Source organism: Nothobranchius furzeri, chromosome 13 (assembly GCF_043380555.1).
Source record: "Nothobranchius furzeri strain GRZ-AD chromosome 13, NfurGRZ-RIMD1, whole genome shotgun sequence".
In the NCBI taxonomy this organism is placed as follows: Eukaryota; Metazoa; Chordata; class Actinopteri; order Cyprinodontiformes; family Nothobranchiidae; genus Nothobranchius; species Nothobranchius furzeri.
Window position 1 is genome coordinate 22697789 of NC_091753.1, and position 143705 is coordinate 22841493.

The following is a 143705-nucleotide window of genomic DNA, read 5'->3' on the forward strand; positions in this document are numbered from 1 at the left end:
GACCATTTAAACTATTAGCCCCAAGCCATGCTTTGACTGAGGATTACGAAATTTGGTACACTAATGTGGTGTCTCAGGACCTACAAAAAAGTCTCTTGGAGTCAAGTTCAAAGTCGCACAGGAAGTCGGCCATTTTGGATCAAGTACGCGATTTAGTGGTTTTCGCACACGTTGTTTGGAGAGTGATGCTCCGTCGCCCTTTTCACCAATCTCCTTCAAACTTCTGCTATATACCCTTAAGACATAGGGGAAAAAATTTAACCGTCGGATTTTTCAAAAGTTGAAAGGTGTGGGCGTGGCTAAGCCTCAAACTTTGACCTGTCGCCACGCTACTCTTTTTTTCACAGCTCCCTACTGGACTCCTTTTACCCAATCACCAGGATTCTGTGGCAAACAGCAGTAGACAAGTTGAGGTTACTTGGTCTCCAGTACTGGCAGGTTTTGAAAAAAGGCGGGGCTTTGGGACCATGGCGAAAATCGCCATCACGCCATGGAAATACGTTTGTCTCATTTCTTCAGTTATCGTGATATTGCTACGAAACTTCTGGTGAGTGATCCTAGTCTGAGCTCCAAGAGAAATAGACAGCTGAAGTTTGTGGGCGTGGCCTATATTCTTAAATAGCGCCCCCTAGAGCCATTAAAACTTTCAGCCCCAAGCCATGCTTTGACTGAGGATTACGAAATTTGGTACACTAATGTGGGGTCTCAGGACCTACAAAAAAGTCTCTTGGAGCCAAGCGTAAAGTCGCACAGGAAGTCGGCCATTTTGGTGCAAGTACGTGATTTAGTGGTTTTCGCACACATTGTTTGGAGAGTGATGCTCCGTCGCCCTTTTCACCAATCACCTTCAAACTTCTGCAATACACTCTTAAGACATAGGGGAAAAAATTCAACCGTCGGATTTTTCAAAAGTTGAAAGGTGTGGGCGTGGCTAAGCCTCAAACGTTGACCTTTCGCCATTACTTTACTTGACTTAATAACTCCCATGTGCATGATCAGATCTTTTTCGAACTTTGTCTGTGTGATCATTGACCATATCTGTAAACAATGACAATGTGGACAGCTGACATCACCTAAGCCCCGCCCCCTGACTACAGGAATTTATTTTTTATGCTGAAATGCCCATATTTGTCCCCTCTAATTTAGTCAACATGACCCTAAGGTCATGCACTGTCTTCATGATGCTGTAATGACCATTCAGATCTGATAGCTTTCCAGAAAGGGAGGGGCTTTGATGCCATGGCGAATTCTGGCGTAACGCCGTAATCTTAATATTCAATTTAATGGTGAGCTCAGAGGGGATGCTGAGTCAGGGTGAGGTGCAGACTAGGAGGCCATTCGCGGTTTCTGGTGTCGGGGTGGTTGACGTTTCTGTTCTGTCAGACGTGCACTGGTGCCCCGGGCTGCCGTCCAGACCGGAGCGGCGCGGAGCTGCGAGGGCCGAACGACGCTGCTTGCAGCTTTAATTATTTTTTGTTATTCCGTGCCCCCTTTGAACAGCTTTTTGGGGACCTTAACATACCCCAAAACTCACAATATTTTGCACACTTGTCAGGCCTGGTGAAAAATTTGATATTTTAAAGGTCCCAAAAAAATCGCAAAGAAAATGGCTGAACAGCGCCCCCTACAAAGTGAAAAAAACCCCTCTCCATAAAGCTTAGTTTATCGTACAGTTATGAAATTTGGTACACTTGTAGTACTCAACAGTCCGCACAGAAAAGTCTCTTGCAACCATGGTCAATATCAAACAGGAAGTCGGCCATTTTGGGTTGAAATGGCGATTTTTTGCCGTTTTTGCCGTTTTTAGGGTCCGTTTCTGATTGGATTGCTCGATCATTTTTCGCACGATCGTCTCAAAAATTGTGTAAAATTGCTAAGAAGGGATGGGCGAACAAAATGAGATAAGGATTCTGAGTTTTCGTATATGTTGAAGGGGCGGAGCCAGGCCTCGAAGTTTGACTACTCGCCAAAAATATTTAAATTGCTATAACTTCATAACTGAATGGAATAGAGTTACCAAACTTTCTGTGGTCATTCGTCATCCACCCACAAAGTAAATTGAAAGGTCGGATGATGACATCACACAAGCCCCGCCCCCTCAGGACCAAAAAGATCAAGTTTTACTGTGAAAGGTCCCAAATTGCCCCATTTCACTTAATCACCACAAATTTGTAGCTGGTAACTCAAGACAAGTGGGGGTTGCTTGGCGTCACTTTATGGGAGTTTTCGGCAGAGGGCGGGGCTGTGGTGGCGCGGCGAATTCAGGCGTACCGCCTTGGCCTTACGTTTGCCTCCCATTTCGTCATTTCCAAAGATATCGTCACGAAACTTCTTGTGAGTGATCCTAGTCCGGCCCCCCAAAAGATCTGATGTGAACATCTGGTGGGCGTGGCCTATTTTCTGAAATAGCGCCCCCTAGGACCATTAAAACTATTAGCCCCAAGCCATGCTTTGACTGAGGATTACGAAATTTGGTACACTAATGTGGTGTCTCAGGACCTACAAAAAAGTCTCTTGGAGTCAAGTTCAAAGTCGCACAGGAAGTCGGCCATTTTGGATCAAGTACGCGATTTAGTGGTTTTCGCACACGTTGTTTGGAGAGTGATGCTCCGTCGCCCTTTTCACCAATCTCCTTCAAACTTCTGCTATATACCCTTAAGACATAGGGGAAAAAATTCAACCGTCGGATTTTTCAAAAGTTGAAAGGTGTGGGCGTGGCTAAGCCTCAAACTTTGACCTGTCGCCACGCTACTCTTTTTTTCACAGCTCCCTACTGGACTCCTTTTACCCAATCACCAGGATTCTGTGGCAAACAGCAGTAGACAAGTTGAGGTTACTTGGTCTCCAGTACTGGCAGGTTTTGAAAAAAGGCGGGGCTTTGGGACCATGGCGAAAATCGCCATCACGCCATGGAAATACGTTTGTCTCTCATTTCTTCAGTTATCGTGATATTGCTACGAAACTTCTGGTGAGTGATCCTAGTCTGAGCTCCAAGAGAAATAGACAGCTGAATTTTGTGGGCGTGGCCTATGTTTTGAAATAGCGCCCCCTAGGACCATTTAAACTATTAGCCCCAAGCCATGCTTTGACTGAGGATTACGAAATTTGGTACACTAATGTGGTGTCTCAGGACCTACAAAAAAGTCTCTTGGAGTCAAGTTCAAAGTCGCACAGGAAGTCGGCCATTTTGGATCAAGTACGCGATTTAGTGGTTTTCGCACACGTTGTTTGGAGAGTGATGCTCCGTCGCCCTTTTCACCAATCTCCTTCAAACTTCTGCTATATACCCTTAAGACATAGGGGAAAAAATTTAACCGTCGGATTTTTCAAAAGTTGAAAGGTGTGGGCGTGGCTAAGCCTCAAACTTTGACCTGTCGCCACGCTACTCTTTTTTTCACAGCTCCCTACTGGACTCCTTTTACCCAATCACCAGGATTCTGTGGCAAACAGCAGTAGACAAGTTGAGGTTACTTGGTCTCCAGTACTGGCAGGTTTTGAAAAAAGGCGGGGCTTTGGGACCATGGCGAAAATCGCCATCACGCCATGGAAATACGTTTGTCTCATTTCTTCAGTTATCGTGATATTGCTACGAAACTTCTGGTGAGTGATCCTAGTCTGAGCTCCAAGAGAAATAGACAGCTGAAGTTTGTGGGCGTGGCCTATATTCTTAAATAGCGCCCCCTAGAGCCATTAAAACTTTCAGCCCCAAGCCATGCTTTGACTGAGGATTACGAAATTTGGTACACTAATGTGGGGTCTCAGGACCTACAAAAAAGTCTCTTGGAGCCAAGCGTAAAGTCGCACAGGAAGTCGGCCATTTTGGTGCAAGTACGTGATTTAGTGGTTTTCGCACACATTGTTTGGAGAGTGATGCTCCGTCGCCCTTTTCACCAATCACCTTCAAACTTCTGCAATACACTCTTAAGACATAGGGGAAAAAATTCAACCGTCGGATTTTTCAAAAGTTGAAAGGTGTGGGCGTGGCTAAGCCTCAAACGTTGACCTTTCGCCATTACTTTACTTGACTTAATAACTCCCATGTGCATGATCAGATCTTTTTCGAACTTTGTCTGTGTGATCATTGACCATATCTGTAAACAATGACAATGTGGACAGCTGACATCACCTAAGCCCCGCCCCCTGACTACAGGAATTTATTTTTTATGCTGAAATGCCCATATTTGTCCCCTCTAATTTAGTCAACATGACCCTAAGGTCATGCACTGTCTTCATGATGCTGTAATGACCATTCAGATCTGATAGCTTTCCAGAAAGGGAGGGGCTTTGATGCCATGGCGAATTCTGGCGTAACGCCGTAATCTTAATATTCAATTTAATGGTGAGCTCAGAGGGGATGCTGAGTCAGGGTGAGGTGCAGACTAGGAGGCCATTCGCGGTTTCTGGTGTCGGGGTGGTTGACGTTTCTGTTCTGTCAGACGTGCACTGGTGCCCCGGGCTGCCGTCCAGACCGGAGCGGCGCGGAGCTGCGAGGGCCGAACGACGCTGCTTGCAGCTTTAATTCTTTCTTTTTTTGTTATTCCGTGCCCCCTTTGAATGGCTTTTTGGGGACCTTAACATACCCCAAAACTCACAATATTTTGCAAACTTGTCAGGCCTGGTGAAAAATTTGATATTTTAAAGGTCCCAAAAAAATCGCAAAGAAAATGGCTGAACAGCGCCCCCTACAATGTGAAAAAAAACCCCTCTCCATAAAGCTTAGTTTATCGTACAGTTATGAAATTTGGTACACTTGTAGTACTCAACAGTCCACACAGAAAAGTCTCTTGCAAGCATGGTCAATATCAAACAGGAAGTCGGCCATTTTGGGTTGAAATGGCGATTTTTAGCCGTTTTTGCAGTTTTTAGGGTCCGTTTCTGATTGGATTGCTCGATCATTTTTCGCACGATCGTCTCAAAAATTGTGTAAAAATTCTCAGAAGGGATGGGCAAACAAAATGAGATGAGGATTCTGAGTTTTCGTATATGTTGAAGGGGCGGGGCCAGGCCTTGAAGTTTGACTACTCGCCAATTTTTTTTTAATTGCTATAACTTCATAACTGAATAGAATAAAGTTACCAAACTTTCTGTGGTCATTCATCATCCACCCACAAAGTAATATGAATGGTTGGATGATGACATCACACAAGCCCCGCCCGCTCAGGACCAAAAAGGTCAAGTTTTACTGTGAAAGGTCCCAAATATCCCCATTTCACTTAATCACCACACATTTGTAGCTGGTAACTCAAGACAAGTTGGGGTTGCTTGGCGTCACTTTATGGGAGTTTTCGGCAGAGGGCGGGGCTGTGGCGGCGCGGCGAAGTCAGACGTACCGCCGTGGCCTTACGTTTGCCTCCCATTTCGTCATTTCTAAAGATATCGTCACAAAACTTTTTGTGAGTAATCCTAGTCTGGCCCCTCAAACAATCTGATGTCAACATCCGGTGGGCGTGGCCTATTTTCTGAAATAGCGCCCCCTAGGACCATTAAAACTGTCAGCCCCAAGCCATGCTTTGACTGAGGATTACGAAATTTGGTACACTAATGTGGTGTCTCAGGACCTACAAAAAAGTCTCTTGGAGCCTAGTGCAAAGTTGCACAGGAAGTCGGCCATTTTGGTCCAAGTACGCGATTTAGTGGTTTTCGCACACGTTGTTTGGAGAGTGATGCTCCGTCGCCCTTTTCACCATTCTCCTTCAAACTTCTGCTATGTACTCGTAAGACATAGGGAAAAAAATTCAACCGTCGGATTTTTCAAAAGTTGAAAGGTGTGGGCGTGGCTAAGCCTCAAACTTTGACCTGCCGCCACGCCACTCTTTTTTTCACAGCTCCCTACTGGACTCCTTTTACCCAATCACCAGGATTCTGTGGGAAACAGCAGTAGACAACTTGAGGTTACTTGGTCTCCAGTACTGGCAGGTTTTGAAAAAAGGCGGGGCTTTGGGAGCATGGCGAAAATCGCCATCACGCCATGGAAATACGTTTGCCTCTCATTTCTTCAGTTATCGTGATATCGCTCCGACACTTCTGGTGAGTGATCCTAGTCTGACCCCCAAGAGAAATAGACAGCTGAAGTTTGTGGGCGTGGCCTATTCTCTTAAATAGCGCCCCCTAGGACCATTTAAACTAATAGCCCCAAGCCAAGCTTTGACTGAGGATTGCGAAATTTGGTACACTAATGTGGTGTCTCAGGACCTACAAAAAAGTCTCTTGGAGCCAAGTGCAAAGTCGCACAGGAAGTCGGCCATTTTGGTCCAAGTACGCGATTTAGTGGTTTTCGCACACGTTGTTTGGAGAGTGATGCTCCGTCGCCCTTTTCACCAATCTCCTTCAAACTTCTGCTATATACTCTTAATACATAGGGGAAAAAATTCAACCGTCGGATTTTTCAAAAGTTGAAAGGTGTGGGCGTGGCTAAGCCTCAAAATTTGACCTGTCGCCACGCCACTCTTTTTTTCACAGCTCCCTACTGGACTCCTTTTACCCAATCACCAGGATTCTGTGGGAAACAGCAGTAGACAACTTGAGGTTACTTAGTCTCCAGTACTGGCAGGTTTTGAAAAAAGGCGGGGCTTTGGGAGCATGGCGAAAATCGCCATTCACGCCATGGAAATACGTTTGCCTCTCATTTCTTCAGTTATCGTGATATCGCTACGAAACTTCTGGTGAGTGATCCTAGTCTGACCCCCAAGAGAAATAGACAGCTGAAGTTTGTGGGCGTGGCCTATTCTCTTAAATAGCGCCCCCTAGGACCATTTAAACTAATAGCCCCAAGCCATGCTTTGACTGAGGATTACGAAATTTGGTACACTAATGTGGTGTCTCAGGACCTACAAAAAAGTCTCTTGGAGCCAAGGACAAAGTCGCACAGGAAGTCGGCCATTTTGGTCCAAGTACGCAATTTAGTGGTTTTCGCACACGTTGTTTGGAGAGTGATGCTCCGTCGCCCTTTTCACCAATCACTTTCAAACTTCTGCTGTATACTCTTACGACGTAGGGGAAAAAATTCAACCGTCGGATTTTTCAAAAGTTGAAAGGTGTGGGCGTGGCTAAGCCTCAAACTTTGACCTTTCGCCATTACTTTACTTGACTTAATAACTCCCATGTGCATGATCAGATCTTTTTCAAACTTTGTCTGTGTGATCATTGACCATATCTGTAAAAAATGACAATGTGGACAGCTGACATCACCTAAGCCCCGCCCCCTGACTACAGGAAGTCTATTTTTATGCTGAAATACCCATATTTGTCCCCTCTAATTTAGTGAACATGACACTAAGGTCATACACTGTCTTCATGATGTTGTAATGACCATTCAGATCTGATAGCTTTCCAGAAAGGGAGGGGCTTTTATGCCATGGCGAATTCTGGCGTAACGCCGTAACCTTACAATTCAATTTAATGGTGAGCTCAGAGGGGATGCTGAGTCAGGGTGAGGTGCGGACTAGGAGGCCATTTGCGGATTCTGGCGTCGGGGTGGTTGACGATTCTGTACTGCCAGACGTGCCCTGGTGCCCCGGGCTGCTGGCCAGGCCGGAGCGGCGCAGAGCTGCGAGGGCCGAACGACGCTGCTTGCAGCTTTAATTAGGCCCGAGCAGCGAAAGCGCTGCGAAGGCCTCTTGTTTTTGCTCTGATTATTATTTTTTGTTATTCCGTGCCCCCTTTGAACAGCTTTTTGGGGACCTTAACATACCCCAAAACTCACAATATTTTGCACACTTGTCAGGCCTGGTGAAAAATTTGATATTTTAAAGGTCCCAAAAAAATCGCAAAGAAAATGGCTGAACAGCGCCCCCTACAAAGTGAAAAAAAACCCTCTCCATAAAGCTTAGTTTATCGTACAGTTATGAAATTTGGTACACTTGTAGTACTCAACAGTCCGCACAGAAAAGTCTCTTGCAACCATGGTCAATATCAAACAGGAAGTCGGCCATTTTGGGTTGAAATGGCAATTTTTTGCCGTTTTTGCCGTTTTTAGGGTCCGTCTCTGATTGGATTGCTCGATCATTTTTCGCACGATCGTCTCAAAAATTGTGTAAAATTGCTCAGAAGGGATGGGCGAACAAAATGAGATAAGGATTCTGAGTTTTCGTATATGTTGAAGGGGCGGAGCCAGGCCTCAAAGTTTGACTACTCGCCAAAAAAATTTAAATTGCTATAACTTCATAATTGAATGGAATAGAGTTACCAAACTTTGTGTGGTCATTTGTCATCGACCCACAAAGTAAATTGAATGGTCGGTTGATGACATCACACAAGCCCCGCCCCCTCAGGACCAAAAAGGTCAAGTTTTACTGTGAAAGGTCCCAAATTGCCCCATTTCACTTAATCACCACAAATTTGGAGCTGGTAACTCAAGGCAAGTGGGGGTTGCTTGGCGTCACTTTATGGGAGTTTTCGGCAGAGGGCGGGGCTGTGGCGGCGCGGCGAAGTAAGGCGTACCGCCGTGGCCTTACGTTTGCCTCCCATTTCTTTATTTCTAAAGATGTCGTCACGAAACTTCTTGTGAGTGATCCTAGTCTGGCCCCCCAAAAAATCTGACGTGAACATCCGGTGGGCGTGGCCAATTTTCTGAAATAGCGCCCCCTAGGACCATTAAAACTGTCAGCCCCAAGCCATGCTTTGACTGAGGATTACGAAATTTGGTACACTAATGTGGTGTCTCAGGACCTACAAAAAAGTCTCTTGGAGCCAAGTGCAAAGTCGCACAGGAAGTCGGCCATTTTGGTCCAAGTGCGCGATTTAGTTGTTTTCGCACACGTTGTTTGGAGAGTGATGCTCCGTCGCCCTTTTCACCAATCTCCTTCAAACTTCTGCTATATACTCTTAAGACATAGGGGAAAAAATTCAACCGTCGGATTTTTCAAAAGTTGAAAGGTGTGGGCGTGGCTAAGCCTCAAACTTTGAACTGTCGCCACGCCACTCTTTTTTTCACAGCTCCCTACTGGACTCCTTTTACCCAAACACCAGGATTCTGTGGCAAACAGCAGTAGACAACTTGAGGTTACTTGGTCTCCAGTACTGGCAGGTTTTGAAAAAAGGCGGGGCTTTGGGAGCATGGCGAAAATCACCATCACGCCATGGAAATACGTTTGCCTCTCATTCCTTAAGTTATCGAGATATCACCTCGAAATTTGTTGTGAGTGATCCTAGTCTGACCCCCAATAGAAATGGACAGCTAAAATTTGTGGGCGTGGTCAATTTTCTGAAATAGCGCCCTCTAGGACCATTAAAACTGCCAGCCCCTAGCCATGCTTTGACTGAGGATTACGAAATTTGGTAAACTAATGTGGAGTCTCAGGACCTACAAAAAAGTCTCTTGGAGCCAAGTCCAAAGTCGCACAGGAAGTCGGCCATTTTGGTACAAGTACGCGATTTAGATGTTTTGGTATACGTTGTTTGGAGAGTGATGCTCCGTTGCTTTTTTCACCAATCGCTTTCACACTTCTGCTATATACTCTTAAGACGTAGGGGAAAAAATTCAACCGTCGCATTTTTCAAAAGTTGAAAGGTGTGGGCGTGGCTAAGCCTCAAACTTTGACCTGTCGCCACGCCACTCTTTTTTTCACAGCTCCCTACTGGACTCCTTTTACCCAATCAGCAGGAATCTCTGGCAAATAGCAGTAGACAACGTGAGGTCACTTGGTCTCCAGTACTGGCAGGTTTCAAAAAAAGGCGGGGCTTTGGGAGCATGGCGAAAATCGCCATCACGCCATGGAAATACGTTTTCCTCTCATTTCTTCAGTTATCGTGATATCACTACGAAACTTCTGGTGAGTGATCCTAGTCTGACCCCAAGAGAAATAGACAGCTGAAGTTTGTGGGCGTGGCCTATTTCCTTAAATAGCGCCCCCTAGGACCTTTTAAACTAATAGCCCCAAGCCATGCTTTGACTGAGGATTACGAAATTTGGTACACTAATGTGTTGTCTCAGGAAAATAAGTCTCTTGGAGCCAAGTGCAAAATCGTACAGGAAGTCGGCCATTTTGGTCCAAGTACTCAATTTAGTGGTTTTCGCAGACATTGTTTGGAGTATTATGCCCCATCGTCCTTTTCACCAATTGCCTTCAAACTCCTGCTATATCCTCTTAAGACATAGGGGAAAAAATTCAACCGTCGGATTTTTCAAAAGTTGAAAGGTGTGGGCGTGGCTAACCCTCAAACTTTGACCTTTCGCCATTACATTTCTTGGCTTAATAACTCCCATGTGCATGATCTAATCTATATCAAACTTTGTCTGTGTGATCACTGACCACATCTGAAGACAATGCCAATGTGGACAGCTGACATCCCCTAAGTCCCGCCCTCTACTACAGGAAGTCTATTGTTTTATGGTGAAATGCCCATATTTGTCATGATCTGAAAGCTTTCCAGCGGCCCTAGATAAGTTTAACCTACAATAACTTCAAACAACGTGGTCAGAAAAGCATTACAGTTGGTCTGTGTCATCAGATCCACGAGAGTCGTAAAGGTAGAGTATGCCCTAGTTGTGAGACGTGTAATATAATGGTGTCCTCAGAGGGGATGCTGAGTCAGGGTGAGGTGCGGACGAGGTGATCGTTTGCGGTTTCTGGTGTCGGGGTGGTCGACGTTTCTGTTCCGTGGACGTGCCCTAGTGCCCCGGGCTGCCGGCCAGGCCGGAGCGGCGCGGAGCTGCGAGGGCCGAACGACGCTGCTTGCAGCTTTAATTAGGCCCGAGCAGTGAAGCTGCGAAGGCCTATTGTATCTGCTCCGTTTATTATTATTATTTATTATTATTATTATTATTTTTTTTCTTCCGCGTCTTTGGGTGGCCTTTAGGGGGTCTTAGCATATCCAAAAACTCACCAAATTCTGGCCCAATATAGAAAGTGCGTGAAATTTACGTATTTCACTGGCGATATGAAAGTTCATAAAAAAGTGGCTGAACAGCGCCCTCTAGAAAGTGAAAAAAAACCCTCTCCATAAAGCTTAGTTTATCGTACAGTTATGAAATTTGGTTTACTTGTAGTACTCAACAGTCCGCACAGAAAAGTCTCTTGCAACCATGATCAATATCAAACAGGAAGTCGGCCATTTTGGGTTGAAATGGAGATTTTTAGCCGTTTTGGCCATTTCTAGGGTCTACATTTGGTTGAACAGTTTGGTCATTTTTCGCACGATTGTCTCAAAAATAGTGTACTATCGAACAGAAGCGATGGACGGTTCAAATGAGAAAATAAAATTGACTTTTCGTAAATACTGAAGGGGCGGGGCCAGACCTCAAAGTTCGAGCACTCGCCAAAAAAATTCAAATTGCTATAATTTCATAAATGAAAGAATTAGAGTTAAAGTAACTTTCTATGGATAATTGTCATCGCCCCCCGAAGACAAATGAATGGTCGATTGATGATGTCACACAAGCCCCGCCCCCTCAGGACTTAAAAGGTCAAGTTTTACTGGGAAATTTTCCAAAATTCGCCCTTTCGAATAATCAGCCCAAATTTGTAGCAGTTAACTGAAGAGAAGGTGCCGTTGCTTGGCGTCACTTTATGGGTGTTTTCTGCAGAAGGCGGGGCAGTGGCGGCGCGGCGAAGTCAGGAGTACCGCTTAGGCCTTACGTTTGCCTCCCATTTCGTCATTTCTAGAGATATCGCCACGACACTTCTTGGGAGACATCCTAGTCCGGCCCCCAAAAGAATCTGATGTGAACATCTGGTGGGCGTGGCCTATTTTCTGAAATAGCGCCCCCTAGGACCATTAAAACTGTCAGCCCCAAGCCATGCTTTGACTGAGGAGTATGAGATTTGGTACACTAATGTGGTGTCTCAGGACCTACAAAAATGTCTCTTGGAGCCAAGTGCAAAGTCGCACAGGAAGTCGGCCATTTTGGTCCAAGTACTCGATTTAGTGGTTTTTGCACACGTTGTTTGGAGAGCGATGCTCCATCACCCTTTTCACCAATCACCTTCAAACATCTGCAATACACTCTTAAGACATAGAAGAAAAAATTCAACCGTCGGATTTTAAATAAGTATAAAGGTGTGGGCGTGGCTAAGCCTCAAACTTTGACTTGTCGCCACGCCACTCTTTTTTTCACAGCTCCCTATTGGACTCCTTTTACTCAATCACCAGCAATCACTGGCACATAGCAGCAGACAAGTTGAGGTCACTTGGTGTATAGTACTGGCAGGTTTCGAATAAAGGCGGGGCTTTGGGAGCATGGCGAAATTCGCCATCACGCCATGGAAATACGTTTGTCTCTCATTTCTTCAATCATTGTGACATCGCCACACAATTTCTGATGAGTGATCCTACTCTGACCCCTAATAGAAAAGGACAGCTGAAGTTTGTGGGCGTGGCCTATTTTCTGAAATAGCGCCCCCTATGACCATTAAAACTGTCAGCCCCAAGCCATGCTTTGACTGAGGAACACGAAATTTGGCACACTAATGTGGTGTCTCAGGACCTACAAAAAAGTCTCTTGGAGCTAAGTGCAAAGTCGCACAGGAAGTCGGCCATTTTGGTCCAAGTACTCGATTTAGTGGTTTTCGCACACATTGTTTGGAGAGTGTTGCACCATCGCCCTTTTCACCAATCGCCTTCAAACTTCTGCTACATACTCTTAAGACAAAGGGGGAAAAATTCAACCATCGGATTTCAAATAAGTATAAAGGTGTGGGCGTGGCTAAGCCTCAAACTTTGACCTTTCGCCATTACATTCCTTGACTTAACAACTCCCATGTGCATGATCAGATCTATATCAAACTGTGTCTGTGTGATCATTGACCACAACTCAAGACAATGACAATGTGGACAGCTGACATCACCTAAGCCCCGCCCCCTGACTACAGGAAGTCGATTTTTTCATGGTGAAATGCCCATATTTGTCCCCTCTAATTTAGTGAACATGACACTAAGGTCATGCACTGTCTTCATGATGTTGTAATGACCATTCAGATCTGCTAGCTTTTCAGAAAGGGAGGGGATTTGATGCCATGGCGAATTCTGGCGTGACGCTGTGACCTTACGTTTGACTGTAACTTCCACAAACAGCCTCCGATTTGCCCGAGACTGAACATCACATCACCAGTGTGGTAAAGATAGAGTATCTCCTAGTGGTGAGACGTGTAATGGTGGGCTCAGAGGGGATGCTGAGTCAGGGTGAGGTGTGGACGAGGAGGCCGTTCACGGTTTCTGGTGTCGGGTTGGTTGACTTTCTGTTCTGCCAGACGTGCCCTGGTGCCCCCGGCTGCCGGACAGGATGGAGAAGCGCGGAGCTGGGTTTGGAGAGGGTCGGGGATGGAGGGTAGGGGGTGCGGAAGGAGGGCGAGCAGCTTCGCTGCGAGGGCCGAACGACGCTGCTTGCAGCTTTAATTAGGCCCGAGCAGTGAAGCTGCGAAGGCCTATTGTATCTGCTCCGTTTCTTCTTATTAGGCCCGAGCAGCGAAAGCGCTGCGAAGGCCTCTTGTTTTTGCTCTGATTATTATTATTTTTTGTTATTCCGTGCCCCCTTTGAACAGCTTTTTGGGGACCTTAACATACCCCAAAACTCACAATATTTTGCACACTTGTCAGGCCTGGTGAAAAATTTGATATTTTAAAGGTCCCAAAAAAATCGCAAAGAAAATGGCTGAACAGCGCCCCCTACAAAGTGAAAAAAACCCCTCTCCATAAAGCTTAGTTTATCGTACAGTTATGAAATTTGGTACACTTGTAGTACTCAACAGTCCGCACAGAAAAGTCTCTTGCAACCATGGTCAATATCAAACAGGAAGTCGGCCATTTTGGGTTGAAATGGCGATTTTTTGCCGTTTTTGCCGTTTTTAGGGTCCGTTTCTGATTGGATTGCTCGATCATTTTTCGCACGATCGTCTCAAAAATTGTGTAAAATTGCTCAGAAGGGATGGGCGAACAAAATGAGATAAGGATTCTGAGTTTTCGTATATGTTGAAGGGGCGGAGCCAGGCCTCGAAGTTTGACTACTCGCCAAAAATATTTAAATTGCTATAACTTCATAACTGAATGGAATAGAGTTACCAAACTTTCTGTGGTCATTCGTCATCCACCCACAAAGTAAATTGAAAGGTCGGATGATGACATCACACAAGCCCCGCCCCCTCAGGACCAAAAAGATCAAGTTTTACTGTGAAAGGTCCCAAATTGCCCCATTTCACTTAATCACCACAAATTTGTAGCTGGTAACTCAAGACAAGTGGGGGTTGCTTGGCGTCACTTTATGGGAGTTTTCGGCAGAGGGCGGGGCTGTGGTGGCGCGGCGAATTCAGGCGTACCGCCTTGGCCTTACGTTTGCCTCCCATTTCGTCATTTCCAAAGATATCGTCACGAAACTTCTTGTGAGTGATCCTAGTCCGGCCCCCCAAAAGATCTGATGTGAACATCTGGTGGGCGTGGCCTATTTTCTGAAATAGCGCCCCCTAGGACCATTAAAACTATTAGCCCCAAGCCATGCTTTGACTGAGGATTACGAAATTTGGTACACTAATGTGGTGTCTCAGGACCTACAAAAAAGTCTCTTGGAGTCAAGTTCAAAGTCGCACAGGAAGTCGGCCATTTTGGATCAAGTACGCGATTTAGTGGTTTTCGCACACGTTGTTTGGAGAGTGATGCTCCGTCGCCCTTTTCACCAATCTCCTTCAAACTTCTGCTATATACCCTTAAGACATAGGGGAAAAAATTCAACCGTCGGATTTTTCAAAAGTTGAAAGGTGTGGGCGTGGCTAAGCCTCAAACTTTGACCTGTCGCCACGCTACTCTTTTTTTCACAGCTCCCTACTGGACTCCTTTTACCCAATCACCAGGATTCTGTGGCAAACAGCAGTAGACAAGTTGAGGTTACTTGGTCTCCAGTACTGGCAGGTTTTGAAAAAAGGCGGGGCTTTGGGACCATGGCGAAAATCGCCATCACGCCATGGAAATACGTTTGTCTCTCATTTCTTCAGTTATCGTGATATTGCTACGAAACTTCTGGTGAGTGATCCTAGTCTGAGCTCCAAGAGAAATAGACAGCTGAATTTTGTGGGCGTGGCCTATGTTTTGAAATAGCGCCCCCTAGGACCATTTAAACTATTAGCCCCAAGCCATGCTTTGACTGAGGATTACGAAATTTGGTACACTAATGTGGTGTCTCAGGACCTACAAAAAAGTCTCTTGGAGTCAAGTTCAAAGTCGCACAGGAAGTCGGCCATTTTGGATCAAGTACGCGATTTAGTGGTTTTCGCACACGTTGTTTGGAGAGTGATGCTCCGTCGCCCTTTTCACCAATCTCCTTCAAACTTCTGCTATATACCCTTAAGACATAGGGGAAAAAATTTAACCGTCGGATTTTTCAAAAGTTGAAAGGTGTGGGCGTGGCTAAGCCTCAAACTTTGACCTGTCGCCACGCTACTCTTTTTTTCACAGCTCCCTACTGGACTCCTTTTACCCAATCACCAGGATTCTGTGGCAAACAGCAGTAGACAAGTTGAGGTTACTTGGTCTCCAGTACTGGCAGGTTTTGAAAAAAGGCGGGGCTTTGGGACCATGGCGAAAATCGCCATCACGCCATGGAAATACGTTTGTCTCATTTCTTCAGTTATCGTGATATTGCTACGAAACTTCTGGTGAGTGATCCTAGTCTGAGCTCCAAGAGAAATAGACAGCTGAAGTTTGTGGGCGTGGCCTATATTCTTAAATAGCGCCCCCTAGAGCCATTAAAACTTTCAGCCCCAAGCCATGCTTTGACTGAGGATTACGAAATTTGGTACACTAATGTGGGGTCTCAGGACCTACAAAAAAGTCTCTTGGAGCCAAGCGTAAAGTCGCACAGGAAGTCGGCCATTTTGGTGCAAGTACGTGATTTAGTGGTTTTCGCACACATTGTTTGGAGAGTGATGCTCCGTCGCCCTTTTCACCAATCACCTTCAAACTTCTGCAATACACTCTTAAGACATAGGGGAAAAAATTCAACCGTCGGATTTTTCAAAAGTTGAAAGGTGTGGGCGTGGCTAAGCCTCAAACGTTGACCTTTCGCCATTACTTTACTTGACTTAATAACTCCCATGTGCATGATCAGATCTTTTTCGAACTTTGTCTGTGTGATCATTGACCATATCTGTAAACAATGACAATGTGGACAGCTGACATCACCTAAGCCCCGCCCCCTGACTACAGGAATTTATTTTTTATGCTGAAATGCCCATATTTGTCCCCTCTAATTTAGTCAACATGACCCTAAGGTCATGCACTGTCTTCATGATGCTGTAATGACCATTCAGATCTGATAGCTTTCCAGAAAGGGAGGGGCTTTGATGCCATGGCGAATTCTGGCGTAACGCCGTAATCTTAATATTCAATTTAATGGTGAGCTCAGAGGGGATGCTGAGTCAGGGTGAGGTGCAGACTAGGAGGCCATTCGCGGTTTCTGGTGTCGGGGTGGTTGACGTTTCTGTTCTGTCAGACGTGCACTGGTGCGACGGCAGACCGGAGCGGCGCGGAGCTGCGAGGGCCGAACGACGCTGCTTGCAGCTTTAATTATTATTCTTTTTTCTTCCGCGTCTTTGAATGGCCTTTAGGGGGTCTTAGCATATCCAAAAAGTCACCAAATTCTGGCCCAATATAGAAAGTGCGTGAAATTTACGTATTTCACTGGCGATGTGAAAGTTCGTCAAAAAGTGACTGAACAGCGCCCCCTAGAAAGTGAAAAATACCCCTCTCCATAAAGCTTAGTTTATCGTACAGTTATGAAATTTGGTATACTTGTAGTACTCAACAGTCCGCACAGAAAAGTCTCTTGCAACCATGGTCAATATCAAACAGGAAGTCGGCCATTTTGGAGTAAAGTGGCCATTTTGACCCCGTTTTGGCCATTTCTAGGGTCTATATTTGGTTGAACAGTTTGGTCATTTTTCGCACCATCGTCTCAAAAATTGTGCGAGATCGAACAGAAGCGATGGACGATTCAAATGAGACAATAAAATTGACTTTTCGTAAATACTGAAGGGGCGGGGCCAGGCCTCAAAGTTCGAGCACTCGCCAAAAAAATTCAAATTGCTATAATTTCATAAATGAAAGAATTACAGTTAAAGAAATGTTCTGTGGACAATTGTCATCGCCCTCCGAAGACAAATGAATGGTCGATTGATGATGTCACATAAGCCCCGCCCCCTCAGGACTTAAAAGGTCAAGTTTTACTGGGAAATTTTCCAAAATTCGCCCTTTCAAATAATCACCCCAAATTTGTAGCAGGTAACTGAAGACAAGTTGGGGTTGCTTGTCGTCACTTTATGGGAGTTTTCTGCAGAAGGCGGGGCTGTGGCGGCGCGGCGAAGTCAGGCGTACCGCTTAGGCCTTACGTTTGCCTCCCATTTCGTCATTTCTAGAGATATCGCCACAAAACCTCTTGGGAGTGATCCTAGTTCAGCCCCCCACAAAATGTGATGTGAACATCCGGTGGGCGTGGCCTATTTTTTGAAATAGCGCCCCCTAGGACCATTAAAACTGTCAGCCCCAAGTCATGCTTTGACTGAGGATTATGAAATTTGGCACACTAATGTGGTGTCTCAGGACCTACAAAAAAGTCTCTTGGAGCCAAGCACCAAGTCGCACAGGAAGTCGGCCATTTTGGTCCAAGTACTCGATTTAGTGGTTTTCGCACACGTTGTTTGGAGAGTGTTGCACCATCGCCCTTTTCACCAATCACCTTCAAACTTCTGCTATAGACTCTTAAGACAAAGGGGAAAAAATTCAACCTACGGATTTTAAATAAGTATAAAGGTGTGGGCGTGGCTAAGCCTCAAACTTTGACTTGTCGCCACGCCACTCTTTTTTTCACAGCTCCCTATTGGACTCCTTTTAACCAATCACCAGCAATCACTGGCAAATAGCAGCAGACAAGTTGAGGTCACTTGGTCTATAGTACTGGCAGGTTTCGAATAAAGGCGGGGCTTTGGGAGCATGGCGAAATTCGCCATCACGCCATGGAAATACGTTTGTCTCTCATTTCTTCAATCATTGTGACATCGCCACACAATTTCTGATGAGTGATCCTACTCTGACCCCTAATAGAATTGGACAGCTGAAGTTTGTGGGCGTGGCCTATTTCCTGAAATAGCGCCCCCTAGGACCATTAAAACTGTCAGCCCCAAGCCGTGCTTTGACTGAGGATCACGAAATTTGGCACACTAATGTAGTGTCTCAGGACCTACAAAAAAGTCTCTTGGAGCCAAGCGCAATGTCGCACAGGAGGTCGGCCATTTTGGTCCAAGTATTCGATTTAGTGGTTTTCGCACACGTTATTAGGAGAATGATGTCTCGTCGCCCTTTCCACCGATCACCTTCAAACTCTTGCTATATACTCTTAACACATAGAGGAAAAGATTCAACCGTCGGATTTTAAATAAGTATAAAGGTGTGGGCGTGGCTAAGCCTCAAACTTTGACCAGTCGCCATTACGTTACTTGACTCAATAACTCCCTTGTGCATGATCAGATCAATTTCAAACTTTGTCCGTGTGATCACTGACCACATCTGAAGACAGTGACAATGTGGACAGCTGGCATCACCTAAGCCCCGCCCCCTGACTACAGGAAGTCTTCTGTTTTATGCTGAAATGCCCATATTTGTCCCCTCTAATTTAGTCAACATGACACTAAGGTCATGCACTGTCTTCATGATGTTGTAATGACTATTCAGATCTGATAGCTTTTCAGAAAGGGAGGAGCTTTGATGCCATGGCGATTTCTGGCGTGACGCTGTGACCTTACGTTTGACTGTAACTTCCACAAACAGCCTCCGATTTGCCAGAGACTGAACATCACATCACCAGTGTGGTAAAGATAGAGTATCTCCTAGTGGTGAGACGTGTAATGCTGGGCTCAGAGGGGATGCTGAATCAGGGTGAGGTGTGGACGAGGAGGCCGTTCACGGTTTCTGGTGTCGGGGTGGTTGACTTTCTGTTCTGCCAGACGTGCCCTGGTGCCCCCGGCTGCCGGCCAGGATGGACAAGCGCGGAGCTGGGTTTGGAGAGCGTCGGGGATGGAGCGGAGGGGGTGCGGAAGGAGGGCGAGCAGCTTCGCTGCGAGGGCCGAACGACGCTGCTTGCAGCTTTAATTTTTCTTTCTTTCTTTCTTTTTTTTTCTTCCGCGTCTTTGGATGGCCTTTAGGGGGTCTTAGCATATCCAAAAAGTCACCAAATTCTGGCCCAATATAGAAAGTGCGTGAAATTTACATATTTCACTGGCAACCTGAAAGTTGGTAAAAAAATGTTTCAACAGCGCCCCCTGGAAAATTAAAAATACCCCTCCGCTTTGACCTTTTTTCATAGTAGAGTGATGAAATTTGGTACACTTGTAGAACTCAACAATACGCACAGAAAAGCCTCTTGCACCCATGGTCAATATCAAACAGGAAGTCGGCCATTTTGGACTAAAGTGGCCATTTTGACCCCGTTTTGGCCATTTCTAGGGTCTATATTTGGTTTAACAGTTTGGTCATTTTTCGCACGATCGTCTCAAAAATAGTGTGCGATCGAACAGAAGCGATGGACGATTAAAATGAGACAATAAAATTGACTTTTCGTAAATACTGAAGGGGCGGGACCAGGCCTCAAAGTTCGAGCACTCGCCAAAAAAATTCAAATTGCTATAGATTCATAAATGAAAGAATTACAGTTAAAGAAATGTTCTAAGGACAATCGTCGTCGCCCTCCGAAGACAAATGAATGGTCGATTGATGATGTCACATAAGCCCCGCCCCCTCAGGACTTAAAAGGTCAGGATTTACTGGGAAATTTTCCAAAATTCGCCCTTTCCAATAATCACCCCAAATTTGTAGCGGGTAACTGAAGACAAGTTGGGGTTGCTTGGCGTCACTTTATGGGAGTTTTCTCCAGAAGGCGGGGCTGTGGCGGCGCGGCGAAGTCAGGCGTACCGCTTAGGCCTTACGTTTGCCTCCCATTTCGTCATTTCTAGAGATATCGCCACAAAACCTCTTGGGAGTGATCCTAGTTCAGCCCCCCACAAAATGTGATGTGAACATCCGGTGGGCGTGGCCTATTTTCTGAAATAGCGCCCCCTAGGACCATTAAAACTGTCAGCCCCAAGTCATGCTTTGACTGAGGATTATGAAATTTGGCACACTAATGTGGTGTCTCAGGACCTACAAAAAAGTCTCTTGGAGCCAAGTGCAAAGTCGCACAGGAAGTCGGCCATTTTGGTCCAAGTACTCGATTTAGTGGTTTTCGCACACGTTGTTTGGAGAGTGATGCTCCATCGCCCTTTTCACCAATCGCCTTCAAACTTCTGCTATAGACTCTTAAGACATAAAGGAAAAAATTCAACCGTCGGATTTTAAATAAGTATAAAGGTGTGGGCGTGGCTAAGCCTCAAACTTTGACCTGTCACCACGCCACTCTTTTTTTCACAGCTACCTATTGGACTCCTTTTACCCAATCGCCAGCAATCTCTGGCGAATAGCAGCTGACAAGTTGAGTTCACTTAGTCTCCAGTACTGGAAGGTTTTGAAAAAAGGCGGGGCTTTGGGAGCATGGCAAAATTCACCATCACGCCATGGCAATACGTTTGCCTCTCATTTCTTCAATTATCGTGCCATCACCACAAAATGTCTGGTGAGTGATCCTAGTCTGACCCCCAATAGATTTGGACAGCTGTAGTTTGTGGGCGTGGCCTATTTTCTGAAATGGCGCCCTCTAGGACCATTAAAACTGTCAGCCCCTAGCCATGCTTTGACTGAGGAGTACGAAATCTGGTACACTAATGTGGTGTCTCCGGTCCTACAAAAAAGTCTCTTGGAGCCAAGTGCAAAGTCGCACAGGAAGTCGGCCATTTTGGTCCAAGTAGTCGATTTAGTGGTTTTCGCACACGTTGTTTGGAGAGTGTTACACCATTGCCCTTTTCACCAATCACCTTCAAACTTCTGCTATAGACTCTTAAGACAAAGGGGAAAAAATTCAACCTACGGATTTTAAATAAGTATAAAGGTGTGGGCGTGGCTAAGCCTCAAACTTTGACCTGTCGCCACGCCACTCTTTTTTTCACAGCTCCCTATTGGACTCCTTTTAACCAATCACCAGCAATCACTGGCAAATAGCAGCAGACAAGTTGAGGTCACTTGGTCTATAGTACTGGCAGGTTTCGAATAAAGTCGGGGCTTTGGGAGCATGGCGAAATTCGCCATCACGCCATGGAAATACGTTTGTCTCTCATTTCTTCAATCATTGTGACATCGCCACACAATTTCTGATGAGTGATCCTACTCTGACCCCTAATAGAATTGGACAGCTGAAGTTTGTGGGCGTGGCCTATTTTCTGAAATAGCGCCCCCTAGGACCATTAAAACTGTCAGCCCCAAGCCGTGCTTTGACTGAGGATCACGAAATTTGGCACACTAATGTAGTGTCTCAGGACCTACAAAAAAGTCTCTTGGAGCCAAGCGCAATGTCGCACAGGAGGTCGGCCATTTTGGTCCAAGTACTCGATTTAGTGGTTTTCGCACACGTTATTAGGAGAATGATGTCTCGTCGCCCTTTCCACCGATCACCTTCAAACTCTTGCTATATACTCTTAAGACATAGAGGAAAAGATTCAACCGTCGGATTTTAAATAAGTATAAAGGTGTGGGCGTGGCTAAGCCTCAAACTTTGACCAGTCGCCATTACGTTACTTGACTCAATAACTCCCTTGTGCATGATCAGATCAATTTCAAACTTTGTCCGTGTGATCACTGACCACATCTGAAGACAGTGACAATGTGGACAGCTGGCATCACCTAAGCCCCGCCCCCTGACTACAGGAAGTCTTCTGTTTTATGGTGAAATGCCCATATTTGTCCCCTCTAATTTAGTCAACATGACACTAAGGTCATGCACTGTCTTCATGATGTTGTAATGACTATTCAGATCTGATAGCTTTTCAGAAAGGGAGGAGCTTTGATGCCATGGCGATTTCTGGCGTGACGCTGTGACCTTACGTTTGACTGTAACTTCCACAAACAGCCTCCGATTTGCCAGAGACTGAACATCACATCACCAGTGTGGTAAAGATAGAGTATCTCCTAGTGGTGAGACGTGTAATGCTGGGCTCAGAGGGGATGCTGAATCAGGGTGAGGTGTGGACGAGGAGGCCGTTCACGGTTTCTGGTGTCGGGGTGGTTGACTTTCTGTTCTGCCAGACGTGCCCTGGTGCCCCCGGCTGCCGGCCAGGATGGACAAGCGCGGAGCTGGGTTTGGAGAGCTTCGGGGATGGAGCGGAGGGGGTGCGGAAGGAGGGCGAGCAGCTTCGCTGCGAGGGCCGAACGACGCTGCTTGCAGCTTTAATTATTATTCTTTTTTCTTCCGCGTCTTTGGGTGGCCTTTAGGGGGTCTTAGCATATCCAAAAAGTCACCAAATTCTGGCTCAATATAGAAAGTGCGTGAAATTTACGTATTTCACTGGCGATGTGAAAGTTCATAAAAAAGTGGCTCGACAGTGCCCCCTAGAAAGTGAAAAATACCCCTCTCCATAAAGCTTAGTTTATCGTACAGTTATGAAATTTGGTATACTGATAATACTCAACAGTCCGCACAGAAAAGCCTCTTGCAACCATGGTCAATATAAAACAGGAAGTCGGCCATTTTGGGTTGAAATGAGGATTTTTAGCCGTTTTGGCCAATTCTAGGGTCTATATTTGGTTGAACAGTTTGGTCATTTTTCGCACCATCATCTCAAAAATAGTGCGAGATCGAACAGAAGCGATGGACGATTCAAATGAGACAATAAAATTGACTTTTCGTAAATACTGAAGGGGCGGGAACAGGCCTCAAAGTTCGAGCACTCGCCAAAAAAATTCAAATTGCTATAATTTCACAAATGAAAGAATTACAGTTAAAACAATTTCTAAGGACAATTGCCATCGCCCCCCGAAGACAAATGAATGGTCGATAGATGATGTCACACAAGCCCCGCCCCCTCAGGACTTAAAAGGTCAAGTTTTACTGGGAAATTTTCCAAAATTCGCCCTTTGAAATAATCACCCCAAATTTGTAGCAGGTAACTGAAGACAAGTTGGGGTTGCTTGGCGTCACTTTATGGGAGTTTTCTGCAGAAGGCGGGGCTGTGGCGGCGCGGCGAAGTCAGGCGTACCGCTTAGGCCTTACGTTTGCCTCCCATTTCGTCATTTCTAAAGATATCGCCACAAAACTTCTTGGGAGTGATCCTAGTCCTGCCCCCAAAAAAATGTGATGTGACAATCCTGTGGGCGTGGCCTATTTTCTGAAATAGCGCCCTCTAGGACCATTAAAACTGTCAGCCCCAAGCCAGGCTTTGACTGAGGATTACGAAATTTGGTACACTAATGTGGTGTCTCAGGACCTACAAAAAAGTCTCTTGGAGCCAAGCACCAAGTCGCACAGGAAGTCGGCCATTTTGGTCCAAGTACTCAATTTAGTGGTTTTCGCACACGTTGTTTGGAGAGTGTTGCACCATCGCCCTTTTCACCAATCACCTTCAAACATCTGCTATACACTCTTAAGACATAGATGAAAAAATTCAACCGTCGGATTTTAAATAAGTATAAAGGTGTGGGCGTGGCTAAGCCTCAAACTTTGACCTGTCGCCACGCCACTCTTTTTTTCACAGCTCCCTATTGGACTCCTTTTAACCAATCACCAGCAATCACTGGCAAATAGCAGCAGACAAGTTGAGGTCACTTGGTTTATAGTACTGGCAGGTTTCGAATAAAGGCGGGGCTTTGGGAGCATGGCGAAATTCACCATCACGCCATGGAAATACGTTTGTCTCTCATTTCTTCAATCATTGTTACATCACCACACAATTTCTGATGAGTGATCTTACTCTGACCCCTAATAGAATTGGACAGCTGAAGTTTGTGGGCGTGGCCTATTTTCTGAAATAGCGCCCCCTAGGACCATTAAAACTATCAGCCCCAAGCCATGCTTTGACTGAGGATCACGAAATTTGGCACACTAATGTAGTGTCTCAGGACCTACAAAAAAGTCTCTTGGAGCCAAGTCCAATGTCGCACAGGAGGTCGGCCATTTTGGTCCAAGTACTCGATTTAGTGGTTTTCCCACACGTTATTAGGAGAATGATGTCTCGTCGTCCTTTCCACCGATCACCTTCAAACTCCTGCTATATACTCTTAAGACATAGAGGAAAAAATTCAACCGTCGGATTTTAAATAAGTATAAAGGTGTGGGCGTGGCTAAGCCTCAAACTTTGACCAGTCGCCATTACGTTACTTGACTTAATAACTCCCATGTGCATGATCAGATCAATTTCAAACTTTGTCTGTGTGATCACTGACCACATCTGAAGACAGTGACAATGTGGACAGCTGACATCACCTAAGCCCCGCCCCCTGACTACAGGAAGTCTACTGTTTTATGGTGAAATGCCCATATTTGTCCCCTCTAATTTAGTCAACATGACACTAAGGTCATGCACTGTCTTCATGATGTTGTAATGACCATTCAGATCTGATAGCTTTTCAGAAAGGGAGGGGCTTTGATGCCATGGCGATTTCTGGCGTGAAGCTGTGACCTTACGTTTGACTGTAACTTCCACAAACAGCCTCCGATTTGCCCGAGACTGAACATCACATCACCAGTGTGGTAAAGATAGAGTATCTCCTAGTGGTGAGACGTGTAATGGTGGGCTCAGAGGGGATGCTGAGTCAGGGTGAGGTGTGGACGAGGAGGCCATTCACGGTTTCTGGTGTCGGGGTGGTTGACTGTCTGTTCTGCCAGACGTGCCCTGGTGCTCCCGGCTGCCGGCCAGGATGGAGAAGCGCAGAGCTGGGTTTGGAGAGCGTCGGGGATGGAGCGGAGGGGGTGCGGAAGGAGGGCGAGCAGCTTCGCTGCGAGGGCCGAACGACGCTGCTTGCAGCTTTAATTAGGCCCGAGCAGTGAAGCTGCGAAGGCCTATTGTATCTGCTCCGTTTATTATTACGCTTTCTTTCTTTCTTTTTTCTTCCGCGTCTTTGACTGGCCTTTAGGGGGTCTTAGCATATCCAAAAAGTCACCAAATTCTGGCCCAATATTGAAAGTGCGTGAAATTTACGTATTTCACTGGCAATGTGAAAGTTCATAAAAGAATGGCTGAACAGCGCCCCCTAGAAAGTGAAAAATACCCCTCTCCATAAAGCTTAGTTTATCGTACAGTTATGAAATTTGGTACACTTGTAGAACTCAACAATACGCACAGAAAAGCCTCTTGCATCCATGGTCAATATCAAACAGGAAGTCGGCCATTTTGGACTAAAGTGGCCATTTTGACCCTGTTTCGGCCATTTCTTGGGTCTATATTTGGTTGAACAGTTTGGTCATTTTTCGCACGATCGTCTCAAAAATAGTGTGCGATCGAACAGAAGCGACGGACGATTAAAATGAGACAATAAAATTGACTTTTCGTAAATACTGAAGGGGCGGGACCAGGCCTCAAAGTTCGAGCACTCGCCAAAAAAATTCAAATTGCTATAATTTCATAAATGAAAGAATTACAGTTAAAGTAACTTTCTATGGACAATCATCATCGCCCCCCGAAGACAAATGAATGGTCAATTGATGATGTCACATAAGCCCCGCCCCTTCAGGACTTAAAAGGTCAAGTTTTACTGGGAAATTTTCCAAAATTTGCCCTTTCAAATAATCATCCCAAATTTGTATCAGGTAACTGAAGACAAGTTGGGGTTGCTTGGCGTCACTTTATGGGAGTTTTCTGCAGAAGGCGGGGCTGTGGCGGCGCGGCGAACTCAGGCGTACCACTTAGGCCTTACGTTTGCCTCCCATTTCGTCATTTCTAGAGATATCGCCACGAAACTTCTTGTGAGTGATGCTAGTCCGGCCCCCCAAAAAATCTGATGTGACATTCCGGTGGGCGTGGTCTATTTGTTGAAATAGCGCCCCCTAGGACCATTAAAACTGACAGCCCCAAGCCATGCTTTGACTGAGGATTACGAAATGTGGTACACTAATGTGGTGTCTCAGGACCTACAAAAAAGTCTCTTGGAGCCAAGTGCAAAGTCGCACAGGAAGTCGGCCATTTTGGTCCAAGTGCGTGATTTAGTGGTTTTCGCACACGTTGTTTGGAGAGTGATGCTCCGTCGCCCTTTTCACCAATCGCCTTCACACTTCTGCTATATACTCTTAAGACATAGATGAAAAAATTCAACCGTCGGATTTTAAATAAGTATAAAGGTGTGGGCGTGGCTAAGCCTCAAACTCTGACTTGTCGCCACGCCACTCTTTTTTTCACAGTTCCCTATTGGACTCCTTTTATCCAATCACCACCAAACAGTGGCAAATAGCAGCAGACAAGTTGAGGTCACTAGGTCTATAGTACTGGCAGGTTTCGAATAAAGGCGGGGCTTTGGGAGCATGGCGAAATTCGCCATCACGCCATGGAAATACGTTTGTCTCTCATTTCTTCAATCATTGTGACATTGCCACACAATTTCTGATGAGTGATCCTACTCTGACCCCTAATATAATTGGACAGCTGAAGTTTGTGGGCGTGGCCTATTTTCCAAAACAGTGCCCCCTAGGACCATTAAAACAGTCAGCCCCAAGCCATGCTTTGACTGAGGATCACAAAATTTGGCACACTAATGTAGTGTCTCAGGACCTACAAAAAAGTCTCTTGGAGCCAAGCGCAATGTCGCACAGGAGGTCGGCCATTTTGGTGCAATTACTCAATTAAGTGGTTTTCGCACACGTTATAAGGAGAATGATATCTCCTCGCCCTTTCCACCGATCACCTTCAAACTCCTGCTATATACTCTTAAGACATAGAGGAAAAAATTCAACCGTCGGATTTTAAATAAGTATAAAGGTATGGGCGTGGCTAAGCCTCAAACTTTGACCAGTCGCCATTACTTTATTTGACTTAATAACTCCCATGTGCATGATCAGATCAATTTCATACTTTGTCTGTGTGATCACTGACCACATCTGAAGACAGTGACAATGTGGACAGCTGACATCACCTAAGCCCCGCCCCCTGACTAAAGGAAGTCTATTGTTTTATGGTGAACTGCCCATATTTGTCCCCTCTAATTTAGTCAAGATGACACTAAGGTCATGCACTGTCTTCATGATGTTGTAATGACCATTCAGATCTGATAGCTTTTCAGAAAGTGAGGGGCTTTGATGCCATGGCGATTTCTGGCGTGACGCTGTGACCTTACGTTTGACTGTAACTTCCACAAACAGCCTCCGATTTGCCCGAGACTGAACATCACATCACCAGTGTGGTAAAGATAGAGTATCTCCTAGGGGTGAGACATGTAATGGTGGGCTCAGAAGGGATGCTGAGTCAGGGTGAGGTGTGGACGAGGAGGCCTTTCACGGTTTCCGGTGTTGGGGTGGCTGACTTTCTGTTCCGACAGGCATGCCCTGATGCCCTCGGCTGCCGGCCAGGATGGAGAAGCGCGGAGCCGGGTTTGGAGAGCGTCGGGGATGGAGCGGAGGGGGTGCTGAAGGAGGGCGAGCAGCTTCGCTGCGAGGGCCGAACGACGCTGCTTGCAGCTTTAATTAGGCCCGAGCAGCGAAAGCGCTGCGAAGGCCTCTTGTTTTTGCTCTGATTATTATTATTTTTTGTTATTCCGTGCCCCCTTTGAACAGCTTTTTGGGGACCTTAACATACCCCAAAACTCACAATATTTTGCACACTTGTCAGGCCTGGTGAAAAATTTGATATTTTAAAGGTCCCAAAAAAATCGCAAAGAAAATGGCTGAACAGCGCCCCCTACAAAGTGAAAAAAACCCCTCTCCATAAAGCTTAGTTTATCGTACAGTTATGAAATTTGGTACACTTGTAGTACTCAACAGTCCGCACAGAAAAGTCTCTTGCAACCATGGTCAATATCAAACAGGAAGTCGGCCATTTTGGGTTGAAATGGCGATTTTTTGGCGTTTTGGCCGTTTTTAGGGTCCGTTTCTGATTGGATTGCTTGATCATTTTTCGCACGATCGTCTCAAAAATGGTGTACAATTGCTCAGAAGGGATGGGCGAACAAAATGAGACAATAAAATTGACTTTTTGTAAATACTGAAGGGGCGGGGCCAGGCCTCGAAGTTTGACTACTCGCCATAAAAATTTAAACTGCTATAACTTCATAACTGAATTGAATAGAGTTACCAAACTTTCTGTGGTCATTCGTCATCCACCCACAAAGTAGATTGAATGGTCGGATGATGACATCACACAAGCCCCGCCCCCTCAGGACCAAAAAGATCAAGTTTTACTGTGAAAGGTCCCAAATTGCCCCATTTCACTTAATCACCACAAAATTGTAGCTGGTAACTCAAGACAAGTGGGGGTTGCTTGGCGTCACTTTATGGGAGTTTTCGGCAGAGGGCGGGGCTGTGGCGGCACGGCGAAGTCAGACGTACCGCCGTGGCCTTACGTTTGCCTCCCATTTCGTCATTTCTAAAGATATCGTCACGAAACTTTTTGTGAGTAATCCTAGTCTGGCCCCTCAAACAATCTGATGTCAACATCCGGTGGGCGTGGCCTATTTTCTGAAATAGCGCCCCCTAGGACCATTAAAACTGTCAGCCCCAAGCCATGCTTTGACTGAGGATTACGAAATTTGGTACACTAATGTGGTGTCTCAGGACCTACAAAAAAGTCTCTTGGAGCCTAGTGCAAAGTCGCACAGGAAGTCGGCCATTTTGGTCCAAGTACGAGATTTAGTGGTTTTCGCACACGTTGTTTGGAGAGTGATGCTCCGTCGCCCTTTTCACCATTCTCCTTCAAACTTCTGCTATGTACTCGTAAGTCATAGGGAAAAAAATTCAACCGTCGGATTTTTCAAAAGTTGAAAGGTGTGGGCGTGGCTAAGCCTCAAACTTTGACCTGCCGCCACGCCACTCTTTTTTTCACAGCTCCCTACTGGACTCCTTTTACCCAATCACCAGGATTCTGTGGGAAACAGCAGTAGACAACTTGAGGTTACTTGGTCTCCAGTACTGGCAGGTTTTGAAAAAAGGCGGGGCTTTGGGAGCATGGCGAAAATCGCCATCACGCCATGGAAATACGTTTGCCTCTCATTTCTTCAGTTATCGTGATATCGCTCCGACACTTCTGGTGAGTGATCCTAGTCTGACCTCCAAGAGAAATAGACAGCTGAAGTTTGTGGGCGTGGCCTATTCTCTTAAATAGCGCCCCCTAGGACCATTTAAACTAATAGCCCCAAGCCAAGCTTTGACTGAGGATTGCGAAATTTGGTACACTAATGTGGTGTCTCAGGACCTACAAAAAAGTCTCTTTTAGCCAAGTGCAAAGTCGCACAGGAAGTCGGCCATTTTGGTCCAAGTACGCGATTTAGTGGTTTTCGCACACGTTGTTTGGAGAGTGATGCTCCGTAGCCCTTTTCACCAATCTCCTTCAAACTTCTGCTATATACTCTTAAGACATAGGGGAAAAAATTCAACCGTCGGATTTTTCAAAAGTTGAAAGGTGTGGGCGTGGCTAAGCCTCAAACTTTGACCTGTCGCCACGCCACTCTTTTTTTCACAGCTCCCTACTGGACTCCTTTTACCCAATCACCAGGATTCTGTGGGAAACAGCAGTAGACAACTTGAGGTTACTTAGTCTCCAGTACTGGCAGGTTTTGAAAAAAGGCGGGGCTTTGGGAGCATGGCGAAAATCGCCATCACGCCATGGAAATACGTTTGCCTCTCATTTCTTCAGTTATCGTGATATCGCTACGAAACTTCTGGTGAGTGATCCTAGTCTGACCCCCAAGAGAAATAGACAGCTGAAGTTTGTGGGCGTGGCCTATTCTCTTAAATAGCGCCCCCTAGGACCATTTAAAGAGCAAGTCACCCCCAAATCAACTTTTTTTTTGCTGATAAACTACATAAATGTGTGTCTAATCGTGCTGCAGACACGTGTAGTCAATAATTTGGCACTTCAGTGCCTCTTAGTTAAAATTTAAATATTCTGCCTAAAACTGTCAGTGTTGTGCCGTCGTCAGGTAAAAACTCTGCACTGCATTTGAATTTAAATCTGCCACTGCTATTGGCTAAGAGGTATGCTATGATGTAAACTGGTCCTTATGATGTCACAATGTCGTTGTGAGCCTGTGTGTGTATTGGTTTGCAGCTCCGCCCTCTCGGTCTGCAAGGCAACAGCATTTGTTGCATTTTTCAAACATGAAGAGGGAGTTGAGTAAGAATCTGGCAGGGGTTGACTTGCTCTTTAAACTAATAGCCCCAAGCCATGCTTTGACTGAGGATTACGAAATTTGGTACACTAATGTGGTGTCTCAGGACCTACAAAAAAGTCTCTTGGAGCCAAGGACAAAGTCGCACAGGAAGTCGGCCATTTTGGTCCAAGTACGCGATTTAGTGGTTTTCGCACACGTTGTTTGGAGAGTGATGCTCCGTCGCCCTTTTCACCAATCACTTTCAAACTTCTGCTGTATACTCTTACGACGTAGGGGGAAAAATTCAACCGTCGGATTTTTCAAAAGTTGAAAGGTGTGGGCGTGGCTAAGCCTCAAACTTTGACCTTTCGCCATTACTTTACTTGACTTAATAACTCCCATGTGCATGATCAGATCTTTTTCAAACTTTGTCTGTGTGATCATTGACCATATCTGTAAAAAATGACAATGTGGACAGCTGACATCACCTAAGCCCCGCCCCCTGACTACAGGAAGTCTATTTTTTATGCTGAAATACCCATATTTGTCCCCTCTAATTTAGTGAACATGACACTAAGGTCATACACTGTCTTCATGATGTTGTAATGACCATTCAGATCTGATAGCTTTCCAGAAAGGGAGGGGCTTTTATGCCATGGCGAATTCTGGCGTAACGCCGTAACCTTACAATTCAATTTAATGGTGAGCTCAGAGGGGATGCTGAGTCAGGGTGAGGTGCGGACTAGGAGGCCATTTGCGGATTCTGGCGTCGGGGTGGTTGACGATTCTGTTCTGCCAGACGTGCCCTGGTGCCCCGGGCTGCTGGCCAGGCCGGAGCGGCGCAGAGCTGCGAGGGCCGAACGACGCTGCTTGCAGCTTTAATTATTTTTTGTTATTCCGTGCCCCCTTTGAACAGCTTTTTGGGGACCTTAACATACCCCAAAACTCACAATATTTTGCAAACTTGTCAGGCCTGGTGAAAAATTTGATATTTTAAAGGTCACAAAAAAATCGCAAAGAAAATGGCTGAACAGCGCCCCCTACAAAGTGAAAAAAAACCCTCTCCATAAAGCTTAGTTTATCGTACAGTTATGAAATTTGGTACATTTATAGTACTAAACAGTCCGCACAGAAAAGTCTCTTGCATGCATGGTCAATATCAAACAGGAAGTCGGCCATTTTGGGTTGAAATGGCGATTTTTTGCCGTTTTGGCCCTTTTTAGGGTCCGTTTCTGATTGGATTGCTCGATCATTTTTTGCACGATCGTCTCAAAAATTGTGTAAAATTGCTCAGAAGGGATGGGCGAACAAAATGAGACAAAGATTCTGACTTTTCGTACATGTTGAAGGGGCGGGGCCAGGCCTCGAAGTTTGACTACTCGCCAAAAAATTTTAAATTGCTATAACTTCATAACTGAAAGGAATAGAATTACCAAACTTTCTGTGGTCATTCGTCATCCAGCCACAAAGTAAATTGAATGGTCGGATGATGACATCACACAAGCCCCGCCCCCTCAGGACCAAAAAGGTCAAGTTTTACTGTGAAAGGTCCCAAATTGCCCCATTTCACTTAATCACCACAAACTTGTAGCTGTTAACTCAAGACAAGTGGAGGTTGCTTGGCGTCACTTTATGGGAGTTTTCGGCAGAAGGTGGGGCTGTGGCGGCGCGGCGAAGTCAGGCGTACCGCCATGGCCTTACGTTTGCCTTCCATTTCGTCATTTCTAAAGATATCGTCACGAAACTTGTTGTGAGTGATCCTAGTCCGGCCCCTCAAAAGATCTGATGTGAACATCCGGTGGGCGTGGCCTATTTTCTGAAATAGCGCCCCCTAGGACCATTAAAACTGTCAGCCCCAAGCCATGCTTTGACTGAGGAGTACGAAATTTGGTACACTAATGTGGTGTCTCAGGACCTACAAAAAAGTCTCTTGGAGCCAAGTGCAAAGTTGCACAGGAAGTCGGCCATTTTGGTCCAAGTACGCAATTTAGTGGTTTTCGCACACGTTGTTTGGAGAGTGATGCTCCGTCGCCATTTTCACCAATCTCCTTCAAACTTCTGCCATCTGCTCTTAAGACATAGAGGAAAAAATTCAACCGTCGGATTTTTCAAAAGTTGAAAGGTGTGGGCGTGGCTAAGCCTCAAACTTTGACCTGTCGCCGCGCCACTCTTTTTTTCACAGCTCCCTACTGGACTCCTTTTACCCAATCAGCAGGAGTCTCTGGCAAATAGCAGTAGACAACTTGAGGTCACTTGGTCTCCAGTACTGGAAGGTTTCAAAAAAAGGCAGGGCTTTGGGAGCATGGCGAAAATCGCCATCACGCCATGGAAATACGTTTGCCTCTCATTTCTTCATTTATCGTGATATCATTACGAAACTTCTGGTGAGTGATCCTAGTCTGACCCCAAAGAGACATAGACAGCTGAAATATGTGGGCGTGGCCTAATTTCTGAAATAGCGCCCCCTAGGACCATTTAAACTAATAGCCCCAAGCCATGCTTTGACTGAGGATTACGAAATTTGGTACACTAATGTGGTGTCCCAGGGCCTACAAAAAAGTCTCTTGGAGCCAAGCACAAAATTGCACAGGAAGTCGGCCATTTTGGTCCAAGTACGCGATTTAGTGGTTTTCGCACACGTTGTTTGGAGAGTGATGCTCCGTCGCCCTTTTCACCAATCGCCTTCAAACTTCTGCTATATACTCTTAAGGCATAGGGGAAAAAATTCAACCGTCGGATTTTTCAAAAGTTGAAAGGTGTGGGCGTGGCTAAGCCTCAAACTTTGACCTGTCGCCGCGCCACTCTTTTTTTCACAGCTCCCTACTGGACTCCTTTTACCCAATCAGCAGGAGTCTCTGGCAAATAGCAGTAGACAACTTGAGGTCACTTGGTATCCAGTACTGGAAGGTTTCAAAAAAAGGCGGGGCTTTGGGAGCATGGCGAAAATCGCCATCACGCCATGGAAATACGTTTGCCTCTCATTTCTTCATTTATCGTGATATCGTTACGAAACTTCTGGTGAGTGATCCTAGTCTGACCCCAAAGAGACATAGACAGCTGAAATATGTGGGCGTGGCCTAATTTCTGAAATAGCGCCCCCTAGGACCATTTAAACTAATAGCCCCAAGCCATGCTTTCACTGAGGATTACGAAATTTGGTACACTAATGTGGTGTCCCAGGACCTACAAAAAAGTCTCTTGGAGCCAAGCACAAAATTGCACAGGAAGTCGGCCATTTTGGTCCAAGTACGCGATTTAGTGGTTTTCGCACACGTTGTTTGGAGAGTGATGCTCCGTCGCCCTTTTCACCAATCGCCTTCAAACTTCTGCTATATACTCTTAAGGCATAGGGGAAAAAATTCAACCGTCGGATTTTTCAAAAGTTGAAAGGTGTGGGCGTGGCTAAGCCTCAAACTTTGACCTTTCGCCATTACTTGACTTAATAACTCCCATGTGCATGATCAGATCTTTTTCGAACTTTGTCTGTGTGATCATTGACCATATCTGTAAACAATGACAATGTGGACAGCTGACATCATCTAAGCCCCGCCCCCTGACTAAAGGAAGTTATTATTTTATGCTGAAATGCCCATATTTGTCCCCTCTAATTTAGTCAACATGACACCTAGGTCATGCACTGTCTTCATGATGCTGTAATGGCCATTCAAATCTGATAGCTTTCCAGAAAGGGAGGGGCTTTGATGCCATGGCGAATTCTTGCGTATGCCGTAACCTTACAATTCAATTTAATGGTGAGCTCAGAGGGGATGCTTAGTCAGGGTGAGGTGCGGACTAGGAGGCCATTTGCTGTTTCCGGTGACGGGATGATTGACGTTTCTGTTCTGCCAGACATGCCCTGGTGCCCCGGGCTGCCGGCCAGGCCGGAGCGGCGCGGAGCTGCGAGGGCCGAACGACGCTGCTTGCAGCTTTAATTAGGCCCGAGCAGCGAAAGCGCTGCGAAGGCCTCTTGTTTTTGCTCTGATTATTATTAGGCCCGAGCAGCGAAAGCGCTGCGAAGGCCTCTTGTTTTTGCTCTGATTATTATTATTTTTTGTTATTCCGTGCCCCCTTTGAACAGCTTTTTGGGGACCTTAACATACCCCAAAACTCACAATATTTTGCACACTTGTCAGGCCTGGTGAAAAATTTGATATTTTAAAGGTCCCAAAAAAATCGCAAAGAAAATGGCTGAACAGCGCCCCCTACAAAGTGAAAAAAACCCCTCTCCATAAAGCTTAGTTTATCGTACAGTTATGAAATTTGGTACACTTGTAGTACTCAACAGTCCGCACAGAAAAGTCTCTTGCAACCATGGTCAATATCAAACAGGAAGTCGGCCATTTTGGGTTGAAATGGCGATTTTTTGCCGTTTTTGCCGTTTTTAGGGTCCGTTTCTGATTGGATTGCTCGATCATTTTTCGCACGATCGTCTCAAAAATTGTGTAAAATTGCTCAGAAGGGATGGGCGAACAAAATGAGATAAGGATTCTGAGTTTTCGTATATGTTGAAGGGGCGGAGCCAGGCCTCGAAGTTTGACTACTCGCCAAAAATATTTAAATTGCTATAACTTCATAACTGAATGGAATAGAGTTACCAAACTTTCTGTGGTCATTCGTCATCCACCCACAAAGTAAATTGAAAGGTCGGATGATGACATCACACAAGCCCCGCCCCCTCAGGACCAAAAAGATCAAGTTTTACTGTGAAAGGTCCCAAATTGCCCCATTTCACTTAATCACCACAAATTTGTAGCTGGTAACTCAAGACAAGTGGGGGTTGCTTGGCGTCACTTTATGGGAGTTTTCGGCAGAGGGCGGGGCTGTGGTGGCGCGGCGAATTCAGGCGTACCGCCTTGGCCTTACGTTTGCCTCCCATTTCGTCATTTCCAAAGATATCGTCACGAAACTTCTTGTGAGTGATCCTAGTCCGGCCCCCCAAAAGATCTGATGTGAACATCTGGTGGGCGTGGCCTATTTTCTGAAATAGCGCCCCCTAGGACCATTAAAACTATTAGCCCCAAGCCATGCTTTGACTGAGGATTACGAAATTTGGTACACTAATGTGGTGTCTCAGGACCTACAAAAAAGTCTCTTGGAGTCAAGTTCAAAGTCGCACAGGAAGTCGGCCATTTTGGATCAAGTACGCGATTTAGTGGTTTTCGCACACGTTGTTTGGAGAGTGATGCTCCGTCGCCCTTTTCACCAATCTCCTTCAAACTTCTGCTATATACCCTTAAGACATAGGGGAAAAAATTCAACCGTCGGATTTTTCAAAAGTTGAAAGGTGTGGGCGTGGCTAAGCCTCAAACTTTGACCTGTCGCCACGCTACTCTTTTTTTCACAGCTCCCTACTGGACTCCTTTTACCCAATCACCAGGATTCTGTGGCAAACAGCAGTAGACAAGTTGAGGTTACTTGGTCTCCAGTACTGGCAGGTTTTGAAAAAAGGCGGGGCTTTGGGACCATGGCGAAAATCGCCATCACGCCATGGAAATACGTTTGTCTCTCATTTCTTCAGTTATCGTGATATTGCTACGAAACTTCTGGTGAGTGATCCTAGTCTGAGCTCCAAGAGAAATAGACAGCTGAATTTTGTGGGCGTGGCCTATGTTTTGAAATAGCGCCCCCTAGGACCATTTAAACTATTAGCCCCAAGCCATGCTTTGACTGAGGATTACGAAATTTGGTACACTAATGTGGTGTCTCAGGACCTACAAAAAAGTCTCTTGGAGTCAAGTTCAAAGTCGCACAGGAAGTCGGCCATTTTGGATCAAGTACGCGATTTAGTGGTTTTCGCACACGTTGTTTGGAGAGTGATGCTCCGTCGCCCTTTTCACCAATCTCCTTCAAACTTCTGCTATATACCCTTAAGACATAGGGGAAAAAATTTAACCGTCGGATTTTTCAAAAGTTGAAAGGTGTGGGCGTGGCTAAGCCTCAAACTTTGACCTGTCGCCACGCTACTCTTTTTTTCACAGCTCCCTACTGGACTCCTTTTACCCAATCACCAGGATTCTGTGGCAAACAGCAGTAGACAAGTTGAGGTTACTTGGTCTCCAGTACTGGCAGGTTTTGAAAAAAGGCGGGGCTTTGGGACCATGGCGAAAATCGCCATCACGCCATGGAAATACGTTTGTCTCATTTCTTCAGTTATCGTGATATTGCTACAAAACTTCTGGTGAGTGATCCTAGTCTGAGCTCCAAGAGAAATAGACAGCTGAAGTTTGTGGGCGTGGCCTATATTCTTAAATAGCGCCCCCTAGAGCCATTAAAACTTTCAGCCCCAAGCCATGCTTTGACTGAGGATTACGAAATTTGGTACACTAATGTGGGGTCTCAGGACCTACAAAAAAGTCTCTTGGAGCCAAGCGTAAAGTCGCACAGGAAGTCGGCCATTTTGGTGCAAGTACGTGATTTAGTGGTTTTCGCACACATTGTTTGGAGAGTGATGCTCCGTCGCCCTTTTCACCAATCACCTTCAAACTTCTGCAATACACTCTTAAGACATAGGGGAAAAAATTCAACCGTCGGATTTTTCAAAAGTTGAAAGGTGTGGGCGTGGCTAAGCCTCAAACGTTGACCTTTCGCCATTACTTTACTTGACTTAATAACTCCCATGTGCATGATCAGATCTTTTTCGAACTTTGTCTGTGTGATCATTGACCATATCTGTAAACAATGACAATGTGGACAGCTGACATCACCTAAGCCCCGCCCCCTGACTACAGGAATTTATTTTTTATGCTGAAATGCCCATATTTGTCCCCTCTAATTTAGTCAACATGACCCTAAGGTCATGCACTGTCTTCATGATGCTGTAATGACCATTCAGATCTGATAGCTTTCCAGAAAGGGAGGGGCTTTGATGCCATGGCGAATTCTGGCGTAACGCCGTAATCTTAATATTCAATTTAATGGTGAGCTCAGAGGGGATGCTGAGTCAGGGTGAGGTGCAGACTAGGAGGCCATTCGCGGTTTCTGGTGTCGGGGTGGTTGACGTTTCTGTTCTGTCAGACGTGCACTGGTGCGACGGCAGACCGGAGCGGCGCGGAGCTGCGAGGGCCGAACGACGCTGCTTGCAGCTTTAATTATTTTTTGTTATTCCGTGCCCCCTTTGAACAGCTTTTTGGGGACCTTAACATACCCCAAAACTCACAATATTTTGCACACTTGTCAGGCCTGGTGAAAAATTTGATATTTTAAAGGTCCCAAAAAAATCGCAAAGAAAATGGCTGAACAGCGCCCCCTACAAAGTGAAAAAAAACCCTCTCCATAAAGCTTAGTTTATCGTACAGTTATGAAATTTGGTACACTTGTAGTACTCAACAGTCCGCACAGAAAAGTCTCTTGCAACCATGGTCAATATCAAACAGGAAGTCGGCCATTTTGGGTTGAAATGGCGATTTTTTGCCGTTTTTGCCGTTTTTAGGGTCCGTCTCTGATTGGATTGCTCGATCATTTTTCGCACGATCGTCTCAAAAATTGTGTAAAATTTCTCAGAAGGGATGGGCGAACAAAATGAGATAAGGATTCTGAGTTTTCGTATATGTTGAAGGGGCGGAGCCAGGCCTCAAAGTTTGACTACTCGCCAAAAAAATTTAAATTGCTATAACTTCATAATTGAATGGAATAGCGTTACCAAACTTTCTGTGGTCATTTGTCATCGACCCACAAAGTAAATTGAATGGTCGGTTGATGACATCACACAAGCCCCGCCCCCTCAGGACCAAAAAGGTCAAGTTTTACTGTGAAAGGTCCCAAATTGCCCCATTTCACTTAATCACCACAAATTTGGAGCTGGTAACTCAAGGCAAGTGGGGGTTGCTTGGCGTCACTTTATGGGAGTTTTCGGCAGAGGGCGGGGCTGTGGCCGCGCGGCGAAGTAAGGCGTACCGCCGTGGCCTTACGTTTGCCTCCCATTTCTTTATTTCTAAAGATGTCGTCACGAAACTTCTTGTGAGTGATCCTAGTCTGGCCCCCCAAAAAATCTGACGTGAAAATCCGGTGGGCGTGGCCAATTTTCTGAAATAGCGCCCCCTAGGACCATTAAAACTGTCAGCCCCAAGCCATGCTTTGACTGAGGATTACGAAATTTGGTACACTAATGTGGTGTCTCAGGACCTACAAAAAAGTCTCTTGGAGCCAAGTGCAAAGTCGCACAGGAAGTCGGCCATTTTGGTCCAAGTGCGCGATTTAGTTGTTTTCGCACACGTTGTTTGGAGAGTGATGCTCCGTCGCCCTTTTCACCAATCTCCTTCAAACTTCTTCTATATACTCTTAAGACATAGGGGAAAAAATTCAACCGTCGGATTTTTCAAAAGTTGAAAGGTGTGGGCGTGGCTAAGCCTCAAACTTTGAACTGTCGCCACGCCACTCTTTTTTTCACAGCTCCCTACTGGACTCCTTTTACCCAAACACCAGGATTCTGTGGCAAACAGCAGTAGACAACTTGAGGTTACTTGGTCTCCAGTACTGGCAGGTTTTGAAAAAAGGCGGGGCTTTGGGAGCATGGCGAAAATCACCATCACGCCATGGAAATACGTTTGCCTCTCATTCCTTAAGTTATCGAGATATCACCTCGAAATTTGTTGTGAGTGATCCTAGTCTGACCCCCAATAGAAATGGACAGCTAAAATTTGTGGGCGTGGCCAATTTTCTGAAATAGCGCCCTCTAGGACCATTAAAACTGCCAGCCCCTAGCCATGCTTTGACTGAGGATTACGAAATTTGGTAAACTAATGTGGAGTCTCAGGACCTACAAAAAAGTCTCTTGGAGCCAAGTCCAAAGTCGCACAGGAAGTCGGCCATTTTGGTACAAGTACGCGATTTAGTTGTTTTGGTACACGTTGTTTGGAGAGTGATGCTCCGTTGCTTTTTTCACCAATCGCTTTCACACTTCTGCTATATACTCTTAAGACGTAGGGGAAAAAATTCAACCGTCGGATTTTTCAAAAGTTGAAAGGTGTGGGCGTGGCTAAGCCTCAAACTTTGACCTGTCGCCACGCCACTCTTTTTTCACAGCTCCCTACTGGACTCCTTTTACCCAATCAGCAGGAATCTCTGGCAAATAGCAGTAGACAACGTGAGGTCACTTGGTCTCCAGTACTGGCAGGTTTCAAAAAAAGGCGGGGCTTTGGGAGCATGGCGAAAATCGCCATCACGCCATGGAAATACGTTTGCCTCTCATTTCTTCAGTTATCGTGATATCACTACGAAACTTCTGGTGAGTGATCCTAGTCTGACCCCAAGAGAAATAGACAGCTGAAGTTTGTGGGCGTGGCCTATTTCCTTAAATAGCGCCCCCTAGGACCTTTTAAACTAATAGCCCCAAGCCATGCTTTGACTGAGGATTACGAAATTTGGTACACTAATGTGTTGTCTCAGGAAAAAAAGTCTCTTGGAGCCAAGTGCAAAATCGTACAGGAAGTCGGCCATTTTGGTCCAAGTACTCAATTTAGTGGTTTTCGCAGACATTGTTTGGAGTATTATGCCCCATCGTCCTTTTCACCAATTGCCTTCAAACTCCTGCTATATCCTCTTAAGACATAGGGGAAAAAATTCAACCGTCGGATTTTTCAAAAGTTGAAAGGTGTGGGCGTGGCTAACCCTCAAACTTTGACCTTTCGCCATTACATTTCTTGGCTTAATAACTCCCATGTGCATGATCTAATCTATATCAAACTTTGTCTGTGTGATCACTGACCACATCTGAAGACAATGCCAATGTGGACAGCTGACATCCCCTAAGTCCCGCCCTCTACTACAGGAAGTCTATTGTTTTATGGTGAAATGCCCATATTTGTCATGATCTGAAAGCTTTCCAGCGGCCCTAGATAAGTTTAACCTACAATAACTTCAAACAACGTGGTCAGAAAAGCATTACAGTTGGTCTGTGTCATCAGATCCACGAGAGTCGTAAAGGTAGAGTATGCCCTAGTTGTGAGACGTGTAATATAATGGTGTCCTCAGAGGGGATGCTGAGTCAGGGTGAGGTGCGGACGAGGTGATCGTTTGCGGTTTCTGGTGTCGGGGTGGTCGACGTTTCTGTTCCGTGGACGTGCCCTATTGCCCCGGGCTGCCGGCCAGGCCGGAGCGGCGCGGAGCTGCGAGGGCCGAACGACGCTGCTTGCAGCTTTAATTATTTTTTGTTATTCCGTGCCCCCTTTGAACAGCTTTTTGGGGACCTTAACATACCCCAAAACTCACAATATTTTGCAAACTTGTCAGGCCTGGTGAAAAATTTGATATTTTAAAGGTCACAAAAAAATCGCAAAGAAAATGGCTGAACAGCGCCCCCTACAAAGTGAAAAAAAACCCTCTCCATAAAGCTTAGTCGTACAGTTATGAAATTTGGTACATTTATAGTACTAAACAGTCCGCACAGAAAAGTCTCTTGCATGCATGGTCAATATCAAACAGGAAGTCGGCCATTTTGGGTTGAAATGGCGATTTTTTGCCGTTTTGGCCCTTTTTAGGGTCCGTTTCTGATTGGATTGCTCGATCATTTTTTGCACGATCGTCTCAAAAATTGTGTAAAATTGCTCAGAAGGGATGGGCGAACAAAATGAGACAAAGATTCTGACTTTTCGTACATGTTGAAGGGGCGGGGCCAGGCCTCGAAGTTTGACTACTCGCCAAAAAATTTTAAATTGCTATAACTTCATAACTGAAAGGAATAGAATTACCAAACTTTCTGTGGTCATTCGTCATCCAGCCACAAAGTAAATTGAATGGTCGGATGATGACATCACACAAGCCCCGCCCCCTCAGGACCAAAAAGGTCAAGTTTTACTGTGAAAGGTCCCAAATTGCCCCATTTCACTTAATCACCACAAACTTGTAGCTGTTAACTCAAGACAAGTGGAGGTTGCTTGGCGTCACTTTATGGGAGTTTTCGGCAGAAGGTGGGGCTGTGGCGGCGCGGCGAAGTCAGGCGTACCGCCATGGCCTTACGTTTGCCTTCCATTTCGTCATTTCTAAAGATATCGTCACGAAACTTGTTGTGAGTGATCCTAGTCCGGCCCCTCAAAAGATCTGATGTGAACATCCGGTGGGCGTGGCCTATTTTCTGAAATAGCGCCCCCTAGGACCATTAAAACTGTCAGCCCCAAGCCATGCTTTGACTGAGGAGTACGAAATTTGGTACACTAATGTGGTGTCTCAGGACCTACAAAAAAGTCTCTTGGAGCCAAGTGCAAAGTTGCACAGGAAGTCGGCCATTTTGGTCCAAGTACGCAATTTAGTGGTTTTCGCACACGTTGTTTGGAGAGTGATGCTCCGTCGCCATTTTCACCAATCTCCTTCAAACTTCTGCCATCTGCTCTTAAGACATAGAGGAAAAAATTCAACCGTCGGATTTTTCAAAAGTTGAAAGGTGTGGGCGTGGCTAAGCCTCAAACTTTGACCTGTCGCCGCGCCACTCTTTTTTTCACAGCTCCCTACTGGACTCCTTTTACCCAATCAGCAGGAGTCTCTGGCAAATAGCAGTAGACAACTTGAGGTCACTTGGTCTCCAGTACTGGAAGGTTTCAAAAAAAGGCAGGGCTTTGGGAGCATGGCGAAAATCGCCATCACGCCATGGAAATACGTTTGCCTCTCATTTCTTCATTTATCGTGATATCATTACGAAACTTCTGGTGAGTGATCCTAGTCTGACCCCAAAGAGACATAGACAGCTGAAATATGTGGGCGTGGCCTAATTTCTGAAATAGCGCCCCCTAGGACCATTTAAACTAATAGCCCCAAGCCATGCTTTGACTGAGGATTACGAAATTTGGTACACTAATGTGGTGTCCCAGGGCCTACAAAAAAGTCTCTTGGAGCCAAGCACAAAATTGCACAGGAAGTCGGCCATTTTGGTCCAAGTACGCGATTTAGTGGTTTTCGCACACGTTGTTTGGAGAGTGATGCTCCGTCGCCCTTTTCACCAATCGCCTTCAAACTTCTGCTATATACTCTTAAGGCAAAGGGGAAAAAATTCAACCGTCGGATTTTTCAAAAGTTGAAAGGTGTGGGCGTGGCTAAGCCTCAAACTTTGACCTGTCGCCGCGCCACTCTTTTTTTCACAGCTCCCTACTGGACTCCTTTTACCCAATCAGCAGGAGTCTCTGGCAAATAGCAGTAGACAACTTGAGGTCACTTGGTATCCAGTACTGGAAGGTTTCAAAAAAAGGCGGGGCTTTGGGAGCATGGCGAAAATCGCCATCACGCCATGGAAATACGTTTGCCTCTCATTTCTTCATTTATCGTGATATCGTTACGAAACTTCTGGTGAGTGATCCTAGTCTGACCCCAAAGAGACATAGACAGCTGAAATATGTGGGCGTGGCCTAATTTCTGAAATAGCGCCCCCTAGGACCATTTAAACTAATAGCCCCAAGCCATGCTTTCACTGAGGATTACGAAATTTGGTACACTAATGTGGTGTCCCAGGACCTACAAAAAAGTCTCTTGGAGCCAAGCACAAAATTGCACAGGAAGTCGGCCATTTTGGTCCAAGTACGCGATTTAGTGGTTTTCGCACACGTTGTTTGGAGAGTGATGCTCCGTCGCCCTTTTCACCAATCGCCTTCAAACTTCTGCTATATACTCTTAAGGCATAGGGGAAAAAATTCAACCGTCGGATTTTTCAAAAGTTGAAAGGTGTGGGCGTGGCTAAGCCTCAAACTTTGACCTTTCGCCATTACTTGACTTAATAACTCCCATGTGCATGATCAGATCTTTTTCGAACTTTGTCTGTGTGATCATTGACCATATCTGTAAACAATGACAATGTGGACAGCTGACATCATCTAAGCCCCGCCCCCTGACTAAAGGAAGTTATTATTTTATGCTGAAATGCCCATATTTGTCCCCTCTAATTTAGTCAACATGACACCTAGGTCATGCACTGTCTTCATGATGCTGTAATGGCCATTCAAATCTGATAGCTTTCCAGAAAGGGAGGGGCTTTGATGCCATGGCGAATTCTTGCGTATGCCGTAACCTTACAATTCAATTTAATGGTGAGCTCAGAGGGGATGCTTAGTCAGGGTGAGGTGCGGACTAGGAGGCCATTTGCTGTTTCCGGTGACGGGATGATTGACGTTTCTGTTCTGCCAGACATGCCCTGGTGCCCTGGGCTGCCGGCCAGGCCGGAGCGGCGCGGAGCTGCGAGGGCCGAACGACGCTGCTTGCAGCTTTAATTATTATTATTATTATAAATAATGAGTAACTAAATAATCAGAAAAAAATAAAATACATATGTTTCTGCTGCTCACCATTTAACAGGGAATTAAATAACAAAATACACTGAAAAAATTAGAAATAACTGAAATTTATTTTTCTGAAATGTTTGTGTTTGTAAAATTTACGTTAAATGTTTTGGGTACGTATTTTTATTTTTTTTATTTAAAAAAAACAAATAAAGTGGCAATACAATACATCGCCACAGGCTAAACTCTCCTAGAGTTACCACAAGGACCAATTTGGTGCGCCACCCCAAAAATTTCTTTGGCCTCGTCTGGCCACCCCATCAAAAATTTTTGGAGGCACCCCTGGGTAAGTTTAGCCTGTGGCGATGCATTGCATTGCTCCTTTATTCTTTTTTTTTATTTTTTATTATAAACAATATGCATCCAAAACACTTACCTCAAATTTGAGAAACAAACATTTCAGAAAAGCAAATCTCAGTTAGTTGAAATGTTATTTTAATTTTTATAATAGAATTTTATTTGTTTAATTCACTTTTGTTGTTTTCACAAAAAACTATGGAGATAAAAATGAGCAGCAGAAACGTATTTAATATTTTTTTATAATTCTGATTATTTCTTCACTCATTAATTGCTTACATTTTATTGGGCTTTACTTTAATGTCTTGAATAAATAAGATACATTTATGGTTTTAGTAAACATTAATATGATTTATTAACACTGGTGTACCCTGAGGGGGCCAGTGATTTTATAGGGGTAGCCATGGCCACCCCATAGGGCGCAAAAGCTTGCTGCTGCCTCTTTAAATTACATTTATTTGCAACAGATTTCAGCAAATCCATTAATCACTTAGTGTTTGTGCTGCATTTTTCTCTTTTCATAAAATACAAACCATACAATTATTCTGTCTTCATTCAGAAAATGAATGTCTTTAAATTCTATCAGACTCCAGTTTGTCAAATATTTGCTTCCAATCCTAGAGAAACATTTGAGAACAACAACAAAACAAGCTCAAATAAAGCAAAAACAGACTGTGGTCGTTTTATTTTGAGGTTTGCATTTGGTAAGACTGCTACACTCTTGTAGTCGTCTGCTGCTGAGTCAAAAACAGATTTCCTCCGATGACATCCATCATTAAAGAGAAAAACAATCTTATGAGTTCATAAAGATATCGGAAAGGACCGATAATTATCATAAACAGAATATTTGTTCTTCGCATTCTTGCAAGAGAATGTGGGCCAGTCTGTTGTGCAGGTTTCCACTAGCCTAAATAAATGTATGATTTAGTCTGGCCATGCTCCATTGATGGCTCTCAGTTGTGGGGTGGGTTCTACCGTTGTCTTTCAAATGATCTCCGCATTCCACTGGACAATGAATGTGACATACTCTTGTTTCACTCTGTTGCATCATCCCACTCACCAGGCATATAGAGTGCCCTGATTGGCCCACAAAGCGGATAAAGCTCTGTGATTTGTTCACTAAGCAGATAGAGCACTATGATTGGCCCACCATTATGGACCAATCACAGCTCTTTATGTGTTTGAAACCATCTAGAGAGCTGTGATTGGCTAGCCAGAGTCCTGGTAGGAGCTGCTGAGGTTCCAATGGAGCATTCTTTGCAAAGCAAGAATTTGGTCTAGTTCACTAGGCTAAGTTTCCACAGCACTGGCTGGCTGAAATTTAATATATACTTCAGTAGCAAAGAATCTCAACATTTAACGATCCGCAGAAAAGTTAAGTTCTGTTTTGTTCTTTAATTCAGTCGATCTGAATCATATTTGAATAGGTGAAATGGCACAAATAGCAAGAACTGGGTTATAAAGTAGATTGGCTCCTCTCTAGGAGCAGCTCACTTTTAGATCCAGAGGTAAAAAAATAAAAAACACCAACAATCCCTCTAGTTTTACTGCTGCAGGCTCCAGGATGTCCAGCATGTCCTTTTACTGTTTACTCTGTTTATTCACATCTTCTTCTTCCCAGTCAAGACAATCTGAAAACACGTAAATCTTCCTTCAGCAAGAAAAAGTAAAATAAAACCTGCTATGGAAAAATTTATGTTTATTCATTCTTGATCATTGACTCAATCAACTGAATGTAAATGTATTGCTCTATGCCTCTTTGATCATGCTCACTCATTCAGACACACACACACACACACACACACACACACAATCTCTCTCTCTCTCACTCCCCCTCTCTATAAATAAACTCTGTGACCGGATGTTCGGTGCATTCTGCCACAGTTATGACTGTTTGGCTTGTCAGCTCATTGTCTCCTTCTCTCTTCACTACAGGAAATGGGTCATTGATAAACATATTGATAAAATCCATGACAAACCCCTTCAGGCATCATTAATTCTCCTTTTTAATAACAAATACTGTATTTCAGCTTGATGAAGAACAGGTGGAGACACCTCGGGCAACAGACGAGTATGACTAACATTTCACTTTGAGAAGCTGAAGCTTGGAAAAAGTGTCTTTAAGGTTGTGACCGACAGCAAGTCAAGATGCATTCAGTTCAAGCTAGAGGTGCAAAACGACAGGGTGCATACATTCAACATCTGACAGGTTGTACAGTGTGAAACGCAGACTTGGTACCCATGCTTCATGTCCATGATTAGAGTCTCAGGTGGGTTCCCTGGTGGCTCCAGGTACAACAGGAGGCTTCACATTGTTCAGAGCTCAAACCCAGATATGTTTAGAAAAGACCAACAGTACATGGTAGGAATGGGCCCAGAGAACCCGTCTGAATGCGTCTACAGAGAAAATATTCACACCTGTACAGAGGAGGAGCCCAGGCACCTCCTGCATCATCGCTAGCTAAGGCTACAGACCCTCACATACAGTACAGTGTTGGGATTGGACTTCAGGGCCAGGCAGCAGTACCGAATCCAGGTGAGACGGGGGGTGAACTCAACATCAAACAGTTCTAGTAGAAAGATCGGAGCTGCCGTGAGGTTTGTTCTAACGTTTGGCACTCAGGGGCCAAAAACTAGTTTTCCTTTAAAAAATATATCACAAAACAAAATGCATTGGCTGACATGAACCAAATCATATAAAGTCAAAATCTACATAGAAAGATTTGTGCTCTTTGATGGGCGGGGCACGTGATGTCAGCATCAGCACTACACACCCACACCAACTCCCACACCCACACACACACACACTTCAGTTATTTACATGTTTGCAAGTTGGTAAAATCGGCTACAGATTCTCAAAACTGCTTTTGTTTCAGTTTGTTGAGTAAAAGGTAACACGTCAACGAATGTGTCGGATCAGTTCGACTTCATCAAGGTTTACAGTGAACCCCGATTGGCTGTTCATCAGCACAGTGGAGACAGGAGGACCTGGCTGCTCACGGACGTCGTCCTTCTTAGTGAGATCACTCAGCCTCGTCCAGCAGGACCAACAGGTCAGAGCTGATGGCTGAACCTGTCACAGCTTCTGAGATGTTGGCAGAAGGCCAAAACATCTGGATGAGCATCTGTTGAGGTTGGACACCTCTGGAGTCTCTGGAGGGGAATGTAAGCACTTGTGTGGACTTGTTGATCGCGAGTGAAAAGCAGGTTTGTTCATCAGGGTGAGAAGAGACTTCACTTAAATCAGCTCCTTCGGTTTCACAATAAAGTGCTTGAGCTTAAGACAAGACAAATAAAAGAGAAGCTGAACCGTAACACACAGAATCCTTTTCTCTGTAACGGGAGCTTGTGTTGTTTGGTAAAGTCTCTGTTACGGCAAGCGGTTCTGTCCTTTTTCCTTTAACTTTAATACTCAAGGGTTTTGTGGCTGCAGTAAAGTCCATGTTCGTTTAAAACAATAAATAAGCAAAACAATGAATGAAACAACAGTCAATAACCACAGATACAGTCTTTTAGGGTGCACAGCACCGTCTCATGGTTCTGTGAATCCTTTTCCTGGTTAAAACGTGAGAATCTGAATGTTTGTTCTGATCTGATGGGGAAAAACCACCAGAGCAGAAAAAAGCACCTTTTCAAGAATGCTTTTATGTCCACTTCCGGTTTTAAACCGTCTTCCTCAATCTTTGGTTGTAATGTGCCTCAAATCCACTCCGTCTGTGACACAGTCAGTATGGCACACTGATGCCAGACCAAACTGGACTAATGAAAAGTGCTCGAGCTGCTACAGGAGGGAACGGGAATCTGAAGCCTCTGTAGGACCTGGTCCCTCTGTGGCGTTCAGGTGCATCCTTCTACTCGTACAGCGTGACTGTGCAGTAACACAACGCTGAGATCCTGCGCTCCACGCTGGCCTTGTCTGCAGGAAATCACAAAAACAGTCTCTAATCAGCAGTCATCAAAACTCTAAAGCAGTTTCTAATCAGGCATCGAGTGAAATTCGCTGGACAAGTTAAAAGCAGGTAGAAGAATAAATGGTTCTTAATCAATGTTTTATCACTGGTTGTCATGGAAACACAAAGAGCTGAAAACCCAGATGTGTTATCGTCACCATATGACACATTTGTCATCCTGGCCTGCAAAGTGAACTTTAGCATGTGGTAAAGCTAGCCTTTAGCTGTGCATTACCACTGAAGCAACACATCCCATAATGCACTGGGACGAGCACCCCCTCTGCTGCAGTGGCTCTCCTATGCTGTCATGGAGGAACACTTTATTTAAAGGTGTGGTTCACTCATTTAATCAGCACATTTGCCTCTAGTAGTAATGAATGCCTTGCTCGGATCGGATAACGGCAGCAACAGGCAATGTGTACGTTTTATCTTCATAAATAACTCAAGTTTGGAGGAGTTCTGCCGTGTGGTTGATTTGCTAATGCTAACGGCTAACTTCCGCTAGCCGAGAGGTTCTCTGGTGTTTCCTAAATGCTAAACCCACAACAGGCTGCCCTGTCGTGACTCAAGATGGGTGAGTCCATGAATGTTAAGGGACAGTGCGACGTAGGTCTGTCAGGCTTTTCTAATCCTGGATTATAATGTAGGACCTCCTACACCTATCTCCTCACCAGGAGATGGGTGTAGGAGACTGCATAAATATAATCAGAAAAAATCATTAAAAATGGGGTTTCAGTGTTCCACACCTTTAAATTGAATAAACTGAGTTCATGTTTCCATTTACCGGCGAGTCATCAGAGAAAAGAAGTTCAACTAAACAGTAAATTAGTTTTTGCTTCAGTTTTACTTTATTTGTTGCTTTTTGAGCTTTTTCTTTATATATTATAGAAGAATGTTTATGTTCAGATCTGCTTTAGTGGCCTGATTAAGTGTTTTTATTAGAAATCAGTAAAACGTGTTTGGAAGTGAAGCCTTGGGGTTAAATGTTTTTGTAATAATATTTATAGACAGTTTTCACGTGAACACCAGTGTGTGTGTGTGTGTGTGTGTGTGTGTGTGTGTGATTCCTTACATTTAACCACGTTTTCCACATCAGCAGGGTCCTGTAGGACCTTGGACAGGCCGTCCAGCAGCATGGCAGCCTTGCTGTAGCGGTAAGCGATGTCCTCGGTTTGTTTGAACATCTCATCTAGTGCCGCTGACTGAACCTGCAACACACACACACACCATCAGGACTCAGCAGAACCAGGGTTTACAGTGATGCTGAGGTCCGTTCATGTGACTCACCATCTCCACAGCGTGGTTGTAGATGAGCTTCTCGGCTGTGACGCTGTTGATCTCGTCCACGAAGCGCTGCTTGTCAGAGAAGAAGTGGTTGAGTTTGTCGGTCAGCTGCCGGCAGAGGGAGATGCAGCTTTTGTAGCGCTCGTTCAAACTCTTCACCACTGAGGGAAGAAAAGGTCAGCTTCAGAACATTTCTATGTCCCATAGGACAGAAACAGTGGGCCGGGGACGTCCTTACCCTGTTTGACAGCAGTGGAGGGGTTGAGTTTGGCTGATTTGATCTGAGCTTTGCTCAGATGGAGCGAGGAAGCCAAGAGCTGAGCTGCTTTCATGTAGAGCACCAACTGCTCCACCTGCCTGTGGGGGGCAGCACCATCACAACCAAACACCAGAGAGACAGATGAGCCAACAATAAGCACTGAATGAGTTCCTCACCCCCACTCCTTGCTGAGCTGGCTGATCTGGTGAACAACCACGCTGTCCTGGGGGGGGTAGATGGAGGCAGCTGACATGCCCAGCTCAGCCCCCCCAGCCCTGAAGGCTGCCATCTCCAGGATGCAGTCGGTGAAAGAGAGCATCATTCTGAGGTGCATCAAAGTGTCCGTGTGTTCACGCTGCAGCATGAAGATCAGATTAATGTTTCATTTGTTAAACCAGGCAAAACAAACTGCATGATTAAAACTAGCTCCAGTGTGACAGATCTCCATCTCACCTCCATCAGAGTCTCCTCGGGAAGCTCCGGGGCTTCGAAGGTGATGAATCCCTCCAGGCTTGGTGGGGAGGTCCCATAGGGGATGTAGCGCAGGCTGCTGGGAGCTCCGTCTGTCCCAGGAACACCATGTCCACTCCCTAAACTCCCTGGAGGAGATGAGCCTATGGCCATGCCGGTGGGAGACCCAGCATAGACCCGACCGCTGGTGGAGCACAAGGAGCCGGCCGAACTATTGGAGCCCACTGAGGGGACGGGGACAACTGTCACTAATTATGGTGTCAGACACCATATCAGCCAACAGCATCAGCTAAGGTGGTGTTCCTCACCTGAGGTGGTGCGTGGCCGAGCACCCAGGTGGCTGCAGGTAGGGGGGGTGCAGCTGCTGGGTGGTGAACCCACCGTGAAGACGACGGTACGGGGGCTTGCTGACCCACCTGGAGCCATGCTGGGAGCTGCAGGGAGGACATGAATGTCTTCTGTTCAGACTGACACACATCTACATGCCAGGAAGACTTTGGTCCGCTTTTTAAAACCTAAAACTCAGATGATTCTACAGTTTGACTCGTGAGGAAATCCTGCAGAACCAATCAGAGCTCTGAGCTGGACTGGACCACGCTGTCATACCTGTGTCCATGGGTCTCTCAGTGTTCAAGCTATCTGTGCTGCCCTGGTAGGCCTGTCCACCCAGAGTGATCCGGACGGGCTGGTCAGACAGACGGCCCGTACTAACAGACCTGTGAGGAAACCACAGACCACATCAGGGTCACACAGCGGATTGCTGCACTAAGAAACCCAGTGTTTAAATGTGTGACCCCTTAGCGGATAGAAGGACGGAGCTGGAAAGAGAAGACTCGTGGAAAATCCTACCTGCCAAAGGTCCTGCTGGCCTCCGGGGCTGAGGCCCGTCCAGTGAAATAGGGGCTGCAGCGGTGACTGCAGATGTCTCGAGCATCCACCTGTGTCTTGTTAGGAAGCGGACCGTCAGCCAGAGCCATCAGGTTACAGGACGCCTGGGTTTTGGGGATCTTGAACGGTGCTGAAATCGCCTGAATGGAACCAGCTCAGATTAGACCCGTTTTTAGTCCAACAGCCTGCATCCACCTGAATACAACCTCTCACCTTAGTAGGAGAACCAATGATGGTGGGCAGCGGGGACTTTTGGAGCCAGTCAGATGTGCGGGGGGAGGAGCCTAACAGCTTGGTGGGGGAGGAGCCGAGGGTGGCTGGACGGCCGAACTGGGGTGAGTGACTGCAGGGGGAGGAGGGCTGAATGGGGTCTGAGAGCTGCTTGTGGAGCTTCTGCCTGGTCTGGTAGACCTCTGTCAAGGTGGGGGCACTCTGAAGACGGGCCCCCAGGAGGTGAGAGGATGGGACAGGGGAGCCTGGAGATAAAACGACTCTATTAGATTTGATTTAAATAAATCATTTAAAACCTCCCTGAAGTCGTTTCCTTGATTTTTATTCTGATGTAACTTAAATCAGTTCCAGCTCTTGTTCCACTTTAGCGCCCGACTCGGGCCATCAGTACTTTTTTAGAGCATTCCTCTGCACCAAAACAGGGAAGAAGAGCAGGAACAAAGGCCTGTGGAGATGAGTCACGGCACTTTTACCCGTCAGGGGACAAACCACTGGGTTCGTCTGAGAAACCCTGTATAATCACCATGACAACAGGAATCTAGACACTAAACTAACTGTGAGATATGTGTGTGTGTGTGTAGTTTGTTTATTTCCTAATGTTGTCACAGTTTTAAATCCAACCTCAGCTGCTTTAACCATGAACTCTGATAAGAGAATGAACCACAGAGCAGAAGCGGACCGACCTCCTGAGGAGCTGCGGCTGCGGGGCTCCTGGTTCTGATGATGGCAGCAGCAGTGACCGAGCTGCTCAGGAATGGTTCCCACTGAAATCACAAACACCATCAGGACACGTCCTCTAAAGCAGCCCGATTGCTTGCAGACGTGACCTTACCCAGAGGGGAGGGCGAGTAGGGCCGAGAGCTGCCTGTAGAGAGGCGCCGGCCCACCGTCTGAGGGGCATCTGCGGAGCTGGGAGACCCAGAGCTGGCCTTTGGAAAGCCCATGGGACTGGTGTTGGAACGCCTCACCGTTCCAGACCTACGACATCAAATCATTTTATGTATACTCTAAGAGTTAACATTTTTTTACTTCAATTTATTTAGAGCAGAAATAATCTAAATAATCCAGAGAAAACACTAACTATATAATAAAGACAAAGCCTCTGAAGTCTGGTTTGTATAGAAAAGAAAAGCTGATACATCTAAATTCAAAGACTTTGATTTAAACTGGATTTTCTGCCTTCGATTACCCATGTCTGATCAGTGTTACTTGTTTTAGTTCCTGATGGTGGTGGACTCTTTACAGTGTAATAAACATTTTGCTGCTTTTGTTTGATTCAGTTATTTTTGTTTAATCACGACTCTTGGAGAGTACAGATGCTTTTTTCTCCTCTCCCTCCCTCCTCATCCCAAGGCTCTTTGTCCTGTCTGTGCACGGCGCTTTCTGCGTTTTTTCTGGAAACTGGAAATTATTAAAAATAGATCTGGTCAGTTGGTCTCTCAACGTGATTGACAAAATTTTTTCAACGATGAGAACGGGAGAAGGGGCTCCCGGATGCCCCTCTGGGACAGAGCCAGCTGGGTATATCATGGACTCCTGGAAACAGTGGAACCTGATCTGCCTCTCTCAACTGTCTGTAGAGGATTCTGAAGACGTCTGGATATTCGTGGTGTTGGTGTCAGGTTTCTTGCTGTTTGGCCGGAGCGGTTACCTGGCTTACCAGAAAATTAACGAGCTTTCGAGGAATATTGGCTCGATCCCGGAGCTCAGGGATGGATTACACCGCACTGTGAATGCACAAACTCATATAATTGTCGAGATGAGTCGTAAGCTGGGGACTTTGGCTGAGATTCAGTCTCTGGCACAGAAGGTTGATGCCATCAAGGACAGAGTTGGTGGATCAGCACGGATTGGGATAGATTAATTACGCCATTATTGGATTTAGAGGGGTTGAGGACCAACAGAACACTAAGACAGAGAGGAAATTATCTCTGTCTGTCCCCAAAACAATTCTTATCTGAATCTGGTGTCCTTGGAGACTGTGAGGCTGAAGTGAAAACTCCCCCCTCAGAAGAAATGTGGAATGTCGCCGTCGCTATGGAAACTCTTTCTCCCTATCCCAGCCTGGGCGGGACTGTGACCGGTGAAGGCCGTGGAACCGTATCTAGGAGTCACTGTGCTCTCTAACCTATTATCTCCCTCCCCTGTCCAAATGGAGGTGATGAGCGCTGCTCCATGTGGCTGCACGCACCGAAGTGAGGAGAGTCCCAACCCTACCTCCCCACCTAGTGGACACTTATGTTGTGTAATGTATGAAGTCTGTGTGCACCTCTGTCTGAGGTGTTTTTGTGCATAGCAAATCTGTCCTCTCTGTTGAGGGTAACTCTGAAGTGCCTTTTTGACCCTATCCTCATATAAACCCTCTTGATCTGTTACAGTAGCTCGACTCAGGTTGCAAATGACCACAGTCACCGATTCTTGTCATGTATGTATGTCTGATCTCAGAATTGTGTGTACTGAAACTCTAATTTCCCTCTGGGATTAATAAAGTATCTTTGAACTGAATTGAATAAAAAGTAAAGATGTTAAAATCAGAGCTAAACATTCATGTCTGAAGAAAAGCTCAGAAAGTTCTGGAGGAGTCAGGTTAAATGGTTAATGAGTTCAAAACTTTACGACCATGTTTAGCTGATTTAGGTCAGAGAAACAAAAACAGGTTTAACCCATCTTTTTAGCCGGTAACTATATCTGTTAAACACTCATCAGCTACCAGGATCCTTTTCTATTGTTCTACTGAAACTGCACGTCCTTCCTTACCTGGGGGAGCTGTAGAGAGTGTTGCTTGGGCTGCTGGAGAGGTTCTGCTTGATGCGCTGGTAGTTTCGGACCTGAGTTGGGACAGGGATGGGGGTGGTTTCTGCCCGTGGGGACACCATGGAAGTCTGTCCTTGGGACGTCAGTGGCTGCCTGGAGGTAAATAATGGACAAAGGAGAGCAGTGAGCTGATCTGCTCTTCTCTGCAGCGTCCTACAGAGCCACGGCCCATATTATAAAGCCCTAGACAGGGTTCTGCTGCTGAGAGGAACAGAACAGAACCACTGTGGAGTGCTCCTGCATCTCTTTGTTTGGTGAAGTCAGGTTCTCATTTCCAAATGTGGATCCTAACAGTAGAACAGCTGGGGGGCAAAAGAAGGGGCCGGGCTTCCTTGTAAACACAGCAGAACCACCAATCAGCTTCAAGCTCAGCTGAATGTGTGTTTGTGTGTGTGTGTGTGTGTGTGGGGGGGGGGGGGTGCACGTGAGACACAGTCACAGAGTTCATCAGACACAGGAGGGGAAGTACAAAGCAGCACAGCTCATTTGCATCGCGTGTTGATCCAGAGGACAGAATGTTCTATTCGTGGCGTCAGACCCAGTCGGACTGTTGGTTTCATATAGAATGTTTAGGAAGGAGAGAGCCAGAGAGGAGCAGGAGGAGGAGGAGCAGAGCAGGAGGAGGAGGCAGAACGCTGTAGCAGCTAGGAGGCAGGATTGCATAATGACTGGGAGGGTCTGGAAGAGGGAGACATGTGAGGAAAGACCCGGCCACACAAAGAACCACAGAACAGTTCTGAGTATTCTGCACCATCACGTGTCTTTGTCCACATGTTTGACACCAACCAGAACATGGCTGACGAAGTCACTCCAGCAGACATTACATTGTTTTCCTGGTTGCTAAAAGCTCTATTGATCTGTTCTGAGCTTCAGGAAAACGAGTTGAAAAGGAACAAATCTGCTGCTGGTTATGAACCTGCCAGTTTTTACCTGGTGGACCGACTTATTCTGACGGCCTCCTTTCTCTCCACTCCGGTGGTCCAGAACACAGCATAGTCCCAATAAACACGAGTGTTTTGACTGTAAATATGTTACCAGTGATAAGTGAACCGTTCCGGTTAAATTATGTAAGGAGTTACAGGGGACAAGGACAGACAGGCGGGCTGAAGGGATGTGAGACAGATAAATATTAATCAGATAAATATGAAAAGAGAACAGGCTAGTTTTTACACCAGATAAAAACCAGGAAGGGACGGGTGCAGAGTCGAGTCTGACTGCAGGCCATCAAGAAAAGGAAGAGCATGACAAAAACAACAGAATAACTTAGAATAACTCAACAGGTAATGTTTAAAATCAAAGAAACGGCAAAAAAAGAAAAGCAACGTATTTAATTCTGCAGGTTTAACTAGAGGATGGCTTCTACTCTGTCCAGTCTAGACAGTCTAGATCTGTGTTTATCTAAAACCTGAGATTTAACCACCATGCCTCATCTGATTGCTCCAGTCTGAGCAGCTGATTTAGGTATGATCCTACTGGGAGCTGGTTTTACCAGGACCACAACAACAACCAGCGAGTTCTCTTTTCACTTCAACAGAAACTAAACACAATAATAAACCATTTAAATGTATTTGATTTCATGCGGACAAAGTGATCAGAAAACAGAACATGGAGACAAAGAAGGGAAGACTGACTGAGAAGTCTGAAGATAAATGTCTGTGAATGCATGTGTAACGTCCATCAATGGTCAGTTTTCACTTAAAAACTGACCTACATGCCACCGGTCACCGGCAGACATACATTCCATTCTCTAAGGTGGATTTTACATTCTACCTTCCAACAAGCAACAAGGTTCTGCAGATCTTGTTGACATTTCAGGAAGAACACGATGTCAGCCTGTGTTCCCAAACAAAGCCTTCTTCTGATAACACTGCAGGATTGCTCACTCAATAAATCAATAAAGTGACTATTTTCAGCTGATATGAGTTAATCAATCGTGAAATGGATGAACCAATGTTATATGAATACTAATGAAATGTTTTGATTAATCTGTGCTTAAATCACTGTGGTTGAAATCAAACATTTTGATATTATGATCAGTAATTTTAGACTCAACAAGTGAATCATTATCTACACTAAGACACAAGGTTCATTAGAGATAAATTAAAGTTAAGTTAAACGTCATGACACACAGATATTTTCTTAGCCACAAATCAGAACATCCTGTATCTGAAAGAGGCTTGACGTTCTGAGGTTTGCTTGTGAACACCCCTTAACATGGCACGTCCCGGTTGGCCAAAAAATCATGATATGAGAATATTAAAACAGAGCTCACCAGATGGTGAGTTAGTTCTAGAGAAAGCTACGGACAGGCCATCCGAAGCGAACCCTCTTCAACCCAAAGCTTTCGACAAGCTAAAAGCTGCCTACAGCTGACACAGTAAAACGGTCCCTTCAGCTATTCAGAAACAGCTGTTCTAGACGCAAACGATTTCACATGTGCATCTCTCCCTTGCAGAGCTGACAGAAGTAGTGATGCACATCATCGCGATATCAGCATGTGCAATACGCATCATTAAGAACAGAAAAACCGCAGTAATTGGTCAGCTCAGACGTTTGCTACACATAATGTATTTTGCCATTAAAACAAAACACAATATTTTTGACTGATCCAATAGAGCTCTTCACCCATTTGGCCAATCGGGTGGGTTCTTATAGGGCAGGCGCCCACCCCCTTGGCGGACGGCTCTTCATTTGGAAGGCCAGCAAACACTTGAGTTAGCTTCGCTCTGCTCTTTCTGCCGATTCTGTGCTTCGCAGGATCCACTAATTACCTTTTCTCGCTCCTTTTTATTTTCCCTTTCCTCGAATCTTTTGATCACAATTTTTGCCTTTCCCATTTATTATATTCTTGAAATCTTCAATTGATTTTTTTTTTGTTCTTCTGTTAAAGGGACTTTACGGAGTTTTGAATTTTTACGCTCGCGATTGCCCCCTCAGGCCAAAAGCGCAACGGCAGCTTCAATAGTAGGCTCGTGCACGAGGTGCGCATGCTGTACGTGCACACTCCTTAACGAAAATAACAGCTGAGATAGTCCTGTGTGTGTGTGTGTGTGTGTGTGTGTGGCCAGAGGACAGGAGAACGCGCAGCTAATTAATTAAATAATTTGGTTCTGTACCTTTCTCTTCAGCACAGCTGACAAAGGTTTATGATGGGTCAGTCCTCCTGCATGCTCAGATCATTCCCTTCCCTTGCTTGAAAAATTGTTCCAAAATGAATGTTGAACCCACATCTTTTTTATCTGTGAATTCAATGCCGTTCGGCGAGTCTCAAATAAAAATTTGGGCACCTTACTGTAAAAAAAATATACCATTAATGTAAAAAAAAAGACTAATGTTCACATCCAGATTCGAACCCGGGTCTTCTGCACGGGAGTCCAACGTCTTACCAGGTGAGTTTAGCGCCAGTGACGTATTTTGTATCTGTAACATTTATATCCTTGAAGACAGCTGAAAAAACGTTCAAAGAACGGTTTGGAGCGAAAATGGCTATTTTGTTGCTAATTTGCAGGAAATATCTAGAAGAAAGTAGCTAAGGGTCCTCAGAAATGTAGCTAGGTTCATCACTAGGCGTTAGGAACAGCAACAAAGTTGCTGAGTTGGCACTACCTCTCTCTCTGCTGCTAAAGCTACTGATAGCAAATGCTACGGGCTATGCCTGAGCGTGAACGCGCATGAAGCAGCCTGCTCGACCCGAGCAACTCTCTTATTCTGTGGTTTTACAGAAAAACAGGCAATCACAGTAAAAATGCCAGGGCTCATTCTACAGGACCAGGGCATTGCAGGAGAATGTATGAAGAAGAAATTTATTATTTCTACACGTTTTGGCTGTCAAACTTCCATAATGTCCCTTTAATTATTTATTTATTGCAAGTCATCACAATATTAATCACGTTATTGCGCATCGCAGGTTTTCCTAATATCGTGCAGCCCTACAGAGAAGTATAAATCAGTCTTAATGGTGAAACGGACCGTGGGAGCACATCACTAAACACACAGTTATGTCTCGCTGACACCATTTAATGTTGATGTTTGTGCTGAAATATTTGCATCAAGGTCTCATGAATGACTAAGTTCACATCCTTTTGGATACTAACGTGTTTAAGTTTTACTGGATAGTCTGAGCTGCTCCTCTTTCAGTCGTGCGTGTGTGCATTAGAGTAAACCTCCTCCAACACCTGGTTAGTTTCTGATTTATTTGCGATGATGCAAAGACTCAGAGTGACATTCACAGGTGGGCAGACCTGAGCAGGTGAGGTAAGACCTGGACTGGAACCCAATGCAGGAGGTGGAAGCAGGCAGAGATCTAAACACCGACTGATGACTGACTAGTCAACCAACAGAATCATCTTCAGTAATAACCGGGTTGTTCTTACCTCCCACAAATCAGGAACTCGGTGGATGGTCGACGGCCGGCTCCCGCAGGCTGCTCATCTGTGGATCAAAAATATGAAAATCACATGAGTCGGAAGGAGCGAGCGAGCAACAGACTGACGTGTGTGTGTGTGTGCGAGTCTATTAATGCATAGAGCTAATAATGGATAATTGCTAGGCACTAATTCATAGCAATAGCAGATGCGCCATGAGGATGCTTTTACTTCCACAATCATACATTTTTGGAGTTTATTTCGTATAAAACAACAATCAGCATCCCTACTAAACAAAAGTTTTTACTTTAATAAAATATATGAATTTTCTTTGTCTTTGTAACCCAGAAGCTAGAACCTTAATGAGGTATTAACTAATTGGCTTACTAATATGATCCATCCTCAATTTAGATAAAATATAAAATATAAATTAAGGAAATTAACAATACTAATTAATAGATATCTAATTAACTAATAGATAATTTCATAATGAATTATTGGAAGGGTGAATAACTAAAATAACGAGTTTAATATTAAACATCGGTTAAAACAAGAATCTTGAACATCCCTAACAGAAACAGAAGAGGAAAGCTGTATACTATTGGTCCAGGTGGGAATCTGAAATTTCATTGGCTGAGAGAAATAAGTCCCGCCTCCGCGAAATAAAACCGTGCGACGCAGCTGAGCGAGAGGAGAGACAAACGGCTGTGCAGCACGCAGATACAGAAAGCAAAGACTGAGCGGTTAGAGAGAGAGAGAGAGAGAAAAAAAAAAAAACAACGGTCGAGGCCGTGAAGAACCCTGATTTGGGTGCCGCATAGATAGAGGGAGAGGCGGACTTGACTCCTTCTAATAAGAGCTAGGAACTTGGAACCAACGCGGTGAGTAAAGAAAAAAGAAGAGAAAAAGCTAACGATGCAACTTAAAAAAAAAAGGAAACTTAAATAGCTTATCAAATTAATTCCATTCTTATAGATTTGTGTGGAGACGACAGAGTGAACCAATCCTCTGTAGGAGGGAACCGTTGGAGCGCGTTGGTGAGTGAATGAGATTAAATTCAGTAAATTATTAAATTCAAAAAGCTAATTACAGCAACCGAGGTGACAGCAGTGGGCTGCTAGACGTTAGATCCCAGGAGTTAACATCTCAAACTACCAGTTAACGGTGGTAGGGCATATAGGAGTTAACGGCTCAAACCGCCAGTTAACGGCGGTAGGGCATATGGGATTCCCAGGAGTTAACGGCTCAAACCGCCAGTTAATGGTGGTACGGCCTAGATGTACAAGGTCCTCAGGGGCGTTATAGCTAACGCCATAGAATTAGCAATGCGTCCCTTAACCAAACATTTAATAATAATAAAAATAGATAAATAAAAATAAATAAAAGCTAACTGATTAGGGAGGAATTATTTTACAAAGGTGGACCAAAGGACCAGAATTTATATTTTGTTGAATTTTGTTATAGAACATTTTATTTATTTATTTATTTATTTATTTATTTATTTATTGTGTTACAGATATACAAGGTGTCACAATGCTGTATAGAAACACAACTAAATGTATCCTTGTTGTCATGAATGTATTTCTTGTTGAATAGTGTAGAGTAATAGAATCTAACTGAGCCTATTGAGCTGAACAATTGTTGTCATATGTAATTATATTTCCAGAGCTACTGAGAATTATTTTAATAGACAATCAAATTGATGTTATGTTAGTTGAACTGTGAACCCAAACATGATTGGCTATGCCAATAGAGTGAAGCATTTGTTTAAGTCTGTAAGACTTTATGCTGTGATGTGACGAGAAGGGTCGATGCCAACTCGCTAACAGTCCTGTTGTTTACAGGCTGGGTTTTTTTTTCCTTGGGTTTGATCCCGACTCCTATGATCACTCACTTGGAACGAGAACTGGATTTCTTCCTGACGAGGGAGATGGCGAGCCTTAACCACTGAACGAACCAGGACATCTCAAGTAACTGAAGAGCAGACTGCTCTCTTCTGTGAACAATCTCAACGGTGTGGTAGGAAAAAATCGCACCACCGGACTCTGACTTTCACCCCAAGCGTGGGGATTTGACTTGACGCCGGCTGACTTGTGACTCATATGATCAAATCTCATACCGACCATTTTACTATTGTCGATTGTTTTCATCTGTTTTTGTGTGTTATCTTTATGTGTTATATTTCCCATTATTATTAAAATTTAGTATATAAACCGTTTCATGCTATACCCGTGACTCCAGTCATTCTTAAACAACCTCCAATTCTCCCCGAACCTAATTATTGGCCCATTTGTTTATTTTTTCTTTTAATTATCTTATTGTATCCTGTAATCCGGTTACATAAAACTTGGCGAGCCAGCCAGGAGAATTGTAGAGTTGTTACCTTAGCTAACCATTGACTGACATCATAAGAGTGCCTGGAGGTCACAGTGGTTTGCCATTTTGGCATTATTGGTACTTTTGAGTGTTTTAAAATGGAAGTTGTGAAAACAGAAAAGGTCAAAGTTTCAAATGCTGTTTTAATCAGTGGGTTAACTGATACAGACCTTGATAACGAAGTCTTTGGGTTTATGGAAGGATTCGGACTAGTTAACAGGCGCATTAAGTTACCAAACTGTGATCAGATTATTGTGGAGTTTCAACATGAAGCCACTGTTAAGGAATTAAAGAAACAATGTTTACCCTATGACAAACCTTGTACTAGGAACCCAGATGTTTTCTTTCATATTCAAGACCTAGCCAACGCGTACAGTCTAGAAACTAGCACATCTGCCACTGATGCCTATCTGTCAGAGCTCAGGGACATAGCTGCGCGTAGCAATCAATCATTTAAAGACCTTCTAATGGAGGAACTGGCAAAAATTGGGGAATCTTTAGGAAGGGATACCCATGCATCTGAACCAGTCACTGAACCAGAGCCAATGCTCCATAGTGACCAAGTTACATATTCCCTGCCTTTAACACCAGAAGTTAACTATATGAACAACTCAAAGGACAATTGTCCACCTACAGAGACTGGAAAACAAAACCCTTGCATTCCACCAAATCTTTTAAACACACCTGAGGTTCAGCGAGTTATTGTGGAACACATTGTTAAAAGCAGTGAGGTTATCCCTCCGCCTACTTCACAATACAGACTAAAACCGTTCTCAGGGCGAGTTCCACACCCTTCTTTTGAAACTGACTATGATACTTGGCGTAGTAGTGTAGTGTTATGCATAAATGATCCTTCACTCACCAAGTCCCAAATTGTACGAAGAATCGTGGAGAGTCTGTCAGCCCCAGCAGCGAGCATCGTTAAAGCTCTTAGTCCAAAATCCGACCCGGAAACGTACCTTGAACATCTCGATTCAGCTTACGCAGCTGTCGAAGACGGCGACGAGCTCTTTGCTCGCTTCTTAAACACAAACCAGGACAGTGGTGAAAAACCTTCCGATTACTTTCAGAGGTTATACACCTTGTTAAACCTAGTTATTCAGAGGAATGGAATTTCCTCCAGTGACGCCGACCAGCAGCTGCTCAAGCAGTTTTGCAGAGGCTGTTGGGACAGCTCGCTGATTTCAAACCTGCAACTCGAACAAAAGAAAGACAACCCGCCTCATTTTACAGCACTTCTCCTCAAACTGCGCACTGAAGAAGACAAACAGGCTACTAAAGCAGCACGCATGAAACAACACTTAGGGGCACAACGAACTAGAGTGTATTCAAATGTGCAAACAACATGCTCTCAGAGTAAAAACACTTGTGAACTGGAAATAGATGATAACTGTGATGACTTACGCAAACAAATCGCTGAGCTCAGGAGCCAAATTGCACAGCTTAAGGTTAACAACACAGATAAAAAGGCAAAGAAAACTCAAAAAGAGTCAAAACCCCGTGTGGGGACTAAAATTCCAGATGAGCCCAAACAGATTCAGCAGATAACAGCAGTGGTGCCCAGACCAAAGCCTGGATACTGTTTTAAGTGCGGAGAAGATGGGCACATAGCTTCTAGCTGTAGCAACGAGCCAAATCCAGCACTAGTTGCAACTAAAAGACTTGCTCTTAGACAGAAGCAGCGCGAGTGGGAGATGTCAAAGCCAATTGCTCAGTCTCCTCCTTTAAACCGGTAGAAGCTCCTATCGTGGGACAGATAGGTGCTAAAGTAGAACCAAGTCCCTCTAAGGAAAGGACAGAGAGACTTTTTTGCAAGCCAGTTCATGCTCATTCAGTGCCAAAACTTCCCAAAAGATTAGTGGGTGGGCGATGCACAGCTACAGTCTCAGTTAACAGTGTTGAATGTAATTGTTTACTGGATTCAGGGTCCCAGGTAACCACCATTGCCAATTCTTTTTACCAAGAACACTTACCTGACCTCTCAATTAAACCCATCAGTAATCTGTTAGAAGTCGAGGGCGCAAACGGTCAAGCAGTTCCTTATTTAGGATACATAGAGATAAGTGTCACATTTCCAAAAGAGCTCGATCAGTCTGGACTTGAGTTACCTACCCTTGCGTTAGTGGTTCCGGATATAAGCTCAAACTCTGATACACCACTACTCATTGGCACAAACACACTCGATCCTTTGTATGAGCAATTGTCTGCCAATAACTTACCTGATTCCAAGGCACTCTCTTATGGGTACCAACACGTGCTAAAAGCCTTAGCAGTCAGAAAAAAACAAAGCAAAGATGGACGAGTTGGTGTGGTGAAGCTTCGAGGGAGAACCCAAGAAGTTCTCCCTGCAAATAAAAAACTGTTACTAGAAGGGTTTATGCAACCCAGCCAAAACAAGCATGAGCCTTATGCACTCATTGAACAACCCACCAATGGTTCTCTACCAGGGGGTATAATTGTAGACTGTTGCCTCATTTCCTTACCTTCACATGGTCCATACAAAGTACCTGTTGTACTAAGAAACGAAACTAACCATGACATCACATACCCACTAACTGTGTGATCGCTGAGTTAGTTAAAGCCGATCGTGTTATGCCATATCCAGAACCTGACAAAAGTGATCAGAAAGTACTTGCGGCGTGTAGTTCGCAGCAACAGACTTCACCTTCAAACCCTCCTCTCAGTTTTGACTTCGGTACTTCGCCCTTGTCCGAAGAATGGAAAGGGAGGATCACCAACAAACTTAACACTTACTCCGATGTGTTTTCGCACCACGATCTTGATTTTGGTCATACACAACAGATAAGACATCACATCAACTTAAAAGACGAGACCCCATTCAAACAGAAATCTCGGCCGATCCATCCACATGATTATGAAGCCGTGAGAAAACATTTGGAAGCCCTCTTGGAAACCGGTATAATAAGAGAGTCGGAGTCTCCATTTGCCTCACCAATAGTGGTAGTTCGGAAAAAGAATGGTGAGGTACGTCTATGTATAGACTATAGAAAGCTTAATCTGCAAACCATTCGCGACGCATATGCCCTGCCTAACTTGGAGGAGTCCTTTTCTGCTCTCGCTGGATCACAGTGGTTTTCTGTGATGGACCTCAAGTCAGGTTACTATCAAATAGAGATGTGTGAAAAGGATAAACCTAAAACTGCTTTTGTTTGCCCGTTTGGGTTTTATGAATTTAACCGTATGCCACAAGGAATAACAAATGCTCCAAGCACTTTCCAACGGGTTATGGAAAAGTGTATGAAGGACATTAATCTGAAGGAAGTGTTAGTTTTCCTAGACGACTTGATCGTCTTTTCCAACTCCTTGGAAGAACACGAAACCAGACTTTCTCACGTTCTTGAACGGCTTAGAGAATACGGACTCAAGCTATCACCAGATAAGTGTCGTTTTTTCCAGACATCTGTGCGTTATCTTGGACATATAGTATCTCGAGATGGCATAAAAACCGATCCAGATAAGGTGGAAGCACTCAAAACATGGCCGAAGCCTCAGACTTTGAAGGAACTCCAATCTTTCTTAGGATTTACCGGTTATTACCGACGCTTCGTTAAAGATTACTCAAATATTGTCAAGCCACTAACATCTCTCACGGCTGGTTATCCACCCAAACGGAAAAACTTTAAAACACCACCATGTAGATCAAAGTACTTGAACCCCAAAGAACCCTTTGGGAATCGTTGGAGCCAAGACTGTGAGAAGTCCTTTCAAACTATTATTGAAAAACTTACCACTTCGTCAGTTCTTGGCTACGCTGACGCAAAACTCCCATATCTAGTACACACAGATGCTAGTACGACCGGACTCGGTGCAGCGCTATACCAAGTGCAAAACGGTGTCACACAGGTAATCGCTTATGCAAGTCGCGGTTTAAGCTCTAGTGAAACTAGGTACCCTGCGCACAAGTTGGAGTTTCTAGCCTTAAAGTGGGCCATAACAGATAAGTTTCATGACTATTTGTATGGGAACACATTCACTGTCATTACTGATAATAATCCGTTAACTTACCTCTTAACAACGGCAAAACTCGATGCAACGAGCTATCGTTGGCTAGCTGCGTTGTCCACCTATAATTTTGACATCAGATACCGTGCAGGTACACAGAACGTTGACGCGGATGGCCTGTCTAGGAGGCTGCATGATAAACCTGAAGACAACTCAAAATTCACTGAGGAATGCCAACGACTAGATGAGTTCCGATCTCATCTTTTATCCTCTGTCAAAGAAGTCGAGCTTCAACTTCAAGCCGAAGCAGTGAAGGCAACATGCCAAAAGCACATGGTCTTGGATGAGACTGATTCTCCTTGTGGTTTAGTTCAGTCACTTGCCATGTCTGCAGCGGCCATTCCAGACCTATTCCAGTTGGAAGACAATAGTGACAGTTTCTTTGCTGTGCCCAAGTATAACCATGCTGACCTTGTCTCCTTGCAGAGGAAAGATCCAACCATTGGCCGAGTCATTCAGCTGCTTATGACTGACAATAAACCGCCAACTGATACTATTGCAGAACCCCCGGTGGTTCTTAACCTTTTGAGAGAGTGGAAACGGTTTGAGTTTCAAAATGATTTACTGTACCGGAGACGCCAATTAGGACCAGAGACATCATTGCAGTTAGTCTTGCCTGATTCATTACGTTCAACAGTCATGCAAAGCCTACATGATGATATGGGGCATCTTGGGGTTGAACGTACGACAGATCTCATTCGGTCCCGTTTTTACTGGCCAAGAATGGCTAGTGATATCGAAATCAAAGTTAAAACTTGCGAAAGATGTATCCGTCGGAAGGCCCTCCCTGACAAAGCTGCTCCAATGGTGAGTATTACCACCACCAGACCTATGGAGTTAGTTTGCATGGATTTTCTCTCCATAGAACCAGACAGTAAGAACACTAAAGATGTCTTAGTGATTACAGACCATTTTACAAAGTATGCAGTGTCCATCCCAACCAAAGATCAGAAAGCCACCACCGTCGCGAAGAACCTGTGGGAACATTTTTTAGTCCACTACGGGTTTCCTGAGCGTCTTCATAGTGATCAGGGACGGGATTTCGAATCACGTACAATCAAGGAACTTTGTTCTTTACTTGGTATCCGTAAAGTCAGAACGAGCCCTTATCACCCTCGTGGCAACCCCGTTGAACGGTACAATCGTACATTACTCAGCATGTTGGGAACTTTACAAGCCACTGAGAAACATCACTGGCGCGATTTTGTAAAACCACTTACTCACTCGTACAATTGTACAAAAAATGACGTGACGGGATACTCTCCCTACGAGCTAATGTTTGGTAGGCAGCCTCGGTTGCCTATAGATATTGCCTTTGGGTTACCGCATTTGAACAAGCCCTCTATAACTCATTCTCAGTATGTTAAAGAACTGAAGAGTCATCTGGAACAGAGTTATGACATTGTCATAAAAAACTCTCAAAAAACAGCGAGGAAGAACAAAGAACGGTTCGACAGAAACATTCGTGAGTCCACACTAGGTGTGGGAGATCGTGTTTTAGTCCGAAATCTTCGCTTAAGAGAAAAGCATAAATTAGCAGACAAATGGGAGCAAACAGTGTATATAGTTCTCAAACAGATGGAAAACTTGCCAGTATACACTGTAAAACCAGAGAACGGAGAAGGACCCAACAGAACACTCCACAGAGATCTTTTACTGCCTTGTGGTTTTCTCTCTTCATTAGAAAATGAAACAGAACGCGTTACGAAACCTAGCAGACCTCATACAAGACAGAGTTCAGCCTTAGAACCTGACCCAGATGAGCCACTTGACGAAGAGGTAGATGAGTTTTATTACTCTGATCTTCCACAAGTGCTAAACCGACCATCCTATCAAATAGCGGTCACCTTGCCAAATAGGGAACTCATAGCAGATCCAGGACCGGTAAATAATATTCAACAACAAAACACACTATCCTTACACACAGGGGATCGCAAGGAACCAACCTTAGCTGGTAATGAAAATGCTGAATTGTCCTTACTTGACAAAGGCATCAACACCGAAACATTCTTACCTGACAGAATGAGTGAAACTGCGACATTCTTACCTGAAAGAGTGAAAGAAGCAGCAACATACTTACCTGAAAAAACGAAAAAAAACGAAGTATACTTACCTGACGTAGAAACGGGGGATGAAACTAACACAAACCTACCTCAATTGGATGGTGTCCTAAAGTCGCAGCAACGTGATGTAAGTTTTGAACCCATCATACACGATCAGACACATACATCTGAAAAGACCAAAGTCTTAGAGAATAGCTCATCAGCTCTGTCGGAAACAGAGAGCTCACTTCGTCCTGTCTCAGTTGAGAATCAAACCGAAACGGATGAGCATGATACTGTGCAACCAGAGATGTATGTCAGGAGATCTGAACGAAGTAGTCAGCCTCCTCAAAGACTAACTTACTCTCAATTGGGCAATCCACTAGTGACCGTAGTTAGGTCCCTTTTCCAAGGACTTAATAAAGCTTTTATTGACTCTCTTACTCAAGAAGTTGTGTACCCCGTAGAAACAATGCACAGGGACGTGCATGATATTTAATGGGGGAGGATGTAACCCAGAAGCTAGAACCTTAATGAGGTATTAACTAATTGGCTTACTAATATGATCCATCCTCAATTTAGATAAAATATAAAATATAAATTAAGGAAATTAACAATACTAATTAATAGATATCTAATTAACTAATAGATAATTTCATAATGAATTATTGGAAGGGTGAATAACTAAAATAACGAGTTTAATATTAAACATCGGTTAAAACAAGAATCTTGAACATCCCTAACAGAAACAGAAGAGGAAAGCTGTATACTATTGGTCCAGGTGGGAATCTGAAATTTCATTGGCTGAGAGAAATAAGTCCCGCCTCCGCGAAATAAAACCGTGCGACGCAGCTGAGCGAGAGGAGAGACAAACGGCTGTGCAGCACGCAGATACAGAAAGCAAAGACTGAGCGGTTAGAGAGAGAGAGAGAGAGAAAAAAAAAAAACAACGGTCGAGGCCGTGAAGAACCCTGATTTGGGTGCCGCATAGATAGAGGGAGAGGCGGACTTGACTCCTTCTAATAAGAGCTAGGAACTTGGAACCAACGCGGTGAGTAAAGAAAAAAGAAGAGAAAAAGCTAACGATGCAACTTAAAAAAAAAAGGAAACTTAAATAGCTTATCAAATTAATTCCATTCTTATAGATTTGTGTGGAGACGACAGAGTGAACCAATCCTCTGTAGGAGGGAACCGTTGGAGCGCGTTGGTGAGTGAATGAGATTAAATTCAGTAAATTATTAAATTCAAAAAGCTAATTACAGCAACCGAGGTGACAGCAGTGGGCTGCTAGACGTTAGATCCCAGGAGTTAACATCTCAAACTACCAGTTAACGGTGGTAGGGCATATAGGAGTTAACGGCTCAAACCGCCAGTTAACGGCGGTAGGGCATATGGGATTCCCAGGAGTTAACGGCTCAAACCGCCAGTTAATGGTGGTACGGCCTAGATGTACAAGGTCCTCAGGGGCGTTATAGCTAACGCCATAGAATTAGCAATGCGTCCCTTAACCAAACATTTAATAATAAAAAAAATAGATAAATAAAAATAAATAAAAGCTAACTGATTAGGGAGGAATTATTTTACAAAGGTGGACCAAAGGACCAGAATTTATATTTTGTTGAATTTTGTTATAGAACATTTTATTTATTTATTTATTTATTTATTTATTGTGTTACAGATATACAAGGTGTCACAATGCTGTATAGAAACACAACTAAATGTATCCTTGTTGTCATGAATGTATTTCTTGTTGAATAGTGTAGAGTAATAGAATCTAACTGAGCCTATTGAGCTGAACAATTGTTGTCATATGTAATTATATTTCCAGAGCTACTGAGAATTATTTTAATAGACAATCAAATTGATGTTATGTTAGTTGAACTGTGAACCCAAACATGATTGGCTATGCCAATAGAGTGAAGCATTTGTTTAAGTCTGTAAGACTTTATGCTGTGATGTGACGAGAAGGGTCGATGCCAACTCGCTAACAGTCCTGTTGTTTACAGGCTGGGTTTTTTTTTCCTTGGGTTTGATCCCGACTCCTATGATCACTCACTTGGAACGAGAACTGGATTTCTTCCTGACGAGGGAGATGGCGAGCCTTAACCACTGAACGAACCAGGACATCTCAAGTAACTGAAGAGCAGACTGCTCTCTTCTGTGAACAATCTCAACGGTGTGGTAGGAAAAAATCGCACCACCGGACTCTGACTTTCACCCCAAGCGTGGGGATTTGACTTGACGCCGGCTGACTTGTGACTCATATGATCAAATCTCATACCGACCATTTTACTATTGTCGATTGTTTTCATCTGTTTTTGTGTGTTATCTTTATGTGTTATATTTCCCATTATTATTAAAATTTAGTATATAAACCGTTTCATGCTATACCCGTGACTCCAGTCATTCTTAAACAACCTCCAATTCTCCCCGAACCTAATTATTGGCCCATTTGTTTATTTTTTCTTTTAATTATCTTATTGTATCCTGTAATCCGGTTACATCTTCTTTGTGTCAGTGGAAAATAAAACCAGTTTCTCACAGGTGTGCAGTAACAGAAACTGATCAACCACCTCACAGGAACCCTTATAGGCACTCAGAACCCTGCAGCTGAGGCTCTGGGTTCCACGCTGAGGTGAGTTACAGGTAAATTATTCCTGCAGCATGCAGGCTGAGCCACTTACAGCTGTCAGCTGAGATGTGAGGCACCAGAACAAAATCATCTGTGTCACTGGAGGAGTTCTTGCTGCTGGTGCTTCCTGCAGACTCTTTGGACAGCTGCAGGTAGTTGGGTGGGCCGAGCGGAGGGGAAGACAGACCATCCTCAGCTAGAGTCTGCATGTCCGGGAGAGACTATTCAGACAGAGCGGAGCCACGAAGAAAAACAAACAATAAATTATTACATAACCTACAAAAGGCTATAAAGTGCTCAGATTGGGCTCTGCCATCAGGCGAGCCACTAAATACTAGTAACAAGACTGACAACCTCATTCATTCTACTTCCACTGCTGCGAACTAAGATCAGCCACCAGACAGAGAGCGATAAAACAAGTGTGCCTTGCTCTGGTCTTCTTCTCTCTCCTGTATTAAGGTCGTTTGCACTGTAAACGCCAGGGAGGCCTGATAAATGCTCCATTAACCTGGTAACGGTGCAGTAGTAATCCCTACATCAGACTCACAGGAGGAGAACTGTAGCGGATGCACGGGGAGCTGCCACAGGAACTTTCCGTCACAGCGTTGGAGGCGCTGGGGACTGGCACTGGGCATGCTGGGAAAACAAACTTACCATTAATCACAGCGTCAAGGTGGGTGATGGGGAAAGTGGAGCAACGGTTCAGGAATTTACCCTGCTTACATTTTTTCACAGTGGATGATGCCTCGAGGAACGGATGGTTGAAGAATGTGTCTGCAGAGCAGAGACGTTGACAGAGCAGCATTACAGCAGGGCTTTAAAACCACCCGCCGTACCCTCATCTGTAAACACTCACCAAAGTCCATCCTGTCCTTCTGGTTCCTCTGCAGTAGACCCAGCAAAAGCTCACCGAGATGTGGGGACGTCTCCCTCGGGATTCTGTATGATGGGAACATCAGCACCATGTTTATAATAATGTGTCAAAGTAACAGCATGAATAAACTACAGCTCATGCTGGACAAACTAGTAAAGCTACATGAGCCCAAAGCAGAAAAGCACTTAAATCAGCTGCATGTGTGTTTAGTTACGAGATCAAACTTACACAGGCAGCAGGTTTTTGTTCTTCTCATAAAACAGCCTTAAATCTTGGGGGCTATTGGCCTGAGAAATGGGACACAGAGCTGGAATAAGACACAGATATAGAGTAATAATCACATGTATTAACAACATGTGAGCCGTACCAACCTGGAACGGGGGCTTCCCAACCAGACACTGATAGATGACGGTCCCAATGCTCCACAGGTCAGCTTTGGCGTCGTAGTTCTGGGACATGATGACCTCTGGGGCCTGAGAAAGGTCAGAGCAAAGTAAGACCCGGAACACAGCAGAGGTGCTTACGGAGCAGAAGGTTCAAGTTGATCTGTTTCCTAAACAGCTTATTTACAGGTGACCCCCTACACACACACACACACACACACACACACACACACACAAAAAGGACTACTGACCATGTACATGGGTGAGCCACACAGCGTGGCAGCCATCATGTTGCTCTGGAGATATCGAGCGAAGCCAAAGTCAGCTGCAGGACAGAAGCAGGAGATTCAGCAGTGAGATAACATTCGCGCACGCGCGCGCACACACACACACACACACACGCACACACACACACGCGCGCACACACACACACACACACACACACACACACACACACACACACACGCACACACACACACACACGCTCTAATAAAACCTGTGGTTTTAAATCAGGACAATGTCTGGGAAACCATGCCCCATCACTCCCAGAAGGGAGTCACATCACCTGACACGTCATCCTCTACTCTGACTTTGAGTTAAAGCCACATCCGACCCAAACATCATCATGTGGTTTGTTATCACGCTCAGCTGCTAACAGATTGTAGCTCAGTGTCTGGTAACCTGACTGAGGTGGAGAGATTTTTGAGAGTCCAGTCCAGTGGTTCAGGAAATATGTTGCTGTCAGATGAACAAACACATGATCTCCTTCCTCAGTAGGCAAGTGAGAAAAACACACCCAGAAACATCCAAAACTCAGTGCAGCTGAAGTCTGATGCAGAAATCATTGTTCTTTGGTTCAAAAATATATTTAACTGTATCTCCTTTAAGCTTCTGTATCAAAGAACATCAGAGACGTCATCAATCAGCTTCACCAATGGACTACTGCGAGTCGCTCACCTATTTTGATGCGGATGCCACTTATGTTGGACTTCTTGCGTCCCGCGTAGGACAAGAGAATGTTCTGTGGTTTCAGGTCCCGGTGGATGACGCCTTTGCTGTGGAGGATTCTCATGGCAGCAGCAATCTGTTGGAGGAAAACCCTCAGTGTGTCCTCTCCGAGTGTCCCCTTAGCTTCAGAAAGGAGAAAGAAGACTCACTTCACTTCCTGGGGCAGTTTTATGTTGCCTGTGTTTCACTTGTGGTGTACGCCTGGTATTTCACATCTCTCTCTCTCTGTGTGTGTGTGTGTGTGTGTGTGTACGTGCGTGCGTGTGTGTGTGTGTGTGATGCTGTTTCTACAGAAACACTGTACATTCACGTCTTCATTTAACTCAGAGTAGTAGGTCTCTAGCCAGCAGCAGACTGAATGAGCCAAATGAACTAATACTCTGGCCAAAAACAAACCAGGTTCTGGTTCTAGTTCTGAACCGACCCAAACAGGAAGACTAACCTGTTTTGGGTCGGAATGGTAAACCTGCTAGCCTGGCCAGCCATGCCAAAGCTTCCTTATGGGAAGCAAAGGGCCTGGTAATGCACCCATTCAAATAACCCCACCCCTTGAGAATTCTAACCGAGCCAATCAGCGCTGAGCAGCGTACATCACACACCGCAACGCTGATTTTCTCATAAACAACGAAGACTTTGTCTGAAGTGGATTTTGCTGCAGCTCTGTCCTCTGTTCTAAATGACTTGGACACGTCAGTAAACCCACATCAAGAAGAAGCACTAAAAGCCTTTCTTCTGAAGAAAGATGCTTGCGCCAGTGCAGGGGATCTGCTGTCCTCCTGGGTTTTGTTTGGTTTTAACCCCTTTTTGGGTGCATTCGTTTGGATTCGTTGGAGTTTTAAACTGTGGTAGTTTTTAAATCTTGGTGATAAGATTTTTAAAGGTTAACTGTATTTGGTGCAATTTTACTGACTTTGGTTTTTAAACACCTTCGTGTGGTAAAGCTTTTAAAATAAGCTTTTACCAGGTGTCTTAATCAGTAAATTGTTTGGGACATTTTATCAACTTTGGGATTTTAAAACACCTTCTGCTTGGTTAAACTTTTAATATAAGTTTTAACCAGGTGTTTTATAGTTGATTTGGCTGTGTAATGTTAACCTTTTTAGAGAGATCTGTTTGCTTGTGTTTTAATACCTTTTTGTTACAAATAAACCCATTTTAAACTCCTCCGCCAGCTAAAACTCTACAGCAACATGCGATACAGTTGTCATTTCCGCCTTTTTTCTGATTGTTTATTTTTGAGCTGGCTAGTCCCACCCCTCATGGTGCTCTCTGCCTATGAGTATCCAGACTCCTCTGTGTAGAATAGACAGGCCAGGCTAAAACTTGTCGGAAACACATTCTAAGCTGATAACGGAAGTTACGGTGTAACTATGGTTCTGTGAGTTCCTGGATGACTGCCAGTCACAGGGGTCACTCGGAACTTCTCGGGTGAGAAGATCCCGGGAGACCCGAACGTAGCTATCGGCGCGTAATTTATAGACTCGCGACCAGGTGCGCTACGTGTCACGTGCGTGACTTTGTTTACATTAGTACTCGACCTGCGCAGAGCGCGAGGAGATACATCCACTCTGTTTACTGCCACTGGCAGTCAGGAGGGAACGAAACAGAACATCCATAGACCTGGAGAGGTCAGCAGTCCATCACAGGGACATAGAGAGACAAACAGGACATGCAACCAATCACACCAAGAGACAATTAAGAGCAGGTGTGTCCGGTTCTGGTCTACAGGGAGTGCAGAATAATTAGGCAAATGAGTATTTTGTCCACATCATCCTCTTCATGCATGTTGTCTTACTCCAAGCTGTATAGACTTGAAAGCCTACTACCAATTAAGCATATTAGGTGATGTGCATCTCTGTAATGAGAAGGGGTGTGGTCTAATGACATCAACACCCTATATCAGGTGTGCATAATTATTAGGCAACTTCCTTTCCTTTGAGAAAATGGGTCAAAAGAAGGACTTGACAGGCTTAGAAAGGTCAAAAATAGTGAGATATCTTGCAGAGGGATGCAGCTGTCTTAAAACTGCAAAGCTTCTGAAGCGTGATCATCGAACAATCAAGCGTTTCATTCAGAATAGTCAACAGGGTCGCAAGAAGCGTGTGGACAAACCAAGGTGCAAAATAACTGCCCATGAACTGAGAAAAGTCAAGCATGCAGCTGCCAAGATGCCACTTGCCACCAGTTTGGCCATATGTCAGAGCTGCAACATCACTGGAGTGCCCAAAAGCACAAGGTGTGCAATACTCCGAGACATGGCCAAGGTAAGAAAGGCTGAAAGACGACCACCACTGAACAAGACACACAAGCTGAAACGTCAAGTCTGGGCCAAGAAATATCTCAAGACTGATTTTTCTAAGGTTTTATGGACTGATGAAATGAGAGTGAGTCTCGATGGGCCAGATGGATGGGCCCGTGGCTGGATTGGTAAAGGGCAGAGAGCTCCAGTCCGACTCAGACGCCAGCAAGGTGGAGGTGGAGTACTGGTTTGGGCTGGTATCATCAAAGATGAGCTTGTGGGGCCTTTTCGGGTTGAGGATGGAGTCAAGCTCAACTCCCAGTCCTACTGCCAGTTTCTGGAAGACACCTTCTTCAAGCAGTGGTCCAGGAAGAAGTCTGCATCTTCAAGAAAAACATGATTTTCATGCAGGACAATGCTCCATCACACGCGTTCAAGTACTCCACAGCGTGGCTGGCAAGCAAGGGTATAAAAGAAGAAAAACTAATGACATGGCCTCCTTGTTCACCTGATCTGAACCCCATTGAGAACCTGTGGTCCATCATCAAATGTGAGATTTACAAGGAGGGAAAACAGTACACCTCTGAACAGTGTCTGGGAGGCTGTGGTTGCTGCTGCACGCAATGTTGATGGTGAACAGATCAAAGCACTGACAGAATCCATGGATGGCAGGCTTTTGAGTGTCCTTGCAAAGAAAGGTGGCTATATTGGTCGCTGATTTGTTTTTGTATCGTTTTTGAATGTCAGAAATGTATATTTGTGAATGTGGAGATGTTATATTGGTATCACTGGTAAAAATAAATAATTGAAATGGGTATACATTTGTTTTTTGTTAAGTTGCCTAATAATTATGCACAGTAATAGTCACCTGCACACACAGATATCCCCCTAAAATAGCTAAAACTATATATATATATATATATATAAACATATACATATATATATACATATACATATATATACATATACATATATATATATATAATAACGTTGGTGTTTCATCAAGCCCGTTTGCCAATACTAACCTTTTCTCTGTTTGTGTGGAGAAATGAGTAATAGTTACGGTTTGGGAGGTAAATCCAGTGGTTTAACTCTACACTGACCCAGTATGACAGAACACAGGTCTCACCATAATCATTATCAGTGAACAGAAGCACAGAGGACAGATGAACCAGTAAAAGAACAGGTGCACCAATAGAGGCACAGAGGACAGGTGCACCAGTAAAAGCACAGAGAACAGGTACACCAGTAAAAGCACAGAGGACAGGTGCACCAGTAAAAGCACAGAGAACAGGTACACCAGTAAAAGCACAGAGGACAGGTGCACCAGTAAAAGCACAGAGGACAGGTGCACAATTTTTATGTTGCTACGTTAGTTACAATTGTGTGTAGGGCTAGTTCGCTCATGAGTGAGTGAGTGAGTGAGTGAGTGAGTGAGTTACATACCTTGCAGATAGTCAGCCAAATCCCCTCCATTGCAGTACTGCACACAAGCACACAGCCAAAGTGAAATATGTCAGACTCAGAGGGGTTCAATCTCAGCCCAGATACCATGAGCAAAATATCTGGAGCCTTATCCATTGGTCTGGTCTGAGCATCCACACAAAGCTAGTGAGTTAGCCACATTAGCAACAGAGCAATCTCTTATGGTGCTATGGGAGCCACATGGTCTCACATGAATAATCCATGATAGTGCAACATTAAAAAATTAATAAGCATGTAAAATCACAATATGATGATTGAAGCAGCAACATATGAAACATGCACACACACACGTGGTTCTGCACTTACCTCCATGACCAGAAATACAGAGCTGGGAGTTTCCTGGAAGAGAAGAGAGACAGAATCAGTTAGAAGCAGCTGTCAGAGTCAACAGCAGGGAAAACAGCCAGTGGAACACATCCACACAACAACACACGCTTCTTTCAAACATCTATCAACTCAATCTGTTTCACTTGGTGCTTCATGCGACCAGTATAGAGTAGGAGTGTTTACTGGCAATATGACATATATCACAGTACAGAGGAGCCATTTGAAATTTAAATGTGATTTAATTTCATAGGATTTATTTGGAAAACTCAGGCCAGATACTCCCAACACACATCCAGTCAGTGTTATCGCGAGACACATCCAGTGTCGAGATCTCGTTGTTCCATCAGGATGGAGGGTAAAAAGGGATCTGTGGTTCAGCAGCTGATGGAGAAGACCAAAACTCCAAATTAACAAGGTTTTTTTTTTGTTGTTGATCTAAAGTAAATTTAACATTAAGAATGGAAATGGATTCATTTATCATAGTTTACCTCATACATCTCGTCTAGAATAAGTTTGAAGAAGACACAACTCCGGATCCGGTTGCGCCGTAAGATGGCTGCACCGACGAGAGCTCCCAGTCAACTCAGCAAAAATGTTACCTCAACCATTACACTTAAACACACACTTAAACACACACAACACAGGATACAGATGTTACCCTGCAGCTCCACAAGTAAAATTTAATCTGAACTGGTTACTTCATTTTAATGTTACTACTCACTTTTTTTAGATATATTTATATTTAGTCATCTATACTTACTTATCTATTTAGTAAGCTTTTACTTTTAGCATGACTCTCTAATATTTTGCTTTTACTGTATTATACCTTCTTTTTTCTATTGTATTATGCTGCTGAGAGACCGCTGCTCGTAAAACACATTTCTTTGCAATGTTGACCCTGAGCTACCTTGCATATGACAAATAAAACTAAACTAAACTACCTCAAAACAAAAAACATCAGGCGCTAAAGAACCAGCTGAGATAATAAAGGAAAAGATTCTGGACCCAGGTTTGTCTGAGGACTCCTCCCAGTCCTAATAAGAGGAACTTCATCATGAGAACAAAGGTCAACCAAACATCTGAGCCGGGCCATAATGGGTTTGTTTCTCCATATGGTTCTGAAGTAGCTCAGGCATTTCCTAATCGGCTGCTCATTGCTGAAGAACAGCTGTGGAAAACTAAACACGGAGCAGGCAGGACATGAGGCTTCTGCTGCAGGAGACGTTTCAACAGGCAGGTGGTGACAGCAGCACATAGGGCTGCCTTTGTTTGTGTTTGTAGAGGAAGCAGCAGTTAACGGTTAGGAAAGAGACTACTGGATGTGTTCATGAGCCAGTGCTGTCTGGAAGGTTCTGTTCACACATTGGCTGCATCCATGATAAAAAAAAATAATCAGTGGTCTTTGGTCACAGATGGCCGGTTGCCGGCTGAGAGCAGAGCTCCAAAACAATCATTTGCAGCACAAGATATTCCAAAACAAGCTGTGATATAAATAGAATTGCTGTCATAACAGGCTCACACTCATGTCATGGCTTCACAGGAAACTACAGCTACAGGCTGGGTGGAGATGGAGGGATTCTGATTTAGTGGGATCTGAAGCCCACGTAGGCACGCGCGCACACACACACACACACGCAAACATAATTTTGACTATGAGGAATCTGAGCACCACTGGGTCTGGTTGGCTGCTTCACACTGCGTCCCATTTCCAATCCAGGAGCAAAGCCTTATGCAACAGTATGTGCAACAGTAGCGGAATACTAAGAATTGAGATGGTATTTGTAAGTCTGTGTGTGTGTGTGTGTGTGTGTGTGCGTGCATGTTTGTGTGTGTGTGTTGCTGGTAAAGAGCAAAAAACATGTCATAGATTTAAGGCTGTTTACAAAGACAGTGTGTTTTACAGCAGATCCAAACTTAACACAAGTGTTTACTCATGTTAAAGTGATGATCCAGCATGTTAAACAGTGAGCACATGTTACTGCAGCAGTGAAGGGGGCATGGTGGTGTGTTTTGGTTCACAATAAGAGTGTTTTCCTCTGACTGTTGGCTCCACCCAGTTCAATGTCTAGAAAACTGAGCTCTGAAAGAACATACAGCGAGGCTGGCTTTCCAGGAAAAACCCCTCCAAAAGTCCTGGTTCAGAGATTCCAGGAACACACAGCTGTCCAACTTTAACATGTGGAGCAATAATAACAAATAAAACACACACACACACACACACAGTGCATTTCTGCCTCTAAAACAGTCCATGTTTGATGTCTTTTCTTGTTTTTCTAAGACTGGAGCTTTTTAAAGTAGTCCTGTTTCATTAACAGGAAGGATTTCTACAATAAAAGATACAACTAAACCAAATCTCAAGTAAACTTAAGTAAAACCTCCTTCCAGAGCTTTAAATGCTAACATAACATCTGTTTCTCTTGTGAATGAAACGGTTGGGTTATTTGGATAAAAAGGGAGAAACAGACTAAAAACCATGACCTCACAAAACCAGTTGAGCGTCACTTAGCTGTACTGGGGGGGGAAATAAAAGCTTTACCTTATATTAGGATTGGAGTTATTTTACTCTGATACAGATGGTGAACGTTCCACTTCAGTACATCTACAGAGAAACTACCAAAGATCTCATATCTTTCATATTTGACCCTTTAACAGCACCAGTCTTAATTTTGTTGACAAAATATTTTTGTGTTTTTTGTGATGAATGAACTAAAGGAAAACAGAAAAGATACGTCTATAAAGACAAAATTATGGCGAACATTGATCAACATTTTTGTCAATGAACAAATTAAAGACATCTCAACAAAAATTGCACAGTTACGAAAAACCAATCAGAGAACGAAAAAAGTGGAACAGGAAAAAGAGCCAATCAGCAAATGGAACAGGTGGGACTAAATGAGAAATGAACCAATCACAGTCCAGCGCCGCCACTCTCTCTGACCACCTCCAGCAGTCAAGGCGAGTTAAGCGTCTTGCCCAAGGACACAACAGCAGCATTCTCTGGTGGGAGCTGGGATTGAACCAACAACATTCCGACTGCTGGACAACCCGCTCTATCTCCTGAGCTACTGCTCTGAAAAGCACACACCAACCTCCCTGCATTAACTTTGTGCCTGCAGCTATAGTGAACCCCTAACCCATCTCCCTCAGGGGGAATGAAACCTATCTACGGTGACACGTCTAAGTCCCTGTTACAGAACAAGATTTGTGGGAAACAAATAAAAAGGTTAAAGCTGGTGCTGTGGGTTAACGAAGAAGATATGCAGAACTTTATGGTCAACCCCTGAATGAAACAGGCCCAGAGATGACCAATACCACATTTTAACATAATTTGTTCAAGTTCATTAAATGTTAATAATTACTTTAAATTAATGAGTGAAACATGTAGTCTTTATGCCTTCTGTTTTCAGCTGCAGTGTTACATTCTGGATCAGGGGTCCACAGCACTAGCATGACCCAGGTAGAATCCTGACCCAGGATCAGATCTGAATTCACCCTAACTAAACCTGAATCCTGCTTTCGTAGCTGTAGCCTCTGGTCTGAGGTGGACTCCAACTACTGACCAGATGCAGATATAACCTTCACTAACTAATTAACGAGGCCTTCAGATATCTCCAACATCTCTGTCACATCGTCTTGTGCTGCAACAGTCATGTAAATCATCTGTGTGTTTGCATTCAAAACTCTTCTATCCATACAAACTGGTGCCCTTCAGCAGGACTGGGAATTTTAATCTGTTACTCCACTTTTTAAAGGGGGAAATCCTTTGGACCTAAGCTGTTATAGACCTATCTCTATCCTGCCTTGCCTTTCTAAAGTCAATGAAAATGAGTTAGTCAACAAACAGCTAACTCACTATCTGGAATCCAGCAGTATTCTTACCCCATGCAGCCCGGCTTCAGAACTGGCCATGGATGTGTCTCTGTAACACGTATAGAGCTAAATGACATCATATGTGCCACTGACAATGAGGAATAGTGTGTAGCTGTGTTTGTTGACTTGGCTAAAGCCTTTGACTCTGTAGACTATAACATCTTACTTAGCAGGCTCGAACATACAGGACTTTCTCAGGCATCTGTGGCATGGTTCAGAAGTTTTATCTTAGACCGTACGCAGGAGAACAAAGGGTTACCAATCTGCGCTTCTACCTTGGTCTATGGGCGTTCCTCAAGGGTCGATACTGGGCCCAACCTTATTCAAAATCTATATTAATAACATTGTTCATGCTGTTGACAGTTCTCATATGCAGTTATATGCAGATGACATCATTTTATATGCATGCAGTTCTTCCATGAACACAGCTTTGTCCTCCTTGCAGAACAACGTTAATTGTCTTCAACGAGTCCTCTCCAACCTTCCTCTTCATTTAAACACAAGTTAAACAAAGTTCATGATCTTCAACCGTAACTTACCACAATCAACTTTCCACCCTACTATCGTTTCCCTGGATGGTACAGAACTACAGCTTGTCAGTTCTTATAAGTATCTGGGTGTCTGGCATGACAGCACACTTTCATTTGACATTCACATTAATTCATTACTTTATAAAGTCAAGTCAAGAATTGGGTTTGTCATTGTCAGACATGAGTCCCACACGTGCATACTTGCCAGAGAACTTAAACTCACGTATCCGCAGCTTTTTGCGTAGTTTAGAGGGATGAGTCGTACCAGCGTAAATAGATGCCAAATTGAGTACTGGCTACGTTAAATGCGTACAGGTTGGCAAGTCTGCATATCTACTACCAAGACCAACGTGCTGATGGTGGGATGAAGCTGAACTTTTACTGATTTAGAGAGATGACTTACTTCATTATCTTAACTCATTCACTGCCATTGACGACTAAAGTCGACATTTTAAATCCAAACCGTTCACTAGGGGTTGCATGACTTAATTTTTTTAAAAGTAGACCGTCAAGTAATGAAAATCAAGTCGACTTCGACTAGTCGTTGATGACGCCATACACCTGAAGCGGGGGGGGGGGGGGGGTGTTCGCTGGAGTTTTTGTCAATTAAAATTGTGGCCACATTTTCCAAGTTAAGCACATCTCTTTTAATAACGGTAGTTTCTGCATCTTGCTTCAGCCCCCCGTGCATTGGCAGCAAACTCACTGATGTGCCTGCAGCCTCTCAGAGTTCCTGCAGCTCCAAACATTAAAAGAATCATTTCATTTTCTGTTCCTCACTTCTGATTACCTTCAATGGTGTCTGTTTGTTACAACCACCAGATACAAAAAGTAACTTGCTTTTATTTGACTATTTTTCTGTCCTGCCTGTTTATTATCTTCCTGCGTCTCCTCTCAATCCTAAAGAAGAACTGCTACCTGGGTTCATTTATATTCACCTTATGAGTTACCTTTGAACTGCAGTTCTAAAAGATCTACTGACCGCAAAAACAGCGGAGTGCTCGCCGGCCGCATCAGTGAGGTGAAATCACCGGAGGACAAAACAGGTGATGCGCCCCGCTCCACAGCAGCGAAATGCATCAGGCACAAATAAAAGACAGAAAACATAAAAGGAAATGAGCAGACACGAATGATCGCGTGTTAAATTTGTTTTTGAGGTGGCGACACCTGATTTGATAATGTTACTGTGGCCGTGCTCAGGACGCAGATGTCTGGAGCGTGTCACGGATCAGAGCTTTGCATGCGCTCTGGCACAGCACGTCGCCTCCCAACACGCAGGGGCTTGTCACTTGCTGTCTTTTCCCAGGACTGCATCTTGTCAGTCATTATCACGTGACAGCGACTAGTCGATGAAAGGCATAAAAAGTCACTACAGAGCAGTGAAAGTCGACTAGTCAACCCCTACTGTTCACTGCCAATGACGAGTAAAGTCGTCATTTGCATTTTTTTACTGTGTGGGCGTGGGAACGAGCCCCCTCACTGTGAGAACAAACATCTCAGCTCTAAAGCCAATCTTAATCCACATACGTCACACATCACGTGATCAGGAAGCAGAAAATCCATGTGTTAGGAGATTGTTTTGGGCCGCTGCTGTGAAAAAAGTGAGGCACGAACTGGAAAAGCTTCTGCCGATCACAATTCATCAACGCGGATTAGGAAAGAACGGATAAATCTTGAAACGTGCGGATTCTTCCTGATGTAAGAGGTGAGTCTCCACTTTGTTTTGGCTGTTTTGGCGTCGACATCATCCTAGAGCGCAACGTTCTGTGACTCTTACAAAAACAGTAAAAACGGTGAGAAACGCTGGCAGCGAAGGGCTTTACCGATCAAGAAATGGCTGGCAGCGAATGAGTTAATAAATCATTAGAAAGAGGAACATCAGTTTCATCAGTTTTTAAACGATGGAAAATTTGGGTCACTAAATAACTCAGAGAACATTAACAGGAAGACCTTTCCTAGAGATCAGGACAACCAGGTCATACTTCCTCAGACCCGGGCCTACTTGGATCCCTGAGACATGCTTGATGAAAGGTTTTGGTTCTGTCATTCAAGTGGATGAAAAGTGAAGCTGGGGAGTCGGGATTTTCAAAATGATGATAAAACAGAAAAGGACACCCCTATTCAGCAGTATTACAGCAGCGGCACGGCGCATCCTGTACCAGAACCTCTGCTGTGTCACAGTCATCCAAAGGTCAAAAGCACGTTTCATGATCCTTCTACCGGCTCTGGGCGTTTGTACCCACATATAGGGTGTGTGTGTTGGTCAGTCTGTTCTCAGGTGGACCTTACATTACAGCTGCTGTGTGCTTGAGTCATAAACTGACCACACAACATCATCACACTGTCTGCAGACGGACTACCAGAGTGGAACCGCACGTCAAAGAGGGTTTAGAGACTAGAGATGTGTCTCATAAGAACAGTAATTTCCTGTCACAGGCCACAGCCTAATGTCCCTGTTGGGAGACACAAAGTCCTCTATTGATTTGGTTTTATTCACAGAAGCTGAGGAAGACATCTGGAAGCAGGAGGAGGAGCTACACCAGCTACAACCAGAGGTAATGACTCAGAAAACCATGACCGGGAAATCAAACTGTAGGAGTCTGTGCAGAGTAACGCTATAATAGAGTGTGTGTGTGTGTGTGTGTGTGTGTCAGATTTGAGCAAAAACACAAATAAATCTGTTTTCGCGTCGTCTTTCTCTGTTTCCTCACAAATGAAACATGTAAAGCAAACAGAAAAACCTGTGAACCCAAAGAATGACTCAGTTTTTAATGCGGTCACTGAAGAAGCTCCACTATGAGAGCTTGTGTATAAATAGACTCTTCAGATATCTGCCTCTGCATGGAGCTGTGACATCAGCGAGCTGATGAGAGGATGAGAACACTGGTGGAGGAGAGGAAGGGTGGATGCGCTGATCAGCAGGAGTCGTACAAACACAGGAAGTGCTACTGTAGAGAAAGTGCTTCATCATGGCTCTGAATGTCCTCCCCGGACACACACTCGCATGCAAGATAGTCAGTTCTCTACGTTTACTTTGTGCTGTTATGGGAAACGGTAAAGGAATAAAAATAAGATATTAACGGACAGAGAGGATTGCTGCATCCAGAAATTACTCTGCAGCTAATTTCTTCAGTTGTATGTTTAATTACACGAACCAAAATGAGATAAATCAGTCAGCTCTGCAGGATTAAAAGATCTGAAAAGATAAAAGTCTTCAGGATGTCCAGGGGGAATTGTCATCAAACACTCCTGGAGGAGCAGCAGCTCTACTCCGAGTCTCTACCGGATTTTCTAGCTCTTCACCCCCATCTCTAAGCTCACCAATGGAGAAAACTCATTTTGGACGCTTTTATTTGGGGCCTTGTTCTTTGGGTCATTGCTCAAATTAGTGACCAGAGGTGAGGATTAGGACAAAGATGGACCGGTAAATAGAGCTTCACTTTCTGGCTTAGCTCCTCGCCAACACAATAGTCCAGTTTACCCTCTGCATCACCACAGATGCTGGGCCGGTCCACCTGTCAGCCTCCCACTCCATCATTTGTGGTCAAGACCCTGAGATATCTAAACTCCCCCAAATGAGGAAGGACCTCTCCTCTGACCTAGAGTCTGAATTCCACCATTTTCTAGTCACGAACCACAGCCTCTGAATTGGAGGTGTTGCTCCCCATCCTAGTTCCTCCACACTTGGCTATGAACATCCCTAACAAGACCTGAAGGTCAGAGTCTGATGGAGCTCACAGGACAACATCATCCACAGATAGTAGGACCAAGACCCCCCTGCCACCAAACTCCACCCTCCACCCCACAGCTGCACCCACAAATAGCACTGCAGGGTATAGCACGTTTTACTGAGAAGGCTAGCAGTAGCTGTGATTCCACTGCAGGAACTTCAGGGGAAATTCTGGGAGGGGGAAATTCAGCGGGGGATACGATGTCCCGGTCCTCTCAGCTGTTGTGTATTCAGCTAGTGTTTCCCTTACATAGACTCAGCCGTGGCACCGACGCTCTGAAGCTAAACGATAAAACTCCAGTCAGCGATGGACCTGAATCACAAGACCACTATGAGTCTGTGTTGGGACACACAAGCCTGGTAGAGGAGTTTAACTAACAACCACCCTAAGTAGGGATGTCCCGTTCCGATATCGGAGGTAATTCGATATCGGCCCAAAAACAGTGTATCAAATTATATCGAACAGCATCAAAAAGCTCCGATAAAAGCAGCCAAGGTTAAGGCTCACATTTTTGCAACCAATGGTTAAAAAAAAGAAGTAATTATTTTCATGCTTACTGTTATTGGCTCTTGTTCTCTGATTGAGTAATATCACTTGACCAAGTTTTTCCACATTAAAAATAGGTAAAAGTACGTCTGATTTGTGCCGATATCGTATCAGATTGACATCGGTATCGGTCAGTACTGAAGTCTGCAATATCGGTATCGTATCGGAAGTGAAAAAGTTGTATCGGGACAGCCCTAATCCTAAGAGACAATAACTGATATTCTAAAGAAAACCAAAACGAGTATTTCGGATATGAAAGAAGTACCTTCAGTTCACCAAAAAATACATGAAAAACTTACCTGAACATCATAGAGAGCCACAATGTTTTCATGCTGCAGTTCCTGTGGAGAAAAACTACAAGTTAGTGGAACATTAGAGGCTTCAGCTGGAAACACCATCAGCGGTGGTTCTTCGTGGACATTGTGGCTCTAGGGGTCAAAGGTGACCGTGGTCTGGTTCAGCACTTTGCTCACCTTCAGGATTTTAATCTCCTTGCCAAGGAGGATCTGGGACTTGGACAAGTTCTTCTTATTGATGCTCTTGATGGCCACCTCCCAGTCAGTTTTCTTAACGACAGACACAAAAACAGGTTCACCTTCATTATATTTCAAGATTTTCTAACAATGTGGTCATCTCATCTGACCAGTTTAGAGAAATAGTTCATCTATCTGCAGGATTTTACCCACGATAAAGAGTTTTTGTTAATAATACTACTACCATGATCGTAATATTTTAAATAAATTTGTGATGTTTAAATGTTTCTAAACGCAAAGTGTGAGAAGACCTGGCTGGCCTCGCCGTGCGACAGCTGTCTGGAAAGAAGAAACACTTAAGCAGGTCATCCTCCTGAGCCGAAGACCTGCTGAATGAAGACGTGATGACACTTGAAAAAAGCACCAGCCAGCATGTGTTGAGAGCAATGTGAGACGAAGGAAGGGGAACTTTTATGTGCTCCCCTGAGCTGACATCCAGATGGATCTGTGGAGTAGGTATAGAAAATAACTCCTGGAGCTCATGTGAACTGAACCCAAAAACGCCTCATGCAGAAATAAACCCATGGATGCACTGGACCATTTCTGTGTCTTTCTCCGCACACAGAGAGGAAAGTGATGAGAGAATACAGACAAGCTGAGAGGGAAGGAATCTAGGTTAATAGATGTTCCTGTTCTGTTGGTCTAGTCTGCCTGAAGGAAGGCAGGGAGTCTTGCACTGGAATGACACAGCTACAGAGAACATGCTAGTCAGCAGAAATACACAAAGAAATGAGCCGCTTCCATCTTCAGCTCACCGACAGACTCAGTAGGGTGTGACAAGGCTGCCAAAGCTTCAAACACAGAAAACAGGGAGGGAATGGACCCTGATGGCACATCGAGTGATGTTGTTTTATTTTGTGGGTAATAGTTGCACAGTAAGCAAATATAACCTGCTCGGCCACCTGGCAAAAACAGGGGCCAGCTTTCATTTCCCAGAACAGTGAATGATCTAATTTCTGAATCCCAGCTGATTATGGAGCAACAGCACCGTTAGTACCAGTAAGCCTATGCTACTAACAACAGCTGTTTATAACAACAGTAAAATTACGCTACTAACAACAGCTGTTTATAACAACAGTAAAATTACACTACTAACAACAGCTGTTTATAACAACAGTAAAATTACGCTACTAACAACAGCTGTTTATAACAACAGTAAAATTACGCTACTAACAACAGCTGTTTATAACAACAGTAAAATTACGCTACTAACAACAGCTGTTTATAACAACAGTAAAATTACGCTACTAACCACAGCTGTTTATAACAACAGTAAAATTACGCTACTAACAACAGCTGTTTATAACAACAATAAAATTATGCTGCTAACAACAGCTGTTTATAACAACAATAAAATTATGCTGCTAACAACAGCTGTTTATAACAACAATAAAATTATGCTGCTAACAACAGCTGTTTATAACAACAATAAAATTATGCTGCTAACAACAGCTGTTTATAACAACAATAAAATTATGCTGCTAACAACAGCTGTTTATAACAACAGTAAAATTACGCTACTAACAGCTGTTTATAACCACAGAAAAATTACACTACTAACAACAGCTGTTTATAACAACAGTAAAATTATGCTGCTAACAACAGCTGTTTATAACAACAATAAAATTATGCTGCTAACAACAGCTGTTTATAACAACAGTAAAATTATGCTACTAACAACAGCTGTTTATAACAACAGTAAAATTACGCTACTAAAACAGCTACTAACAACAGCTGTTTATAACAACAGTAAAATTACGCTACTAACAACAGCTGTTTATAACAACAGTAAAATTATGCTACTAACAGCTACTAACAACAGCTGTTTATAACAACAGTAAAATTACGCTACTAACAACAGCTGTTTATAACAACAGTAAAATTACGCTACTAACAACAGCTGTTTATAACAACAGTAAAATTACGCTACTAACAACAGCTGTTTATAACAACAATAAAATTATGCTGCTAACAACAGCTGTTTATAACAACAATAAAATTATGCTGCTAACAACAGCTGTTTATAACAACAGTAAAATTACGCTACTAACAGCTGTTTATAACCACAGAAAAATTACGCTACTAACAACAGCTGTTTATAACAACAGTAAAATTATGCTGCTAACAACAGCTGTTTATAACAACAGTAAAATTATGCTACTAACAACAGCTGTTTATAACAACAGTAAAATTACGCTACTAAAACAGCTACTAACAACAGCTGTTTATAACAACAGTAAAATTACGCTACTAACAACAGCTGTTTATAACAACAGTAAAATTATGCTACTAACAACAGCTGTTCATAACAACAGTAAAATTACGCTACTAAAACAGCTACTAACAACAGCTGTTTATAACAACAGTAAAATTATCAGAAATATTAATCTGTAACATAATCAGCACCAACAGCCACAACATGCTCATCACAATGACCCCCCCACTGTTTTTAATGTTACACTGGTGGGATGATGGTAACATAATGCCATGTTCTGAATCTCCAGTCTCCATAGTGATGGTAAACCCAGAAGCTGGGTGACTTATGTCAGTCAATGTTCCTGATATTACATCAGAGATCAACTGATCTCTGAGCCTCAGTATGAATGAACCCTACAGCTCTTATATAAGGAGGGCTTAAAAAGGCACCTGCCCTCCTCCTGCCTCAGTACGTCAGCGAGTCATTCACTGCTGCCTGACTCAGTCAGCTCATGAATGAACTAAATAAATGAATTAATTTAAATGAATTAATACTGCGGAGCCTGATCCCGATGTTTAGTGAAGCATCTGAATGATGCACGCACACACAGACACACACACACACACACACACACACACACACACACACACACACACACACACACACACACACTTGGAGGAGGTAAAAGCCCACATGATGCTGCAGAGCTGACCCAGATTTCCTCATTAAGCTGCCCTCCTCCTCCTGCAGCAGCAGTGGAAACCAGATGATGAGCTGGTTTCATTACCTTCCTGTGCCGCCCTTTGAAGACCACAGCAAAAGCTCCATGTCCAACCAGGTCCTTCCTGCTGTACTCGAAGTCCCCGACTGTTTCCATCTCTGGGGGGAGTAGGGTCCAGTTGAGGACGACTCGGTAGCCTTGGTGATGACTCCTTCTTCAGAGGAAAAGCGGGGATAATACCCGCCCACAGCGGATGGTGCCCCCCGCTCTGTGGGATGATTTCAGGCCTTATGGCATTTAAATAAGAGACGAGGCATGGTGCGTTCAGTGCCCTCCGAGCAACTCGGGATGCTTGCAGAGTCACAGATTAGACGGATTTGAGCACAGCTAGCATCAATCCTCAAGCTAAACCGCGTCAGTGTCCCCTGTCTTTGACCCAGTTCGATCCAACAAGGAGACTAACACACTTTGTCCCCGGACATCTGAAATGTCTACATGATGGCATGCCGGGTGGACATGGCTATGCTAGGACTGGAGCGGTAACAGACATGGAGCTCTGTGTTAGCCTGACAGGGACATAACCGAGTCCCTACCGTCATAGCTGTTGTCCTCTGGACGCAGAGACGACAATAATAATAGCATCCACAATCAGCTAGCGCGTCCAACGGTCCCTCAATCTGAACACACAGGCGGTGTAAACCTATCAGACTAGCTAAACAACGAGCTAGTCCACATTAGCCAAAAAGGATCCAAAACACCATTTGATCCGGAGATGTTAGTCCAACCGGTCCATTTGTCCTCTTCACCACAGCTCTGCTTCAGACCAATGGTTTACATGTTCACCCATTGTACACAGAGACAACGTCCCTGTCCTTCTACTGGTCTAACCATGGTCTGGCGATACTGTCACCTTCTGTAATGGTTCCCAGTTTAAACAAAACACTAACTACAAACTGGACTGCGACAAACTAACTGGGACCAGGAAAAAGACCGTCGGGATGAGACTCAGACAATAACACAGCTTCAGCCATATTCCGCTTTTAAAGAGCTCCTTCCGCGGAGGACTGGAGCAGCATATCCTTCCGCTGCAAGAGCTAGTCCGCTGGAGCAGACGGGGCAATTGCAGTTTTCAAAAACAACAGGTAAAAAAATAATACAAGATAAATGTTACATGAAGTTTATAATAACGGCCCAATAAGACGGAAGTTAAAACAAGCCAGAAGCTACTTTTGTTTTTGGAAATTAAGTATGATAAAAACTTTTTTAAAAACGTAACTTTATGTAGCCTACAGTTCTCAAAGTATTTATAAAATTAAATAAATATAATAGAAAAATTTAATGCTAACATTGTTTCACTTACACTATATGTGTAAATATTTACAACATTTTTACATCTTGTGACAGATTTACAAAAGCCTGAGAGAAGGTCCACCTGACTGTGGTGTGATGAAGGGAGAAGCCAAGTGCCAAGCCCTGACTCAACTTTGAACCCACTCATGACCCCGCACTTGTATTCCCATCAGTAATTCTGCCTCTCTATCAGTGACATTATATCACCTTTACCTATTAAGACCAGTCTTATTTTTCATTTAACATGTTAAACATGATTATACATTAATGCAACAGAAGTAGAAAGTTGGCATTCGCTAAGCCTGTTCCTGTTACTAGTGTTGTCTCAGGCATGTTGTACCATTCAGGTGTCACCACAAGTTGGAGCCAAATCCTGTGTGTGTGTGTGTGTGTGTGTGTGTGTGTGTGTGTGTGTGTGTGTGTGTGTGTGTGTGTGTGTGTGTGTGTGTGTGTGTGTGTGTGTGTGTTAGTTTCAGAATCTAGTCACAAATATTCTTTACTGCAAACAGTGTAAACAAAATGATGTTTTTAATTTCAAGGCTTCTAAAACAAAATAATACAATTTCTCAAACACACACACACACACACACACACACACACACACACACCAGCTCAGTGGCCTAGCAGTAGACGGTCCGCCATGAGACTGGGAGATCAGGGTTCAATTCCCAGTCGGGTCATACTAAAGCCTTTGAAAAAAATGGGACCCAATGCCTCCCTGCTTCTCACTCAGCATTAAGTAGTTGGATTGGGGGGTTAAACCACCAACTGGTTCCCGAGCGCGGCTGTGTCTGCAGCTCACCGCTACCCCAGGGGATGGGTCAAATGCGGAGAACAAATTTCATGCACATATCAGTGTGTGTGACAACTTATGGGACTTTAACTTTAACACACACACACACACACACACATGCAGTCATCGCTTAGATGACCTAACTGATCCAACAGGATCTACATGATCTGTCTTGAAGCATTCCTGTTTTTCCACCTTGCAGTCAAACACACCCAAACAGGAAGTGGGTGGATGAGCCTAAATAGAAACTTCTGGGACTACTGATGTGTGAAGCCAGTTGGTTGTGAGGTTCAAGGCAGGAACAATGTCCATCATTCTCCTGGCTGTGGGTGTTTTTATAGGAGCTGCTTTTATTTACCATCATATTGTGGTGAAGGGGAAGAAATGCACAAGCAAAGCAGAGTTGCATGGGAAAACTGTGATTGTGACTGGTGAGTAGTGTTTCTGCTTTAACGCTTTTTATAATGACTTGCTCTTTTGTTTCTGAGTATTGATTGATCCCTACAGGCAGCAACACGGGCATCGGGAGGACCACAGCCATCAATTTGGCTAGAAGAGGAGCCCGAGTCATTCTGGCCTGTCGTTGTAAGCAGAGAGGAGAGGCCGCTCAGGAAGACATAAGACGGGTGAGTGTCCATAGGTACATACAAATCCTGCTGTTTTCCAGGCTCCAGCGTTTCAGATGGAAGTATAATGCCTCTGACCTGGCGTTGCTCACTGTCTGCTGCAGGAGAGTGGCAGTAATCAGGTGGTGTTCATGCAGCTGGACCTGGGGAGTCTTGAGTCAGTTCGCAGCTTTGCTGAAACCTTTCTGAAGTCTGAACCCAGACTGGACCTCCTGATCAACAATGCAGGTAAAACCATTCAATCGTCTTTATTCTAGTAGGTTCAGGGAAAAAACACTAAAGTTTACTTTCTTGAAGATTTTTCTGTTCTCATCTGAGGAGATTCAGACATTCAAAACAAAAGTGCAGAATAGAAAGTTTTAAAATGGTAATGGGAGCTTTATTAATATGAGCTAGTCTCAAAACCACTCCCTGAATCCTCAAGGTCTTTGTTGTTCCACCAGACAAGTTTTCATTCCATTCCTGATGGTGTGGAGATCAGATCCAGAGCTGGAACTTCACATCTCTTTTGTTCCTCTCAAACCATAAATCATCTCCATCCAAAATGTCCCGTCCTTTACGCCTCAGCTGTCGGTGAAAACCTTTTTACTGAGTACTTCAGGTTTTGTTAACCAGCTGGAGTAAACGATGACTGTAATATTTGTATCTGTAAATTAGCTGCAGTCTGGGAACAGGCTTTTAGGTGTTTAAATAATTACAATAACCAAGACCACGTGCATTATGCTGGGAATGGTGGTAACATGAATAATGGGAGAGCTGGTTTTTCTGTTGGTGCAAAAAGCCTGAGGCAGAAGGGTGATCTACTGCTGAGACAGAGCCAAGACGGAGAGAGAGTGAGTGAGTGCATGCGTGCACGTGTGTGTGTGTGTGTGTGCGCGCGCATGCGTGCGTGCGTGTGTGTGTGTGTGTGTGTGTTGCAGGACTTGATCCGTTTGGTTTTGGTGTGAATGACCAGAGAAGATGGGCTGCATTCCAACTCTGCTACCCTGAACCCATTGCTTTGGGGTTCCCTGAACTTAACCTGTTCCTGTAGTTTTAGGCAGCCATCTTTGCAGCCATATTAAGAAGGTGTAGCAGTTGCATCCTGTCTGCTTATGTGAAGACGTATCATCTCCGCAGAGGCCAGATGGCATAAAGCTCATTAAAGACAATGATTGCTGTATCTCCTTGTTTTATGGCAGGAATCTGCATGCAGGGTCGAACCAAGGATGGATTTGGGCTAATGTTTGGTGTCAACCATCTTGGTCATTTCCTGTTAACTAACTTGCTGCTGGAGCGACTGAAGGAGAGCGCACCCAGCAGGATAGTAAATGTTTCATCCATGGCACACAACTTTGGAAAAATTGATTTCGACAGCCTGAACACCCACAAATGTCTGGGACTTGGGACATCGTCTGTGCGGGTTTTCCAGATTTACTGTGATAGTAAGCTGTGCAACGTTCTCTTCAACCATGAGCTGGCCAAGAGACTGCAGGGAACCAGGGTGACCTGCTATGCCCTCCACCCAGGTAAGTACTAATCACCTGGATGTAAACAGACTGATTCACTGTGAGGTTTTCTGTTTCTGGCCAAGTACATTTCAAAGTGAACAGAGAGCAAAAGACAGGCTCTTAGAACAGCTGGTCAGAATACCATCAAAATGGTGATTGGTTCGGTCCCCAGCCCCTTACACGAGTTCTCCACAACTATGGACCGTGTGTGAACTACCCTGGAAGAGTTGAGACAACATCATTTCTTTCTAAACACACGAGAGAGGAGGACTTCCTGAAGCCACCTTCAGTAGGAGTAACTTCAGGTTAATCTTCTCCTGTTTGATCTTCTCCATTTCCTACACACATCTGGTGGAAATGAGTCTGGTTTTTTTTTTCCAACACTACTTGGGTTCTTTGAGATTTGCAGACATGAAGACAGGTCCTACCACATCATGCAAGGCTGGTTCTGGTCTGGACTCTGACTGGACCACTGCAGAACCTTGATTCAAACCTTTTCAGCTGTTTGGTTGTAGATTTGTCACAGGATCCAGCTCGGGCTGAGCCAGCACAGCCACTCCAGGGAAGACCGCAGACATTTTCTAATTGTGAATAGCCTTTCTGATAGCTTGTAAATGACCTTTGACCCTTCCCAAATTGATGGACAACATCAACTGCTTCTCTGAGTTCAGTGCTGATGTCTTTTCTCTGTTGTGTTAACACACGCCTGTATGCTCCAGAGAAGCAACTTTTATTATGGTTAATTTTAAGCTCTAATGAGGTTCAGCTAGTCAAAGCCTTTAGTAAACACAATCTTGGTGCTATTTACCATCTATGGAGGCTGGAGCAGACGTAGCTTTTTACAAGGTTCCTTTCTTTTTTGGTAAATCAATGCTGACTCAGTTGATTGTGTCTTTGGTGAAGTTTCCGCTTCTGGTTTTAAATTCAAATTCAAATTTTTTTTGTCACATACACATTCATACACAGTACGAAATGCAGTGAAATGCCTTACACAACTGCTCGTGACCTAAGAGTTGAAAATAAAAAAACTGTACACCACGGATTAAAATGAAGGGTAAATTTAACTGGGAAAGAGTAAGGTAAAATATATCTCAATTAAAGTTGAATAATAGAATAGCTTTACAACAAAATACACAATACAATACAAATTAGAATAAAAGGTAAATTTAGCTGCGAATGAATAAGATATAATATATGTAAGTTGAAGTTGAGAATAAAGTAACTGTACAACAAAATACACAGTATGTAAATGTATAAGAATGTATAAAGAAATAAAAATATCTGTACAAAACAGCGGCTGAACAAGTATTAAATGGAAATGAAAACATATATATATATATATATATATATATATATATATATATATATATATATATATATATATAATGTCCAGAGTTGTGCAAACCACATTTTAGTGACTTTGTAGTGCAACTGTGCTTAAGCAAAGTCCAGACTGTTCGGTGTGTGTGAGAACCATATGTGTGTGCACTTACTATGTGGTGGTGTGGTTTAAAGATCGTTTGAATCGTAAGACTAGAACTGCAACACACCTGCTCTGTGCTATGAATGGAAAGCTGTGTGGAAACTTTGGATTGGTTCTGTTTGTTCAGATTTGGAAAGTTCGTCGTAATAGTTTCGGGGTCAGGAACTGCAAAATATTTGCACAACAGTTGCCTCTCAAAATCGTTGCAGAGTAGTTTCCAGCAGTTGATTCTTTCTCAATTGTGTGTGTGTGTGTGTGTGTGTGTGTGTGTGTGTGTGTGTTTTGTGAATCAGAAACTGGATAAATGTGGGGAAACATTTTTGGAGATAAAAAATTTAAAACGATTTATTTTTAGGTTAATTTGCAGCAACAAAATTTACTTGGTTGTTTAAAACTTGAAGAAAAATTACACAGGCAACTGAGGCCAGTCACACATTTATGTTGGACACACATGACCTGATACATCTGGCAGGAAGGGGCCAACTTGTAGCTCGTTTACTTTTATACCAGCTAAGCATAAGTTTAATGGTTCTACTTTGTGACCTTGCAGGTGCCATCAGCTCTGAGCTGGGCAGGAACACAAGCTCACTTTTACATGTACTTCTGAAGCCCGTGACTGTACTCTTCTTCAAGAACACTGTCCAGGGATGCCAGACCACCCTGCACTGTGCCCTGCAGGAGGGCATCGAGCCGCTCAGTGGACGCTACTTCTCCAACTGCACTGTGAGAGAACTCTTCGCTAAAGCCAAGGATGATGCTGCAGCCAAAAAGCTGTGGGAGATCAGTGAAAGACTCTGTGGCCTTGTGTAAAAATGTTTTTTAAAAATCCAGATTTTTGGGTGTCAGGGCATTGCTGCGGATCCTGCCTGACTGAAATCTTCATATCAAAATGAAAAATGGCATGTAGAGGTGAGATTGGATAAATGTTTCAATGTCCATCATAACAGAACAAAATGAAGAGCTGATCTGAAGCCACGGACGGTCTTTCTAAGCCTTATTGATGTTGACTTAACCAGGAAACACCTGCTCCACGTGTAATGTGTAATAACATGTAATAAACAACCAGACGTCTGCTCTGTGGTAAAGGTTTTTAATAAGTCAGTAACTAATGAAAACCTGGTGTAGGAGATGTTCCTAACAGATTTTAATGGAAAATAACCAGCCGAGAATTTCTGAATTGGCTTCTGGTCACACAGGTTTGGTGGGATGTTGGGCGGGGAAGTGATTTATAGAAGAGAAGAGGTGTTATGGAAGACGAGTCAAAGCACTGTTAAATACCACACGTATACTACGAAGTCTGCCAAAGTTTTATAAACTTGTTTATGATCCTCCACCAAAGCCTGACGTTATTCAGCATCATAAAACACCACAGGTGCAGGAAACCCAGCATGTTCAAACTGTTGTTTCAGGTTTTAGAGTTGTCTCCCCCACCTAGAACGACATGTAACTTAACCCTAAAGGAGAGAAGATGGACAGCTTCTCTGTTCAAACACAACATAAGAAACAACCTCAGCAGGGCTCATGGAGATCAGATCAGGGAAACTCTGTCTCACAAAACAAAGGTCCGTCTGTCACTGGATGACTCGACCTTTAGTTGAATTTCGTCATTCAGACCCTCCTCATTGGTCCCGTGTTGAGACAAGCACTTAGCACACCTGCTGCCATTGATGATAAGAGAGCCAACTAACTAGACTTAAATTAGAAAAGTGAATGTTAGAAGGGAAAAGATATTTCTGGGCGTTTATTTTAAAACCAGCTTTTCCACGGCACTGAATAAGTAGGTCAAAGGCACCTGTTGACCTCTGACTTACGCAAAGATTTTTCTGGTTCTTCTGCAATACCAACTGTGGCATGCACAAAATGTTGCACAACATTGGTTCTGTGAGTACAAACTGATTCATCAGCATGTTCATCAAATGTTGAAGGCATTTGTTAGATAAAGTGGCATCTGAAACCTGTCCACGCTGGTAACTCTGCTTCAGAAGAATGACTAACCCTTCAGGTATGTCTGGTCTAGCAGCCAGATAGAAAAAAGCTGTGAAACACGGGCATGACCTCAGATTTTATGTATCTCTGTCAGTAGAAACTCCATTTCAGATGCTGAATGCTGCAGGGGCATCGTCATTCTGAAATGAGGCTTTGTGTAAAACGTAGTAATAATTCCTGACATACTCGGTGTGGAGCTAGCTTGAGCTAACGGCTAATCAGAGCTAACACCAGTCTGAGCCAGTTCTGGCTTTATGCTCAGACCAGCTCTAGATAGCAGTTAGTCTTACCCAGTACCCATATACCCTAGGTACCAAGCTTATGTTCTGTGTGTGAAACCACATCATCTCTTCTGCTTGTTCTTTAAATAAGAAGGAACTATTTGAACTGAACGACTAACTTTCACTTTGAGCTTTACATGACGGCTCATCAAACTTGTTGTGGTTATTTAAGAGGAACCTGATGTTCTGCATCAAATGTCTGCATGTCTCCTGCAGCCCATAAGAGCATCCATGTGAAGGAATTTAGACTGGTGCTGTTTAGCCAACAAAAACAGAAGCACCACTGCCACCAAGCCACATAACATCTGACACATGGAATCATGCAGCTCCTGTTTATTATTTGATGTTTGGTGGTTGGTGAACACTTGACAAAAGGCCAGTATTTGGTAAAGCACCTTCTAGAGGTCTAGAACCCCCAAAGTGCTTTACAACATAATCATTCATCCACCAATCCGTGGTGATGAGCTACAGTGTAGCCACAGCTGCCCTGGGGCGCACTGACACCACCAATCCCCCCGACCACCACCAAAAGGCAGGGTGGGTGAAGTGTCCTGCCCAAGGATACAACAGCAGCATTCTCTGGCAGGAGCTGGAATTGATCCTACGACCTTCTGATAACAGCCCGCTCTACCTCCTGAGATACTGCTGCCCCGTGAAGCTTATTGTCCAGATTCTACTGGGAATTGGCACAGACTTGGACTGAGAGCTTCATCCAAATTAAAACCAGTTACATTAAAGCTATTTTTAAACTGCTACATCATAGTTTTTTTATTTTCTACAATAATGGTGAAGAGGATATCTCAGTTAACTGTGGCTAAATTCTTGTTTTCTTGCATCTTTATCATTAATCTGGATCAAGACAGAAATATTGAATGTTAAAGAGAACAATAAACAGCTGGGTGTAAGAAGGTTCATCCATCCATTCATTTTCATCTGCTTATCTGGAGTCGGGTCGCGGGGGCAGTAGCCTAAGGCGAGAGGCCCGCACTTCCCTCTCCCCAGCCACTTGGGCCAAATCCTCCTGGGGAATCCCAAGGCGTTCCCCAGCCAGATGAGAGACACAGTCCCTCCACCATACCCTGGGTATACCTTTAGGTCTCCTACCGGTTGGACGTGCCCAGAAAAGCTCACCAGGGAGGCGTCCAGGAGGGATATTGACCGGATGCCCGAGCCACCTCAACTGGCTCCTCCCGATGTGGAGGAGCAGCAGGTCTGCTCTGAGCTCCTCCCGAATGACTGAGCTTCTAACCCTATCTCTGACGCCAGGGACACACCGGCTGCCGAAGCGCCGCAAAACGGGGACCGCCTTCATTCGGCGCCCTTGTTATCCTATTCTAAAGACCATATGGGCCGCCGAAGCACCGCAAAGCGCCGCGCGCCGTGCAGCAATTGTTTCGGCATCTGCTCTATATTTTTTGTGAGCCGCGGGTGAATCGCGTCAATTCTGGTAGGAAGTCAAACCTAGACATGAGAGGCAGGCCGGTAAATTTAACAAAATAAAGCATTTCAAAATACAATTTTGCGATAGTCAAATGTGTTCGTAAACAGACACTGCATAAAAACCACACACACACACACACACACACACCTCGTGAAGGGGGTGTGGTTTTGGGTGTCTTTCAACCGGAGCAAACAGGACAGAGAGGAAGAAAGTTGTAGGCCAGCTATTAACGACTGGTTCACACCATAGGTTCACACACACGTGGACAAACACACACAAACAGCAAGGGGGAGGGGGGTGTAGAGCAAAAGAGCAGAGAAAAGGCAGAGAGGAAATGGAGGACACCAAGTGGTTAAAAGAAAAACTGCGAGGTGCGCCTCGACCAGAGCGGAGAAACAAGCGGTCAAACGCCTTCTCCAAATCCAAAAAACACATGTAGACTGGTTGGTCAAATTTCCACGCACCCTCTAAGATCCCTCTAAGGGTATAGAGCTGGTCCAGTGTTCCATGGCCAGGATGAAAACCACATTGCTCCTCCTGAATCTGAGGTTCATCAATCCGATGGACCCTCCTCTCCAAAACCCCTGAATAGACCTTACCAGGAAGGCTCAGGAGTGTGATCGCCCTGTAGTTGGAACACACCCTGCGGTCCCCTTTTTTAAATAAGGGGACCACCACCCCGATCTGCCAGTCCAGAGGGACTGCCCCCAATTTCCACGCAATATTGCAGAGCCACGTCAGCCAACACAGCCCCAAAAGGTTCATGTTGAGGGAAAAAGCAGTACTTGGTAAAAGTTTCAACTCGTTTCTCCTCCACCCAGACTTTAAACTAGTCTGGATCAGCAGGAAACAGACTTACAGTTTTTCTTTGTCGTCGTCGTCTTCCTCCGCTTATCCGGGTCCGGGTCGCGGGGGCAGCATCCCAACTAGGGAGCTCCAGACCGCCCTCTCCCCAGCCAACTCCACCAGTTCCTCCGGCAGGACCCTAAGGCGTTCCTGGACCAGCTTGGAGATGTAACCTCTCCGACGTGTCCTGGGTCGACCTGGGGGCCTCCTGCCGGCAGAACCTGCCCGAAACACCTCCCCGGGGAGGCGTTCAGGAGGCATCCTGACCAGATAACCAAACCACCTCAACTGACTCCTTTCGATCCGGAGGAGCAGCGGTTCTACTCCGAGTCCCTCCCGAATGTCAGAGCTCCTCACCCTATCTCTAAGGCTGAGCCCGGCCGCCCTACGGAGGAAACTCTTTTCAGCCGCTTGTATTCGCGATCTCGTTCTTTCAGTCATTACCTAAAGCTCATGACCATAGGTGAGGATTGGGACATAGATCGACCGGTAAATTGAGAGTCTGGCTTTCTGGCTCAGCTCCCTCTTCACCACGACAGATCAGCTCAACAATCCGCCTATCGATCTCCCGATCCCTACTACCCTCACTCGTGAACAAGACCAAGATACTTAAACTCCTCCACTTGAGGTAGGACCTCTCTCCCGACCCGGAGTTGGCAAGCCACCCTTTCCCGGTCGAGAACCATGGTCTCAGATTTGGAGGTGCTGGTCCTCATCCCAGCCGCTTCACACTCGGCCGCGAACCTACCCAGCAAGAGCTGAAGGACAGAGCTGGATGAAGCTAGGAGGACCACATCATCCGCAAAAAGCAGAGATGAGATTCTCCTGCCATCAAACTTGACACACTCCACACCACTGCTGCGCCTAGAAATTCTGTCCATAAAGGTTATGAACAGAACCGGTGACAAAGGGCAGCCCTGGCGGAGTCCAACCCTCACCGGGAACAGGTCCGACTTACTACCGGCTATGCGGACCAAACTCACGCTCCTCTGGTAAAGGGACTGAATGGCCCTTAACAAAAGGCCACCCACCCCATACTCCTGGAGCGTCCCCCACAGGGTGCCCCTGGGGACACGGCCATAAGCCTTCTCCGAATCCACAAAGCACATGTGGATTGGTTGGGCAAACTCCCATGCCCCCTCCATCACCCTTACAAGGGTATAAAGCTGGTCCACAGTTCCATAGCCAGGACGAAAACCACATTGCTCCTCCTCAATCTGAGATTCAACTATCAATCAAACCCTCCTCTCCAGTACCTTGGAGTAGACTTTTCCAGGGAGGCTGAGGAGTGTGATCCCCCTATAGTTGGAACACACCCTCCGGTGACCCTTCTTAAAGATGGGGACCACCACCCCGGTCTGTCACTCCACAGGAACTGCCCCTGATGACCACGCAATGTTGCAGAGACGTGTCAACCACGACAGCCCTACCACATCCATAGCCTTGAGATACACAGGACGAATCTCATCCACCCACGGGCTCCACCGCTGTGTAGTTGTTTGACTACCTCAGCAACTTCTGCCCCAGAGATCGGACAGTCCATCCCCAGGTCTCCCGGCTCTGGCTCCTCCTCAGAATGCGCATAGGTGAGATTGAGGAGCTCCTCAAAGTATTCCTTCCACCGCCCGACTATAGCCCCAGTTGACGTCAGCAGCTCCCCATCCCCACTGTAAACAGTGTGAGCGAGTTGCTGCCTCCCTCTCCTGAGGCGCCGGACAGTTTGCCAGAACCTCTTTGGCACTGATCGATCGTCTTTCTCCATGGCCTCACCAAACTCCTCCCATGCCTGAGATTTTGCCTCAGCAACTGCCACTGCTGCACCCCGCTTGGCTATCCGGTACCAGTCTGCTGCCTCCGGAGACCCACAGACCAGCCACGCCCTGTAGGCCTCCTTCTTCAGCCTGATGGCTCCCCGAACCTCTGGTGTCCACCAGCGGGTACGGTGGTTGCCACCACGACTGGCACCGGCCACCTTACGACCACAGCTAGCAACAGCTGCCTCAACAATTGCAGAGTGGAACAAGGCCCACTCGGAGTCGATGTCCCCCACTGCTCTCGGGACACGGTCAAAGCTCTGCTGGAGGAGGGAGTTGAAGACCGTCTTGACAGGTTCTTCTGCCAAGCGTTCCCAGCAGACCCTCACTATGCGTTTGGGTCTGCCTGGTCTACGCGGCATCTTCCCCTGCCATCTGATCCAACTCACCATCAGGTGGTGATCAGTTGACAGCTCTGCTCCTCTCTTCACTCGGGTGTCCAAAACATACGGCCGCAGGTAAGATGATACGACTACAAAGTCTATCATCGACCTGCGACCTAGGCTGCCCTGGTACCAAGTGTACCGATGGGCATCCTTATGTTCGAACATAGTGTTCGTTATGGCCAAACTGCGGCTTGCACAGAAGTCCAATAACAAAACACCACTCAAGTTCATATCAGGCGGGCTGTTCCTCCCAATCACACCCCTCCAGGTCATGCTGTCATTGCCCACATGAGCATTGAAGTCCCCCAGCAGGACAATGGAGTCCCCTGATGGAGCACCATGTAGCACTCGTCCCAGGAACTCCAAAAAGGGTGGGTACTCTGAACTGATATTTGGCGCATAAGCACAAACAACAGTCAGGACCCGTTCCTCGACCCGAAGGCACAGGGAAGCTACCCTCTCGTCCCCCGGGGTAAACCCCAACACACGGACAGAGTGTCTTGGGGCTAACAAAAAGCCAACCCCAGCCCTCCACCTCTCACCCGGAGCAACTCCAGCAAAAGAGAGTGTCCAACCCCTCTCAAGGACTTGGGTTCCAGAGCCAATGCTATATGTCGAGGTGAGTCCAACTATATCTAGCCGGTACCACTTAACCTCTGCCACAAGTTCCTGCTCCTTCCCCGCCAGCGAGGTGACGTTCCATGTCCCAACAACCAGTTTCCTTGTCCGGGGATCGGACCGCCAAGGCTCCCGCCTCTGTCTGCCACCCGATCCACACTGCTCAGTTTTTATTTGTGCGGAAATTAAAGAGTTAAAAGTTTTCTTTTAACTTCTTTTAGAACTTTATCTGTATCTGTGGCTCATGAGTTTAACTGAGGGCCTAGATGACCACCATCCTGCATATTTAACTTGTTTCCCTGCTCCACCACGCTTGTTTAGGAAGTTCTGGAATTCTTCAGAAGCATGTTACTAACAAACTAATTAAGACCAGGAGAGTTGGAGCAGAGAAACATCTACAGTGTGGTGCTCAAGTACTCATACCCTTTGAATTGAACTACATAGATTGACACCATACAACCACAAACTTAAATGTTTTATTTTTTCTGTGATTGACCAACACATGATTATAAAGTTGAATAAAACTGGTGCACATGTTTCAAACTATTAAGGAAAAAAATAAATAATCTGAAGCCTGTGGTTGTAAAGGGTCAGTGTGTGTAAAAGGCATTGCAAGACCTGCAGGATGCTGGCCCCCGAGGACCAGGACATGAATTAAGTGTTCTTCGGTAAGTCAGACGTTCTGGTCCCACAGGTAAAGGTAGCTGCTGTCTCTGGTGAGTGTGTGCAGTCAGGAAATAAAAGCAGATGCATCAGAATTGCTGCAGAAATCTTTTAATCCTGTCACATTTCTTGGCTCATTCAAAATTACTTTCTCCAATTTCATGGCTTGCATCTACAATTTTTTATCACAGAACAATTTTCCCATGAGACTTGAAAGTAGAGGGTGTCCAGTCCCGGTCCTTGAGGGTCCCCTGCATATTTTAGAGGTGTATCTTCTTCAACACAACTAATTTTAATCTGTGATGATTAACATGCTTCCTCGGTGCTTGATGACCAACTGAAAAGACGATTTAATTATTCAATCAGGTGCTGGGACAGGGAAATAAATAAAACATGCAGGACCAGAGTTGGGCACCACCACTTTAAAGCAACATCTTTTACCTCCACGGCAGGCAGGTTAACCCTCTCAGGCTCAAAATAAGTTTTGATAAAAGGACGAACAACTAAGTCCTTCAGGGGTACTTCTGAATTTAAAAAATGCTCATGAAATACGTATGTGGAGTAACCAGGTAGGTAGGTTTTAACGTTGCAAATCTGCACCGCCTGCCTCCAGAGGGTTAAAGGGGACAAAGAATCAAAACCAATATTTTCTTGTTGTTTGTGAATAAAGACATCTTGGGTGGTAAAAAGTAGCATGCCAAAACATCAAAGCCGTGCGTGACCTACTTTTTATGTAAATTAGAAAGTTTAAAAATGCCAGAGTAAAACTTGTTTTCTGAGAAATCTTTCATAAAAATGTCACAATGTGTGGAGCCCCTCCTCCTCCAAGCTGCAGACTCCAGTGTCTGCGGCCTTCTGGTTTAAACCAGCCAATCAGCAAACAGCTCATTAGCATATTCTGGGACAGATAAAGGCAGATTGAAAATGTATTTACTTACATTTGTTGTAGATTTACTTCATCCAGAGTAGACGTAATGTCTGACGGGTGCCTGCAGAAGCAGCCCAAACCATCAGCCCCCTACCACTGTGCAGACAGCTGGGGTTCGCAGTTTGTACTGGATAAGCTGTTTGATTTAACATGGAGCTGTGCATTATGAGTAAACACATCAACTTTGGTCACGTGTCTAACAGAAGTTTTGTGGTTCATTCAGGATTGTTTTTGTTAACAGGGACCTGTATACTCCAGAATACTCCTGCTTTTATGGAAGAACTCAAAGTTATAAATGAATAATCTGATCAGCGGCTCCTGATGACTCGTCAGTCTGTTCATTCAGTTTATAGCAGTAAGGTTGAACTTGCTCCCTCCGAAATGTATATTAAAGTAAGCCAACATACCCAAACTGGTTTCATTTAAAATAATAATTACAGGTGAAACTGGTGCAAAAGTTCTTTTATGTCAGTAATTCAACTTAAAAGGTGAAACTAATATGGGACAGACTCATTCAATGCAAAGCCAGATATTTCATAGCTTGGCAAAGCCATCCTATACATGAATATGTAGGAAACGTCAAGCACATTTTGCTTTGACAAATGACGATCTAGATTCTAGGCTACATATTTGAATCATTATTTGTTATAATTCTGATGATAATGATCACAGTTTATGAAAACCCTTCATTCAGAATATCACATCATTTGAATATTGAGAAAAGGTTCAATATTCTAGACTCAATGTGTCACACTCTAATCAGCTAATGAATCTACAACAGCTACAGAGGATTCCTGAGCCTTTAGATGGTCTCTCAGTCTAAGATGAGTGACATAAGTGGACTTTTACATCATAATCTATATGTTTTAAACATATGTTTTCCAGTTTCACCTGTAGCTCGTCAACTTGTCTTATTTACCAGCAGCAGTTCTGACACACATGCATGCACGCATGCACTCAAACACACACACACACACACACACACACACACACACACACACACACACACACACACACACACACACACACACACACACACACACACACGCGCGCGCACACACACGCGCGCGCACACACACACACACACACACACACAAATACATCTTTCTCATTCAACATGTGTTCTCAGAGTTGTTGGGATGCTGTCAGTTAAAATCAAATCACACAGTTCAGATCTGGTATTGCTTCATTTGCTCTTCTTGGTTTTGGCTGAGGAGTTTCCAGGCTTGGAGCTGGAGTTGTAGGCGGGGGACAGCAGCATGGTGAGGAGCAGCAGCACAGGCACCAGCAGGTACGGTGCGTAGATTGAGACCAGTAGCCAGCGCTCCTGTGGGGTTTGGGGACCCGGATGGGGTTCGACAGGGAACTGATGGAAGAGGATGTGGGAAAGGATGGGAACAAGTGTGGTGGCTACATGTGTGGAATACACAATGGCAGGAATCCGGATCCACTTACAGTCACCTGGAAGACAAGATTGATCAGGAGACTGGTCTGAGCAATGCCAGTTACCATGGAAATGGGTGCTAAGGAGGCATAAAGACCTGGTGCTCTGAACTGATACGTAACATAAACTATTATCTCTCCACCTGACCGCTCACTGATGGGATTAGCTGTTTATGCTCCAGTCATACTGCTGTGCATAATGGGTAGCAATATCCGCATCATTCCAGAATTCCTCAGTCAGATGTCACATTAGCAACTTAAACTGAGCAACCATGTTGTTTTAAGCCGACACAGGATGAAGGTGAAGACTGATGATGGATCACAGACACAATGATCCATCTAAGCTGCAGGCTGATGCCCCAAACTCTGGAGAGGGCAGTGGTTGTTGGTGGTAACGCACCAGTCCATTAGTAGCAGTAGAAGAAGAAAACAAACATGACGACCAGCATGCTGCTGGGGAACCATCAGCTTTACTTTGTAATTGCCCTCTCATGAACTCTGACCTTTACCCTGCTAACTGAGACTCCTGGACACAAGTGGCTGCTTCTTGCCTCCTGAGTTCCTAAAGAGCACAAATCCACTGTCTCACAAAGCATTTCTGCATTTAAAATATATTAAAAATATGAAATCTCATATATTGTATTGAACTTACCTTAAAACCAGATATTGACACGAGTATTAAGTGTCTTTCCTTTTATACCTAAAGATGAATCTGACCTCACTGGAGGGAGTGAGGGTGTCAGGATTACCGTAACAGATGATGATCAGCATCTTAAACCCAAATATCTAACTTTATTAAGATTTCACACTGTTAAACTGAAACAAAATATCCAACATTATTCCCTCTAGAAAACTCACCATCACTACGAAGTAATCCATGCAAGCAGCAACAGATTCTCCATGTGGAGATCAGGTTTACCCATTTATAAACATTCACATTTCTTTCAGATAAAACTTAATCATCAGTATCTGTACTAAAACTAGACATCTCCAGTAACGTTTGAGTAAAATCCCAGGATTGATGATTAATATTGGGCGCTTTTTATGGGGTGCCATTTGTAAAGTCAAACAGTCATAATCTAACAGCAATGTTTTTGGTTATTTAGCATATCATAAGAGAAAAAATTGGGAGTTCACTTTTTCGAAGTCATATTTTCACCATGTTATTCATACATTTATAAATGTTAAAGTTTCCAAAATAAATATTTAGTTCCAAAATAAATATTTAATTAGTAAATTAAATATTTATTTTACAAACTAAATATTTAGATCAGACCTAAATATTTAGTTTGCAAAATAAATATTTAACTGTAAATTAAATATTTAGCTTGCTAACTAAATATTTATTTGGAAACTTTAACATTTATAAATGTATGAATAACATGGTGAAAATATGACTTCGAAAAAGTAAACTCCCAATTCTTTCTCTTATGATATGCTAAATAACCAAAAATATTGCTGTTAGATTATGACTGTTTGACTTTACAAATGGCACCCCATAGCTTTTAACATTCTATTTTCATGGAGAAAAAGTCCACCACACACAAAAGCCACAGATATAAAACAGAAATGCATAATAAACAGTTTGATTGCATGCTGACAAAAACAGCATTTATTATTATATGTACTAGTGTGAACACCTGCTGTCTGTCTCTGATCTGAGGTTTGCGTTTACTCACCTTTGAGGAAGGCGTAAGCTGCAACTGGGAAGAAGGGCGTCTGCAGGAGCGCCTCACAGTAAATAAACGACCGGAACCACTCAGGGGGGTCCACAACCATAGGATCCTTGAACTCCTCAGCATACCACCGGAGGAGATCCCGCAGCTGCAGGAGCACAGCGGCAGCACATCACGCACTAACCGGGATCAGGGTTAGTCCTGCGGGCAGAAGCCACTTACCAGCTCGGGGTACACGTGTCCCGGTAGGAGGGCCTGGAGATCAATAAATAATGTTATCGGGATGTGGGAGAAAAAATAAAAGAAAAACAAAACTTCCAACAGACGGAGAGCCATCTCTTAAAAACTCAGACAGAACCACAGATTACCACTGGGTCGAAGTTCGGAGCAGAGGTGCGTCGCAAAAACGCCTGTTTCCAAATCCAATCCTATTGGTTCTGGGAGGGGAAGGGGCGTTCCACACGGTCCTTAGTCCAGGGGCGGAGAGGTGGTCTCTCAGGGTGGCACGAGCCTTCAGCAGGGGGCGTGGCTTATTATTATTATATTAATACAGTCTGACTGCTGAGTTGGGGTTAATTTATCTTTTTGCACGTTAGGAAATATGTTTTTCATTAAAGGTGTGGAATAGTTGTTCAATCAATACATGTGTGTTCTCTAGAATGAATGCCTTGTAAGTGTACTGTGTGTGTGTGTGTGTGTGTGTGTGTGTGTGTGTGTGTGTGTGTGTGTGTGTGTGTGTGTGTGTGTGTGTGTGTGTGCAGGGGCGCTGTAAAGTGGTGAAAGATTAGGAAGATTCTAAGGGCCCACAGCTGTCAGGGCCACAAAAAAGTTTCAAAATTGAATTAAAAAAAAGTTTAAAAATCACAAGTACTTTACTTTGTAGTATTTTTTCTCATTTAAGACATTAAACAAACATTCTTTTAGTCTTATGAAATGTATATTTATTCAGAGGTCCCTACTTTATTTTGACTAATTAATTTGACACCCCAGAATCGACATGAGCTATTGTGGGAAGACATTTAAACTACATTTACATACAGATACATGTATTTTTTATTCCATGTTACTTGGACGGGCTAAACAAGTTCATAGTTCTGCCTGCTCCTTTTTCAGTGAAACGAATGGATTATATGATGTAACTCTGACTGAATAATTATCTAAGTGAGCATGTTTGATAATAAATTTCTTACCAGTATACCGATCTGACATTTGTCAGAACAGGACAAATCAGATTCAATGTGCTTTCTGTCACCCTAAATCAGATCCATATCTGATGTTTTTATTACTTAAGTTTGTATGAACAGTACATTTGATACCACTTTTACATCTCTGAAGTGAAACAGATGTCACATAAGCGCTTGAGGAAGTGGGACACTAATTGTAAACAATGGATAAAACAAAATGATATATTTTGTGAGGTACTGGTTAGGGATAGTTGGGAAGCACTGATCTAGGTAATGCACCACAAGCATTTTTATTTTACAAGCATCAAAATAATCGCAACCCTCTTCTTTTTCTGTCACACCTAACACATACATAAACACACACCAATTCTATGTCACAGCTGATGCCTTCATTAAATCTAATAAAATCTACAGTAACTATAGTCTGGTGACTAGTGTCTAGTTTAGCTACATTTAGCTTAGCTGGAGTAATATAGTCTAACTCTGCCTCAACTGGTGACTTTTCTACTTCATTGTCAGCCAGACAAAATGTTGCTACAGAGAAACGCCCAAGGTACTGACCCCAAAATAAAAAATCATGTCCATTTATTTCACACAATCTCAAACGTCACACTAAAATTTAACTTTTAGCTCTGATTTAATTATTTCCTTATTGATATCAGATTTCCCTTTGTTGTAGGCAATCCTCGGGTGTCAGCAGGAGGAGGTGACCACCTGCATAACGGAGCACCCTGGTTCTGAGCCAGTTGCACCTTTGTGCTGCTCTTTGGGGAGACAGTGCTCAGCAGGTTAAACAACTGTAAAATTGATTTTGTTCGTAGTTTTTGTTTAGATCTCATACATCACCAGTTTTTCTTTCTTACAGACACATGCCTCCGTGTGATCAGGTGGTGTTGGTGTGATCTGGGAGGGCACACTCATGTCGTCATCTCCTTGTGCCGTCTCCAGGATCCTGATGGGAGTTCTCTGTGCCTATAAAGCAGGGGTATTTACTTCTGGGCCTGGAGGGCCGGTATCCAGCACGTTTTAGTTTCAACTCTGTTTCAATACACCTGATTTCAGTCAGCAGATAATTAACAGGCTTCTGCAGAGCTGCTGCACAGGTAATTCAACCACTGATTCAAGTGTGTTGGAGCAGAGAAACAACTAAAAGGTGCTGGATACCAGCCATCCAGGACTAGAATTGAATACCCCTGCTATAAAGCCTTCCTCCCTCCTCTGGACTTTTAAACATTAGTATTTTATTATGGTTTACCTGATTTAGTAAATAAATCTCAATTTATAAATTTCCTGTTTTGGTGCCTGTCCATAAAATCCTGCATTAGACACCGAAAGCTGAATGGATGCCTTTCATTCACTTTGACATTCAATGTATTTTTAAAGATACACTTGAAATTAATGTCAGCTGTTTAACAGAGTGGTGCAAAATAATTGCTAATGTCAGGATTTTTGCAATAACCTGACCTTCGTGCAGAGAAACTCAGGAGACAATTGAGCTAAAAACAGTTTATTAAAATGTTTGACGGATGACTGAAGAGGTAACAGCTGGAGATCAGGAACCAGAAGCTTCTGCGAGGAAGAGCAGAGGTTAGTAAGAGGCAACAGGTCAGGGTTTTCTTAGACTGTGCAGGTAGCTTACAGAGACTGAGAAACGCCACAGAGATGGAGCCACAGGTTTTAATGTTTAAAGATCAGAAGGCCCTGAGGTAAAATTGAGTGTTAGTAATGACTAAAGAATGACTTACAAAAGGAAAAGTTTAGGTACTTACGGTCTGAAGTTGTAGCGCAGACAGGAGATGGCAGAATGGTGGAGAAACAACCAAAAGTCTGGGAGAATGACAGCATGAGTTGCAAGTGGGTGAGCAGAAGGTAGTGGGTAAGCCGACAGACAGTATGGTTGTGTGATCAGGAGCTTCAAGGAAAGAATTTAGATCTGCATAGAAAATGAGAACGTAAGTTTGAAAAACGGCAGTCATGGGCTAGATATGGGTTAAAACACTGATGAGTGACCAGCTACCAGCTTTTATTCAAGGATGGGGTTACAGGTGTGTGAGGATGTGCCTGCCCCATGAGAAGAGTTTTCAGGTAAGCCTCTCCATGGTGCTCTGCCATGGTGACTAGCAAGGCTAATTAAGAGATTAAAGGGAACACAAACCCAGGACTCCGACACAAACTCCTGACAGCAACACAACGACTCCTCCCACAGGCGGTTGTTCCACGGGAGTACAGTCACACGCAGCTGCTCGAAGTTCAGCATCAGGCAACCTGTAGGCGATATAATCATACGTGGCTTCTGAGCATGCAAGTTTATTCTAGCTGTACAGCGTACAATAATAATAAAGATTTATTTTGTGTTGTGTTGTTCACCTTACAGGTTCTGTTAAAATCTTAACCTGTGCCTGCTTACAGCAGGTCTTTCAGGTCTTTTGAACTAGACACAGAGAGGTTCAGGCACAGGTACTCAGTCAGACTCCTGATATGGTAGAGCATCCACCATCACAGACTCGAACAATAGGTCCATATGCTTGTCAACTGGAAACAATGGAAAAAGATTACCATTAGTACAGATATTTATCTATAACCATCACTGTGGGTTTATTATACAGCCTATGAACTGCATGAGGTGGGATTGGTCTGCAGTAGGGATGTGTATTTTTGACTGAATTTATTGTAGGAATATTCAATAAACAGTCCAAACTGATACTTAACATGTTTAACATGGGTTATCTGAACCATAATAGCGAGATTTAAATTTCAATGGTGGAAACAAAACCCAATGCACACTGCTGCCAACTAGCGGTCGACATTTAAAGTGCACCAAAAAAAAAAAAAGAAAATACACAAATGTTTGCATGCAAATTCTTCCAAAAATTAGATACACTGCTTTTGAAAATGGATGTAATATCTCAGGAAAAAATATCACGATATATAGCCATATCGATATTTTAGAGACACAGTTTGAGAATATCGATACAATATCACTGGGAAAATATATCGCGATATATTGTCATATTGATATTTTCTTACATCCCTTGTCTGCAGTGTACTTTGTGTACACTATGGTGTGTCTTAGCTCACCAGATGCAGTTGATGGATGTGGCCGTGTAGCACTTCCATTGTAAAGCAATGCAGTAGTTTTCAATCTAAAAAGAAAGAAAAGAATAAATAATAAAAAAAAGCTTTTAGACAAAAACATAGATTTTATGTAAAAATTAATTAAAAGCATGTATTTAACTCATTATTGATTATCTGTCCTGGTTAACATTCTTTTGATGGAGAATACAGAACACGTGACAGAAAGCACATTGAATCTGATTTGTCCTGTTCTGACAAAAAATGTCAGATCTGTATACTGGAAAGTAGAGCTGAAACAACTAATCGATTTAATCGATTATAATCGATTATTAAAATAGTTAACAACTTTTTTAGTCATCGATTAGTTGTTTAATAATCATATTTTAACGCATAAAGTCTATTTTTTACCACAATCTGACATCGGTTACAACCTGTTAAATTTGCCGCCAGTGTGTGGCAGTAACAGGCCACTGACCTACCAGTGGAGCCGTAGAAGAAGAAACGAGCCAATAAGTGCCCTCGGTTTTCACGACGTAACACGTTACTGACGCGCATCTTGCTGTGAGAGATGGCAGAACAAGAAGAAATACGGAAGAAAAATAGAAGCGACAAAACTGAAGAGAAACCCCGGACAAAAACCTCACGAGTATGGGAGCACTTCACTCTAGATGCCATGAAAAGACGGTTAACCTGCAAAATATGCAAAAACCATCTAGCATGGCATGGAAGCACGACGTCTCTAAGTGAACATTTGACACGAAAACATGTGGGGGCTGATGCAGCAGAGGAAAGTCCGGTAAATCCGGTAAGTAACAGAAAATAAACAAGCTAACGCAGATCAAATTTGGGAGCTGAGTTCATTATAGTGGATGTTAAACATGTTTTTTTGCCGCGTCAGTCTACGGTGTTCTACTTCTGATTGACCAAATGCAATCGTGAATCTCCTCCGTGTTGTGTATCATGCGCTTGCCAAATTTAGCATGTGTGTTTATAAGAATGTTCTCGTTAAGAGAAAAACGGCACAAACCCATAACTGTCCCTCATTCAAAAAAGGACAACTCCGCGGAGAAAAATATACAGACGAGCTGTGTCCAGGTGAATATAACGCGGCAGAGTTGTACGCTTTCAATTTTTAAATACAGGAGAAATTCAGAAAGTCATTTTTTTTTACTATTAAAAGGCTGTTTTACTGTCTAACGCTGTAAAACGCCTCACATCTAACGCTGTAAAACGCCTCACAACACATTTTTGTCAAAATAAATTATCACTGTATATTGTTAATTAATAAATAATAATAATAAATAATGTAATATTGATTTAGTGTTGTAGTGTGTGTGCTGCTTTATTTTATATGTGTACTTATTTCAGTCTATTTGTGTTTCTTATGCAGAAAAAAACAAGCAACGACGGACAACTACATGGGGAACAAGACACTCATCCCCCAGCAATGCATACCACTTACAAACTCTATTCTAGATTCTACATTATTTTTTATGGAATTTACCTCTTATATTTTGATGCCAAAAAATTATTCTGGACTGATATTTTGTACTGTTTAGCTCATTTTACACCGCTGATTGTGTTCATGTGCAATAAAATAGATTGCAGTCAACTGCACAATTCTCTTATGTTTTTCTTTTTCTAAACTGAAATGTATTCATCACTTGTATAGGTTAAATAGCTAAACAATAACAAACCGATTAATCGAAAAAATAATCGACAGATTAATCGATTATGAAAATAATCATTAGTTGCAGCCCTACTGGAAAGAAATTTATTATCAAACATACTCACTTAGATAATTATTCAGTCAGAGTTACATCATATAATCCATTCGTTTCACTGAAAAAGGAGCTGGTAGAACTATGAACTTGTTTAGCCTGTCCAAGTAACATGGAATAAAAAATACATGTATCTGTATGTAAATTTAGTTTAAATGTCTTCCCACAATAGCTCATGTAGATTCTGTCTGAGTTATACCATAAAAATCCTGCAGTTCCACTAAAAGAGTATTTATCTGCAAAACAGCCTGTTAGCTCAGCTTTCTGCTGCTTCCTCTGTAGCAAGTTAGCAGTACACAGGTTACCTCCAGTAGCTGCAAAGTCTCTGATGTTCCATAGGTTCCTGAAAAATTAGCAAACTTATTAACATAAACTGCAATAATTAATTCCATGAAACCAGTGATGAATATGTTAAGATGAATTTTTAATACGTCTCTCTGGAACAATAGACCATTGTCCTGAGGCTAGCACAATGACTTGCTTAGCAGCTAGCTAGTGAGCTAACGTCTGGTTAAAACCAACTTAAAAAGTGGCTTAACTTACAGATTAACTAAGAAAAGATAAAATATATTATCAATACTCACTTTAGATCCTCAGTAGACACCACAGACAGCAGAAATAATGTGTTTGGGGCTCAAAATTCATGTTGTTGACCAGGTGGGAAAAATGTCTTGGAGGCTACATCACTTCCGGGTCACTGAACTGTCACTCAAGAGAAACAACTGTCCTGTGGGAGAGGACTTCTCGGAAGTCCCACCCACCCGAAAGGGTTGTGTCAGAATTGCAACCAAAAACTCAGGGATTGCAAAGGAGAAAGCCAGAAAGTGTAAGTGCAAATCTGGTAGTGAGAGCAAAGCTCTTAGCAGCGAGAACGAAACTAAGGAAACCGATAACAAAAACACAGGGGCAAACAGAAAAAGGAAACATACTTTGTTACTACGTGTGAGTGCGTTTTTGATCTCTAGTTTGTTTCCTGTGTTCTTACTGAGGCCCTGTCCACACGTAGCTGGGGATCTGCCAAAACGTAGATATTTTTCTACGTTTTGGCCTGTCATCCACACGAAAACTGAGTTTTTTCACACGAAAATGGATCTTTTTAAAAACTCCGGCCAAAGTGAATATCTGCGTTTTCTCTGTTTTGAGTGTCTGCGTGTGGACAGACAAAATCGGAGTTTTAAGGTCCGCAACGTCACTTTCCGCGACAAAAAATGCTGACATCACGTGTGCGACCTGTGGTTACACTAGCCGACAGCATGGATGCCCTCAGAGCTGCGCTCGCTTTATCAATTGTCCAAGCGCTTTGTGCTTGTTTGTTTTTGCAAGCGGAATTACTGCTCCTTGCGGAAGACGACAGACGAAGGACGAGGTTAAGAACGGGGGAAGTACTGCCGCCTACAGGTCTGGCATGGCCTTAACAACGTAGTTATCCGGGTACGTGTGGACAGAGTTTGTTTTAAAACGCGGTGGTGTAGATGCAAATTTTTGGAGGGGCGGATATTCGTTTTTAAAAAAACCCGGCTACGTGTGGACTAGGCCTTAGATTAGTTTTCCGCTCTTTGGTGTTTTATGTTCCTTTCCCCAGTCTCTCCTGCAGCTCTCACTCCCCACACACCTGCTACCAGTTTCCCTGATTGCTTCCCTCTGTGTATAAAGCCCTGTCTTGTCTCAGTGTTTGTTGGCCCATCGTCAGCATTACTTGTGCCTCCTGTGCTCTTGTGTTGACTCAGTGCGTTTTTGATCTCTAGTTTGTTTCCTGTGTTCTTACGGAGTCATTTTGGATTTTGCCCTTTTTCGACCTGCTCAGCTCCTCCTGAAATAAAAGATTCTGATTTTTGCAATCACTCCTTGCTGTGTTGTTCTGGGTTCCTGCTCATTGAGTCCAAACCTCCTACCAACCCTGACAGTAGGATGTCCAGTGAGTTGGAACATTTTTTGTAAAATCTCCTGACTTCTCAGTGGTGCCCAATGGGCTCAAACTCCAGTTTGGCAGCCCATTGATGCCTAAACATGCTAGATTTTTTTATTCAGCATCAGCTTTCAAAGAGGACAGAAAAAGCCCTTCGTGTGGGGCCCAAGGCAGACTTGGGGCAAAACAAGTCTGAGTTGCACTATTTGATTCTGGGAAATTACTGCAGAGACCTTAGTGTGGTGTCCTCCCACAGCTGCAGTTTACTGAGGTGATGCTAGAGGACCCAACAGCCGCTGTTGCGACCGGCTTTTAGTCAGAAAACCATTTAGAATTTGATAAGCAAACAGTTTGCTCATTCAGGTGGGACAATAGGACATGATGTGTTTGTTCTCTTGTGGAGCAGGTGAGCTGCTAGTGTAGAAGAGAGAGGCATGGTTAAAGATCAGAGGTCATCAGGTTGATGAACGCAGGAACCATATGAGGTGCCTGCAAGCCTGCTCTAAAAATAGTACAACTTAACTCTCAACAAAGTCTAAAAGTATTTTTTAATCACCTTTGCATTGATATAGATTTGAAAACTACAATATTGATGAAGCATTAAAAGGTAGTTCAAAGGTCAACATAGTGCTTAAAACAAAACTTTGTGCATCAACCTGGTAACCCTTCATTCAGCTCAAAAACCATGAAGCAGAGTCACAAAGGGTGATGACCCCATCTCCAGATATTGCCAAAAACATATATGTGGTGTTGTATCTTGGCAACAACTGAACTGATGACATAACATGCACTCAGCAGCAGCTGATGGTGGGGTATATACTGCTACAGATGAAGCCCTTGTTAAATAACGATGTTGAACAGCTCACAGTTTAACATCTGGGCTGCAGAGACAATGTTCAACAGTAGCATGTCTGGGATTACGCCATCTGCTGTTGACAAGCACTGCTATCCCTCCTCCTTCGCTTTTGTCTCCCCTCTTCAAATCTGTCTTCTCCAAAGGTTCAACAGAGACTTCAGAGACCGGATATGATCCTGCAGCCATGTTTCAGCTAAACACAGAGTGTACAGGTCCTTCTGAAAAAATTAGCATATTGTGATTATTTTCTGTAATGTACTGAAACATTAGAGTTTCATATATATTAGATTCATTACACACAACTGAAGTAGTTCAAGCCTTTTGTTGTTTCTAATATTGATGATTTTGGCATACAGCTCATGAAAACCCAAAATTCCTATCTAAAAAAAAAAGCATATTTGGTCCGACCAAAAAGTGTTTTTAATACAAAAAAAGTCAACCATCAAATAATTATGTCTTGCATCTCTCAACTTTCTCTTCACAATATCCCTCAAATTCTCTATGGGGTTCAGGTCAGGAGAGTTGGCAGGCTAATTGAGCACAGTGATACCATGGTCAGTAAACCATTTACCAGTGGTGTTGGCACTGTGAGAAGGTGCCAGGTCGTGCTGACAAATGAAATCTTCATCTCCATAAAGCGTTTCAGCAGATGGAAGCATGAAGTGCTCCAAAATCTCTTGATGGCTAGCTGCATTGACCCTGCCCTTGATAAAACACAGTGGACCAACACCAGCAGCTGGCATAGCACCCCAGACCATCACTGACTGTGGGGACTTGACACTGGACTTCAGGCATTTTGGCATTTCCCTCTGCCCAGTCTTCCTCCACACTCTGGCACCTTGATTTCCTAATGACATGCAAAATTTTCTCTCATCCAAAAAAAAGTGCTTTGGACCACTGAGCAACAGTCCAGTGCTGTATCTCTGTGGCCCAGGTCAAGCGCTTCTGTCGCTGTTTCTGGTTCATAAGTGGCTTGACCTGGGGAATGCAGCACCTGTAGCCCATTTCCTGCACACACCTGTACACGATGGCTCTGGATGTTTCTACTCCAGACTCAGTCCACTGCTTCCGCAGGTCCCCCAAGGTCTGGAAACGGTCCTTCTCAGAAATCTTCCTCAGGGTCCGGTCACCTCTTCTCGTTGTGCAGCATTTTCTGCCACACTTTTTCCTTCCCACAGACTTCCCACTGAGGTGCCTTGATACAGCACTCTGGGAACAGCCTATTCATTCAGAAATTTCTTTCTGTGTCTTACCCTCTTGCTTGAGGGTGTCAATGATGGCCTTCTGGACAGCTGTCAGGTCGGCAGTCTTACCCAGTATTTCGGTTTTGAGTAATGAACCAGGCTGGGAGTTTCCGCTGCAGAATTTTATCTGTTGCTTGGTTATGATCAACAATATCACTTCATATACAACTACAAGTACAGTATTTTGTACAACTCAGATTCAAATACATACTTTTCATTGGCTTATTTACAAAACACTTTTTACATACATGTTTTCATGTCAGTGCAATGTCACTTTCTTCCAACAAACACCTTACAAAAGTTCTTTAAATTAAATCTGGTTTAGATAAACAGGAACTTAAATAAAAAGGCTACAATCACTGATGGGCAACTCAGTAGTGGGTGGGATGGGGGGTGTATGTATGCCCTGCATTTGTATTTGAATAGGATCAGTGTTTGCTCAACCTCAGCTTACAGCTGTTGGACAGAAAATATTTGTTCCTGCGACTTGTGCTGAATGAACCCAGATTTTCAACGGCTGGGTTTTGTTTTGGCTAGCATAGTCTACGCTACAAGTTGTCTGAAGAGACAACCCCAAGATAAAGAAAAAAAAAACATTTATTGCACCTGTGCCTGAAGATATTAAAAAATGGGTAGACAGGACAAATCTTTCCCTTTGAGCGCAATGGACATAAAACAGACATCGTCTACAGCTAGGTGTGAAGGCAGGAAGGTGGCGGGAAACCAGCTGAACAAGCCAACATAACTGTACATTTCCATTTGTTTGACAAAAATACTCTTTGTAAAGAAAAATTAAATAAAATTGAAATAAACCTCTTTCTGAAAACATCCAGAATCATTTCTTCGCACATACACAGCAGAAAATGAAGCACGCTTTAGCGGAGGGAAAATCCCAGGATAGGAGAGCTGCTGACAACCCTCTGTGTGTTCAGTGAATACACCAAGCCATCACACATAAGTGGAAGAGCCAGCGATTACACCGAGCCATCGCCCACGAGACGCAGAGCCAGCGATTACACCGAGCCATCGCTCGTGTGACGCAGAGCCAGCGATTACACCGAGCCTTCACCCATGTGACGCAGAGCCAGCAATTACACTGAGCCATCGCTCATGTGACGCAGAGCCAGCGATTACACCGAGCCTTCGCCCATGTGACGCAGAGCCAGCAATTACACTGAGCCATCGCTCATGTGATACAGAGCCAGCGATTACACCGAGTCTTCGCCCATGTGACGCAGAGCCAGCAATTACACTGAGCCATCGCTCATGTGACGCAGAGCCAGCGATTACACCGAGCCATCGCTCATGTGACGCAGAGCCAGCAATTACACCGAGCCATCGCTCATGTGACGCAGAGCCAGCGATTACACAGAGCCATCGCTCATGTGATGCAGAGCCAGCGATTACACAGAGCCATCACTCAGAACACAAATAAGCAAAATTTAGACATGACACAAAACTAGCATTTAGCTTCAGACATAAAAGGCGGGAAAACATAAAAGTGTAGGGAGGCTAGTACTATCAGAACACCTGCTAACAGGTAGGAGTGTGTGTGTGTGTGTGTGTGTTTCATGGGGTTGATAGATTACAACGGCACTTGCTTTTGACACTGGCTCTTCGTTAGTTAGGGCCATCCAGGAGCTTCATCACATTTTATTATGTGCTTTATTAGTTCAACCAAACCTGCTTCAGTGCCTCTTAAAACCAAGATTTTATGGTTCGCTAAAGTGATAAAATATTCAAAATAATAGCATTTAGCTTTGTTTTGCTAAGAGAACATCTCCTGTGGCATCTGAACTTTACAGATCGTGGTACAACGTGCCCTGGAGAAGACATGGACTTGTGCAACACTAACCAAAGAGGAGTGTGATGGATCCACGAGCCTGAAGCAGTCAGCGTGACTAACTAGAAGCTACTGAAGATTTCTTCTACCCACAGGATTAAACTCTGTGGAGTTTGCTCACATTTGGGCCAAACTGATGAACAGCTTGATGACACTTCCTGTTGATCCCTCCAACAGTAGAAATCCAGTTTCAAAAGGTGGTGTTCAGGATGTAATGGACTTACGTTTCTTCCACTGGGTGCTGTACAATCTGACTGGCTCCTTAAGTGAGTGACATCACTACATGAGGCTTCACGCTGTGCTGCACTGGTTTGGATTGACTGAATCATTTTAACCTCATATCTTAATTTACTAGACAACAGAATATTAAAATCTCGGATAAAACGACTAAATAAGTCGTGCTTCGTCTCCCCACACGTTCTTCTGGTTTGTTTTCAAACGCATAAAAAGCCGTTTTCTGAAGACGACCGGACCCCGCGGAGACCCGCTGAGGAGCAGATCTTGGTTCTGACCTGAGGAGAATCCTGCTCTGAGGGATTTTCTACAAAAATAAAACAAATCTTATAAAAGAAGACATCTGGAAAAAAAAAAAAAACTTAAATATTTACTGAACTATATTTTTAAGTGCTCGTCTTTTGAAACATGGCACATTTCAACACACACGTCTACATCAGACACAGCAACACGCACGTTTGGCAGCTGGGGATCGAGCACAGCTGTGACATAAACACCTGGGGGGTGGTGAAATGTATGTACCTTGAAAGCATGGCAGATTAACACTGAGACGTAGGGTTATGACAGAGTATGATGAGGTAGCATGATGCTAACGCTAATGACACACTGTCACTAATAAAACTTTTAGAGGATCGTTCTTTAAAAAAAAACTTCTCACAGTATCCAAATGTTCTGGTTCACTAAACGTTGAAGGTGTCCTGTGGCACCAAACCACACTGGTTCTACCGGGCCCAACCACCTGAGCTGTATTTACACCTCAGGTGTTGGCGTCTGTCATCATTCTGACATCACAGGTGATAAATGCAGAGTAAAAACAGCAACATCACCTCATGATGTGGCCGTGACAATCAGTCATCCACTACACCTAACAGGGATGTGATGGTGAGCTACACAGGGGGGGGGGGGGGGGGGGGGCTGCTTCCTTAGCTCAACAAAGTGCACCACCTTAGTGCCATTGGGGGGGGGGGGGGGGTGTCACCACAGCCTGGACTAACCTGTTCACTATTCCATATTTGAGATCATTAATAAAAAGTGCTGTGACAGAGAGGACTGTCCTCCGGCAGCCATCAGATGAGTCCAAGGGGCCGGCTCCGCTCAGAGCGCCGTGTAGTGCTGACCAGTGGAAGACGAGCAGCGGTCACTGGAGGACACAGTACTTCTTATAGTCCGACTCAAAGTCTTCATCCATGCTACTGGTGTCAGCCATCTTCTTGCCGTCAATCTTTGGCAGGAACTGGGAGTAGTCGACTCCCTGCTGCTCGTAGAAGAGGATGTAGGCGGAGTCCGTGTCGATCTCTTCAGAATGCACTTCCTGTTGCGACAAAACGGCAAAAACAAGAGTAGCGTGGGTACTGGAGCACAAGCGTTACATCAGATGCAACTAACATCTGTGAGCGTGACTACTACTGCCCTGAGTTGTCATCTCGGTGGTGAACACCCAAGTTTGCATTTCAAGATGAACAGAAAACCAATCAGAGACATGAAACAAAAACATGAATAAAAGTGTTTCACATGAAGACACACCTGGGCTACACATCAAGTTGAGTGCTAACGGAGCAGCAGGCTGAATGCCCCTTTCCTCTAAATACATCCCACTACGTGCTTTAAAAGTCCGATGGTGATCGAAAACCCCTTGGTAGGGCTGGGCGATATGGCAAAAATAGAGTATCACGATATTTCCAATATTTTATCACGATTTCGATTTTATCACGATTTTTTATCCATGAATACCATAACTTCAATTGTGTATTAAAGAAGAGAAACATTGAATAAATAAACATTTATTCATATAAGGGATAATCAACACAGTGCTAACACACTTATATTTTAAACTCACACCAGAGATGATAAAAGCCCTGAGAGAAACAATTACAAAAATCAGTTTTTCTCGTTTTTCAAGTAATTGAACATAAATTAAAATCGTAAACATATTTAAAGTGCAAACATGTCAATTGCAAACGTATTGTGCAAATGTTAACTTGTTCAAAATACTATGTAGCTCCCAGTTGCTCATGTAGTGGATAGTTAAGCTCAAACAAGGCTCTGATGTGCGGCTGGACCAGAGATCGCTTGTGGTAGCAAAAAACTGCACATTCTGAATATTTTCTGCAACGCTCACTTTGCATTGAGCGTACATGCGTGGAATGGCGGTGCTCGAAAAATACTTGCGGCCGGAAAACTCGTAGCGCGGATCCAATGTTTTTATCATTTTCTTAAATCCCGCTCCTACGAGTCCTACTGTTCGCACGGGACACAAATCTTATACCAAGTGGTACGTCACTGCATCTGTCACGCTGTTCCATCGTCTGCTGTCTCTGTCGTGGGGAGTGGGTTTCGTGTGTTTCTGTTAGCGTTTGCTGCCAGGAAGAAGCACTAGCCGCTGCAGCCGCAGGCTTTTTCGCTTTAGCTGCCAGCTGACTCTCATTGTATTGTTTGGGATGCCTTCTTTTCAAGTGATTAAACAAGTTTGTGGTGTTGCCATCACTTACCTTGACGCTCTCCTTGCAAATGACGTTTCGCTGCTCTTTGTCATCTGGTGAAAAACCAAACCAGTTCCATATAATGGACGAGGCGTTCCTCTTCGGAACGAAAACCTCGCTGTCGCTATCAGCCGCGGCCGAAGCCATGTTTGTTCACACACAGGTGAAAACAAGCAGGGCACTAATAAATTACTATGACTCATTCTGATTGGTTAAGGGTCAAACAAAGGCGTGTCATTCGCCAGAGGTAAGTTCCCTTTTCATTCAGAGGCAGAATTTCAACAGCAGAGCTGTGAATCGTGATAAAAAGGTCTCTCAAAAATGACAGACCGTCAGATGTGTGGATCGTAAAACGGTCTAAAATCGTCATATCGCCCAGCCCTACCCCTTGGTCAGTGGCAGGTCCACAGGCGGAGGAGGAAAGCAGAGGGTTACAGCACCAGACCCGATCAGAAGGATGGGACCAGCTTTGGACTCCAGAACAAAACACTTCCTACGAGTGTGGGTTTTCATCAAGGTCATAAATAAATCTGCACATGATGAAGTCTTTGAGCTAAAGCCGATTTTTGCTAACAGTGATTCGGTGAGATTGTTAACAGCATTTATCTGGACCTGAGTCACTAAACCAGTTGATCAGGTCATCTCAGCTGTGAACCTCCCCAGCAGGAGCTGAAGGTTTCGGTTCATACAGCTAAGAGGACGTAAAAGAGAACACCCCAGCGCTGTCCCTCACCTTACAGCTGCTGTCGTTGTAACAATACCACTTGTCGTTGGGGTTTTTGGCATACGTCACATAGTGGCCCCCTCCCATGATTCCTGAATGGCACTGTAGGATGAAGCAGAGAATCAGTGAGGCGTGTTGGGACTCCCTCATCGCTCAGCAGCTGTGAGAGGACTTACTGAGATTGCATAGAGGTTGTAGATGGCGTCCAGAGACATGTTGTCCCTGTGCTGTGGCAGCGACCCATCAGCGTCGGCGCTGCTCTCTATGCTGCAGTCTGAGCCCATTTCGTTACTGTCTCCGTTCATCAGGACGACGTCACACTGGCTGCTGGATGCTTCGGTGCCGCAGGATGACTCTGACGCCAACTGCTCTGTCGACCCGGTAAGACCCGCACCTGCTGCCTCCACGTCTGCCAGTGGCCCACTTTCCCTGGACTCCGATTGAGAATTAGCAGCTCCCTCCAGGTTCTCCTTGCTGTTGGAGAGCCGATGTTTGCTACCAAGCTGAGGCAGACGTAACCGGCCCGGTCTGCGGCCACCTGTCTTTGGGCTGCCGGAGGGGCTGCTGGTCCGGCTGAGAGAAGGTGCTGATCTCCTGCTGGAGGCAGGCGACACTGAGGAGGAACCAAAGGGTTACAGCCGGGTTCACTATGCCTCTTCTATATAAAAAGTAGGTTTCACATTCACACAACAGAACCATTTGCTTTAAGACAGCAGTGGTACCTTTGGGTAAGTTGCAGAAGCCAGCTGGAGCAGAGATGGAGGACAGGTTGTCCTCCCCGACTCTCAGCAGGTCTTCGCTCTCACTGCAGGAGTGGAGGGAGTGATGATCCCGGTCTCTGGGAGCCAGGAAGGCGCTTGGGTCAAAATTCTCCCGCGGGAACTTGACAATCTTCTGAGACTTGATCCAGCGACCGTTAACGAACTGGAAGCGCTTCAGGTGGACAATCTGGAGAACACAAGTTCTACTGTTAGGTAGAACCTAAACACAACACTGAGTAGAGGTCAGATATGAATGTTGTGGAAGAACATGTTTCCTTTGAACATAACGAGGCTGTGTGTACTGGAGAGCTCCATCGGGTGAACTCGGGTGTGATGAATAGGAACCAGTTGGTTTATATTGTGATTTATAAACACTATAAATCCAGTTTGAGCTGGACTCTAAACTGGTTCCTCTAAAATCTGAAGCTGTAGACCAGTAGCCCACTGACCAGGATGGGCGGGAGCCTCCAGAGGTCCAGCTTCTTGGTGGCCAGCCGATGGGTCTTACACTTGGAGCAGTAGTAGAGCTCGTCCTCCCCCAGCTCCTCTTCGCTGGTGAAGGCTTTCAGACAGCTGTCCAAGCTGATGGGCTCAGCCTGAGCTCGACGAGACTGCTCCACACTGCAGTGCTCCTCCACAATCTGCAGGGAGACCACAGAGGGAGTTAGTCTGGGGTTCCTTGAATACTTGGGACAGACACCAGTAGCTTCACAGGTAGTTTCATACAGATTGCAACGTAGACAAGGCCATGTATTTGTCCACGGCCTGCTTCATCAGTGCCACCCATGACTCCAGGAGGAGGAAATAACGAAATGTCTCCTGATTCATCTGTATCCTTATCAACTCCAAGGTCGCCTCACAAGACATCTCTACAGGAGACGAGACTTTCCTCTAAATCCCTTTTAATAAAAATATCTTACTCTGGCTCATAAAATGATTTATTTACTTTACAGGTTAATAACAATTACATTAAACAATGAATGTTTTATTTGAAGTGTTTTAATAATGTCTTCACTGCTTCACCATAACGAATGAATCAACGCAAATGTTTATCATTTCATTCCTTATTTCAGATCTTAAATACACCAAATGGTTCTACTTGTCGGATTCAACAATGACTTCTTGACAGTATATTTACATATTAACATTACTATATTAAAGGGACTTTACGGAGTTTTGAATTTTTATGCTCGCGATTGCCCCCTCAGGCCAAAAGCGTAACTGCAGCTTCGATAGTAGGCTCGTGCATGAGGCGCACATGCTGTACGTGCACACTCCTTAACAAAAGTAACAGCTGAGACAGTCCTGTGTGTGTGTGTGTGTGTGGCCCGGAGGACAGAGGACAGGAGAACACGCAGCTAATTAATTAATTAATTTGGTTCTGTACCTTTCTCTTCAGCACAGCTGACAAAGGTTTATGATGGGTCAGTCCTCCTGCATGCTCAGATCATTCCCTTCCCTTGCATGAAAAATTGTTCCAAAATGAAAGTTGAACCCACATCTTTTTTATCTGTGAATTCAATGCCATTCAGCGAGTCTCAAATAAATATTTGGGCATCTTACTGTAAAAAATATACCATTAATGTAAAAAATAAACTCTAAATAAACTAAGTTCACATCCAGAATCGGACCTGGGTCTCCTGCACGAGAGTCAGACATCTTACTTGGTGAGCTAAAGCACCAGTGATATCTTTTGTATCTGTAACATTTATATCCTTGATGACCGCTGAAACAACGTTGAAAGAACGGTTCAGAGCGAAAATGGCTATTTTGTTGCTAATTTGCAGGAAACATCTAGAAGAAAGTAGCTAAGGGTCCTCAGAAATGTAGCTAGATTCATCACTAGGCGTTAGGAACAGCAACAAAGTTGCTGAGTTGGCACTACCTCTCTCTCTGCTGCTAAAGCTACTGATAGCAAATGCTACTGGCTATGCCTGAGCGTGAACGCGCATGAAGCAGCCTGCTCGACCCGAGCATCTCTCTTTTTCTGTGATTTTACAGAAAAACAGGCAATCACAGTAAAAATGCCAGGGCTCATTCTACAGGACCAGGGCATTGCAGGAGAATGTATGAAGAAGACATTTATTATTTCTATGCATGTTTTGGCTGTCAAACTTCCATAATGTCCCTTTAATAAATGACTGTATTTACTTCATATTAAATGAAATAGTCCTGCTCCAAGTGTTTAAGGAAGGAGTGATGTCTAAGGATATTGTTAGATTCTAATTTGTTTAAATCTATAAACAACATTTAATAAAAGAGGTAACACTTCCTCTAAAATTCAGTTCCAGCAAGCTGTACCAGTTCGACTAAACTGGGTCAGTAGCATTTGAGCCATCCTGTCCAAGGTCAGACTCTCTTTGCAAAACTGCAAAAATCCACCAGAGAAACAACTCCGACGTGAAACGTCTCACCAGCAGACCCTGAGGCCATCTCTGGCCAGCTGATGCAGATTCAGAGAAATACAGCCTTTGACATCCACAAGTTAAACTACTCGCTTGCCGAGAAGACGTTGGGCCAGCAGGATCACTGAGAACCCTCATCACACTGATCACATCACATACAGGGAGTGCAGAATTAATCGGCAAATGAGTATTTTGTCCACATCATCCTCTTCATGCATGTTGTCTTACTCCAAGCTGTATAGGCTCGAAAGCCTACTACCAATTAAGCACATTAGGTGATGTGCATCTCTGTAATGAGAAGGGGTGTGGTCTAATGACATCAACGCCCTATATCAGGTGTGCATAATTATTAGGCAACTTCCTTTCCTTTGGCAAAATGGGTCAAAAGAAGGACTTGACAGGCTCAGAAAGGTCAAAAATAGTGAGATATCTTGCAGAGGGAGGCAGCTGTCTTAAAATTGCAAAGCTTCTGAAGCGTGATCATCGAACAATCAAGCGTTTCATTCAAAATAGTCAACAGGGTCACAAGAAGCGTGTGGACAAACCAAGGCGCAAAATAACTGCCCATGAACTGAGAAAAGTCAAGCGTGCAGCTGCCAAGATGCCACTTGCCACCAGTTTGGCCATATGTCAGAGCTGCAACATCACTGGAGTGCCCAAAAGCACAAGGTGTGCAATACTCAGAGACATGGCCAAGGTAAGAGAGGCTGAAAGACGACCACCACTGAACAAGACACACAAGCTGAAACGTCAAAACTGGGCCAAGAAATATCTCAAGACTGAATTTTCTAAGGTTTTATGGACTGATGAAATGAGAGTGAGTCTTGATGGGCCAGATGGATGGGCCCGTGGCTGGATTGGTAAATGGCAGAGAGCTCCAGTCCGACTCAGACGCCAGCAAGGTGGAGGTGGAGTACTGGTTTGGGCTGGTATCATCAAAGATGAGCTTGTGGGGCCTTTTCAGGTTGAGGATAGAGTCAAGCTCAACTCCCAGTCCTACTGCCAGTTTCTGGAGACACCTTCTTCAAGCAGTGGTCCAGGAAGAAGTCTGCATCCTTCAAGGAAAACATGATTTTCATGCAGGACAATGCTCCATCACACGCATCCAAGTACTCCACAGCGTGGCTGGCAAGCAAGGGTATAAAAGAAGAAAAACTAATGACATGGCCTCCTTGTTCACCTGATCTGAACCCCATTGAGAACCTGTGGTCCATCATCAAATGTGAGATTTACAAGGAGGGAAAACAGTACACCTCTCTGAACAGTGTCTGGGAGGCTGTGGTTGCTGCTGCACGCAATGTTGATGGTGAACAGATCAAAACACTGACAGAATCCATGGATGGCAGGCTTTTGAGTGTCCTTGCAAAGAAAGGTGGCTATACTGGTCGCTAATTTGTTTTTGAATGTCAGAAATGTATATTTGGGAATGTGGAGATGTTATATGGGTTTCACTGGTAAAAATAAATAATTGAAATGGGTATATATTTGTTTTTTGTTAAGTTGTCTAATAATTATGCACAGTAATAGTCACCTGCACACACAGATATCCCCCTAAAATAGCTAAAACTAAAAACAAACTAAAAACTACTTTCAAAAACATTCAGCTTTGATATTAATGAGTTTTTTGGGTTCATTGAGAACATGGTTGTTGTTCAATAATAAAATTATTCCTCAAAAATACAACTTGCCTAATAATTCTGCATTCCCTGTATTATATTGATTTTTATATACTACACTTGTGTCTCTGTCAAATTATTGTAAAGTGTTGGTTCCCTGGCATACCCAAACTACCTAGTTTCATCAATCAAATATTAAATGTTCAATCCTATTGATAATCCATAATTTTATGGAATATTACATTTTAATGAATACCTTTATATTTAATCAACAATCTATTAAAAGTAACCACTTACAAAACCTTACAAGGTAAACCTCTGTAAAACACCTAGGAATGCAGGTCTATTGATGTCTAGTTGTTGTTGTTGTTGTTGTTGTTGTTAGCCTCAAGGGCAACATGCCGATTATAACTTGTTAGTCGCTTTGGACAAAAGCGTCTGCTAAATACATAAACTTAAATATTACTGATGTACTTATTCCTGATTTAGGCCCTTTGACTTTAAATAATAGAAGCAATAATTCATTATAACTATTATGGTCCTGATGTTGGTATAGCCTGTAAATATTTGTCTGTGGGCCTACTTTAACTTCCTATGAGTGCTGGCTTTTATCTGGTGTGTGTTTTACCCTCTCCTGGGAGGTTTGGTAGCGGAGGTGCAGGGCGGTGGGGTCCCAGTCCACAGCTATGTAAGCATTCCCAACAGATGCTCGGTCGTCTGTACAGTCTATGGTGCAGCCTCTGCAGAACCTGGAAACAAACATCCATCCATCCATCAGTCTGGGGGCAGGGCTTAAACAGCGCTGGGAGTAACGAGTTATAAAACTAATTAGTTACTGTAATAAATTGCTTTTTGCTTTCCAGCCAATCAGCCAGTTTTAAATCCTATTGAAAGCTTTCTTCTTAAATTTAATGAGGAAATAATCACAAAAAAGAAATTTATCTCTCTTTGTTATGGGAAATTATTGTCTTTGAATTTTGTGACCACTGATAAGGCCAGGGTTCGGTGGGAGACCGACCTCAAAGTTCAGCTTAGTACAGAAGCATGGTCCAAAACTTTTAGATCTGCCAAGAAATTGTTTTCCTGTAACAGACTCCAGGAAAGCCATTACAGAATTTTACATAGACTCCAGCGAACGCCAGAGTTTCTAAATAAAATTCATCCTCAGATTTCTCCTCTTTGTGTAAAGTGCAATACGGGTGTGGGGACATATTATCATTGCATATGGCAATGTCCTTTAATTTTTAGATTTTGGGAAAATATTGCTATAGAGCTTCGCTCCATATTTCATCAAATGATCCCACTGAACCCTGTGCTGTTCGTTCTGGGTCTGTCTATAGAAGGGCTCTCTCTGTCTTCTGTACAGATGCTCTTGTTAGGTAAACTTTTACATTTAGCGAGGCGATGTGTACTGTTTCAATGGATTCGGATACAGCCTCCCACTGTTACACAATGGTACAGAGAAATGTTTAAGGTGCTGCCAATGGAGCGCCTCAGTGCCGTCATAAAGGGCAATTGTAATGCATTTTGTAGGACATGGCAGCCGTTGCTTGATCACTTACCTCGTGACCTTGCTGTGTTATTACATAAAGGGGGGTCACATTTTGCTTTTAAACATCATGATTAATGTCTGCATCCCCCCCCCCCCCCCCCGTTACTTTCGCTTGACTTCAAATGTGACACACTGTACGTATTTTGACACAGACATATATATATTTGTAACTCATGTACCTGTATATGTTTTTCCTTTTCTTATTTGTATCTGGCTGTGCTGATTTGTAGTTATTTGTGTTGTTCTAAATACTTAATAAATCATTGTTTAAAAAAAAATTGCTTTTTGCTGTAACGTGGTAATGTAAAGCATTACTGGAAAAAAATATGGTAATATCTTACTCTGTACAAATGTTAGAAACGTGTGTTACAACGCATTTTAACCTGGAATCAAGTGGTGGGGTTTCTGTAGGGTTCCAATTCAAAGGAAGCTAAAAAAAATAAAATAAAATAAAAAAAAACATCCAGTCTCCACCTATATTGCCTTATTTCTATGGACTCTCAGCGCACCGGGACTAATGAGATCAGAGAGCGTTGATGGGCCATGGGCTCCCGGCTGCCTCCTGCGCACGCCGCGACCACGGTTACATACTCAGTCACACCACCAAAAGAATAAATAAATAAATAAATAAACAATCGTTCATGTCCACTCATATTCTCTGGTACGTTCTCTTTTGTCTGACGCACTTTGCCTCAGTGGAGCTCAGTTATCTGCGCCCTGGTGATTTCACCTCACTGCTGCGGGCACGCTACTTTTGCAGTGGGTAGATCCCTGAACTGCTCAGTTCAAAAGTTGCTCTTGATCGGAAAAAGTAGAAGATCCAGAAGGCAATTTTACAGGAGAATTGAATGGAGATGCGGGAAGAGAAGAGACAGACATAACAGGAAAACGGTGAAATAAAAAAACGAGGGCTTGAAAAGGAAAAAGTAGGTAGATTTATCCCACAACACATTTTTAACACAAAGCAATCATTTATAAACATGTAATATTAAAATATTTGAAACAATTCAGATCACTCAGTCCCACATACAGGGCCGTATCCAAGCATTTGGGGACCAAGGAAAAATGGGCATGAACACACATACAAACACACCAGCTCCCCACACGCCCAGCGTGCCAAGTGTACAGTGTGTCGTTGCATTTATTTAATAAAAAATCATTTTCTGGGGTCCTGGCCAGCTTTGGGCACTTCCATGCCCAGGGGCAATTATAACCTGGGCCTGATGAAGGTGGCCTGCAGAGTAAAATGTTTTGCTCCTGCTATGTCTGTCTAGATTTGCAACGCTACACCAGATCAGCAGAAGAGAAATGTCTACGCAAAATGTTTCACTTCCTGTAGTTAGAGCAGAGATGAGTGAACCTGCAGCTGATCTAACATTCTCCAGATGGCTACGCACCTGTTACGTTTGTGAAAAGTAGTAATATAAAGAACACTGTGGTCAAGTGCTCTTGGAGAACAGTTATTAGATCCGACTGTTTTTAACCACTGCCCTAGCTCAGTCTATTACCACATCGCCTCCTACTGGATGTGCAATGAGCTGCATCATGAACTACATTTAAACTGCCAAATCCATCTTTGCAGGTATTTTAGTCTGAGTAATTCAAAAGTAATGTAATGCCTTACATTTTAAAATCAGCAATATTGTAATGTAACAATTTACTTTAAAACGAGAGTAACAAGGAATAAATAATGCATTACAGTTTTGAAGTAACTTGCCCAACACTGGGCTTAACCAGAAGAATCTACTGGGATACTCCATCTGACTACCGAGCGGTTTCTCCACACTTCTGCTTCTTACCGGTACCAGGGGCACCAGGCGCAGGAGTTCCCATCCTTCCCAACGACTCGTAAGGTGAAAGGGTACTGGTAGCCCATGCTGTCGTCACTGTGGGTGAACACAAGAACCACATCAGTGTCTCACAGGTCCCCCGCTGGGAGGACATGAAGTGTTGAGCTAAACAAAATAAATACAACTTCCTCCGATGCTTCTAGTTGTTTACAGGAGCGGATTTGTTTATTTTCTGAAACTGAGGCCTGAGATGGTAATGTGAACTGGACCAATGAGAAGAGTCTGGTACCAGTCCTGGGCGTGGTTGCTGGCCTCCTGCGGGGGCAGCGGGCTGGCGAGGCGAGACACTTGGATCCAGACGGCGTCGTACAAATCCTTCTTACTGGTGTGGACGGTACAGGGAACAATGAGCGGCATTCCAAACAAACTGGGTCGGTTCTTCTGAGACGACAGGAAGTACAGCTCTGTACGCATCTGAAAGGGTGTACATAAGCACGTACAACGTGTCAAGTGAAAGGAGAGACTCATGTTTGTGTGAAAACCATCACTGAGGGCGCATGGGTAGAAAGAGCTCCTCTGACTTCTCACCATCTTCCTGTGCATGGCGATGATGTATCCAATAAAGGGGCTCTCCTGCACAGGTGTGATGTGTCCGTTAGCAACCCCGTTCATCAGAGGGGAGTCTGACCTGGAGGACACCATGGTGACAGGTCCTCCGTTGGGGATAAGGATGGAGTTATTGGCCAGATGCCCGTTAGCAGCAGAACCATTGGCTGTTGGGGTGATGTCTGATGAAGCAAAGGAGACATTTTTAAAAGGACAAGAAAAAAAAAAAAAGCAGCAGTTTGTCTTCATACCGAGCTGCTCTGAGGGGATGGGCTCACCTGTCAGCGTGGGCGAGCTCAAAGACGTTGGTGAACCCGGTACTGGAACTTCAAAGGCACACAGGAAGCCGTTGACTGACAGGCGAACCTTCTGGTTGTCCTGAGGGAAGTTCTGAAACGTATCAGACAACATCAGTTCTGCTGCCTTCCTTCTGCTTCAGTCTCACACTGATGGATTTTTATTTGTTTGTTTGTTTGTGGTGAAGGCAAGAAATGTGATTTATTTCCTCTCAAAGCGAGGAGAAAAGAAGACTAGAGGGGGCATGTTGGAAGCATGTTGTACCCTGATGTTGGAGGCATGGACCTCAGCCAGCAGGATCTGCTCAGGCTTCAGGATGCACAGCTCACTCAGCTGTTTCTTCAGCCCAGTGTACTTCTCATCCATGTTCAGCCTCAGCCCGTAGCGCACCGGCGTGGAGCCGTCCAGTTTAATGACTGCAACACAACACAACCTTCTGTTTTTGCTCCCTAAAAAGGTTTCAGGTAAAGATGCTCTCCTCCAGCTTGCTCACCAGTGATCTCCAGATGCATGGAGCTGTCCATGGGCAGGGGTAGAGACAAGAAGTTGAAGGGGTCAAAGCGAGCGCTGATGTGACCGCAGGTCTTACACTTCACCTGGGACTTAAGCTGACCGTGAAACAGATCCACCACAATGGAGCGGTTCCTGCGCAGGTGGTTCTCCCACGCCTGCAGACAAGAACGTGAGACTCTGATCTGAATCAAGATAGGCAGGTGGATGGAACCTGGAATAGTCATTTTTGTCATCAGTGTGAACTCTGACCTCAGATGCCACCTCCCAGTCTGGCCGACCATCGCTGTCCTTCAGCTCCACATAAGGCTTCTCATGGACTCTGTTCAGGTCTTCATGGAGTCCATCCAGGAGGAAGGCCAGGAGTTCCTGAGAGTCCTGCTGCTGGAAGCCATTGAAGCGTGGGGCGTACTTTGCTATCGTCCACTGAAGAAGAAGCAATGAGTGATTTGAAGCTAAGAGACAGCAGCTAAACGCCAACAGGAGAAGCAGGTCCAGTTTCTCTAAGACAGAATCCATCTGAAGAGTTCTGGAGGGAAGCTACTCACCCGGAGTTTGAGTGGAGCCACGTTCTTCTGCGTGCCGCTCCACAGCTCCAACACCAGGTCACCGTAGCACTTGGCCATGTGACCTCTCATCCCGATGGGGTTAGTTCTGTCAACAACACAAACCGGGTCAAGCCGGAGTAAAAGATCCAGAACCACGGAGGAGAGACGTATTGCCAGGCTGGATTCATAAAGAGTACCTGTTGAGCTCGTAGAGGTGTTTCCCTGAGAGGAAGTAGTCTGAGAGAGGCTTGGTGTTGCTCACACACTGGATGCTGGAGTTCATGAAGCAGGTGTTGCCAAGGTTACTGAGGCCAGTGGCTCCTTTCTCCGTAGGAACTAAAAACAAACAAAAGATCATGCTTGTCACACGAAACACAAAAGGCTTCAGCTATAAACATCAGAATGTGTTCATGAGAACTGGAGGGCATCCTAGCTTATCCTGGTTCATCCCTTTGGTTATGCTGCTATAGGGTTAGACTGTAGGACGACGTACCTGGTTAGGGTTGGCTTTCGTCCTGTTTAAAGGGAGTTGCTCAGGAATGTGGATTATATTGATGTCCAATCTGCTGATTCCTTTATTTTGGAGCTCTTAGACTAAGTTTTACTTGATAATGATTCTGATTTTATTACAGCCTAACTGTGCTTAACAGCTGGTTTGAATCAGGACTCTATATGATTTATATCTGTTATTTTGAATTGCTATTAGAGCCGATTTGTGTCATGAACTGCTCCTTTATAGATGAACTGAATTAAATCCAGCCAGCCTCCGAGTGGTTAGCCCACCGGTACCTGTAGAGCTAACTTCAGAGCTAAGTGAACAAATCGTGTCAGAAAAAGGAAATTGTGGTCAGTTGTAACAAATGCTGACTAGTTATTATTGAACATGAGCATGAGGGGTCAAACGGGCTCGTTTTGTGTACAAACAGAAAATGTGAAGAGAGACCCGGTCAGTCTGACCCAGAACCAAAACCAAAATGTTCATCTGCTCTTTAAGACTCTGGATAAGCAGGCTTTCTGATTCCTTCGTACATCAGTGAGTTTGTGATGGCTGACCCAGCTGACCATGTGACCAGAGGAAGAACCACCGGCTTACCTTTGTGCCGGTCCATTTTACTGCTGTTAGCGATGAAAGACATTTCCTCAGGCCAGCTCATGTCTTTGTTTCTCACTGTGGAGGAGGAGGGACAGACTTCATCGTGTTTTCTCCTCATTATTCAAAAACCCATTTTACACTGGTTCTACTGGTACCAGTGACAGAACCATGGGTCAGGGAAATTAACATTCAGGCTGATTTCCTTACCCTCAATAACCAGCTGCTGCTCATCGTAGATCTTCAGGCTTTCCAGTGTGTGGTCTTCATCATCCAGAAGGGTGAGGTTGTTCTACAGAACCAGGAAGTGGAGACCGTAAGAATTTTACTAGAACATCTGAGGGTTTCACACAGCTGAGCTCTCTACAAGAGTCTGGTCTAACACAACCCAAACCTTCCGCTGGTTCTGATGGGCCTTTGTTAACTCAGGCCTTCAGCTTTACTCTCAGCATCGTTCACTAAAAAGTGTTTTCCACGTTATCGGATACCTTTTCTGGTTTTAGACTCGGACCAGGACCATTTAGACCAACAGGTGGGATTTTTAGGAGTATATAAATACTTGAGGGGAAAACCAGTGTTCCCAGTTGGGCCCAGAGAGGAACGATTCTGTAAACCAGTGAGCTGTCTGCTGCTGTCGGGTGGACTCGGAACAAAATGACAGCTAAATGATATATTTGTAATCATTCTGTCCTGAGAATCCGCACACTTCAGTCTGCGATGTAGGAGTTTATTGGTCAAGCTTTTCGGTCAGAGACCTTCATCAGGAATTGTCTCTGACCGAAAGCTTGACCAGTAAACTCCTTCGCAGACTGAAGTGTGCGGATTCTCATTTTGTTTATTCCACTTTTTGATCCAGCACCTTTTCCCAGATGAGCGGTGACTCCTAATCATTCTGTCCTAAAAATCCCTTTTATACAATCAAGAAATGATCATTTATTAAAGAGCAAGTTGCCCCCTAACAGACTCTTACTCCACTCCCACCTCCTTTTAGAAAAATGCAACAAATGTGGTTGCCTGGCAGACAAATACACACACAAAAAGGCTCACAACGACATTGTGACATCATAATGTACCCGCTAACGTCTTAGTGTACCTCTTAGCAAACAGAAATGGCAGATTTAAATTCAAATGCAGTGCAGAGATTTACCTGAAGGGGGCGCAACACTGACAGTTTTAGGCAGAATTTTTAAATTTGAACTAAGATGCACTAAAGTGCAAAATTATTGACTACATGTGTCTTCAGCACGATTAGACACTCGTTTATATAGTTTATCAGCAAAAAAAGTTGATTTGGGGATGACTTGCTCTTTAAATATTCTCAGATGTTCTGAAACTTTAATGAATTCAGTCTTAGTTTAACAGTTTAACTAATCATAAAATGAGGCGGCCATGGCTGAATGGGGAGAGCAGTGATTCCATCACCCGAAGGTCATAGAGCGATCCCCAGTCCCAGCAGACCACATGCCAAAGTGTCCTTGGGCAGGATGCTGAACCCCAAAGTTGCCCCCAGGGCGTTTTACAGTTTGCAGTCCACGGTTGCTTATTAATGTATGGGGGGGGTCAAATGCAGAGTAAAAATTTCCCAAAGGGATCAAAAAGTATATACAAAATAAAGTTCAAGGCTAGTTAAAAATGGTTCCTGTTTTATTTTGATTCTGACGGTTCAGGAAGGAACCAGTTATAGTTCATCATTGTTATCCTGCTGTAGTCTGACTGCAGCTCAGAGGCGAAAGCAGCAAAGAAAAAGTTTATTTTGATAGTGAGAACCAGGAGGGTTATAAAAAAAAAACTCACACAAAGTGCTGATTAAACTAGATCCGACTTCAGATCAGAGTCGGAGGCTTCAGTCTGTCTTAATAGTTACAATAATCCCATTTAAACATGGTCTCTGTTTCCATGGCAACGAGATGACACTGCTACTGTGGTGATGAGTTCCGCCTCTGCTGCCATGGTGATCTAGCCTGGGAAGAACTTCCCTGGCCCAGACTCGCAGCTGAACCAGCTGATTACTTCCAGTCTGTTAGGAAACCCTCAGGGCCGTTTAAACTAACACGGGCTGTAATCGTTACAAACAGAAGAACGTTTAAAAGAAAGTCAAATAAAACATAAATGAGTTAAATACAGGCTGGACTCCCAGCTACTCCTGCCTTCAGCTGCAGATGAAACCAGACTACACATGCTCTCTCTGCCATCACTCCTGATTCATAGAACTAGTTGCCTAGTTACAAATAAAGCATTAGCTTACACTTTGATGTAAAAACAAAGGTACTTTATAAGACATAAAGTGCTGAAGCTACCAGGTATTTATAATAATAATCATTAATAACTAACAATTTTATTTCTCTCTGTCTCTTTGTTATAACAAGAACTAACTCGATGATTTTAGTCCAATCTGCATGGGGCAGAAGGGTCGAAGGGCCTCGTGGGACTCCAGAACCACAGGTTGCAGAGCCCTGGCCCAACATGTGGTAAATGAGATTACTGAGGTGTGCTTTACTCTCACCTCGCTGTTGTAGAGCCAGAGCCTCATGTCCTCCTCCTTGATCCGGAGCCTCTGGGACAGGTACAGGTGGATGTCCTTAATGGTGGCCATGCGGCTGAAGCAGCCGGTGTAGGCCAGCATCCTCTTCAGTGGAGCGTTAGGAGATGGGACATTTCCTGCTGGGGCGAAACGGTAACATTTACAGACCTGAGATCAGCAGCTGTTTTCATCTTGAGCACAAGCTGCAAACAGCTGATTGGTACCAACAACAGCTGACTGAGGATTAGTTGTAAGAAAGCAGCAAGAGGAGCTCTTTGGTCAATTTGTGCAAGCTTGATTGGTAAATCAACTTCAAGACTCTGCTGTTGAAATCAAACACAATCCAGTCAATATTAGTCCAGTTATTCATTAAGTTAGGTGATAATGATTTGATAATTATTGAGGAGTCGTTTTTCCACCAACACAGCTTTGCTGCGACACAGGGAAACATCCCATTAGGTGTTTTGTTGCGCTTGTTTAGTGGAACATGAAGGGGAATCAGACACAAATCAGATGTTCCTTCTGAAGGACTCGGAGCGCAGAGGGATGGAGGTCTTCTGGGGCAGAAACCTGATCGGATCACTTGGTTTGGGCCAGAACTCTCCACTGCTGTTGGGACAAGTGAGCCTAACAAGATTAGAGCTGAAAGGACTTTCTAAGCATCCATATTATCAGTTTATCAGCTGGTCGGATCAGGCTCCTGCTGGTGGCTCTGAAAGCAGCTCCGCTCTGATGGATTTAGGTTTACCAGTATCCGGGTTGGTTTTCACCACAAAAGCCCTACCTCACATGCGAGAGGGCGTTCTTCTCTGAATTTCATTGACTATTTGATGCGTCAAACAACAACAAATCGCGCCGCAATTGGTTTCGAGCTACACAAGAGAATAGGCAGCAGAACTTTTGCCCTACAAGATTTTACCTTTGCAGAGGAGATAGCCCTTCACCTGTTGGATCAGGTAAGATGTTGATCACAAGCTCACACACCAGCCAGTGCTGGAAAGGTAACAGAAAACTAAAGAGAAGCATCTGAAAGGAAATTTAAAGGTTTTCAGCTATATGTTATGTTGGGTTTGTGGACACGAGACTTGTCGTGGACTAGCTATTTGATTGGAGAACATTAATTGGACCTTTATGGATATAAATGAAATGGCTCTTTTCTATCAGTGAAGCAAGACTTTTAACGGTGACTTGGACATTATTTTTCATTTCTGAGTGGTTTGACTAAAGTATTCACCGTGTCTACAGTTATGATTTTATCATGTTGGACAAAACACTGACTTGACCCAGAAGAATGTGAATTTAATTACCAGCCCCAGTACATAAAACTCCAGCAGGGACAGTGTCAAAAAGATGGCTGTAGTGTATATTTTAATATTGCGGACGCGGTCGTGAAGCCCAACACCAGATATTTCCCCCTGGAACCAGTGCAGCTCTCTATTTGAAAGTTTGAAGCTTTTAGAGCCACCAGAAGCCAGTTTTTAGCAGGATGAACGTGGAATAAACGGATGTTTTCATCGTTCAAGACGGAAGTCTTCATTAACCACTAAAATCAAATTCTGACTGTTATGGAAAAATTTATGTTTATTAATTCTTGATCATGGACTCAATCAACTGAATGTAAATGTATTGCTCTATGCCTCTCTGCATGCTCGCTCATTCAGACACACACACACACACACTCTATAAATAAACTCTGACCGGATGCTCGGTGCATTATGCTTCGAGCATCTTGCCACAGTTATGACTGTTTGACTTGTTGTTCATGGTCTCCTTCTCTCTTCACTACAGGAAATGGGTTATTGATACACATACTGATAAAATCCATGAGACTGACTGAGACCGTATTCCTGCTGAATCAGTTTCTGAAGCTGTGAAAATGGAAAAACACTGATTGGAATTAATGAAGTTTTACAGTGATTAGTGTTTTCCTCTCATGGACCCATTGGTTCAGTCCTGGGCCCATACAGAACTCGGGACCGGTAGAAACAGTCCACACAAGGAGGATTAAAAAGGGAGTGCGGGATTGCTCAGGGAAGCGTCGGCTAGCGGTTTGCTCTGGTCTTGCTGCAGGCTTACATTACCTCTTGGTGGGGGTAAATACGGTGGAAACATTCGCAGGCTGGTCATACCCATATTGACCCAAATGTTGGACTGGGGGGAGCGCGTGGCTGGCTGCTGGCGGAGGAAGAGAAGGTAGCGGGGGAAGAGCTCCAGCTCGGCTTGGCTTGTCTTGCTGTCCAGGATTACCTACAGAAGGGGAGAGGATGACTGAACAACTCTGGCTCAGAGAAGCACCTAGTTGTGATGCTGAAGAGCTTCAATCCTTAAGATTATATAGAAAAGGTTGATTCAACTTTCTGACTTTTTAGACGAGAGGCTGCAACCTCATTCTCCTAAATATAAAAGACACAAACTTGACTCAGCGGTTAACAATAAAAAAAATGTTTTGGAGCATTTCATCACTCTGTCTGTGCATTTATAAGTTTATGTTGCTTTGTGACTTTATTCTTCTCTTGTTCCGAACAGAGAAACAACACATTCCTTCAGACCTGTGCAGTTGTTCTAATGTGGCGTACGAGACAAACCGTAGATGAACATTCAACATTTTAAACATGTTCAGTCAAAAATCAGGACCTGCACAGGAAATGAGCAGATCATGTTTGAAGCTGTGTGTGTGTGTGTGTGCGTGCGTGCGTGCGCGGGGGTCACCAAGCTGAATCAGAATCACTAGAGCAGTGGTCCTCGACAGGCAGCCCGTGGGCCCCCTCGGTGGCCCCCGAACCATGCATAAGCTTGTGTGTTATGTGCATTACAGCCAGAGATCCAAACAGCAGCACCTGACCAGACCCTGTGGTCACCTGAACGATGACCTGATGCTGGTTCACTCACCGGCCGTGGCAGGCTCAGGTTGGCACCATACCAGTGGTAGAGGGCCCGCCACACTGGTTCCGGCACCGTCTCAAAGTCTCTGCCAGGCACCAGCTGCAAGGAGCGCTTCAGCCTCCCACCCTCCATTGTTAACGTAGGGGCCTGTGTGTGTGTGTGTGTGTGTAAGGAGGGGGGGGGGTGTTAAAAAAAAGCAAAGGTCAGAACTATAAATATATGGATACATAAACAAAGAAATGTTTGCATATTTTTTAAAAACATTAGTAGAAAAACAGTTTTATTCATCATCATCATCATCTTTATTCATAAAAGCACCTTACAGACGTGTTATGCCACCAAGGTGCTGAACAGGACTAAAATACAAAAATAAAAACAACAAACACACATAACACCTAAATAAAAGTTACAAGCTACAAGATTAAATAACAGCAACTAACACACAGAATTAACTCATTCACTGCCATTGACGACTAAAGTCGTCATTTGCATTTTTTTACTGTTTGAGCATCGTAACGAGCCCCCACGCTGATAGAACAAACATCTCAGCCCTGAAGCTGATCTTCATCCGCATACGTTACAGATCACATGATCAGGAAGCAACACATCCATGTGTTAGGAGATCGTTTTGGGCCGTTCCTGTAAAAAAAGTGAGGCGCGAACCGGAAAAGCGTCTGCCGATCACTATTCGACAACGGATTATGAAAGAACGGATAACGCTCGAAACACGCGGCTTCTTCCTGATGTAAGAGGTGAGTCTCCTCTTTGTTTTGGTTGTTTTGGCATCGACATCATCCTAGCGCGCAACATTCTGTGACTCTTAAAAAAACAGTAAAAACGGTGAGAAACGCTACCAGCGAAGGCCGTTAGCGATCAGGAAACGGCTGGCAGTGAATGAGTTAAAAGCCAGATTATAAAAACGGGTCTTCAGCGTCTTCCTAAAAACCTCTACTGACGTGGAGAGCCACACCGATAATGGAAGGCCATCCCATAATTTTGGTTCTGCTACCGAAAAGGCCCCGTCTCCTCTAGTTTTAGGCCTAGTCGCAGGGACCAAAAGCATTTAGTGATTCTCTGAGCGGTGCAAGCGACTAGGTACGTATGGCTGAAACAAGTCAGACAAGTATTCTGGCGCCAACCCGATCAATGCTTTCAAAACCAATAAAAGAATTATAAAATGTACTCTTAAAGCGACCAATGCAGAGCTGCCAGGAGGGTTGTCACATGATCATATTTCCTCTTTCATTCTGGGAATCTGGCTGCGCCATTTTGTACAAGAGCTACTGTACTCTTGTCTCACCCAACAAAAACAGTTACAGTGGTCCAAACGCGAGGTGATAAATGCACACACAACAGTCTCGAGGACTTCACTTTGGCCAAACGTCTCAAGTGATAAAAGGAGGATGATACAACCACACCTACATGAGCGTTGTTGCATTTGCTCCTTTTATAAAACCGACTAAATACTCTTTTTATGGAAAACTCAATCTGCTGTAAGAACTAGGTCTACTCAGGGCTACGATGTAACGGTCTGGATGGAGATTTTAGGGACTCTGAGTGTTACAGGCTGAGAAGCTGTGCAAGTGCAGGTGATGGACAGGGTCCCCATCCCCAGGCTTACCTTCATGGGGTCTGTGGTGACCAGAGACTGGTTGTCGATGGCTCCAGGTCTTTGTGCTGTCAGCTGGGAGGGCAGGTGGCCGTTAGCTCCGGAAAAACACTGGTTGTTGTTGTCAGATACATTGTGCTGACGAGCAAAACAGCTCTCTGTAGCTGAGGGGGCGAGCTGAGGGCTGAGGGCTGCAGAGGGACAGGGGAAAAAAACAAAAATAGAAGGGCTGAACGTTACCCGATCCATGCTTTACTCAACCTACAGATGCATTAGCGACAGAGATTGTTCCTCATGAGTGGTTTAGGAGCAACAGGATCAGTGGAGTTCCACCTCAGCTGATGCTGTCAGATCCAGACTTCTGTGTGATTTCTCAGAATAAACCGTTTCATTCCAGAGGAAGATGGTGGATTCTTCGAGCTCTCTGGCTTGATTCTTATACATTTGTGTCTTCAGGATTTCTTTCTTCCTTCTGAAGGTGTCAGACCTCACAGCTGCTGGTTTTGGCTGCACCCATGTTGAATTACAAAAGGAGAGTCTGAAGTGTTGAATTTTATTTTTAGGATAACTCAGACTGGGAACAAAAGTGATCGAGAAGGTGAGTTCCACACATACAGCTCAGTGGGTGGCGGTACGATCCTCTAAACAACAACATCACCCACAGCTCTCCATCCATTCCCGACAGGCCAGATACGACTACTGCCTGCCAACCAATTTGTTAACTGGTGTCAAAGTTTTATTTTAAGTTAATTGTTTCGTAAACCAGTTGAAACCATCATGGATTGGTGTGCGTACATGTGATGTCTGACCTGTTTCTGTAGCTTCAGAGGCAGTGGACACAGCATCAGGAGACTCCTCCTCGGAGGGACTGGAGAGGACAAAGACTCCAAGACCTCCGGGTCTGTCAGGTGGGGCGGGCTCTACGGTGGCTGTGGCCATGGGGGTTCTGAGTGAGCTCAGGATGGACGGCTGTTCCACCACGATGCCTTTATGCTCCTGGACAGTGAGACGAAGACAGCGAGTTAAATGTGTTGCACCTCAGTAAGAACCTCTAAAATCTGGACTCTAACCAGGTGTTCGATGTCGACCTATACAGATAGAGATCAAAAATGAAAGAAGCAAGAAGATATTACTGAATAATAGTGACTGCCGATCGAAGCCCACAGAGCTGCTTTACTCACATATTTAACGTAGTCCTTCCACTGCTGCCACCACAACATGGAGATCAGGAACCAGTTCTGACCTTGCTGCAGTCCATGTCGACTCTCCCTCTCTAACCAACCCCTAGACACACACACACACACACACACACACACACACACACACACAGGTTAACCCAGCAGGGGAAATGGAAACTGAAACCTAGACCAGAAGGACAGGTACCTGATGATCTGGCCCTCCTCTTCAGGGGTAGCTGGCCTGAGCCCCAACACGATGTGGCAAACCTGGAACAAGTCACATTGAAAGTGACCCTGAATAACCACGGTTATGGTCTGGACACTAGAAAAAACTAGAAGTAGGTGACCCAACCTGGAAGAGCAGGTTGAGGAATTCATTGGCCAAAGCACTCTTCACACTCCAGATCTGGTAGTCCTCTAGGGTCAGGTGACCCAGCTAAGGGGGGACAAGAAACACTAAGGTCAGCATGCTGGGATTCACTGGTTTACTCTCAGAAAACATACCTCTCAACTTAAAAACACTGGTTAGCGCACAACACGATGCTCTTAGATAAATCTAAATCCTGTTCAATGCTTTTTCAGAGAAATCCTTCCTCTGCTTTACTTGGTGAATTAAATTGACATTTGTTAGATTTGTCTCAACTTAAAGCTTCTGAATCAATTAAATATTTGGGTGTCTGACTACAGCCGGGTCCATCTTTCAAAAAGCACATCAATCAATCACAAACGAGATCAACTTGAGCTTAAAAACCTTATATCGCTCAATTACTGCTTTGATTTTTGCGTAAGAAAGCTCGTTTCCACTGTTAGATTATAGTGATGTAATTCATCAGACCTCTACCACGTCCTCTCCACTCTATTAATATCATTTATAACAGCTTATGTCGTTTTGTATTGCGTAGTCCATTTCGAACTCATCACTGTCGCAAGTATGATCGTCTGTCCTGGCTTTTGGTTGGAGCGAGGCGGAAGAGACACTGGTTGCTGTTTATTTTTAAATGTGTTCATTTTAATTTTCCATCTCATTGAACCTCTTTGCCAACACCGTTCCAGTCTCGACACAATATTCCAGAGCCGATCAGATTTCATTCAAGGTTCCCCGTTTAAAAAAAGGAGTCAGGGAAGCTGGCTTTTTTTGTCAGGGCTCCAGCAGACTGGAACAACTTACCAGCTGCTTTAAGGACTAATCCTCCTTTCATTTGTTTAAAACGTCTGTTATGCCCATTTGTACTTGTTGATTTTTTTAACACACACTAAATCTTTATGTTTATATTTTTCTGTGCTTTTTATTGATTTTCAGGAATACTTTGGGGTTTTGCCCACATATATTTAGGATGCGCCATGCCGAGTTTGTTTGTTTGTTTGCTGTTAATGTTTTCGAATTGTCTTTTCTTATTACCTCTGTTGTCTTGTTTTCTGTTTGTTGTACTTCAAAACGAGTTGGCACATCTCAAGCGGTTAATCCTCTTAAAAACTAAATAAATAACAACCATGCTGGGAACTCTGCTCTGCAGCTTGACTGAGTTTGAGTACTGCAGGTGCGCTACAGTGGTCAATGATATCTAATCTAGATGAAACAGGGTCAGAGAATTAAGGCTACAGGCAGAGAGACTCTGCTCCAACGGTCTGGTGACTGTTTATGTCACAGTGAAAGGATCTGATCATTGGTCCTAACTAATCCTGGAGTTGTTCTCTTGATTCAACAGGCAAACAAAATCCTGGTAAAAAATCTAAAAACAGGTGGCATCAGCTGAGTAGCTTATCAGACTGAAGCACATAGAGCCACGTCTCACCTTGGTCGTGTCGTGCGTCTTCAGGATTTCCTCCACGATGTCCGACACACTGCTGTGCAGCTCCTGAGAGGAAAACACAAGGCGAGTGAAGCGAGCTGCAGTCAGCTGGTCTGAAGTTTATTTACAGTAGTATTAAAACTATCAGAACAAAAGTTTTCATTTTTCACATATTTTTGACCTTTCTTAAAGGGGCACTATGGAAGTTTGACAGCCAAAACATGCATAGAAATAATAAATGTCTTCTTCATACATTCTCCTGCAATGCCCTGGTCCTGTAGAATGAGCTCTGGCATTTTTACTGTGATTGCCTGTTTTTCTGTAAAATCACAGAAAAAGAGAGATGCTCGGGTCGAGCAGGCTGCTTCATGCACGTTCACGCTCAGGCATAGCCCGTAGCATTTGCTATCAGTAGATTTAGTAGCAGGGAGAGAGGTAGTGCCAACTCAGTGACTTTGTCGCTGTTCCTAACGCCTAGTGACAAAGCTAGCTACATTTCTGAGGACCCTTAGCTACTTTCTGTAGAACTTTCTTTCAGATATTTCCTGCAAATTAGCAACAAAATAGCCATTTTTGCTCCGAACAGTTCTTTGAACGTTGTTTCAGCGGTCATCAAGGATATAAATGTTACAGATACATAAAGCATCACTGGCGCTTTAGCTCACATAGTAAGACTTCGGACTCTCGTGCACAAGACCCAGGTTCGAGTCTGGATGTCAACATAGTTTGTTTAGAGTTTATTTTTTACATTAATTGTATATTTTTTTACAGTAAGATGCCCAAATTTTTATTTGAGACTCGCCGAACGGCATTGAATTCACAGATAAAAAGATGTGGGTTCAACTTTCATTTTGGAACAATTTTTCAAGCAAGGGAAGGGAATGATCTGAGCATGCAGGAGGACTGACCCATCTTAAACCTTTGTCAGCTGTGCTGAAGAGAAAGGTACAGAACCAAATTATTTAACTAACTAGCTACGCGTTCTCCTGTCCTCCGGGCCACCCACCCACCCACCCACCCACCCACCCACACCCACACACACACACACACACACACACACACACACACACACACACACACACACACACACACACACACACACACACACACACACACACACACACACACACACACACACACACACACACACACACACACACACACACACACACACACACACACACACAAGGGATTGTCTCAGCTGTTATTTTCATTAAGGAGTGTGCACGTACAGCATGCGCACCTCGTGCACGAGCCTACTATTGAAGCTGCCGTTACGCTTTTGGCCTGAGGGGGCAATCGCGAGCATAAAAATTCAAAAGTCCGTAAAGTCCCTTTAACTCTTCGTTTATAAGTAAATGTCACTTCCATTTCCCAAACAACACTTCAGTCGTGCGTACGTTTTCTAGAATGAATAAGACTGACATGTACAGCGGAGGTCCCAGAGGCTGTTTCCTGTTAACCCTTTGACAGTGTGTCTGGTGGAAAAGGTCAGAGGTCAAACTGATCCGGTGCATCCTGCCCCGGCCTGTAAGTTACTCACGGGGATTGTGTCGGTGCGATTGTCCTTCCACACCTCCAGCAGGGCCACAACCATTTCATGGAGCTCGTCTCTGGACAGAGCACCATCCCGGTCCACATCAAACACTTTGAAGCAAACTGAGAGAGAAGGAGGCAGAATATAGCTTGAAGGTACATTAGTGTCGTGGAAACATTAAAGCATCAGGTAAAATCCTCCACAAATAAACTTTTCTACATCTAAACCTGAGATCCAGATTAAAAAGCCACAAATATGATGTGTACTGCACTTGTTCTGATAAAAGAGACTTGGTTAGATGATGTGAAGCCTTGGGATTTATTTATCTGTAAACACGACAAAGAAAAACCAAGAGTGGCTTACATTTCTGTCGTTCAGCGACGGGCCCTCTACAGCATGCGGAGAGTCCA

The 143705-nt window shown here is 44.2% G+C and overlaps 4 protein-coding genes and 2 long non-coding RNA genes across 10 annotated transcripts in view; 1 reads left to right on the forward strand and 5 right to left on the reverse strand.

The window, feature by feature from the left end:
- Window positions 1–46935: 46935 nt before the first annotated feature.
- On the reverse strand, window positions 46936–87838 carry ulk2 (unc-51 like autophagy activating kinase 2). 2 transcript variants are annotated; one of them, XM_054742901.2, is made up of 27 exons: window positions 87518–87838; window positions 84474–84566; window positions 84300–84341; window positions 75303–75335; window positions 74958–74994; window positions 71222–71395; window positions 70516–70589; window positions 70253–70354; window positions 70110–70168; window positions 69864–69946; window positions 69731–69781; window positions 69555–69643; window positions 69060–69210; window positions 57944–58001; window positions 53514–53663; window positions 51589–51734; window positions 51440–51520; window positions 50739–51001; window positions 50487–50665; window positions 50244–50353; window positions 49946–50071; window positions 49620–49861; window positions 49343–49521; window positions 49146–49264; window positions 48911–49068; window positions 48696–48831; window positions 46936–47589 (listed from the first exon to the last, which is right to left on the reverse strand). In XM_054742901.2, exons 1-27 carry the CDS (start codon window positions 87605–87607, stop codon window positions 47525–47527), a joined length of 3090 nt encoding a protein of 1029 aa, XP_054598876.2. In that variant the 5' UTR covers window positions 87608–87838; the 3' UTR covers window positions 46936–47524. The 2 variants fall into 2 exon arrangements, with proteins under 2 accessions (XP_054598876.2, XP_054598875.2); XM_054742900.2 differs by having other exon boundaries at window positions 69060–69228.
- A 2008-nt stretch (window positions 87839–89846) lies between these two features.
- On the forward strand, window positions 89847–94266 carry LOC107380735 (dehydrogenase/reductase SDR family member 13). Its single transcript, XM_015952064.3, has 5 exons — window positions 89847–90025; window positions 90102–90220; window positions 90325–90448; window positions 91402–91728; window positions 93744–94266. The coding sequence occupies exons 1-5, from the start codon at window positions 89899–89901 to the stop codon at window positions 94001–94003; spliced, it is 957 nt and encodes a 318-aa protein (XP_015807550.1). The 5' UTR covers window positions 89847–89898; the 3' UTR covers window positions 94004–94266.
- Window positions 94267–103102: 8836 nt separating this feature from the next.
- Window positions 103103–105798, reverse strand: tmem97 (transmembrane protein 97). The gene is made up of 3 exons (XM_015952062.3): window positions 105498–105798; window positions 105279–105423; window positions 103103–103617 (listed from the first exon to the last, which is right to left on the reverse strand). The coding sequence occupies exons 1-3, from the start codon at window positions 105609–105611 to the stop codon at window positions 103343–103345; spliced, it is 534 nt and encodes a 177-aa protein (XP_015807548.1). The 5' UTR covers window positions 105612–105798; the 3' UTR covers window positions 103103–103342.
- Window positions 105799–107950: 2152 nt separating this feature from the next.
- LOC107380733 (uncharacterized) lies at window positions 107951–108375 on the reverse strand. Its single transcript, XR_011516017.1, has 3 exons — window positions 108229–108375; window positions 108099–108160; window positions 107951–108028 (listed from the first exon to the last, which is right to left on the reverse strand). It is a non-coding gene; the product is annotated as an uncharacterized lncRNA (long non-coding RNA).
- A 526-nt stretch (window positions 108376–108901) lies between these two features.
- On the reverse strand, window positions 108902–111995 carry LOC139062477 (uncharacterized). Its single transcript, XR_011516016.1, has 4 exons — window positions 111900–111995; window positions 111621–111658; window positions 109538–109602; window positions 108902–108991 (listed from the first exon to the last, which is right to left on the reverse strand). It is a non-coding gene; the product is annotated as an uncharacterized lncRNA (long non-coding RNA).
- Window positions 111996–118387: 6392 nt separating this feature from the next.
- Window positions 118388–143705, reverse strand: part of usp32 (ubiquitin specific peptidase 32) — a 60681-nt gene continuing 35363 nt past the window's right edge. Inside the window, exons 7-34 of one of the 4 annotated variants that reach the window (XM_054743431.2) lie at window positions 143659–143705; window positions 143302–143417; window positions 141762–141824; window positions 140321–140404; window positions 140174–140235; window positions 139972–140074; window positions 139600–139786; window positions 138803–138981; window positions 137188–137328; window positions 136428–136545; window positions 134281–134435; window positions 131988–132069; window positions 131781–131855; window positions 130885–131023; window positions 130688–130793; window positions 130392–130565; window positions 130123–130297; window positions 129894–130045; window positions 129611–129722; window positions 129315–129514; window positions 129016–129200; window positions 128736–128822; window positions 126013–126133; window positions 121813–122004; window positions 121325–121550; window positions 120779–121215; window positions 120612–120704; window positions 118388–118710 (exon numbers count right to left, since the gene is read on the reverse strand). The exon at window positions 143659–143705 is cut by the window's right edge and continues 61 nt beyond it. In XM_054743431.2, coding sequence (XP_054599406.1) covers window positions 118537–118710; window positions 120612–120704; window positions 120779–121215; window positions 121325–121550; window positions 121813–122004; window positions 126013–126133; window positions 128736–128822; window positions 129016–129200; window positions 129315–129514; window positions 129611–129722; window positions 129894–130045; window positions 130123–130297; window positions 130392–130565; window positions 130688–130793; window positions 130885–131023; window positions 131781–131855; window positions 131988–132069; window positions 134281–134435; window positions 136428–136545; window positions 137188–137328; window positions 138803–138981; window positions 139600–139786; window positions 139972–140074; window positions 140174–140235; window positions 140321–140404; window positions 141762–141824; window positions 143302–143417; window positions 143659–143705 — 3985 coding nt within the window. In that variant the 3' untranslated portion in view covers window positions 118388–118536. Of the gene's footprint in view, window positions 118711–120611; window positions 120705–120778; window positions 121216–121324; window positions 121551–121812; window positions 122005–126012; window positions 126134–128735; window positions 128823–129015; window positions 129201–129314; window positions 129515–129610; window positions 129723–129893; window positions 130046–130122; window positions 130298–130391; window positions 130566–130687; window positions 130794–130884; window positions 131024–131780; window positions 131856–131987; window positions 132070–134280; window positions 134439–136379; window positions 136546–137187; window positions 137329–138802; window positions 138982–139599; window positions 139787–139971; window positions 140075–140173; window positions 140236–140320; window positions 140405–141761; window positions 141825–143301; window positions 143418–143658 lie in introns of all 4 variants that reach the window. The other 3 variants (XM_054743430.2, XM_054743429.2, XM_054743428.2) reach the window with 3 other exon arrangements.

What these genes read in the sequence shown, in the direction of transcription:
- LOC107380735 (XM_015952064.3), top strand. Translation starts at nt 89,899, where the DNA reads ATGTCCATCATTCTCCTGGCTGTGGGTGTTTTTATAGGAGCTGCTTTT. An exon ending in GAAAACTGTGATTGTGACTG is followed by an intron (nt 90,026 to 90,101) that starts GTGAGTAGTGTT and finishes TGATCCCTACAG; the next exon opens with GCAGCAACACGGGCATCGGG. An exon ending in CCTCCTGATCAACAATGCAG is followed by an intron (nt 90,449 to 91,401) that starts GTAAAACCATTC and finishes GTTTTATGGCAG; the next exon opens with GAATCTGCATGCAGGGTCGA.
- ulk2 (XM_054742900.2), bottom strand. Translation starts at nt 87,607, where the DNA reads ATGGAAACAGTCGGGGACTTCGAGTACAGCAGGAAGGACCTGGTTGGA. An exon ending in CAGCCGCAGCTCCTCAGGAG is followed by an intron (nt 51,002 to 51,439) that starts GTCGGTCCGCTT and finishes TTTTATCTCCAG; the next exon opens with GCTCCCCTGTCCCATCCTCT. An exon ending in ACAACCACGCTGTGGAGATG is followed by an intron (nt 48,832 to 48,910) that starts GTGAGTCACATG and finishes TGTGTGTTGCAG; the next exon opens with GTTCAGTCAGCGGCACTAGA.
- tmem97 (XM_015952062.3), bottom strand. Translation starts at nt 105,611, where the DNA reads ATGGCTCTCCGTCTGTTGGAAGTTTTGTTTTTCTTTTATTTTTTCTCC. An exon ending in GACACGTGTACCCCGAGCTG is followed by an intron (nt 105,424 to 105,497) that starts GTAAGTGGCTTC and finishes GTGCTCCTGCAG; the next exon opens with CTGCGGGATCTCCTCCGGTG. An exon ending in AGCTTACGCCTTCCTCAAAG is followed by an intron (nt 103,618 to 105,278) that starts GTGAGTAAACGC and finishes CTTGTCTTCCAG; the next exon opens with GTGACTGTAAGTGGATCCGG.